Source organism: Budorcas taxicolor, chromosome 4 (assembly GCF_023091745.1).
Source record: "Budorcas taxicolor isolate Tak-1 chromosome 4, Takin1.1, whole genome shotgun sequence".
Classification (NCBI taxonomy): domain Eukaryota; kingdom Metazoa; phylum Chordata; class Mammalia; order Artiodactyla; family Bovidae; genus Budorcas; species Budorcas taxicolor.
The window spans coordinates 51,361,182-51,505,360 of record NC_068913.1 but is presented as its reverse complement, the minus strand read 5'-3'; positions in this window follow the sequence as shown (position 1 = coordinate 51,505,360).

Here is a 144,179-nt window from a genome sequence, read left to right as displayed (position 1 = left end):
GATCCTTAAACATACATCTTATTCTAGTAAATTTGTGGGTGGAGCCCTCAATGGTCAAAATAACTGTAGTCTATATTTGTATACAAAATTTATTTATAGTTGCTTATGGCATTTGTGTACTTTCCAGAACACCTTCAAATAAATTTCTTCATTTTATTATAACAGCTGTCCTGTGGGCTTGGCAAGGCCAGCATTGTTATTCCACGAGGAATATATAAAATATAGCACTTAAAACCCAAAGGCTTGTCTGACTTCACCTTGTTTAGTATGACGGTTTGAGCCAGTAAATTCCCAGCCAAGAACTCGTTCCACCACTTTCCAAATAATCACTGGGGATGGGGGTATTGGTTGCAATAAATAGGCTCTGATCATAGTGGGGATTTGTATTCTTACCCAGTGTCACACAAGATTTGCATTTCTTGGAGATTTGCTTATAGTTTTCTAAAATAGGAATACTTAGTCATCTAAATGACATGTATTAAGTGCCATTTGTATCATGAACCTGACTCTGAGATTTAAGTATATGAAAGAAATGTGTCCTTGAATGATTCTGTGGTGACCTGGATGTCAGAAAAATAAAACAGTACAGTGAGCAGAATCTCAGACACTGTGGGAGCGCACAGATCAAACAGTGTTGTCCAGTTCTGTATCTGCTTTCTCTCAAGTCCCTGATCATAGCCTAAGGGAGTCTGTGTTTTGTGTTAAGATGAAGGTCTTTGTCAAAACTCAGATGGGCTCAAAGTGAGGCCCTAGGCAAGTTCAACTCCCTGAGAGTTTTCATACCTGAAACACAGAGTTCTTTGAGCCTTAAGAATAATGTAGGCTAAAGGACCTGGAATATAGTATGTAGGTGCTCAATAATTACATGTTTGTAATGTGTATTACTAATATGTATTAAAAAGCCTCTTGATGAAAGTGAAAGAGGAGAGTGAAAAAGTTGGCTTAAAGCTCAACATTCAGAAAATGAAGATCATGGCATCTGGTCCCATCACTTCATGGGAAATAGATGGGGAAACAGTGGAAACAGTGTCAGACTTTATTTTTGGGGCTCCAAAATCACTGCTGATGGTGACTGCAGCCATGAAATTAAAAGACGCTTACTCCTTGGAAGGAAAATTATGACCAACCTAGATAGCGTGTTGAAAAGCAGAGACATTACTTTGCCAACAAAGGTCCATCTAGTCAAGGCTATGGTTTTTCCAGTGGTCATGTATGGATGTGAGAGTTGGACTGTGAAGAAGGCTGAGCACCGAAGAATTGATGCTTTTGAACTGTGGTGTTGGAGAAGACTCTTGAGAGTCCCTTAGACTGCAAGGAGATCCAACCAGTCCATTCTGAAGGAGATCAGCCTGGGTGCTCTTTCGAAGGAATGATGCTAAAGCTGAAACTCCAGTACTTTGGCCACGTGATGTGAAGAGTTGACTCATTGGAAAAGACTCATGCTCGGATGGATTGGGGGCAGGAAGAGAAGGGGACGACAGAGGATGAGATGGCTGGATGGCATCACTGACTCAATGGACGTGAGTCTGAGTGAACTCCGGGAGTTGGTGATGAACAGGGAGGCCTGGTGTGCTGCGATTCATGGGGTTGCAAACAGTCAGACACAACTGAGCGACTGAACTGAACTGAATATCTATTACATGAGTATATACTAACAGCAATTATTTTTGTGTTCTGGGAAATTAAGATCCCAAGGGAAAATAAATTAATAATTTTTACTGAGTTATATACTTCTGAAATCACAGTGTTCTTTTTCTCAATGTCACAGATTTATGTTGTGCAATACCCCTCCCCTTCAATCCTTGAAAGGATCAAGTCATCCTTTGATATGACCTCTTTATTTTTCTGCATTATCTTTTATTACTCTGTTCTGTTGTGCCATAGGATGCATTGCTAAAAATACTACTATAAGTATTATGCTTTGGGGTTATAAATTGAGGATATAATGTCCATTTTTGTTTATGTGAAAATAATGTTATCGACCTTGGAGGCAAATGATCTTGTTGCACATAAATTACTGTGTCCCGTGTTATTTGCTGCCAAATAATTTCCAGCAGTTGTCAATGCCCTTGTTTCTGAAATTGATTTGAAAATAAAACAAGCATGAATTTAGAAGCTGTAAACCTTACCTGTTTTATTTATGCCTAAAAAGATACTTTGAGATATTCCACAAATTGTATTTCCCTTAAGTTGCAGAAGCTACTAACTGTGCAAGTCACATGATTGAAAGTGAAACCAGTTAGATGTGAAGAAATGTATCTTGGGCCATCCCATCATTACTACTCACATCCTGACTATGGAGTCTACTCACACCTCCCAGAGACTACTCCATCAAGAAATGAGGAGAGGGAAGTACTTCAAGTTTAATTCAGATTACATGGCAGGAATTTTGGCAGGCAGGGAAGGAACAGTGTCCAGAGAATACATTGATGTTTGTTGTCCTGGACCTAGGGGGTTAATCTTCCTCTGTAATGTGGAAAGATATTCTTTGGGCTGTCCCACTATATGGTCCCCACCCCTGAATATACACACACCATGGTTCCTGAGACCTATGAGTTCCCTGTTGCTGGCATTTCATTCACTCATTGAGGGAATACTTTTTAAAGTATAAATAGAATATTTAATTAAAAAAATGAAGCATATTTTGAACACAACAAAATGCCTATTAAACGAAATCTGTATTTAAAAAGAAGTGCAATATTTTCTGCAAAGAAATTTGTTCTATGCATAAAGCAGACTCCCTGGAAAAGACCCTGATGCTGGGAAAGACTGAGGGCAGGAGAAGGGGGAGCAGAGGATGAAATTAGAAAACATCACCAACTCAATGGACATGAATTTAACAAAACTCTGGGTGATAGTGAAGGACAGAAGAACCTGGTGAGTTATAGTCCCTATGGTCGTAAAGAGACAAGACTGAACGACTGAACAACAACTTGTTCTGTAAACTTGGATTTTATATATTGGATTTTCTGTTATCATTTTCTCCTCTACTTAAGTTATGGCATCAAATTTGCATTGGAATTTTCCCCAACCTTTGGGGTGATCAATCTATTGGTATAAATGCAAAGCTATTGGTTTGAAAGGAATAATAAAAGTCATTGAATTAAATGCCTTCTCCTTCCCCTGGCTCTAACTCAACCAACCCTAGCCAACGATTGAAATTATTTTTAACATCCCTACCAAGTCTTTGCTTCCTCTTTTAGTAATGAAGACCCCACATCTCCTCCATGAAGCTCCTTCCATGCTTGGCAGTGAACCTTGGCTTTAGGGAAGTGATTCTCAATACTTTTTCTAAACAACCATGAGGGAATCCCAGGACACCTCCATCAGTAACAGTAGTTTTACATATAACCAAACTTTTAATAGAGGCTATCTCTAGAGAGCAAGATGGTGATGGGATGAAAACTTTCTCTTTTCATTTGATATACTTCTATTGGTAATTTTTTTGCAGTGAATATATATTACTTTAATACATACATGCATACAGTTAGAAAAGTGGTCCAAGGGGGTAAATCTTAATCACACTAGGGATAGAGTGTTTGATGGGAACAAGTCCCCCTAGAGGAACAACAGAATGAGAGGGAATAGTTTGTGTTATGATTTGACACCTCCATTGGTTGTGATATTCTTGGGTGTAGAGTGGGCACTAAATTGACTGGAGATAGTTGGTAGGGAAGGTTGAATGCCCCCTGCCTCCTTGAAAATCTTGTCTAATCTCTATCTCAACTGAGTAAGCCAGCTCTTCAGACATTTTGTGGGATTCCCTGGTAGCTCAGCTGGTAAAGAATCCACCTGCAATGCAGGAGACCCTGGTTTGATTCCTGGGTCAGGAAGATCTGCTGGAGAAGAGAGAGGCTACCCACTATAGTATTCTTGGGCTTCCTTGGTGGCTCAGCTGGTAAAGAATCCACCTGCAATGAAGGAGACCTGGATTCGATCCCTGGGTTGGGAAGATCCCCCTGGAGAAGGGAAAGACTCCCCACTCCAGTATTCTGGCCTGGAGAATTCCATGGACTGTATAGTCCATGGGATCGAATTAAGTGAATATTGATAAAACACCTAATATGTGCCAAGCGAATTTAAGAAATTATGATAAAACAGTGAGGAACAGTGGTGAAAACACCCAAGTACCAGACCTTATGTGTCCCAAAGAGAGTTGCTGGCCTTTAAAGCAGTCACTGTGGGAAGCTTTACAGTTTTATCAGTGATTTTCTGATCTCTCTTTTGGAACTTTATTCCTGAGTGCATACAATATGTTTGTATATGTACTATGTATATTAATAACTTCAGTTATATATACACATTATAAAATTTCTGTTATGTATGTAACCATGTAATTTCTGTTATATACAGAATATATAATATCTGTTGTACATAGGCATATGTTTAATTTTATATAAGTTATTTCTTTACTAGTAGAAGGAGATCAACCCTGGGATTTCTTTGGAAGGAATGATGCTAAAGCTGAAGCTCCAGTACTTTGGACACCTCATGCGAAGAGTTGACTCATTGGAAAAGATTCTGATGCTGGGAGGGATTGGGGGCAGAAGGAGAAGGGGATGACCCAGGATGAGATGGCTGGATGGCATCACGGACTCGATGGACGTGAGTCTGAGTGAACTCCGGGAGTTGGTGATGGACAGGGAGGCCTGGCGTGCTGCTATTCATGGGGTCGCAAAGAGTTGGACACGACTGAGCGACTGAACTGAACTGAACTGAGTGTGGCAGAAATAACTGAAACTTTGAAACAAAAAAAACTGAGTGTGAATACATGATCTTTCAGGAAGTTAACCCTTCCAAGCCTTTTTTTTTTTTTTACCTGTAATACTGGATGAACAATGGAAAAATCATACAGTTGTGAAGATGTATTTATCATTATGAAATTAACCCAAAATGGTATCACTGACATTGACAAAAATCTCTCTGGACATTTAAAAAAAATTGAGTCAATCATACTGCTTTTTAACCAGAAATACCTTCTATATTGCACAGACCTTTTATGCATTCATGTAGAAGCATGCGGTGATGAGCAAAAGTCTATCAAAGTGTTTTGGTTTTTACTTCTGCCTTTAGGTTTTTCTATTTCACAACATCATGCACTTCCAAAGAGACTCACCAATGGGCCAGAGTCCAGGAGTTCCTTAAGCAAGTATGTAGTCTCTGCCTTTCTGACGTGTGCCTCTCTTGCTGGAAGGATGCGTGACTGGTAGGCATGTTTTATTTCTGGACTGTCTACTGAAGATCAGAATTCAGAGGCCCGTCCCCCCACGGCGTGCATTCATGGGACATAGTATCCCTGGGCTCTGGAGTAAAAACATTAGCTGTCTTAGCTCCAAGTTTCAGTGCCAAGTCCAGGCAATATCCTGCAGCCCACCAAGAACCACTGTCTGGCCTAGGGCACAACAGTAGAGAAGGGGCAGCAAAGAAAAATAATGAGAAAATAGCCCAAGATTAGATATAAATGCTTTATTGGAAAGATAAGTCTACTCAAACTTTAGACAATTTTTAAATCCCCTGTAATTCCATCATTTTAAATAGGTCTTTTTTTTTTTTTTTAAGTTGAACTATAACTGATTTACAATGTTACTTTCAGGTATACAGCAAAGTGATTCAGTTATACATTTATCTATTCCTTTTCAGATTCTTTTGCCTTATAGGTTATTACAGAATAGTATAGTTGCCTGTGCTATACAGTAATCCTTGTTGTTGATCTATATTATATATAGTAGTGTGTGTATGTTAATCCCAACCTCCTAATTTATCCCTCTCTCCCCACTTTAGTAACTATAAGTTTTTCTTTTTTTCCAAAGTCTGTGGGTCTATTTCTGTTTTATATGTAAGTTCCTTTGTATCGTTTTCTGTTTTTTTTTTTAGATTCCACATATAAGGGATACCATATGGTATTTGTCTTTCTCTTTCTGACTTAACTCACTCAGTATGATAATCTTTAGGTCTATCCATGTTGCTACAGATGGCATTATTTCACTCTTTTTTATGATTAAGTAATATTCCATTGTATATAGGTACAATATCTTCTTTATCCATTCATCTGTTGATATTTAGGTTGCTAAATTTAGGATATTTCGGTTACTTCCAGGTCTCTTACTGTAAACAGTGTTCCATTGAACACTAGGATGAATGAACATTCATTAGTAGTTATTATAAGAGTTTTCATCTGCATATGATCTTTCTCTTGTATGTATTTCAGAGTTTCCGTAATAATGCACATACACTATTTTGCACAGCACTATTTTCACTTTAGCTTATATTTTCCTTATTTCTCAGTCATAATTATCATTTTAAACTCTTGCATGATATTTCATGTTGTGATACACCATAAGTTGTTAAACTATTGAAACAGAGAGGTCCTCGAATTTTAGCAAGTTGAATCAAGGAGGAAGTGAAGTGATTTGATTTTTGAAAAACAGTAGTCCTAGACAATCAAACAACTGGATAATCAAAACATTAAAGGACAGAAACATATTTACCTTTAAATGTAGGCTTTGGATGAAAATCCAGAAGGTTTTTCCAGATAGGGAAGAATAGTCAGAAGGCACTTTTTCTGTACCTACAGCAACGTCAGTCAATTTCAAAAAATTTTATTACACCAATAATCCTTGCCTCAAAAAATATAAATTAAGATGAGATCCAAAATAAACTGTTGGTAAACCAAAATTATTTAAGTCTAGAAGTAGCATTATTATTCTAACAATGTTTTAATACATCAGTATATCTATTATATTAAGAAATAGGTTCATTTTAGGATCTCCCTTAACAAGTGATGGTGGTGGTGGGAGGCAAGGCGGGGAGGTTAGGGAAAGAATGCAATTGGAGATCAAAATACTAAATGTTTAAAAGTTATAAGCTATGTTCCATCTTTCTACCTTGATGAAGATGCCTTCAAAAAGATCTTGACATCCACATTCGAATTTAAAATTCCTGGAGTTCTGTTCCAGGACATGGTGGCATAGGGAGTGCGGCCCCAGGCCCCAGCCCATGGCCCTCTCCCCAGCCTAGCTGTGAACCTTCAAGGGCCCAGGCATGCTTAGGTGAACCTCCCAACCCACCTGTCCAAGTTCTGTCCACACCCCTGCACTGGCCACTTACCAGAACTCCAATTGTTTGTTTTGTTGTTGTTCTCCATCTTTATTAAGATATATTTGACATATAACTGTCTGTAAACTTAAGGTGTCCAATGAGATGATTTGATACATCATAAAATGGTTACCACAACATTAGCACAACCATTACCTCACTTTTTTTTTAAATATTAAGATATAATTGACATCTAACATTAGGTTACTTTCAGGTGTACAACATAATAATGACTTGATGTTTGTGTATCCTGTGAAATAATTACCACAGTAAGTCTACTTAATATCCATCATCACACATAGTTATGGATTTTTTTGTTCTTGTGATGAGAACTTTTAAGATCTACTGTCTTCAGGCCTCCAGTTACACATACCAGCAGAGCAGTTTTCTGTTAGGAGCCTGAGAAGGAAGACTTTACAGGTCCTGAGGGGATCCTGGGTACACAGACAAGGTCAGGAAGGAGAACAGGATGGCATGGGCTCCTGGGGGGTGGGCAGAGCAAGGCTTCCTAAAGCACAAGGCCCAGGGCAGGATGGTACTGGACTTGCTCGTCTCCTATGGCTATCTGACATTTAAAAATATTGAATGACCTTACAGTAACATTTAAATTTTCTTTTAGAAAATGCAAACGGAAATACAAAGTCAGTTTTTATTAACCCAACACCTTTTTTCTTCTTTACAAAACCCCATGAAACACCAAATGAGAAAGCCAACCATTCATGGAGACCCCAGAGTATTGTATCTGAAGCCATTCCTTTTCTTTCCTCCACAGTGAATTCATCTTCATTGTACTTGTCATCTGCTCCTTCTTAGGCCAGATGAAGGGCATGGATCAAGAGTGCTTCTCAGCATCTCTGTTTCCAGACAGAGCGACAGTTCCCTGATGACCCCATCTGTAACGGCTGATCGCACACAGACCTTGGCTGGTCTCACGTTCATCCGGCAGAACCTGTGTACGTTCTTGTAGACAGGAACCTGAGGAACAGATGGAGGGGTTGGCCATAAAACATGCTTGTTATCACGGAGAATGTTACTCCTCTTTCCGACTTAGTGCCCCAAGCATGGGGGTGGATTGAGCCAAGCAGAAGATCCTAGTGACTCAGAAGCTTCCAGGAAAGAAATCAACATATGGCAACCACTGAGGTCACACTTCCCTGCACTGCTTGTACATGGCATTCTTGACATAGGTATAGGGACGCTGCGTTGCCAAGCACCAGACAAGGAATGGGTTGTGTATTTCTGGATTCTGTCTGACACATACCCAAGCAGCACCACACAGGCACACAGAGTTCTGTGGTTACATGGCAGATGGTGAAGAGAGGCATGACAGAGTGATCAGTGTGTTTGCATCCGTGGAAACTTCCCACTGCTTACTGGTGATCAATGAAACAGCACATCCTATTATTATTTATAGTATCTATAAATGTGCATCCTGTTATTATTCATGGTGAGTAATCACCCACTCTGTAGCTCAGGAGGTGTGGCCCAGCTGAGACTATGGCTGGTGTCTAACAGCAGAAAGGAGCAGGGCTGGGTGGGTACCTTGATGGCCAATCCCAGGCTTGGCTATAGGAGCAAAGTGTGACTCTGGGGCATGAAAGTCAGAGATTAGCCTCAGACAAGTCACACTGATATCTCATCTGTTTTCCACAGTTGCTTCTTAACTCAGCACCATGTCGCATCTTATGACAACTGTCGTTTCGTTCATCTGCCTCTTTCCTATCCTGAAAATGTAAATGCTATGGCTCAGACAGTAAAGAATCTGCCTGCAATGCAGGAAACCTGGGTTCTATCCCTGGGTGGGAAAGATCCCCTGGAGTAGGAAATAGCAACCCACTCCAGAGTTCTTGCCTGGAGAATTCCATGGACAGAGGAGCCTGGCGGGCTACAGTCCATGGGGTGGCAAAGCATCAAACATGACTGAGCAACTAACACTTTCATTATCCTGAAAATAAACGTGATGTCAGATGCAAAGTCAGTGTTCTGAAATGCACTTGGACAACTGTACCAGCGTTGCATTTAGCAGTTTAAAGCCAGAAACATTGACTATCTCTTAAGTTGCTGCAGGTTGAGAAGCCATGGGGCTTCCCAGGTGGCAGTTGGTAGTGGTAAAGATCCCGCCTGCCAATGCCAGAGACATAAGAGACACTGGTTCAGTCCCTGGGTTGGGAAGATCCCCTGGAGAAGGAAATAGCAACCCACTCCAGTATTCCTGCGTGGAGAATCCCATGGACGGAGGAGCCTGGCAAGCTACAGTCCATGGGGTTGCAAAGAGTCAGACACGAGCAAAATGAGGAGGAGGAGAAGCCACGGGCTGGTGAACTAACTGGGCCCCTTGAGCTCTGGGTCTCTCTCACTAGGCTGCAGTCACAGGTCAGCCTGAGCTGAGGTCATCTCCAGGCTCTCCTAGGGGGCGTGATCTGCTCCCAAGGCCACTCTGATGGTTAAGGCAGGATTCTGCTCTTCATGAGGCATTGGACTGATGCCCTCAGTTACAGGGGCCTCCCTCAGTTCCCTGGATGTGGACCTCTCATAGGACAGCTCCCAACATGGCAGCTGGCTTCCCTCTGAGCAATAAGGGAAAGAGAAGGCAACAAGACAGAAGCAGCCAGAGTCTTTTTTGTAACCTAACAACAAAAGTGGGCTTCTCAGGTGGCATGAGCGGTAAAGAACCCATCTGCCAGTGCAGGAGACATGAGATGCAAGTTCAATCCCTGGGTCAGGAAAGATCCCATGGAGGAGGGTATGGCACTGCACTCCAGTATTCTTGCCTGGAGAATCCCATGAACAGAGGAGCCTAGCAGGCTACAATCAATAGCATCACAAAGAGCTGGACACAACTGAAATTACGCAGCATGCAGCAGAAATGCCATCCCACCACTTCTGCAGAATCATTTGTTCAGCGAGTCACTCGGTGCCTTCTACACTCAAGGAGAGGGCTTTACACCAAGACACACACACCAGGAGGAGGGGTTAATGGGAGCCATCTTAGAAGCTGCCCACCGTAACAATTGATGCTTTTTGAAAATAATGGACTTTAATTCTCTTTCAAATAGAAGGGCTTTTGTTGTTGAGTCTCTGTAAGTCATGTCTGACTCTTTGTGACCCCATGGGCTACAGGACGCCAGGCTTCCCTGTCCTTCACTGTCTCCCAGAGTTTGCTCAAACTCATGTTCATTGAGTTAGTGATGGCATCCAACCGTCTCATCCTCTTTTACCCCCTTTTCCTCCTGTTCTCAATCTTTCCCAGCATGAAGGTCTTTTCTGATGAGTCAGCCCTTAGAATCAGGTGGCCAAAGGATTGGAGCTTTATTGGAGAAGGGCTTTAAAAGTTACTAAGTTCACCACATCCCTGTCAGAAACCTAATGCATGCTGCTCAGCCAGAAAAGATGAAAACCAAGGATGTCACCGGTATAAGCCACTCTTAGGAAACAACCTTGTGACCTACTGGCAACTAAGGATTTGGCAAAAGCAGTGGGATGTTACTTCTGCTGCATGCTAAGTCGCTTCAGTGGTGTCCAACTCTTTATGACCCTAAGAACTGTAGCCTGCCAGTCTGCTCTGTCCGTGGGATTCTCCAGGCAAGAGTACTGGAGTGGGTTGTCATGCCCTCCTCCAGGGGATCTTCCTGATCCAGGGATTTAACCCACGTTTCTTATTGCTATGATAAACCTAGACAGTGTATTAAAAAGCAGAGACATTACTTTGCTGACAAAGGTCCATATAGTCGAAGCTATGGTTTTTCCATTAGTCATGTACAGATAGGAGAGTTGGATCATAAAGAAGGCTGAGCACTGAAGAATTGATGCTTTTGAACTGTGGTGCTGGAGAAGACTCTTGAGAGTCCCTTGGACAGCAGAAATCAAACCAGTCAATCCTAAAGGAAATTAACCCCGAATATTCAGTGGAAGGACTGACGCTGAAGCTCCAATACTTTGGTCACCTGATGTGAACAGCCGACTCATTGGGAAAGACCCTGATACTGGGAAAGATTGAGGGCAAGAAGAGATGGGGGCAACAGAGGGATGAGATGGTTGGATGGCATCACTAAGTCAATGGACATGAGTTTCAGCAAAATCTGGGAGGTAGTGAAGGACATGAAAGCCTGGTGTGCTACAGTTCATGGGGTCGTAAAGAGTCGGAGACAACTTACGGGCTGAACAACAACAACAGTACTACTATGAAACACTTTTTGTTAGAGTTCCACCCTCTTTTAACATAGAGTTCAGCCTACGGGCTGAAGAAAAGCTCTTGGTTACCCCCAGAATGATCAAGTGACATTGTTAAAGTATTTTTTTCTTTCTTACATAGCCTAGCCCAACATCTTCATTTCAGGCATGGAAACTGACTGAGAGGAAATAACCTGCTGGCGGCCACATAGCTCAGGATGGTGTTGGGTCCCAGGGAGGTTTTGGTGAGCTTAATGTTGGGTTTAGGGCAGGGCCACTTGCACTCTGAGAGACCTGAAGCATGGCTTGGGATTAAGAAAGCAAGGATGAGAAATAAGGTCAGAGAAGAAAAAAAGTGGAAGAGGAAAAAAGGAGAAGGAGAATTCCAAGAAAGAGAAACAGGATAGCAAGAGTGGGGAAGGAGAAAGACTAAAAGCTTATTCACTGCAGGTACCACTGGGGGGCTCCATCACCTGCCCATGCAGCTGCTCCAATCCTCTAAGGTTCTGGTGTATCCATGGAAACAAACTGAACTTTTAGTGCCTCTCTCACTGAAAGGCAGCAGAGTGCAGTGGTTTAGGCTGTGGCCTCTGAAGCCAGAATGCCCAGGCTGGAATCCCAGCTCTGCCACTAGCTTTGTGACCTATGCAAGCTCTAATACTTTACCTCTCTTTCCTCATTTTCTAAAATGGAAATGATAACAGGACACAGTTTGGGATGGCTGTGGGATTGGTGAAATTAATAAATGTAAAGTGCTTACTATTCTTACTGTAGTGCAGGGCCCAAGCAAAATTCTCTTATCAGCAAGTGATGGGACAGCCAGGCTTGTGTTATTCTCAGCCCTCACCTGGGTTTAAGGATGGAGTAAAGCTTGGGATACAGGACGGGGTGAGGCTTAGGGATGGAATAAGGGGTGGCAGTTAAGGTAAGGAGGTGTATTGTATGTATCACTGCACAAACGGAAGTGATAGTCACTCAGTCGCGCTGGACAGTCACCCCATGGACTGTAGCCCCCCAGGCTGCTCTGTCCATGGATCACTGCGAATACGCAGCCAAATCAGAGTGCCTTATGCATCGCCAAACAAAGCAAATGGAGAGTCTTTTTGCCCACTCAGGCATCCTTCTAATCCTTTTCCATTCCTCTTTTCCTTCATCCTCCCTTCATTCCAGCTCTTTATGTAACAGCTGTTTGGTTCTCCCTGCAGAACTGCAAAGCAGTTGAATAAGCTGGGAAATTAAAACTATTCAGTATATAATCATTTCATATTATTACAAGTACTGTGTGTGTGCTCAGTTGTGTCCAACTCTTTGCAACCCGATGGACTGTAGCCCGCCAGGCTCCTTTGTCCATGGGATTCTCCAGGCAAGAATATTGGAGTGGGTTGCCATTTCCTGCTCCAGGGGATCTTCCCTGACCCAGGGATCGAACCCACATCTCTTGTGTCTCCTGCATTGGCAGGCAAATTCTTTACCACTGTGCCACCTGGGAAGCCCATTACAAGTATTATGCAGTATCAGAATTACTTACTTTGTGTTGCCGTCACCATGGTTCCCATTTTCTCCAGAACTTTTCACCTCTTCTGTCTTTGTTCTTTTTATTCAAGTATGTATTTAGCTGACAGACATCTGGTCACACAATTGCTTTTCAAATAGAAAAGTATGTATTATGTCATAGACACTGTGCAGTGCTTTAAACTGACCCTAACAATAACCCCGAGTATTAAGTGTTGCTATTCTGTTGTAAACTATACTTGGAGAAACTGTCACTTGCCCGAGATTCCTTCCTGTCTTCATTCCTTCAGCATCCTCCAAGTACCAAACAGAAGGATGTGCAGGACAACCCAGGACTCTAGGCACTTACTGAGGTAAGGAGGGAAGTGAAGGGGCTGAAGCCCTTTACATAGGTAGGAATGATGAGACGGTGAGATAAGTTACATGATTGTCTGTGGCTCCATTTGTTTGGGTGGGAAATAAGGTCACACAAAAATAAGACAGATGATCCACATTAAGAAGTTCAATTTTATGGAGTCAGACATGCAAACATGTCACTCAAATGTGACAAGTACTATTACAATACAACACAGGGATTTGGGAAAGACCTCACAGAGGAGCTAGCAACTGAGCAAGGCTCTGAGGGATGAACATGAGTTTTCCAGATGAAAAAAGATGGAAGAATATTCTAGATGGAAGAAATCTCACATCCAGAGACTCAGAGTTACGAAAATTCTTTTCATTGGAGATGGAGAGTAAAGTTAGGGACAGACTGTGAGGGAGTGTGCCAGAAAGACTGGAGTTCACTTCACAAGCAATAGAGAGCCAGACCAGACTTTTAAGTAAGGGTATCATAGAATCACATTCTTTTTGTTTTTTTAAAAAAAAGAATAATTCAGAGGGGGATTTGGACAATTTACAGAGAGGTGGGAGGTACCCAGGAGGTGGGGTAAGGACCAGGGCTGGAAGAGTGATGGGACTGAGGGAACAACTGTGAAAAGATCCATTAGCCAGAGATCACGATGTTTCAGGAACAGGAGGTGGGTACGTGGCTGGAGCACCCTTTGGTGGTGGGAAGAGAGGATGAGTGATGCAGCAGCAGGAGAAAGAAAAGGCTGCTCACTGGCATGGCTGGTGCTGTGGGCTGAAGTGGCAAGTTCACACTGAAGGTAGAGTAGAGCAGAAGAGTCATCAGGACCTTGAAGCATGGCCCCATGCCTTTTTTATTCCTGAATCCTGCCCCTGCACAGGGCCTGGAGCCTGGGGATGAGGAAAGGGCATGCGGGGTTCCACTAAAGTCTTCTTGAATTAAATGAGAGAGGGATTGCATTGAATCTATAGATTGCTTTGGGTAGTGTACTCGTTTTCACTATATTGATTCTTCTAATCCATGAACACAGTATATTTCTCCATCTATTAGTGTCTGCTTTGATTGAGTTCACCAGTGTTTTATAATTTTCTATATATAGGTCTTTTGTTTCTTTAGGTAGATATATTCCTAAGTATTTTATTCTTTTCGTTGCAATGGTGAATGCAATCCCACTGCTGGGCATACACACCGAGGAAACCAGAATTGAAAGAGACACGTGTACCCCAATGTTCATCACAGCATTGTTTATAATAGCCAGGACATGGAAGCAACCTAGTTGTCCATCAGCAGATGAATGGATAAGAAAGCTGTGGTACATATACACAATGGAGTATTATTCAGCCATTAAAAAGAATACATTTGAATCAGTTCTAATGAGGTGGATGAAATTGGAGCCTATTATACAGAGTGAAGTAAGCCAGAAATAAAAACACCAATACAGTACACTAATGCATATATATGGAATTTAGAAAGATGGTAACGATAACTCTGTATGTGAGACAGCAAAAGAGACACAGATGTATAGAACACTCTTATGGACTCTGTGGGAGAGGGCGAGGGTGGGATGATTTGGGAGAATGGCATTGAAACATGTATAATATCATATGTGAAACGAATTGCCAGTCCAGGCTCCAGGCATGATACAGGGTGTTCCGGGCTGGTGCACTGGGATGATCCAGAGGGATGGTATAGGGAGGGAGGTGGGAGGGGGGTTCAGGATGGGGAACACGTGTACACCCATGGTGGATTCATGTTGATGTATGGCAAAACCAACACAATATTGTAAAGTAATTAGCCTCCAAGTAAAATAAATGTATATTAAAAAATTTTAAAAAAAATAAACGAGAGAAAGGCAATAAGGCTCCAGAAGAGGGGAGGGAGGGTTGGCGCCTGCAGTAAATGGTCAAATGGTCAAGTGAGGTGATGCCTGGTGGTTGGGAAGAAGCCCAGGGAGGCCAGGCGGCAAACCTGTGTAGATTGCTGAGGAGTTTGAGAGTCAGGCTAGGGATGTTGGACATCAGCTAGCATGCAGCTCAGAGTGGGCTCCGGAGCCTGAACCTTGCAGCCCGCAGTGTGTTGGCTAAAATACTACTCATTTAGCAAATCGTAACTCTCTTTACCTTGCAAATAATTCTCAATAAATGCTCTCAAATCTGAGAAATAGGCGAATGTGAACTAACCCTGTTCTCTGGGACTAGAAGATCCAACTCCCGCCCGGGAACAGACAGCTAAAGCTTCCCTCTTTGGAAAGAAGAGGTGCAAAACAAAAAGACGTCAGTTTCAACCATCCCAACTGGTGAGTTTCGAAGAAATTAAATGCTTTAAAAGAAGGTGTAGCCGGGGCAGACCACAGACCTCGCACAGAAACCTAAGCCCGGGAGAGTGGTGTTTCAAAACCACCCATTATTTTCTGGAACATCTTTTGTAGGCAAATTCCAGATCCCAGCTACCTTCGTTCCCGGACGCTCCCCCCGCCCCCGCCCTCCCCGGGTCTCCACCCCGACCCCGACAGCCACCACCTCACGCGCTGGCAGGATGACGTGGGTTGGTGACGGCGCGGCCGCTCAGGTGAAGGGCCACCCAGTCCCCGGAGGCGCTGGCGGCCACAGCCCATTCGCCACAGCATCAGCTGAGGAGGGAGGGGAAGGGGCGGGGGAGACCGGAGGGGAGGGGGAGCGCGAGGAGGGGGCGGATCGCGCAGCGGGCCCCGCGGGCGGAGGGAGAGCGGCACACGGGGAGGGGCCGGGAGGGCGCATTGGCGGGGGCGCGCGGGCGCCGGGCCAGCCCTGCCTCGCCTGGGTCGCCGGCTGACGCGCGCCGCAGTCGGAGGCTGAGCCGCGCGGGGACAAGGGACGGCGCAGGGCTGCCGGGGGTACAGCTTCGTCGGAGACTGAAGGCACCGGCGCTCGGGGTCGCGCGGTGGGCGCGGCGTAAGAAAGTGAGTAGCTCCGTGCGTGGCTGGCAGTGACACTCGGTCCTGCTCGCGGGCCACGGCTGGAACGGAGGAGGGCGCGGGGGGCGGCCGTGTTGTCACCGGGACACCGGAATACCCGGGCTTCCTAGAGCCGCGCCAGCTCTGCCTGCGGCAGGGCCAACCTGGTCATCAACTCCCCCCTTCTCCTCCGGAGCCGGGTGCGGGCCAGGCTGAGATACAGCGGCGTCGGCGGGCCCCCCATCACCTGCCCAGACTGTGGCCAACTTGTGCATCCGTGCCCCCCACTTTCCGGGAAGCCCTGTCTGGAGGTGGCTCTGGGGGCCGTTGGGCCTGGAGAAACTGCTGGAATCGGCACTGCGGCTTTCTGGGCAGGAAAGCGGAGGGCACGCGCTGTCACGCCGCAGGGCCGGCAGGGATGGGAGCGCAGGTGCGGAGCCGGCGCGCTCGGGCGTATGCGCGTTCCGGCTCCGGTGGACACAGCTGGGCGTGGGCTTTGTTCCGATGCGCTCACACCTGCGCGGATCACCGGAGTTCAGGGGCGAGCCGACCTCCACTCTCCCCAGCCTGGAGAGAACTTGGGGAACCAAGGATGGGAGACAGGAGAGTCACCCGAAAGCAATAGGATGGGAGGCTTTCCGAAGGCTTTGTCAGCCCTACAGGTGCAGGTCCCCGGGGCCCCGGCGCCTCGCCTGGCCTCTCGGGGCTAGGACTTGTTGGGGCTGGCTCGCCGGAGCTTGAGGCTGACTCAGAAGAGCTCCTTTCCTGCCCAGGCTCCCTCCGGTGGGATCTGGCAACAGCTTCGCTCCGGGATGTTGTGATGAGCTGGCCGTCACCGCCGGCTCGGAGCATCCATCTCCCGGCGAGCGCCATCTGTGCAGCGCACCGCCCCCGGCACTGGGCACGCCGTGCGGGTGGGCGCCGCAGCGCGCGAGTCCCCGGCCATACAGCAGCCCAGCCATTCCCTGCCCACATCTGCCCGTGCGCAGAGGGGAAACCCGGGTGCCGCTGTGCAAGGAGTCATTTCTCCCAGAGCTGTGTACTCTGGGCAGCAAGCACCGCCAGAGGGTTCTCTCTGGACCGGGAGCGAGGGGGTTGGGAGGGGTGGAGAGGGTTCAGGTTGGTAAGCAAGCCGCTCCCCTCCCCTCCGGGTCACCTCCCCTCCCGCCCGCCACCCGGCCTGCAGCAGCATCTTCTGTCCCCCGCGCGCTCCGAGGGGCCGTCCCTGCGCAGTTGCGAGCGAAGGGGGAGAGCGCCGAGCGCTGGCGTGCCATTCCCACCCAACCTCTCTCCTGTCGTTTTCACTAGCAGTTCCAGCCAGAGACTGCATCCAGCACGGAGCAGTCAGTCCTAAGAGCAAAGTGTTCTTTTCCTTCCCGATCCCACGTGATTAAGGCGCAGAGGTGCAGCTAAGAGGGACTGGACCTCTCCTCGCCCCAGGCGCTAGCGAGAAGAGATGGAGGAGAGAGTCCTGCGGCCGGAGACAGCTCTGCACCAGCAGCTCCCCCTGGGGCTCTCCACGAAGGAACCCAGTTGCCACTGAATACAAACGTATGGAAGGAGGCTGGGCTACTTTGGTTCACACTGTTTTATGCCAACCATGCTCTGTTATTAAAATATTGTAATAATAGCTTACTAGTAAATGAGACCTGCCAGAAGTACTGAAGTGGATTTAGGCAATTGGATGCTTTCATCTTTACGGGTAATGAGAGTCTGAGCGCCCGCCGGAGGTGCGGGGCGCTGTGCATGTTACATGTATCTATCATCTCAATATTCACAGCAGCCACATTTAAAAATTAGGAGACTGGAGGCAGGTCAAGTAACTTTCCCAAGGCCGCATAGTTAGGAAGTGAGGAAGCAAGGATTAGCTTCTTGCCCATCCAGGACTGAAAATGTGGCCTTTTGGAAGCTTGTCATCAGTTTAGGGGAAGCCTAAAATCACCCAGTGTTCAAAATCAGGGATGTATTGTAAGCCCATTTAAGTCTGGCCCCTGCAGACCTCACAGTAGCAGTCAATATTGTAATTCAGTGAACTGTACTGTGGAATAGCCTTTTTACTGCACTGTATTGCCCTTCAATTCCTTTACATGTGCCTTTATTTCTGTTAGCTTTTAAGTACTTGGCTGTTAACCCACAATCCAACCAGTTACAGTCACTGGACTGTTCTTAGTGACTATGACCCCTTGCTATTTCAGAGAAGCTGAGAGGTTCCTGGCACATCAGAATTTTTGAGAAAACTTCTTTTTCTCTTTTGAAGAAAAGGCAAACATTTCCATTTGGCATACATACATTTCGATTTCAGGTCCCCAGCCTTAAATCTTTTTACTGTGGCAGTTTTCCTCCTCAAATTGGATGTTGATTTTGAATAAGACCCTAGTAAAGCATCTTAGGAAAGCGTTAGCTATCCTAAGTATATGAGTGGGGCACATTTATAAAGATGCTCCTTGTTGACTGAAAGAAACAAGAATTTGAAGGAAAGTGAAATCAGCTCTTCCTGGAATAGCTTTTAGGATGATTATAATTGACTGACCAATTGGAAAAATGAATTCATTTTGCTTTCTTAATCCTACTGACTCATGGTCTTTCTTCAATTTGCCTTTTACTTTGTTACAGGAAAGTTGCTAAACATTTCAGGCAATGCAGGGATTTCAGAGCTGTAAGAAAACACTGTTCCTTAACCTTTAGGTTTCCAAATGAATACAGCGGGGCTCAGAGAGGTCACCCAGCCGACTAACACAGGGTAGTGGTGAGGTCTTTGGGCTGTAGGCCAGTCTGCTTACAATGCAGCAGGGACAGTAAATGAAAAGCAAAGTCGTCTTCGGAAATGGTACTTCCGGTGAGGCTGATGTGAGGATGCGTTGGGTGTGAGTGCTTCAGGAGGGTGAGACGGTGCTAAGAATGTGTACACTTGGGCTGTAGAAAATTTCCTTAAGAATCATTTCAAATAATTCTTTCATGTATGATAGTTTTCCTTGTATGATCAGTTAAATAGAAATAGAACCTGTGGATATGATGTAGTGTATGTACAAGGGAGCTATTTAATGGCCCCCCCTCATGAAGCTTTTCTGGTAAAGAGATACTTTCATTCATTCATTCATTTATTCACATTTACTGAGTGTGTGGCCTGCTGTCCTAAGCCCTGGGGATGCAGTGTTGAGTAAAGCGGAGCTCCTGCCCTCAGGGAGACTAATACTGGTTTTTATCATTTATGGCTACAGACTTACACAGATTCTTTTCCCACGTATCATAATATACAGTTGATAAACTTGCATAGACAAATACGTGATGTAACTGTTCGAATCAAGAAACAGAACTTTATGAAGGTCCAAGAAAGCCCTCTTGTGGCTCCTACCGGTTATTACGTTCCCCTGAGGGTAACCACCAATACACCAGGCTTTTAATTCCTGATTTTCTCACCATGAAATCAGAAGGTCTTTGTCTTAGTTGGCTTGGGCTGCTGAATGAAGCACGTAGATTGGGCAGCTTATAAACAGACATTCATGCCCTTGTGAATGTTCTAGAGTCTAGAAGTCCGAGACCAGAGTGTCAGCCTCGGTTCTGGTGAGAGCTGTTTTCCTGGCTGGCAGATGGCTCCCTGTGTACGAATATACCCTTTCCTCAGACTGTACCTGTGAAGAGTTCCCTCTCTTCCTCTGCTATAAGGCCATGGAACCTATCGGATTAGGACCCCACCCATATAATCTCATTTCACCTTGTGGCTTAGTCTCTAAGTCGTGTCCAACTCTTTGCAACCCCATGGACTGTAGCCTACCAGGCTCCTCTGTCCATGGGATTTTCCAGGCAAGAATACTGGAGTGGGGTGCCATTTTCTTCTCCAGGAGAATTTCCAGACACAGGGATTGAACCTGGGTCTCCTGTGCTGTAAGCACTCTCCTGCATTGCAGCAGGATTCTTTACCAACTGAGCCACCAAAGAAGCCCCATTTCACCTTACTGACCTCCTAAAAGTGCTCTGTCTCCAAATACAGTCACGTTGAGCCTCAGGGCTTCAACAGATGGCTTTGGGGCCACAGTTCAGTCCATAACTGTAGATTTGCTGCCTCTGCCAGCAGCCTTGGGAGTCTCATCCTCGTTTCCAAAGAACATTTCCCATCTGAGAAGCATGGTAACCCACAGCAGATTCACCTAGAATATGGAGCTCCTTGGGTATTCTTTTATAGGACATTTTGTCTGTTTGCATTCAAAGACTGCTTGAGGTCAGCCTTCGGATACTAGTGTGTGTGTGTTAGTTGCCCAGTCATGTCGGACTCAGTGCGACTCCATGGACTGTAGCCCGCCAGGCTTCTCTGTCCATGGGGATTCTCCAGGCAAGGATACTGGAGTGGGTTGCCATGCCCTTCTCCAGGGGATCTTCCCAACCCCGGGACTGAACATGGGTCTTCTGCATTGCAGATTCTTTACTGTCTAAATCACCAGGGCTGAGATGGTTGGGAATGATTGGAATTTACAAAATACATTTAGAAGTACATTTGCTTTTATGTTTCATGCTTCCCCCACCTCAGGGAACCCAGAACTTTCCTTCCAGGTGAGGACCTGGGAGAAGGCAGGGCTCTGCTAGCTTCCAGAGATGCTAGGGGCAAGAATCCAGTGGCACATTTTATTTAACCCTTTGTCCACCCAGGAAAGTGAAAAGCCCCTTTAGTTTGAAAGAGTCTTTATTGGCATCAAAGGCTAGAGTTTCTAAGAACAAGAAAATGTGCCACAAGGAACTGATGAATGTTGATTTCCCCTCTCAAAATATGAAGGAGAGGGCTGCATGGAGAAACTATGGGAGTGGCTCTGCCTCCAGTTTCAGCAGCGCTAACATGTTCAACAGGTTGTCTTTAAATGGGGGAGCAAATGCAATATATTCGTAGAAAACGTGAATTTATTTGCTGTTACTTTTTATTGTGGTGTTTATATATATTTAACATAAAATCTACTGTTTTAACCATTTTTAACTGTGGGGGCTTAGTGGCATCAGTGCAGCCATCTGTGCTGTGATGTGCTAAGTCACTTCATTCGTGTCCGACTCTTTGCAACCCCATGGACTGTAGCCCGCCAGGCTCCTCTGTCTATGGAATTCTCCAGGCAAGAATACTGAAGGGCTTACCATGCCTTCCTCCAGAGGATCTTCCCGACCCAGGGATCGAACCTGCGTCTCTCACGTCTCCTGCATTGGCAGGCGGTTTCTTTACCACTAGCACCATCAGCCCTGTCCATCCCCAGAACTTTTCTCATCTTCCCAAACTGAAACTCTGTGTCCATTAAAACAGTAACTCCCTGTGGCCCCTGCCAGCTCTTGAATATCATGCTACTATCTGTCTTTACATTGGACACCCCGATTACCTCATGAGTGGAATCATACAGTATCTGTACTTTTTCTACTGGCTTAAGTCACTTAGCATAATGTCTTCAAGGCTCATCCATGTGTCAGAATTTCCTACCTTTTTGAAAACTGAATAATATTCCATTGTATGTACACACGGTGTTTTTTTAAATACATCTGTCAATGAACCATTGGGCTGCTTGCATGTTTTGGCTATTGTAAATAATACCGCCGTGAACATGGGTGTATAGATCTATCTTTTCGAATCACTGCCTTCATTTCTTTTAGGTATATACCCAGAAGTAAGATTGCTCAGTCGTGTGGTGGTTCTACTTTAATTTTTTGAAGAACCGCTGTTTTCCATGGCAGCTGTTTTCCATTTTACATTTCCAGGAGCAGTGCACAAGAGTTCAGTATTTCTGCATCTTCACCAACACACACATTCTCTTTTCTTGATATTAGCCAGCCTCATGGATGTAAAGAACTATAACTGTTACTTTTGAAAGGCATAAGTTAATATAACATGTATTATGAATAAGCAACTCACAGTGTTTTATAACTTAATGGTTTATTTTTTTTTATCAATAAGGGAATGTGTGGTTCCTTCCAAGTGTTAATTGAGCCTATACTTTGTGCAGAGCATGAAATTGATGCTGTGGGATATGTGTCTTAGTCTGGGAGAAACCCAGCCTTGGAGACATACATTCATGTGATTTTTTAAAAAAAAATGTTGAATTAGAGTATTATATGTCTATAGTTCTCTTGTCCTAAGTGATTTTTGCTCTGAGGTTAGATTCCATGTTGGGCTTCCCCTGTGGCTCAGCTGGTAAAGAATCCACCTGTAATGCAGGAGACCTGGGTTTGATCCCTGGGTTGGGAAGACCCCCTGGAGAAGGGAAAGACAGTGTTCCAGCCTGGAAAATTCCATGGAGTTTCAAAGAGTCGGACACGATTGAGCAGCTTTCCCTTAGATTCCATATTAGAATGCTTTTATATTACTAAAAAATTTGACACGTTATTTTAACCCAGATGAAGAGCACATTTGCCTCATATCTGAAAACAGAAAGACAGTACACTGACTATTTAGGGATGTGCTTGAGTTGTCAATTACAAGTCTGTATTAGGCATTTCTCCCCACCACAGAATCTTCAAAGATGACAGAGTAAACTGTCACCATCCAACTATAATTGCATAGCTGAGCTAATAAGGAAGATGTGGTGTCAATGTCATTGACCTATTTTATTGGTCTACAAGCTTGAAATTTCAAATGAGAAAAGGTTAATTTTTAAAAGTCTGATACAGGGTTTCCCTCAAGTGACTGAAAATCTAGTGAATATAAGAAATGCCAGGCAAAGACAGAAATATAGATCAGTGGAACAAAATAGAAAGCCCAGAGATAAATCCATGCACCTGTCGGCACCTTATCTTTGACAAAGGAGGCAAAAATATACAATGGAGAAAAGACAATCTCTTGAACAAGTGTTACTGGGTAAACTGGTCAACCACCTGTAAAAGAATGAAACTAGAACACTTTATAACACCATACACAAAAATAAACTCAAAATGGACTAAAGATTTAAATATAAGACCAGGAACTATAAAATTCCTAGAGGAAAAACATAGGCAGAACACTCTCTGACGTAAATCACAGCGAGGTCCTCTATGACCCAACTCCCAGAGTAATGGAAATAAAAGCAAAAATAAACAAATGAGACCTAATTAAACTTAAAAGCTTTTGCACAATGAAAGAAACTATAAGCAAAGTGAAAAGACAGCCTTCAGAATGGGAGAAAATTATAGCAAACGAAGCAACTGACAATCTCAGAAATATACAGACAGCTCATGTAGCTCAATACCAGAAAAATAAACGACCCAATCAAAAAATGGGCCAAGAACTAAATAGACATTTATACAAAAAAGACATACAGATGGCTAACAAACACATGAAAACATGTTCAACATCACTCGTTATCAGAAAAATGCAAATCAAAACCACAATAAGGTACCATCCCACGCCGGTCAGGATGGCTGCTATCAAAAAGTCTACAAACTATAAGTGCTGGAGAGGGTATGGAGAAAAGGCAACCCTCTCACACTGTTGGTGGGAATGCAAACTAGTATAGCCACTATGGAGAACAGTGTGGAGATTCCTTAAAAAACTGGAGATAGAATTGCCATATGACCAGCAATCCCACTGCTGGGCATACACACTGAAGAAACCAGAATTGAAAGAGACACATGTACCCTAATGTTCATTGCAGCACTGTTTACAACAGCCAGGACGTGGAAGCAACCTAGGTGTCCATCAGCAGACGAATGGATAAAGAAGTTGTGGTGCATATACACAATGGAGTATTACTCAGCTATTAAAAAGAATGCATTTGAGTTGGTTCTAATGAAGTGGATGAAACTGGAGCCTATTATACAGAGTGAAGTAAGTCAGAAAGAAAAACAGCAGTACAGTATATTGGCACATATATATGGAATTTAGAAAGATGGTAACGACAACCCTATACGCAAGACAGCAAAGGAGACAGATATGAAAAACAGACTTTTGGACTTTGTGGGAGAAGGTGAGGGCAGGATGATTTGAGAGAGTAGCATTGAAACATGTGTATTAACATCTGTGAAACAGATGAGCAGTGCAAGTATGTTGCATGAAGCAGGGCACTCAAAGCTGGTGCACTGGGACAACCCAGAGGGATGGGCTGGGGAGGGAGGTGGGAGCGGGGTTTGGGATGGGGGAACACAGGTATACCCATGGCTAATTCATGTCACTGTATGGTAGAAACCACCACAAAACTGTAAAAAATTACCCTCCAATTAAAATTTTAAAATTAATAAAAAAGAAGTGCCAGTGATAAAGGGAATAAACCTACAAATGCTCATCTACTCCACATACTGTTCAAATGGCTTATTCAGGTTAAAAACAGAAATGACAAACAAATCTTACCCTGTCTTAATTGTTTCCTGGTTATCTTCCATATTGTTCCCTGCTAAAGCGTTATTTAATTCACAGGAAAGTGAAAATGACACATTACTATCCAGTGAAAATGATACTTTAAAACTTTCTTCCTGGGACTTCCCAGGTGGTCCAGTGGTTAAGAATCCACCTTTTAATGCAGAGGATGCAGGTTTGATCCCTAGTCTGGAAACTAAGATCCCACATACTGTGGGACAGCTAAGCCCATGTGCTTCAACTAAGACCCAGTGTCACCAAATAAATAAATAAAAATAAATAAAATAAGAATTAAAAAAATTATTCTTATTAAATGATGATAGGAAGGGCTGGAAAGAATATTTTGAGTATACATCCATATTTATATGTGTATTTGAATTTTCTGATGTGCGTGGCGTATTGTTTCAAAGTCCTCTGGAATCAAGAAAATAGATTCCCAAGGCCATCTGAGGGAATCCTGTAGGAGGTCTTTAACTGTGTAATATGCAGTGAATTTGATTTATCTTTCTCAAGTGGGCTGAGAGCATTCAAAAAATTCAGTAGATGCATTCAACGCGGACTGATCATTTCTCCAAATTTCAACTTTAAAGCTAATTTCATGCCACTTTTCAGTGCCCTTGGCATTTGAATGGCGTGATTTACAGCATACATTTTGGACGAACATTCCAAACTCCTGTTAAACACCCTTAACAGATTCTCTCTCAAGGGAAAGGGAAGGAGAAATGTAGTAATCTTCCATTCGTTATGCCTTTAAGGTAAAAATGGACTGTCGAAAGTGTTTCGTCCTGGAGCTTTTGGGTCTTTGAGGAGGGATGGCTGGAGCTGGTGCGCCGCTGCCTTCCAGAGCCTTGTGCGGCTTTTCAGTCCCTCACCTCAATAGGGAGCTGAAAGGACAAAAGTGAACAAAGGAGGTCTGTTTTGCCTGCCCCACTTGCTGGGCTGTTGTCTTGGCCCTTTTCAGCGAAGGAGGGGCGGGGGGAGCTGGGTCAAAGTTGAAGAACACTGAAAAGGAATTCAAGCTTCATGTTGAAGTTTGAATTATAGCTTCAGTTAGAGTGCCGAGTAGATTAGTTTGAATTGAAATTTTTGAATCTGGGGAAGCTTAAGTGACAGATGGTGCTGGAACCACACCCAGAGAGCTAGATATTGAGTGCCGAAGCTAGGCACTCTGTAAACATCTAGTTAACTGACAAAAGTTTTCAAACTGTAGGAAGTTCAGTTCGATGCTGTATGCCCCATTAACACGCTGGGCTGCGTGAATTAGGCGAGGCCCCTGCGTCTGGCATACACTCAGATACACTGGTCCTCCACTAATTGCATTGCAAATACTCTTCTGGCTGGCCTGCCCCTTCCCCACTAGGCTCCAGTGAAATAAACACAGAAATGCCCAATCAGCACCCCTTGTAAAATCTCATTACAGTGTTTTGGTATTGATTGTTGTGATGTATGACAAGATATATCTGGCCTAAATATTGACTATTCAGTGCGGTTTCCTATATGAGTGTATTTATGCAGAGTAATTTCAGCTTTCTGCTTCTTGTAGAAGTCCATCACCATTATAGGTTCTATTGACATTTTTAACACAGTACATGATTTCTTCATTCAGTTTGGTCAGGAGCATCTGATTTAGAATATTTCTGAAGGAGAAGTCAGCTGTGTATATAACTGGAATAATAATATAGCTACTGGGAAGTCAGGGTTATTGAAATAATTTGGGGGTAATTTGTGGTTTTTAAAATGTTTTATTTTATATTATAGTTGATTCATAATGTGTTAGTTTCAAGTGTACAGCAAAATGATTCAGTTATACATATACATGTATCTATTCTTTTCCAAATTCTTTTCCCATTTAGGCTGTTACAGAGTACTGAGCACAGAGTTCCCTGTGACCATTTAAATGACTTGATGATATAGTCTTGTTCTGATGGTTAGTAGCATGATAGTGAAAAGCCTTTTTATACACATTTAATACATTCAAATGAATAGTTCTGCTGTTAGCAAAATAATGATGAAATGATGGTAATATGAACAAAACAGTAAAATAAAAATTTAGAGATAATTAATATTGTAATATAAACAAAAGTGAATGGACTTCAGATTTGATTATATAACTTAAACCACATGTTGTATTTTACATAAAGCATGATATATACTTTGTATGTCTCATATTAATAGATTTTAAGGTAGCTTGCATTTTCATAGTTGTGATAGGGTTTAAAAACTCCATGGCTCTGTATGTGTTTCTAGTAAGAGTTACCGTGGTACAAAATCATAGTGGAAGGTGTAATACATTAAGGGCTTATTGCTGTCCCCGGGCTCTGAGGGGACTCATTAAACAGCAGGGAGAGTGGGAATTTGCAGTCAGATTTATTTGCTTGGACTGGGATTGGAAGAGTCGAGATCAGTGAGTGTGAAGGATTCGAATGGAAGGAAGGCTCAGGTGAGAATTGTGACGTCCCAGAGAAGTGTCCTCTGGCAGAAGGAGTGAGAGACATTTCAGGTAATAAGGAGAGAGTGAAAGAGTGATGGAAAGATAATAACTTATGCATAGAATCTGAAAAGAAGAGAAAGAATAAAAATGTGTGTGTCAATTGCTTGGCTAATGGAGACTAATCTCCATAGCGTCCAATACCAAGTATATTTTTAATTTTTTAAATTTAAATATAGTTGATTTACAATGTTGTGTTAGTTTCAGGTATGTAGCAAAGTGATTCATATATATATATTTTTAAATATTCTTTTACATTATAGATTGTTATAAGATATCGAGTATGATTCCCTATGCTATACATTAGGTCCTTGCTGTTTGCCTGTTTTATACATAGTGGTGTTATATGTTGATCCCAAACTCTTGATTTATCCATCCCCTCCTTTCTAAATATTTTAAAAAGATTTTATTTTTCCACTTTAGGTCACTGAAGTAACTTGACATTAGAAAATAGAAATAACTCATAGGTCACTCTGCAAAACAAAAACCAATAGTACATTATTTATTTTGGGAAGAAAAAGACATTGAACAGAATTCACCAGGAGTCAAAAGGTTAGTTCTTTCAGCATAACACAGTTAAATTCTTGGTGAGATCATCTCTTCTCTCCAGCTGTTTGTTCCTCTATGTACAGATGGCTCCAGCTAGAGAAAATTAGATATATGAAAATGGGAACTTGCCAGGCAGATTTGGGGTGATTATTCGGTTAAACAAGATTCTTCACTTTGCACAAGGATGAGATGATGAGTGTGTGTGTATATGTGTGAGTGTGCATGGTGTGTGCGTGTACTAGTCACTCAGTCCTGTCCAACTCTGTGTGACCCCATGGACTGTAGCCTGCTAGGCCCCCCTATCCAGGCGATTCTCCAGGCAAGAATACTGGAGTGGATTTGCTTCTATCAAAGTTGAATTCAGAAATAGTTTTTCAAGACTATCTAAAAAGTAGATGAATAAAGAACATGATAGATACTAATACCAAGTGAAACTCAAGCAAATAAGGCTAAATAAAAATCAGTGAAGAGGTGGACAGGTTGTAGGTGAGGGGAACTGCCTTGATTGTATGAGAATATTTGATATTTGCACTAGATAACATTGAGAGGCCAATTCTTTCATGAAAAAGGAAAGCTGATAACAAAATAGTCATCCAGATAACCCAGGCATTTTTGGCTTTGCTCATAATAAAATTCTGTCGCTTTCCCCAGTCTTCTAAGCATGGAAACCCAGTGGTCTGTTCCACGAGGAACCTCAGCTGCATTTCTCATGCATGGTAATGTATGTTCACAAGTCCCCATGTTTGATAAATGAATGAATGTACGAATGAATAACTGAATCCATGAATGCTGCAAAATGTCAAGTGGATATTTGGTTGGAGAAAATTAGGGGCATTTTGTCCCCCGCCCTGTTTCAGGACATAAACAACGAAGTCTAGACCGTGGAAAATCCCACATTCATAATTTCATGCCTGGATTCTGTATGATTATAATTTGTTTCCTGGATCTCAATTAAACAGTTGAGCAGGCAGGTGAAATCACTCCATCCAGAAGGGTACCATTTTTGAAATTGCCACTGTGGAGCCCTAAATGACATCCTTGTGACCCAAAGAGTTCCCCTGTAATTTTCTACCTTTTCTGGCAGCTGGCGATTCCAGATTTGCACAGGGCTTTCCTTCCCTTCACTGTCTGAAGCTGGTACTCGCCATTTCTCTCTGGAGGTCTCTGGGTGGCTGCACATTGATTGAGCTGAAGCACTTTTTGAGATTGATTTTCACCCTCTGAACTGGAAGAAATCAGAAGTGAGGCATACAGTAGTGAAATGCAAAGTGGAAAAAGGCTAGTGTGGGAAACACATCAGGAGAGCTCAGGCTGCAGCTTTAAAAATAGAACTTTCTCCTTTGGGGTTGGCTATTGAGTACTCCTATCTGTACTTTCCTTTATATTCCAACTCAATAAGATGTGAGTTGAGTTACAGCATGGTCTTTCCCAACTAGTTAGTGGGTTTTAGTGAGTGATTGGGTTCAAAGCCGTGGGTCCACTTTTGAGAGATCGCTGGAATGAATTTTTTCCTTGAATTTTGGGAAGTACTGGGTTACTCTGCATAGTCTAAGAAATGTTGCTACACCATGTGATTTTGGATAAGTTGCTTAATTACTTCATTCCCTTTAGCTGGAAAAGGAAGATAAACAACATCAATTTTCTCATCGTGAACCCTACCTCATGAGAGCATGTCAGTAGGAATGATGATGAAACTGAAAGAGATAAAAGACAAATCAATCTGTGTTCTTATTAACTAGAATGTGCCAGCTGTTTTATTCACTATAATATTTGACCAGATTTGCTTCAGAGATATCTGTGTATCAAACAACTATGTCTGCTTGATTTTGAATAAATGAAGTGATCTCATGCCACAGTCTGTGGGCTTGGCACCCTTTCTAGTGCTTCATGGCGGACTGTTTCAAAACATAAGCTATATTCTTAACTTCAACAAATGATAATATACCTGTGAAAGTCAAATTGAGTCAATATGATAAAAAGGGTGTAAATTCAGCAAATACATTTTTTCCAATTGTGTTTAATGTCATCATACTCTTTTGAAAGCTGTTTTATTCCAAGCCTTATTCTATTTATATTTTTCAAGAGGACAATCAGTAATTTTTTGTGTCGGCCATGACTAACTAGCAATACCACAAATCAATAAAGCATGAAACCATTTTAATAAATTCATCCCACTCACAAACTGCATATGCTTAGAGGTTTGATATAGAGATATATACAATGAGGTTTGTGAGCAGGTTTCTCTGTATATCATTGTTTGTATTTACTTTGTGCCTTTGCACCTCAGACAAGACATAGATGCTTAAAAATAATAGCCATATAAGCACTATGGAAGACAATATGGAGGTTCCTCAGAAAATTAAAACTAGAAGACCATATGATCCAGCAATTCCAATTCTGGGTATTTATCCAAAGGAAATGAAAATAGAATCTTGAAGGGCTATCTGCACCCTCATGTTTATTGCAGAATTGTTAATAATAGCCAAGAAATGGAAACTGCCTGTCCATCAACAGTTGAATGGATAAAGAAGTTGTGGTATCAATATATATATACATGGAATATTGTTTAGCCATGAAGGAAATCCTGCCATTTGTGATAGCATGGATGAATCTGAAGGACATTATGCTAAGTGAAATAAGCCAGACAGAGAAAGACAGATACTGCATGATATGACTTATATGTAGAATCTTTAAAAAAAAGAGTCAGACTCAGACAGAGTAGAAAAGTGGTTGCCAGGGGCTGGGGGTGGGGATATAGGAAGAGATTAATGCAAGGGAACAGCCTTTCAGCTGAAAGACAAATAGAATCTGAGGATCTAATGTATAACATGCTGACTATAGTTGATAATACTGCTTTGTTTCGAAGAGAGTAGAAGTTATATGCTCTCACATACAAAAAAAGGAAATAGGTGAGTTGATAGGTATGTTTATTACCTAGATGGGAGAGATCCTCTCACAATATATACATGTATCAAATGACCACAATGCACACTTAAATATCTCACAATTTTATTTGTCAATTACACCTCAGTAAAGCCAAAACACAGTAGTCCTCATTGAGCTGAAATGGGAGCTTTAGAAATGGGAACATGTTCTGGGTCAAGGATGCACCCCAGATTCATGTGTTGAAGGCCTGACTCTTAATATCTCAGAATGTGACCTTACTTGAAGATGGGGTCATTACAGTGAAAAGGAGGTCAGTAGAGTGAGTCCTAATTCATTGAGTAGTGTCTTTATAAGAAGAGGGAGTTTGGAGGCAGGCACAGTGGGAGAAAGCTTTGTAGAGATGAACTCAGAGACCTTACAAGCAGAGGAATACCAGATATTGCAGCAAAGCACTAGCCGCCAGGTGGGCACATGGAACATACTCTTCTCCACAGCCGTCAGAAAGAGCCAACCCTGCTGCCACCTTCATCTTGAATTTCTAGCCTTCAGAACTGTGAGACCATAAATGTCTGTCATTTAAGCCACCCAGCCTGTGACTCTGTGACAGAGCCCTAGGAAACCAATACAGAATGTGATAATACAGTCACCTGTTTCTAAGTCTATCCCTTGCAAATAAGAAGGGGTGAAAATATAGCCTCTTCCCATGTCTATGTCCATATCTATATCTATCAGCGTCTACTTCGTATACCAAAGAGCTGTTGTTCAGTCGCTCAGTTTCTTCCTTCCACTCTTTGGGACCCCATGGACTGCAGCACACCAGGCTTCCCTGTCCATCTCCAACTCCTGGAGCTTGCTCAAACTCATGTCCATTGAGTTGGTGATGCCATCCAACCATCTCATCCTCTGTCATCCCTTTCTCCTCCTGCCTTCAATCTTTCCCAGCATCAGGGTCTTTCCCACTGAGTTAGCTCTTTGTATCAGGTGGCCAGAGTATTGGATCTTCAGCTTCAGCATCAGTCCTTCCAATGAGTATTCAGGGTTGTTTTCCTTTAGGATCGACTGATTTGACCTCCTTGTGCTGTCCAAGGGACTCTCAAGAATCTTCTCCAACACCATAGTTCGAAAGCATCAATACCAAGGAGTATGCGTATAGAAAGCACAGGAATACTGGGAGTGGTGAGAGAGTATTCATTTGGTTCACTGGACAAATGTGAAGTTGGTGGTTTAATCAGTGGATTACTCTTTTTGAGTGTAATCAGGTTGACTCCAGCTTGGCTGCCTTTCTTGTGTAAATTGTCATCTCTTGAAAACTTCAGGGGGCATATTTTGTGGAAATCTCTGCAGGTTACCCTGGCTGCTCCTTGCCAATTGGGACAAATCTCTTGACTTGAAAACCAGTGTGGTGGCTGACATTTCCTGCTGCTGAGGTAAACAAAGGTGTGACTGAGCTGCCAGTCTGCCTCAGTGGGTGTGCTGCTTCAGCAGGACAGGGTGACGAGCGGCCCTGTGGAGAACGCTCCAGCTAACTCTCATTAGGCAGCACATCTGTCTGGTTCAGAAAGCAGGATGGCCAGGCACTTTTAATCAACTTGAATATTAGTTGGAATTAATTGGCAACTCAGAAGCCATTTTAGCTGGTCCTTAATGTCTGTCCACTGCTGTGAATGCTTCACTTCCACCAGCGCCAGGCTTGTCTGTCTTGGATGGTGAGTGCCTTCACGGCATCCATGCATGCTCTGTCATGTCTGACTCTGCAACCCCATGAACTGTAGCTGGCCAGGCTCCTCTGTCCATGAGATTTCCCAGGCGAAAATACTGGAGTGGGTTGCCATTTCCTTCTCCAGGGGATCTTCCTGACCCAGGGATTGAACCCACTTGTCTTGCATCTCCTGCATTGGCTGACGGATTCTTTACCACTGCACCATCTGGGAAACCCTCCTTCATGGCGGTGACCCTAATTATTAGTGCCATGTGTATGGCATTTAATGAACTGCCTCATCTATAGAGGGGCCCACTTGTTTCAAATCATATCAGTGAGATGATTTTGGAGGAGGGTTCTTGGGATGAGCACCAAGGACTTTAAAACCTCTGAGTTTCTGTGATTCAGGAATTTCATTTTAACGTGTAAATCACTTGCCAATTTGCAGTCTGGTGGCTCAGACAGTAATATATCTGCCTACAATGCGGGAGACCCAGGTTCAGTCCCTGGGTCGGGAAGATCCTCTGGAGAAGGAAATGGCACCCCACTCCAGTACTCTTGCCTGGAAAATCCCATGGACGGAGGAGCCTGGTAGGCTACAGTCTATGGGGTCGCAAAGAGTCAGACATGACTGAGCGACTTCACTCACTCACTCTGGAGTCAGGGAAGGCTAATGAAAACTTGTGAGTATCCAGCAGGAAATAATTTGGAATCAGGCTGTTACACTTTTGCAGGTTCTTACAGCTTCTCTTTTCCATTCAGGGCAATGAGGTGCCAATGGACGGAGTGAAATGTCCAGGGCTCTAGAGGGAGCAGAGGGCCGGTAGTGGTTTGTTTCTGAAAATCACCCTCTCAGTATAAACTCAGTAGATCTTTTAAATATTTTCCTTAAAAGATAATTTTGTGATGGTGGTTTGAAGGATTTATGGGAACCATTGTAACATTTGGTGTCAACCAAAGTGTACTTGCAAATGTGTTAATATGGGGCTAGCAGTGCCAGTTCTAGCATAAATGAACTACCTTTTAAATCCACGTTATTATTCTGACTTGTTTTGTCACACTAAACTCACATCTTAAAATTTTATGCTCAGAACTACACTCTCTGATGCAAAGAACTGACTCATTTGAAAAGACCTTGATGCTGGGAAAGATTGAAGCAGGAGGAGAAAGGGATGACAGAGGATGAGATGGTTGGAAGGCATCACCAACTCAATGGACATGAGTTTGGGTGAACTCCGGGAGTTGGTGATGGACAGGGAGGCCTGGAGTGCTGCAGTCCATGGGGTCGCAAAGAGTCGGACACGACTGAATGACTGAACTGAACTGAACTGAACACTCTCATTTCCAACAACTCTGGATGCACAGAATGCATCCCAGGAAAGCAGTTACTGCCTGGAAAACTGGGAAGAGCCCTGCTCATCATCTGAGCATAATTTCAGCCCTCCCCATTCCTTCTCCAGTCCCCTCTCCAGTTAGGAGTGGGGCCGGTGATGAATATGCGTGTGTCACACACCTGTGACCAAGAGAGCCTCCATCAAGGAGGGGGCAGGGTATCAGTTACTTGACATGGATGACTCGTGGCAGCTGCTGTCTGTGGCTCATGGGCTCCCTGCCCTGCCCGACAGCTGCAGCTCACATCCTGCTATCAAACCACCTCGGCCACCTCCATCAGAAAAGGGGCCGAGCCTGTGACCCTTCATGGGCAGCCTGCTCCTGTGGTGAGATCTAGATAAAGATATATAAAGATGCCTCTCTGAATTTGAGGAAATGATTTTACATTTTACCATTGATAAATGACAGTCAGCCCTGTCATTTATCAACTTACCAGTTGCTTATGTATATAAAGCATCTTACATGAATGATCTCATTTGGTCTTTATGATTTTAATCTTATGACAGCCCTTTATGTCAGAGGCCAACAGAATCTTTCTGTAAAGGAACAGAGAGTAAATATTTTGGACTTTGTAGGTCATGCAGCCTTTCCCAGTCCTAGACAATATGGAAGTGAGTGGCATTCCTATACCCCGATAAATCATTCTTTATGTGATGGGCCAGATTTGCCCCGTGGGCCATAGTTTGCCATCCCTACTTTATGCTATTTTGCCCATTTTACAGATGAAGAACAGAGGCTTAGGGTGTTTAAGTGATGGATAAGAATGGCACAACTCTTCAGATGTAGAACTGGGATTCTAACCCAAGGAGTCTGACCCCATCCCATAGTTTTATCTCCTAAGAACCACTGTGTTATCCTGCTTTGAGAAATGACAAAGAATGGAATTTTAGTTTCTGCATGTTGTAACTTATAGATTATGACCCAGACTTCTGGGAGAAGCCTTCATTTCCCTTAAAAAACTTGTGTAGGGAAAAGTATCATTTCATATTCTGAAGATGTTGTTTAGGTAAAGTAGAAAGTCTGACCAAGTTAGCCACTCAGTCGTGTCCGACTCTTTGCAACCCCATGGATTGTAGCCTGTCAGGCTCTTCTGTCCATGGGATTTTCCAGCCAAGAATATTGATGTGGGTAGCCATTCCCTTCTCCAGGAGATCTTTCTGACCAAGGGATCGAACCTGGGTCTCCTGCATTGCAGGCAGACTACCGTCTGGGCCACCAGATAGTCTAATCCATAGCATATTCAAATCATGGGACTGTGCCCTCAGGTAATTGAATAAAGCTTTTCAGATTCTCCGTATAACTTAATGTTGTGATCATTTTCATCAATAGGTTTGTGGATGGCAAATTACCCTAATTTTAAAGAATATGTAAATTGTTACTTTTTAAAATGTGCTTAGACATTGGTGGTCCATATGTTACACAGTCAGATGACCCTGGCACATTCCCCAGAAAGCTTTTTATTTTTACAGAAAGCAAATTGTGTAGAAGAGTTCCTTCCGTATTCGATAGAAAGCCCTTGAATTAGTTTTTGTTTTCCAATATGGACAGCTCCTTTTGTATTTTATTTCTGTAGTAACAGTTAAGTTTCAAACTTGAGAACTACACACCGATAAGATAACCATCCTGTTGACTGTTGTTGATCATCCCCTTGGGGAATTTGTAATGCTCCATGGTGTCCAGACAGCACCTGAAGTCGAATTTCACAGGCCTGCAGTGTGTGTATAACACATACAGCAAGCTCTTATTTCGGAACAGACTGAAGTTAGGAAACACTTAGTTTTAGGCAGTAGTTCAGTGCACACAAAATACCATGAGCAGCCCAACTTCAAAGCCATTCCTGGGACACCAGGAAGAGTTCCAGAACTCACAGTTTCTGACCTCTGGGTGAATGAAACTTCAGGCAGTATGCAGCTGGCAAAGTGGAGGCTTCATGTGACCCAACATTGTTGCCCATACTTTGAGGGAAGCTCAAAATGGGACTACTCCCTGGTGGAGAAATCAGAGAGTGGAAACTCTTGTGGGGAGGTAACCCTATTCTCTTTGGAAATGTGAAGTCTTTGAATTGACTGAGCCTGCATTCATTACTAAGAAGGCTGACAGGGGAATCAAACCCAACTAGTGGAAAAGTTGACTGCTGTGTCCCTGTGAAGTGGTTACTATGAATTAACTGATGTAACAGATTAGAAAAAGCATGATTGATCAATGCAAATTTTTTCCTGTTGAGTTATTTCCTACAGAAGATAGTCCTAAGATTTAGTTTATTTAATTTTAAAAAAAAGTAGCCCAAATAAAAAATGGAATTATGGTACTATTGACAACTTTCACAGGATTTTTTTACAGCTATATCAAAGTGTAATTTACATATCATAAAATCTATCCATACTACATATACAATTCAGTGATTTTTAAAATAAAATTGTGACTTGTACAGCTATGGTAACCAGATTCTAACTGGCTTTGGAGACTCTTTCCCCTGTAAAATACCCTCCCTGAAAGTGAGTCCTGAGAATAAGATGGGATGGCACTCCCATAATTAGGTTACAGTATATGGCAAAGGTGAAGGGATTTTGCAGATGTAGTTCAGGGTCCCAAGTCAGTCAGTTATGAACTGATGGAGAGGGAGATGATCCTGACTGGCCCTTCAAAGGGGAACCTCTCCCACTGTTTTTGAAGGCGCTTCTATCCATGCTGTGAATTGCTTATGGAGAAGAGTGGCTGCAGTCCTTCAACCACAAGGAGCTGAGTTCTGTAACAACCTGAGTGAGCTTGAAAGGGGACCTGGAACTCCAGGTGAAAAGGTAGCCTGACCCACACCTTGATGGACTCAGTTTAGCTATACCTGGACTTCTGACCTGTGAACAATTGTGATATAATACATGTGTTGTTCTAATAAGTCTCTAAGTTAGTGGTAACTTGTTGTATAGGATAGGAAACTAGTATAGTAACTGTCACCATAATCCAGCTTTGAATATTTTTATCACTTCCAGATTTCCTTGAAGCTATTTGCAAAGTCCTCTCTCACTCCAAGGCAATCACTGATCTGCTTTATCTCTCTACAGATTTGTGTTTTCTGGACTTTTCGTATTAATGGAATCATGCAGTATGAAATCTTTTGCATCTGTCTCCTGTCATTTAGCATAGCGTTTTGAGGTTCCTCTATGAGGTAGCATGTATCAGTGGAATTCCAGTTTATATATTCAGCAGTGGATGGACATTTGGATTGTTTCAATTTGGGGCAATTATGAATAATGATGCTGTGAACATTAGCATGTAAGTCTTTGTGCCGATGTTTTCATTTCTTTGTGGTACTTAGGCATGGAATTGCTGTGTTGTACGGTATATTTATGTTTCAGTTCAGTTCAGTCACTCAGTCGTGTCTGACTCTCTGCGACCCCATGAATCACAGCACGCCAGGCCTCCCTGTCCATTACCAACTCCCAGAGTTCACTCAGACTCACGTCCATTGAGTCGGTGATGCCTTCCAGCCATCTCATCCTCTGTCATCCCCTTCTCCTCCTGCCCCCAATCCCTCGCAGCATCAGAGTCTTTTCCAATGAGTCAACTCTTCACATCACGTGGCCAAAGTACTGGAGTTTCAGCTTTAGCATCATTCCTTCCAAAGAAATCCCAGGGCTGATCTCCTTCAGAATGGACTGGTTGGATCTCCTTGCAGTCTAAGGGACTCTCAAGAGTCTTTTCCAACACCACAGTTCAAAAGCATCAATTCTTCGGCGCTCAGCCTTCTTCACAGTCCAACTCTCACATCCATACATGACCACAGGAAAAACCATAGCCTTGACTAGACGGACCTTTGTTGGCAAAGTAATGTCTCTGTGTTTGAATATGCTGTCTAGGTTGGTCATAACTTTCCTTCCAAGGAGTAAACATCTTTTAATTTCATGGCTGCAGTCACCATCTGCAGTGATTTTGGAGCCCCCAAAAATAAAGTCTGACACTGTTTCCACTATTTCCCCATCTATTTCCCATGAAGTGATAGGACCAGATGCCATGATCTTCGTTTTCTGAATGTTGAGCTTTAACCCAACTTTTTCACTCTCCTCTTTCACTTTCATCAAGAGGCTTTTTAGTTCCTCTTCACTTTCTGCCATAAGGGTGGTATCTGCATGTTTATGTTTAACTATTTAATAACTGCCAAACACTTTTCTGTAATGGCTGTATCATTTTACTTTCCCATCAGCAATGTATGAGGGTTCCAATTTCTTGACATCCTTGCCTGTCTTTTTTATTATGGCCATTCTAGTAGATGTGTAGAGGTATTTCATTGTATATAGTTTTACTTGCATTTCCCCAATGACTAATAATATTAAGCATCTTCTCATGTGCTTGTTAGCCATTGATATGCCTTCTTCAGTGAAATGTCTAAGTGATTTTCCCATTTTTTTCAGCGGAATCGTATCTTCTTTTTCTTGATTTGTCAGAGTTTTAGAAATATATATATGTACATACTGGATATAAGTCTGTGATCAGTGATTGAAAGAGTTTTCTCCCACTTTGTGGGTTGATTATTTTTGTTGATGGTGTCCTTTGAAGCACAGATTAGTCCGGTATATTTTTTTCTTCTGTTCCTTGCTCTCTTGATGTCATATCTGGTTCATTTCTTAATCTAGAAGTCACAAAGTTTTCTTCCTTTATTTTCTCCTAAGAGTTTTATTATTTTAACTTTTACATTTAGCTTTTATGATCTATTTTCAGTTAATTTTTATATATAGTGTAAGTTAAAAGTCTGAATTCTTTATTTTGCATATGGGAATGCTGGTGTCCTAGTATCATTTGTTGAAAAGACTATTCTTTGCACATTGCAGTGTCTTGGCAACTTTGTTAAAGATCAATTGATAATAAATGTAAGGAATTATTCCTGGATGCTCAATTATGCACCTTTGATCTGTCTATCCTTATGCCATGTCATTCTGTTTAATGTTTTTAACTTATAGTAGCTTTTGAAATTAGATGGTATAAATCCTCCAGCCTCTTTTCTGTGTTAGTTGCAGTCTATACATTTTTCACTTTAGTTGCATTCCTTTAATTATGATATTATTGATTTGGTTGGGCTTATGTATGCTGTTTCTTTTTATTTTCTGTTTGTTTTATTTCCTGTTTGTCTCACTGATTTTTCTTTACTGATTTTTTGTGTGTGTGTTAAGTAATTTTTAAAGCACCATTTTTATCCTCTGTTGAAGTTTTTACTTTTTTCTTGAATTATTTCATAATGCATATGATACATGCATCTTATCATGCCCTACTTCAGAATAAAGCTAACTTGCTTCTAATAAAATATATAACTTTGCTTCAGTATATCTTCTTTTCCTCTTCCCTCCTTTGTACTGTTTAGATTACCTGTATATATGTTATAAACCCTTCATTCAGTGCTATAATTATTGCTTCATAACCTCTTTGTTTACCTTGAAATATCTTTTTTTGCTTTGGTTTTGAAAAACAAATTTGTGGGATATATTCTTGGTTGACGATTTTTTTTTTCAGCACTTTATGTCATTCTGCTGCCTTCAGGCCTCTGTTGTTTCTGATAAGAAGCCATAAATTATTTAAATTGCTGTGTCACTGTAGGTGATGAGTCCTTTTTCCCTCTGCTGCTTTCAAGATCTTTCTTTACTTTTGGTTTTCAAAAATTTGACCATGATGTTCTGAGATACAGATCTCTTTGTGTTTATCCTGCTTATAGTTCATGAACTTCTTAGCTGTGTATATTATTATATTTCATCAAAGTTGGGAAGTTTTTTGCTATTATTTCTTCTATTTTTTTTTTTTTTTCCTTTTTTCCCCTCTCCTGTCCTTTAGGGAGTACCACTGTACTCATGTTGGTGTCCCACAGGTCTTTGGGACTCTACTTTTTTTTTTTTTTTTTGTCCTTCTTTCCACTCTTGAATGATTTCTGTTGACTTTTTTTTTTCTGTTGACCAGTTTTACTATTCATTGATTTTTTCTTCTGCCTTCTCAAATTTGCTGAGTGCCTTTAGTGAAATTTTGTGTTACAGATATTGATCTTTTCTGCTCCAAAATTCCCCTTTGATTCTATTTTATAATTTCTTTATTTTATCAAGGTTCTGTATTTGTTGATTGTCATCATGTCTTCCTTTATGTTTTAAACATGGTTTTCTTTACTTTTTGAGCATATTTACAATAACTGCTTTGAAGTCTTTGTCTGGCAAGTCTAACTTTTAGAACCATGCAGGGACATTCTCTATTCATGGTTCCTCCCCTCCCCATGCATATGGATTATACTTTCTTTTTCTTTGCATGTTTATTTATAAATTATTTGTTGAATACTTGCATTTTAGATATGTAATAGCCATGGTGGAGTCTCCATTTTCCCCCTGAGAAATCTGTAGTTGTTGTTTGTTTAGTAACTTATTTGTATTAAATCTGTGGGATGCCTCCCCTACAATGTACAACTGCTGATATCTCCACTCAGTTTCTTTTTATTTTAAAACATTGTGTTTTAAATTAAAACACTTATTTTAAAACTAGAAGCCCAGCTTCCTAGTGTTTGCTCTTGTGCCTGTATAGCTTAGTAGTCAGCCAGTGATTGCTCAGAACATTTGATTGCTCACATCAGAAGTTGTGCTCAAACATCTCCAGCCAATAAGGCTCCCACTCTCTGCTGATGAATTCGTCTGTGCCTGGGGAATGCATTTGAACTTGGTGTCACTCTCAAGTCTTCCCCTAGCTTTCACATTCTGCCGAATCCCCTTGTGTCTACCATGTGCAAGGTCCAATGGCCCTGGGTATGTGGGTGGTTTGAACCTCTCTAGTTTTTGCCATCGTTTGCACATCCTTCACCAACAGTATATGTGAAAGGCTTTTTCTAGCCCCACATGTGGGGTTTACCTACTGAAGTCCCTGTTAAATTCCTGATTGGTCCCTCAGTTCTTTATTTGCTGTAAACAAAATTTCAACCTCAGGCTATCCAAACTTCACTTTCTAGTAAGAGCATGTACTTTGACCACGAGTGCTCCGATCAGATGCGCGCACTCTGGGAGGTGCAGTGAAGCTGCTGGTTTTCACAATCTTTTCTGCCCAGACTGAATCAATTACCGCAATGTAGAGCTGGTTTGGGGATCGGGAGGCCTGGGATGAAAGCAGATCCAGGCAGCCACACTGCCATAGACTCACTCTCCTGACCCTGAGTTCAGTGAGTTGTCACAAGTAAATGCTCTGGTTATTGGCTGCCTGGGTCAGTTTCCAGAGCACTGAAATAAATGGTTGTGGTTTATAGTTGCTTTGGGGGGAGAGAATTTGTCAGCCTCCTCACTGTCCTCATCATAACTGCTTGTCTGTTGTTTAAAGGTTCATTATCAGAATGAATGGACCCAGCAGTAAATTTGAGACACTAATATGTTTACATTGTTTAAAGGATAGATTTGCTTCTAAAATGCACTTTTATAAGCATGGCAAATTGTAGAACAGAGATAAAAGAACTTTAATATGGTTAGACATGGGCTCAAGCCCGTCTGAGCTGCTTGCTATTCCTTATATAACTTGTTTAACATCTAGGAACCTGTTTCTCTGTTAGTGAAATAGGGATTACAGTACCTGCTCTATAGTGTGGTTGTGAGGATTAGTTGAGATAATTAAAAATACTGAGGATAGGGATTAGTATCTAGGTAAAGGCCAGTTCCCCCTGTACAGGGTCAGCAAGTGATTAATGTTGAATTTTATATATATTTTATATATATTTCATAATATATATATTATATATATATTTCTTTTAAAGAATGAGGTCTGGCACTTATTTTTTAACAATTGGAAAATTAGACTCTGAGAAGAAAGGTTAAAGGTGTTGGAACTTAGTCACCAGAAGAACAGAAAGCAGGGAGAGACATCAATGAAAGGATACTGAATAATTAATGTAGAAATGGATAGAAATGCTGATGAGATGGATTGGGGGGGTGGGGGGGAAGCAGAGAACCTGCACAAAGAAAAGAGACCAGTAAGAGCTCTCTGCCATTAAGTCTTCAGCTCACCTAGAATGGAGGGAAGCTGGGAACAAGGATTACATTCCATCTTGTCTCCTTAGAACTGCCTTGCCCAGTGCTCATGGCTGGTGCTCTGACTTGACCACCCTAGGAAGTGGCTCTCGTCCTTCACCTTCCTTCTCATTTCTTAGGCATTTTCTCCCAGTCCAGAAAGAGTCTCTGAGTGTACACTGTCAGAAAATTATCACTCATATTGACCCTGCATGAGCTCCAAAGATGAAGAGTGATGAAAGAAGGATTCATTGATCAACTCTCAGGTTGCCAAGGAAGTACTAATACTTAGATACAGGAAAGATATCTGGAGAACCGCCTCTCTTTAGTAATGAGAACTGAGGCCCCGAGAGGGTCTGTTTCTTGCCCGAGCGCACAGAGCGGTTACATGGCAAAACCAGCGTGGAGGTAGATCATTTGCCTTAGGATCGGCCTAATTGCTTGTGCTTTCACAGAATTTATCAGCAGGTCTAAACACTGGTGCTAGGCCTGCAAGATAATGGCTTCAAGGCTCAGTAAGATTTTTCTTCTTCAACAAAAAGCACATTCATAGCAGGATGCCTGTTTGTTCAGGAAAGTGGGCTAATGAATTTTAGAAGGATTTTTAACAAAGATTGGAACAAAAAGTATTCAGATAATTAAAACTAAATAGACTGTCTGGGTCCCTGGATATTCTAATTTAGAAGAGAATTATAGCGTCTGTGACACACTGACTAGACAGTCAATAAATGTGACTGACCGAGGTTGCTTGCATGCCAGCGCAATAAAGGGATTCAAATGTGGATTGAATTGAGTGTGGATTAGAACAGCAGGTCAGAGATCAAGTGCTAACATATAACTACCCATCTACCCTCCCCCAGATAATAAATAACATTGAACTTAGCCGTCCTCCCACTTCCTGAGCAGTCTATTCTATGTCTTCAGCTTAAGAAATGGCACGTATCGACCATGAGATCATATCCCAAGGAAGCCTCTGTGCTTTACCGCCACAGGTCAGTGGGCTCTGCTCTGCTCTTCCTTGAGTCTGGCTGCTCCACAAGGGGTGAGGGATCCAAAGGCCAAGTGGATGTCTGTTTTGCTTTCCAGACTTAAATGTGTACTTGAATCACTTGGAGATCTTATTTAGATCCTCCGATTCAGAAGGTCTAGGGTGGCACCTGAGATTCTGCTTTGCTAATAAGCTCCCAGATAATGAGAATACTGATGGTTCCCTCACCCACACTTTGGGTACCACAGTTCTAGACCTCACTACAGTACCAAGGACCCATGGATTTCCCGTCCAAAGAGCTGGAGCCATATCCAAGACCAACCCATAGGAATCTTTGAGGACAGACTGCCTAGGTGTGCATACCCATGGGCCTGAGGGGTAGCTGGGGGGTGTTGTGTCACAGTGTGATGGGGAGGATGGGGTTAGAAGACGTGTTTATGGTGGGGCAGGGAGGATGGGGTTGGAAGACAAAGCTTGGCATTTCAAGCTGGGGTGCTATACAAAGGAGTATAACACTCCACATGCTGCAGGACTGAGATGGGGTGGGAGGAAAAAGGAGCCTCTGCATTCATACTCTTGTTCCAAGTTAGGAATACCTTGTGAGTTAGGAGTGCTTGTGGGTACCCCAGGAAAGATTTGAGTTAAAATTATTTTATTGTGATTCTGTTTGACTAGTATGATTTTTATTATTTGATCTCTGCACCTAAACAGATTGTTTTCCTTTTTTTCCCATGTCACTGTTGCAGTCTGAGAGAACACTTTATTTCCCTTTCATGGTGCACACTGGATACTTAAAAAGTATGTCAACTGATTTTCAGAGGGGTCATTCATTATGTGTTTAACAACTCTGAGAATTCTCCATTTTTCTACCTGACTATTCTGTGCTGGTACAAGAAGTGCTGTATTGTATGCTTACTGTTTGGTGGAAATTGATGGTCTTGTTATATCAGTTCTTTGAACAAGAAGCAGCATATCATTTGGCATAACTTCATGGATTTCATATGTTGTCTGAAAATTCGGTGGAAATAGCCGGCAAGTGCCGTTAGTTGCATTGACAATAGTCCACACTAGAGCATCAGTGTCACTGACTTTTTCCTCATTCCTCCTTTTTAAAGACTATTTTGTAGAGTGATTTTAGGTTTACAACAAAATTGAGAAGGAGGTACAGAGATTTCCAGTCTAATCTCCTGACCCCATATGTGCATGGCCTTCCCTTTTATCAGTATCACTCATTAGCGTGGTGTGTGTGTGCGAGAGTGTGTGTGCGTGTGTATTTTTTGTTTGTTTTTTAACCAAGGATGGACCTACTTTGACAAATCATAAACATCCAAATCCATTATTTACTTTAGGTTTCACACTGGTATTGTACTTTCTATGGATTTGGACGTGTGTCTAATGACATGTATTCATCATCATGGTATCATACAGAATATTTTCACTGCCCTAAAAATCCACTGGGCTCTGCCTATATATCCCACCCCTTCCACCGCCAGCAGCCACCGATCTTTTTATTATCTCCATAGTTTGGCCCTTTCCAGAATGTTATGTAGGTGGAACCATACAATATGTAGCCTTTTCAGACTGACTGCTTTCAGTTAGTAATAGGCATTTAAGGTGCCTCCATATATTTTCATGGATTGATGGCTCCTTTCTTTTTAGCCCTGAATTGTCTGGATTTGCCACAGTTTATTTATCCATTCACCTACTGAAGGACATCTTGGTTACTTTCCAAATTTCGGCAATTAAGTGTAAAACGGCCATCTCTATGTAGGTATTTCTGTGAACTTTTTTCAACTCCTTTGGGTAAATACAAGGAGTGTGATTGCCCAATTGTATGATAATAGTATGTTACTTATTCTTTTCTAAAATTTGTAGAAAAGCTAATTAGACATGAGACAAAGAATAATGTTTGAGACTGTAAACATTCTGTAAAGACTACACATACCAAACAGTGTTCCAAACAGATCTAGCAACCAAGACCAGGGGCATCCACTAAAATTCTGAATATTTTTCTTAGCAGCTCCTCCTCTTGCATGTCTAGCTTCCCTCCCTTTCTAACCATCTACCAAAACTTGTAGCCAGCAGATAACTTTCAGATTGCCAGCTTATAAAAATAGAGTTGCCATATGATCTAGCAATCCAACTCCTGGGCTTATATCCAGACAAAGCTATAATTCAAAAAGATACATGCACCTGTATATTCACAGCAGCACTATTTACAATAGCCAAGAGTGGAAGCAACCTAAGTATCCATCAAAAAACGAATGGATAAAGATGTGGTACGTATATACTGTGGAATATTACTCAGCCATGAAGAGAATGAAATACACCATTTGCAGTAACATGGATGGGCTAGAGATTATCATATGAAGTGAAGTAAATCAGACAGAAAGACAAACGCCATATTATATTACTTTATGTGGAATCTAAAATATGACGCAAATGAACTTACCTACAAAAGGCAAACAGACTCACAGACATAGAGGATCAACTTGTGGGAGAGGAGGTGAGGGAGGGAACAATTGGGAGTTTGGGATCAGCAGATGCAAACTACTGTTTAGAGAATGGATAAACAACGAGGTCCTACTACATAGCGCAAGGAACTGTATTCAACATCCTGTGATAAACTGTAATGGAAAAGAATATGAAAAAGAAGGTGTATAACTGAATCACTTTGCTGTACAGCAAAAATTAACACAACATTGTAAATCAACTGTACTTCAATTAAAAAAACCTTTGGTGAAGCCTTAAAAAAAAAATCCTGTGAATTTCATGCTACTCTTGTACACTGCTCTTTTGACAGGAACTGTGAGTCAGGATGAAAACTCGAGACAGTAGCCAATTGTTGAGGAGTAGCTGCAGCCTTTGGCCATCGTGCCACGCAAGGTCTGAGCTTCCCCAACACAATATGGACGTCACAAGGGGGTGCTTATGTTGGCAGCCCAGTCAGACCCCACGGCAGCGGAAGCAGCCCAAGCTGACGGAAAAGAGCGCTGGGCGAAGAGTCAGGAGGCTTGGCTCGAGTTCAGTCTGCTGTGAATGACATGACTCTGGGCAAGCTGAGCATTTTCTCCATTGACAGAAACAGTACTGCCCTCTCTTCTCAGAATTCTTATTGAGATAAAATAAGATAATAAGTCTGAGTGGTTTGGGAAAGTAAAAAGCGATGGTAAACATTTGTACCATTTCTTTATTCATTCAGCAAACATGTACATGCCAGGCGTGGGTTATCACTGTTAGGACACCTGGGTGGCTCCTGAGCTGGATCTTGTGGGTTCTCAGGGCAGTGGAGGTGAACCAGCAGCACATCCATGCGATGCTGTGTGGTTGGGTCTTCGAGCTTCAGCAGCTATGAAACGCAATAAAGACTCAGAGGTGGTCACGGACACCTCTGCCAGGGCAACTGGTGAATTTTCCCCAGAGCTGGTGGGTTTTGATATAGCTCTTGGAAAATGGGAAATTTACCCAGCTGAAAGGGAGTGAAAGGTTATTCTAGGCAGAAGGACTGGCATTTTCAAGGCATAGCAGTGTGAGTGTACATAGAGAATCATCAAGTTAAAATTAACCCACAGATATTCACTGAGTACCTACCTTCCTCTAGGACTGCTAAGAGCTGGGGAAAGAATATGAATAAAATGGTCTTAGTTCCTACCTACTGTTAGATGTATTTGTTCATTGTGTTAATTTCCTTTGGCTGCTATAACAAATTGCCACAAACTTGAAGCAACACAGATGTATTATCTTGCAGTTCTTAAAGTCAGAAGTCCTAAGACCAGAGGTTGGCAGGGCTGTGTTCCTTCTGGAGATTCTAGGGGAGAATCATTTTTCTTGCCTTTTCCTGTGTCTAGTGGCTGCCTACATTCCTTGGCCCATGGCCCTTCCTGCATCTTCAAAGCTAGCAGTGTGGCATCTTCAGTCACTCTCTCTCTGACTCTGACCCTTCTACCTTCTTATGGGACCCTGATGATTACATTGGGGCCACCTGGATAATCCAAGATAATCTCTGTATTACATGATCCTTGATTTAATCCCATCTGGAAAATCCCATAGGTTCAAGATTAGGCTGGGGCCATTATTCAGCCTACTGCATTCATTCCACAAAGTTTTTTTTTAGTTTCCCACTATTTGGCTCTAGAATAAGGTAGGTGAGCTTCATGCTGTCACAGATTTACAAACGAATGTTTTGGATGATAAGAGTTTTTGTATTCACTTGTGTCCTAGGCACTAGATAGATTTTTTTAAAAGAAGTGATTGATACCCACTACATCCCAAGCTGATATCCTGCCCTTTTCCTTACTCCATACTTGCTTCATCTCCATCAGTCCTTCTAGTTGCTTAAACAAAATCCTTAAAGTCTTCAACCAAAAACTTGAGTCATTTCTTTCTTCCTTCCACATGCCTCATCTCATCTGTCAGGAATCCTGTTTGTTCTACCTTCTATATATCCAGAATCCAACCACTTCTTACCACCAGCACCGCCAGTTCTACCTGGAATCAAGCCACTGTCTGGGTTATTCTAAGAGTCTCCTCCTGTTCTACTCCCATCTTCCTCTGCTACATTTTATTCTAAACATAGCAAACATAGGATCCTCTTAAAATAGAAGTCATAAAATAAAAGATTGTATTATCTCTAATAGCAGCCCAGTCATCTCAGAGTAGAAGCAAGATTCTCCAGGCATTTCTCCTGCCTTAGGCTTTTGACCTGGCTGTGTCCCAGATCAGGAACCTTCTTTTTCCTGGGTTTACTGTCCATCATCTCATCTCCTGAATGACTTTATTCAAGTGTCCTCTTTGAATGAGTCTAACCCGGTTACCCTATTGAAACTGCAGCTCCCCACCCCTATTTCTTTCTCTTTAAAAAAAAAAATTATTTATTTGGTTGTGCCAGGTCTTAATTATGGCATGCAGGATCTTTGATCTTTGATGCAATATGCAAACTCATAGTTGGAGCATGTAGGATCTAGTTCCCAACCAGGGATGAAACCTGGACCCCCTGGGTTAAGGGCATGGAGTCTTAGCCCCTGGACCACCAGGGAGGTCCCCCCACTCCTTACTTCTGATTCTTCTTAACTTGCTGTAGTTTTTTAATTTTCCATACCACTTTTTAAATACGATATAATTTGCTGATTTAACCTAATAGGAATGTAAGCTTCAGAAGACCAGAGATTTTACGTCCCAAGCACATAGTACCCAGTACGCATTAGGTTCCTAGTAAATGTTGAATGAATGAATGAAAAAGTTATACCATGGAGGAACCATATCATGTATCGAACCATATCATGAAAAGTTATACCATGTCATGTATCTATATGAGGAAACATGATGAGCACCATCTGGGCTTATGTGCACAGTTGGAAGAATTATAAAAGGTCTGCAGTGAGGGGAAGTAAGAATGAGCTCAGGTCTTTCTTCTGGGTGGGGAACGTGGGTTTGAAAAATAAACACTGGGTGAAAGAGGTGCCTCCTTCACATTGACTCCCTGGTTTTGTTTGAAATTCAAAATCGAAAAAATTAAATGTTGTTAATTGAGCCTGGGTAACATAATGACTATTTCCTGAGGCCTTCTGAACAAAACAAGTCTGACATGGAGCCATCAAGTTTCCTCTTTACAGTCTGGAGAAGTTGTTTGATAATCCTTAGAACTACTTTTCCAAAAAATGAAATAGAAGATTTTAGGTCAAAACGGCATGTCGGAATTATAATTTTACTTCTTACATTTGGTCTTTGCCAAGAATAATTGGAAAAGGAAAAAATGAATAGCATGTATTCTGTATCCTGTCAAGAAATGCCTACTCCTCTGTCCTGCCAACCGAAAAGGAACTGAACAACAGGCATAAATGGAGTGAGATGGATGAAAAAGGAGATGAAAAATCTCAAAGTCTGAAAGGATAGGCATTCTGTTCTATTTTAAACATGCTTATGGAAGACTACACAAAATCATTTACATTAATATCAAGAACAATTTCTGTAAAAGCCATTATTTCTGGTATGTGGCAGATTTGCCCATGGCGGGGACTCCATCTGGTAAGTCTATTGCAGTGAGTAAGGATCTTGTTACTTGGTTCTATTTTCTTTTCCATTTCTCTTAGCCTCTCTCCTCTGTCTTCCTTTGGTCCAAGGATCTCAGCATCTTTTGATCCTCAGTCTTTGTCAGATTTGTTGGCAAGAATATAGCCTTCTCCCAAAAGCCAAGGTCCCAGGTACAAAGCCCTGGTTCTCTACCCTGTTAGGGCAGCAGGTTGGTCTAGGTGCTCTTCCTCTTTATTAGGATATGTTAGGACGGGTGACATAGAGAAAAGAAACAGGTCAGGTATTTAGGTAGAACTAATGCAGGCTGTTTAATCAATTGATTTTGCAGTTCTAGTGATACTTGCCAAGACACACTTAAAGCCACTTTCCCTTTTCTCGGCTTGCCTGGTGGCTCAGCTGGTGAAGAATCCGCCTGCAGTGCAGGAGACCCTGGTTCCATTCCTGGCTTGGAAGGATCCCCTGGGGAAGGGATAGGCTACCCACTCCAGTATTCTTGAGCTTCCCTGGTGGCTCATCTGGTGAAAAATCCGCCTGCAATGTGGGAGACCTGGGTTCAATCCCTGGATTGGGAAGATCCCCTGGAGAAAGGAAAGGCTCCCCACTCCAGTATTCTGGCCTGGAGGATTCACAAAGAGTCGGACATGACTGAGAAATTTTCACTTCACTTTTCTCAACTTCCTTTTCTCAACTGTGTCTAGAAAAAGTGGAATGGTTTTAGATATGTATAACATGGAGTTATTACTGTTAGCAAAATACCTATAGCTTGTATATACTTTCTGTTTCTATTTTAGAATGTTTTTCTTTCTGCCTTACCTTGTCCTTTCTCTGGTTATAGCTATCCATCACAAAGCCCATTTGTCATTAATGACCCATGACCCCTTTTTATTACACATACTTAAGAGAGCCATGAATTTTAACTCAAAGGATAAAGGAGATATATCATTTTCCTAATTTGCAGCTTGGGAAACCACAGGGGAATCTTAAAATTTGATTGATGATTAATCATTCAAATAAAATGAGATATGGCAGTAAAATGGTTAAAAGCAATCAATCCAGAGCAAGAACAGATTAAGTATGCTTCATAGGAGTTTTCAAGCTTCTTGTTTTTTTTGTTGCCAGCTAATGCTTTCTTTCGGGGCAGAGAATAGGCTCTTTCTGTACTAGTGGCCATTTGTTGCTGTTTGAGTAAAGGATCCCATGGTTCTGTTCTCTTTTTTGGAAATATATAGAGACTGCAGCCATGAAATTAAAAGACGCTTACTCCTTGGAAGAAAAGCTATGACCAACCTAGATAGTATATTCAAAAGCAGAGACATTGCTTTGCCGACTAAGGTCCGTCTAGTCAAGGCTATGGCTTTTCCTGTGGTCATGTATGAATGTGAGAGTTGGACTGTGAAGAAGGCTGAGCGCCGAAGAATTGATGCTTTTGAACTGTGGTGTTGGAGAAGACTCTTGAGGGTCCCCTTGGACTGCAAGGAGATCCAACCAGTCCATTCTGAAGGAGATCAACCCTGGGATTTCTTTGGAAGGAATGATGCTGAAGCTGAAGCTCCAGTACTTTGGCCACCTCATGCAAAGAGTTGACTCATTGGAAAAGACTGTGATGCTGGGAGAGATTGGGGTCAGGAGGAGAAGGGGACGACCCAGGATGAGATGGCTGGATGACATCCCTGACTCGATAGAAGTGAGTCTGAGTGAACTCCGGGAGATGGTGATGGACAGGGAGGCCTGGCATGCTGCGATTCATGGGGTCACACAGAGTCGGACAGCACTGAGCGACTGAACTGAACTGAACACACATATACAGAAAATATGGAGGTGCTTAGGTATTTTGAGTGAAGAGCACATAAAACTCTTAAATTTCTCTCTCTCAGAGGTAAAACCCATGGTACTTAATGATGAGTAGTTCTCATAAGAATTTCTCTCCAGTCAGTGAAATTGCACTGAAGAATAAAGTCAATATATACTTCAGAAACTTCTAATTTAAATCTTGGGCCAAAGAGTAAATAAAGGCATCACATATCTGAAATACCTGTTATAGGGTATGGGCATTTGTAAAATAGCTTACTTTGCAATTTACTTTCACATATATTTGCTCATTATTCTCATTTGATCATGTGTGATCCTCATAGCAACTGTAATATCCCCACTTTACAGATGAGAGAGTAAAAACCATGAACTTGCCAAGGCCAGACAGTGGCTAGTAAGAGAACAAGCCAAGAAACTAGTTCTTCTGGCTTCCAGTCCTGTCCCCTTCCAAAGACTTTTTGCTGCATTTCTTTTCCTGCCACTTAGAACCTGCTGCTCCACTGAGTGAACCATAACAGTGGTTCTCGAGTTGTGGTTTGAAGGCTGGAGGAGAAGGGGACGACAGAGGATGAGATGGTTGGATGGCATCACTGACTCAATGGACATGGGTTTGAGTAAACTTCAGGAGTTGGTGATGGACAGGGAGGTCTGGTGTGCTGCAGTCCATGGGGTCGCAAAGAGTCTGACACGACCGAGCAACTGAACTGAACGGAACTGAACAAGGTGTGGTTTACAGAACCAGCACCATCAGTGTCATCTAGGGACTTGTTAGACATGCAAATTCTCAGGTCCCACAGCAGACTTAAAACTATGGGGGGTGGGGCCCAGCCATCCATATTCCATAAACTCTCCAGGTTATTCTGATATACACTCACAGTTTGACAGTCATTGACCTCAGTAGTATATTTGTCAGTAAAAATAGGGCTAAGGCAGCTTATCTATCATTTATCCATTAGAGCTGCCCTGTGGGAGGCACAGGGAGTGTTTGCCTTCTAGGAATTCATCTAGTTGTGAGAGGACCAGCTCACTTGAGACAATTAAAGGTGCCTGTAGTCACCAATTATGTGCTGAGTCATGGGGGCAGAGCTAGAGATGCTGGAGGTCTTCAGGGAAGGGAGTAACTCCTGGAGGTGGCAAAGGTTGGATAAGGCTTTCTGGAAGGAAAAGAAATGTAGATAGGCCTCCAGGTTCCCTTGGATTTGAAGTCTGGAAGCTAGAGAGTAGAAATTCCAGGAGAAAGGTAAGTTTGGGAAGTAGGAAGGAAGGTTGGCTTGGGTAGAGAAGAGCTTTTGTCTTGGGAATATAGAGTAGATTTGGAGGGGGAAGGCCGTATTTTGATGAACTTGGTTAGCCCAAAGTTGGTTTAGTATCAGACAGTGGGGAGCCCTAAGAGATTTTGATTAAATAACTGAGATGATAATAGTTTAAGGAATATTAAACTGTCCTGTGTAAGCAGGACTTGTTTATAATTTGAACATTTCACGATGTTTTACAATGTCTTTGCCCCCTACCAGATCAATATTTTGGGGTTTTTAAGTCAAGTCTGATCTTAAACAGATGTTTTTAAAGCAACAACTGATACAAAATGATTTATTTTGGGTTATGGCAGTAATGACCTGCTTTGATTGCTTAATGAGATAAGCTTGTGTACCTCTTGCTTAGACGAAATGACAGGTGGTCTAATCTGCTGATGGGGGAAAGGTCAGGTCCTCCTTTCATCAATACATAGCTGGTATTGTGCCCCTCTGATAGACTTTCTGGTTGTTTAGGTAGAGGGTTTCAGCTTTACCCTGAGTTAGGCTTCTGCTCAGAGAAATGAACTTCAAACTTCAATGAACTGCAGACTTCATCTGAGCAGAGTAAAATGGCCTTCCCTTATGGGCACCATGTACTTGGAAGCTTTATCAACTGTAAGGGCATTTGGCAAAATATTTCATTCAATTAAAATGAAACAGATAAAGTATCAAGTGCTCACTTTGTGTCTAGGGTATAGCTGTGACTAAAATGGTGTCTAGAATTTCAGAGACAAGTGCCCAGATTTAAGAGAATATAAAATGGGAAGTAGTCATGGAGCTTCAGCTCATAAGGGAACATTCAATTAGAAATGTACAGGGAATTTCCTGGCAGTCCAGTGGTTAGGATTCTATACTTCCACTGTAGGGTGCATGGATTCCATCACGGGTCAGGGAACTAAGATCACACAAGCCATTGCTATTGCTACTGCTAAGTCACTTCAGTCTGTCCGACTCTGTGCAACCCCATAGACGGCAGCCCACCAGGCTCCCCTGTCCCTGGGATTCTCCAGGCAAGAACACTGGAGTGGGTTGCCATTTCCTTCTCCAATGCATGAAAGTGAAAGGTGAAAGTGAACTCGCTCAGTCATGTCCGACTTAGCGACCCCATGGACTGCAGCCCACCAGGCTCCTCCGTCCATGGGAGTTTCCAGGCAAGAGTACTGGAGTGGGTGCCATTGCCTTCACACAAGCCGTAGTGGAGCCAAAAAAATGACGTACACATTTTGGTTAATGTTTAGTCCTGATGACAGAGATGTGCATATCTTTTTAGCTAGACAGACACAGTCAGCTTCAGAGATACTTGGAATCATCTACCATACCTCTGTGAAGATTTCAATTCACTCTGGAAAATAATTAATACAGTCATGCCATCTTTGTGCATCTTTTTCATCATAAATAAAAAGGATGACAGTTTAAACCACTTGATCTAGATTCTAAAGAACAAGTAGGGGCAAAAATGACACGGGGCGAGCTCAGAGCTTTGCTTCCTCAGTGTTACAGGGAAGTTGAGGCAGTCCTTGGTAACTGCATTTCTTCCTTAAGCCTGCTCAGCTCTCCACTCATTTGTGCCCATGATGGGCCTGGACGAGTACAGTGTCAACTGTTTCTGTAACTTGTGATAATGAGAATTACACATACTTTGCCCGTAGGGTCCGTGGAGCCAGGCAGGCTGATGTGACAGTTCCGTGTCTTTGGATAGCCACTGTTTTCTATTTTATAACCTTGAATTTTGATTTGATTCTTAGGGGAAGCGGGTATGCTCTAAATGTATCTGGGAACTGTAAAATCTGGGACAATACTTGAGGCAGCAAAGTTACTGTGATACATTTAAAAATCTTGACAGACTCACTTGATAAGATTGTGAGGATAATAAACACCTTCTAAGTTTGAACCTGAAAGCCTCCTAAGCCACCAAGAATAAACCCCCCTGGTTTTCAAAACACACAGGTACCTCTTCCAGGGTTAGAGCCCCACTTTGTCAAGTTGTAGGAGAGAATTTTAGAGTTGAGCAGGGATCTTAATCCCCATATGTATAGGAAGAAACTAAGCAGAAATGAATCTGGAAAGATACATGAAATAATCATTTGGAAAATAAAACTTTATCTTTTAATATTTCATATTGCTAAGTTATTTTCTACCATAAACATCACCTTTTATTATATTATTGCTAATATTCCAGCATAGTGGTTCTTGAGCTTGTGGGTCATGATCATTTTTGTTGTTCTTGTTGTTAAGTCACTAAGTCACGTCTGACTCTGTGACCCCGTGGACTGCAGCTTGCCAGGCTCCTCTGTCCTTCACTATCTCCCAGAGTTTGCTCAGATTTATGTCCATTGAATCAGTGATGCTGTCTAAACCGTCTCATCCTCTGCTTCCCCCTTCTCCTTTTGGCTTCAGTCTTTCCCAGAATCAAGATCTTTTCTAGTGAGTTGGCTCTTCACATCAGGTGGCCAAAGTATTAGCGCTTCAGCATCAGTCCTTCCAATGATCATTTTTAGAATCTAGTGATAGCTATGACCTCTATGACCTCTCACTCTAGAAAACTGCTGTGATGGTCAGTTTGGGATGCCAACTGTGTATCTGGTTGACTCCATTCTCTCCAGAACTTCCGGGAAGCCACAGAACATACCTCATCTTCCTCAGTGGACAGGATGGCTACCATCTTGGTTACTTTGCAGAAAAGCCCCTTGGGTCTAAAGCAGCAATTTCTAGCTCATTCCCTTCTCCCACACTCTCTTTGTTGCTCCCTTCCTGCTGGGAAGTATGAAGTGTCCTTAACTGCCATTAGTCAACACTGGGCTAAATCAGGGTCCTCAGATCTGTGACTGTGAAGGGTCAACCTTCTTGTCTTTTACGTGAGTGCACAGATCCAGGGTTGCTGGGCTTACCGAGGCACATGGTTGGTAATCAGAACCACTGTCTCAGGGCACATTTAGGGTATGTGAGGCGACTGCTGTCCTCTTGAAAAGGAGGACAAAGCATATGGAGAAGAGGTGATGACAGCAGTGAATTAGATGTGAGACTCGTCACTCAGTTTAGTGGAGAAAACTTGAAGATCAATTTCCAGAATGAGGATTTCTACATCCTGATGTCGACGTGTCAGTTATTTGGCTTCCCCTGGAGCTAAGTGTATTTATTTTCTGGTATTTCCCACCTTGCCTGATTAGAAATGGGCCCAGGTATTGACAGTCGTAAACCCTGAGTGTATTGGAGAAGGAAATGGCAACCCACTCCAGTGTTGTTGCCTGGAGAATCCTGTGGACAGAGGAGCCTGGTGGGCTGCTCTGTCACACAGAGTCAGACACAACTGAAGCGACTTAGCAGCAGCAGCAGCAGCAGACCCTGAGTGTATTACTGACTTACATTCTTGGTGATGACCCTGAAGGCCATGAAGTGTGACACATTTTAGCAAGATCACCACCAAAAATAAACTTCAGAGCTTAAAGTGCTAAATGTGTTTATCTGGAATATTGACTCATGCAATGGCCAAGGTACCCTTAGATTTTATTTTGGAACCTTATCAGTCAAAATATTTCATGTTTGCGTTTCTGAAGTTCCCTGGTAAAGCAAGCTCAGAGCATATAGTTATGTTTGAAAGTCCTTTTAATTTTAATCCCATCACTTGCTCATCATTTTCTCATTTATATGTCCTTATGTCCTCCTTTCCCATCTGACTCTGGTGATGTTCTCCTGTTTGCTAGGAGAAGCCTGCTGAGGGCTGTGTTCTTGCTTGGTCTCCCTCCCTACCCACTCTACCTTTTTTTTTTTTTACTCATTTCCTCTCCCTTTTTACCTTTCATCTTTCTTATGCTATCACTTATTCCTCTTTCTGGCTCACTCTGAATTTTTTTCTATCTGCTACCTCTGCCCTGTGTATTACGTATGTATGAAATTATTTCATATGTATAAAATGATAAAGGTTGATAAAGGGAGCTTCACCATTTTCTCTACCTGGCTTAAGAAGCAGAGCATCATCAGTTTAGTTAATTCCTTTTCCCACCTCCATCCTCTGCACTCCTGCCCAGAGCTAACTAATTGCTGTCTTACATACTGTTTCACATCCCATTCTGATTGCCCGGGCAGGAGGACGGATGCTCTCCCCGGCACTCAGCCTCTGCAACCTTCTCTTGGCTGCTGGAGGCGAAGCCTGGGGGTGGTGCACAAGGGAGCGGAACAGAGGACCATCCTGGGGTGGGGGGTGGGGCTGAATGGTAGCATTTTCACTACAGAGCGTGTTCTGCCCCTTCTCAGATCCTGTTGTAATCACTTGGTCTTTTGTGACCTCTTAGTCTTTTTTTTTTTTTGGAGTATAATTGCTTTACAGTGTTGTGTTTCTGCTGTACAACAAAGTGCATCAGCTCTGAAAAGTGTTAGTCGCTCGGTCATGTCTGACTCTTTGCGAACCCATGGACTGTAGCCTGCCAGGTTCCTCTGTCCATGGAATTCTCCAGGCAAGAATACTGGAGTGGATTGTCATTCCCCTCTCCAGGGGATCTTCCCAACCCAGGGATCGAACACAGATCTCCCACATTGCAGGCAGATTCTTTACCGTCTGAGTCATCAGGGAGTGAGCTATCCATAGACATATATCCCCTTTGCCTTGAGCCGCCCACCCCCCACCCTCCCGTCTCACCCTCTAGGTCATCATAGAGCACCGAGCCGAGCTCCCTGTGCGACACAGTATACATTGTAGTGTTTATATGTCAATCCCAGTCTCCCAGTTCAGCCCACGTTCCCCTTTGTCATTTTTTAATACGAAAATGTTTTGTGTCCAGTGAACTTTTAGGAAGTGCCTTCTAAGTGATAGCAGTGTGCTTATGGGACTTAGTTTTTGGAGATGTAAATTCCCTTTCATCCTCATCTCCCCATGGTCCCTTTCTTTGACTAGAGAAACTCCATTATAGTTTAAGGTTTATTTTTATGGCAAGGATTATCCATATATTTCAAGAATATTATGTCAAGCTGGGTAATGTGCATTACTGGATTGGCCAAAAAGTTTGTTCAGCTTTTCCATATGAAAAAACACAGAAAAACACAGACAAACTTGTTGGCCAACCCATTATACACTCTGCTTCACAGTATGTTTGAAGTATTTCACATATACAAAGGAGCTTGGGCCAGAGATATAAACAGCTGGGTTAGACCCCAGCTCAAATTAAATTCCCTCAGTTCAGTTCAGTTCAGTCACTTAGTCGTGTCCGACTCTTTGCGACCCATGAATTGCAGCACGCCAGGCCTCCCTGTCCATCACCAACTCCCGGAGTTCACTCAGACTCACGTCCATCGAGTCCGTGATGCCATCCAGCCATCTCATCCTGGGTCGTCCCCTTCTCCTCCTGCCCCCAATCCCTCCCAGCATCAGAGTCTTTTCCAATGAGTCAACTCTTCACATGAGGTGGCCAAAGTACTGGGGTTTCAGCTTTAGCATCATTCCTTCCAAAGAACACCCAGGACTGATCTCCTTTAGAATGGACTGGCTGGATCTTCTTGCAGCCCAAGGGACTCTCAAGAGTCTTCTCCAACACCACAGCTCAAAATCATCAATTCTTCTGTGCTCAGCTTTCTTCACAGTCCAACTTTCACATCCATACATGACTACTGGAAAAACCATAGCCTTGACTAGACAGACCTTTGTTGGCAAAGTAATATCTCTGCTTTTGAATATGCTATCTAGGTTGGTCATAACTTTCCTTCCAAGGAGTAATCGTCTTTTAATTTCATGGATGCAGTCACCATCTGCAGTGATTGTGGAGCCCAGAAAAATAAAGTCTGACACTCTTTCCACTGTTTCCCCATCTATTTGCCATGAAGTGATGGGACCAGATGCCATGATCTTTGTTTTCTGAATGTTGAGCTTTAAGCCAACTTTTTCACTCTCCTCTTTCACTTTCATCCAGAGGCTTTTTAGTTCCTCTTCACTTTCTGCCATAAGGGTGGTGTCATCTGCATATCTGAGGTGATTGATATTTCTCCCAGCAATCTTGATTCCAGCTTGTGTTTCTTCCAGCCCAGCATTTCTCATGATGTACTCTGCATAGAAGTTAAATAAGCAGGGTGACAATATACAGCCTTGATGTACTCCTTTTCCTATTTGGAACCAGTCCATTGTTCCATGTCCAGTTCTAACTGTTGCTTCCTGACATGCATACAGATTTCTCAAGAGGCAGGTCAGGTGGTCTGGTATTCCCATCTCTCTCAGAATTTTCCACAGTTTATTGTGATCCACACAGTCAAAGGCTTTGGCATAGTCAAGAAAGCAGAAATAGATGTTTTTCTGGAACTCTTGGTTTTTCGATGATCCAGGAGATGTTGGCAATTTGATCTCTGGTTCCTCTGCCTTTTCAAAAACCAGCTTGAACATCTGGAAGTTCATGGTTCATGTATTGCTGATGCCTGGCTTGGAGAATTTTGAGTGTTACTTTACTAACGTGTAGATGAGTGCAACTGTGCGGTAGTTCGAGCATTCTTTTGCATTGCCTTTCTTTGGGATTGGAATGCAAACTGACCTTTTCCAGTCCTGTGGCCACTGCTGAGTTTTCCAAATTTGCTGGCATATTGAGTGCAGCACGTTCACAGCGTCATCTTTCAGGATTTGAAACAGCTCAATTGGCTTTGAAACACCTCCAATAGCTTTGTTTGTAGTGATGCTTTCCAAGGCCCACTTGACTTCACATTCCAAGATGTCTGGCTCTAGGTGAGTGATCACAGCATCATGATTATCTGGGTCGTGAAGATCTTTTTTGTACAGTTATTCTGTGTATTCTTGCCACCTCTTCTTAATATCTTCTGCCTCTGTTAGGTACAGACCATTTCTGTCCTTTATCGAGCCCATCTTTGCATGAAATGTTCCTTTGGTATCTCTAATTTTCTTGAAGAGATCTCTAGTCTTTCCCATTCTGTTCTTTTCCTCTATTTCTTTGCACTGATTGCTGAAGAAGGCTTTCTTATCTCTTCTTGCTATTCTCTGGAACTCTGCATTCAGATGCTTATATCTTTCCTTTTTTCCTTTGCTTTTCACCTCTCTTCTTTTCACAGCTATTTGTAAGGCCTCCCCAGACAGCCATTTTGCTTTTTTGCAAAATGGGGATGGTCTTGATCCCTATCTCCTGTACAATGTCATGAACCTCAATCCATAGTTCATCAGGCATTCTGTCTATCAGATCTAGGCCCTTAAATCTATTTCTCACTTCCACTGTATAATCATAAGGGATTTTATTTAGGTCATACCTGAATGGTCTAGTGGTTTTCCCTACTTTCTTCAATTTAAGTCTGAATTTGGCAACAAGGATTTCATGAGCTGAGCCATAGTCAGCTCCCGGTCTTGTTTTTGCTGACTGTATAGAGCTTCTCCATCTTTGGCTGCAAAGAATATAATCAATCTGATTTTGGTGTTGACCATCTGGTGATGTCCCTGTGTAGAGTCTTCTCTTGTGTTGTTGGAAGAGGGTGTTTGCTATGACCAGTGCATTTTCTTGGCAAAACTCTATTAGCCTTGGCCCTGCTTCATTCTGCATTCCAAGGCCAAATTTGCCTGTTACTCCAGGTGTTTCTTGACTTCCTACTTTTGCATTCCAGTCCCCTGTAATGAAAAGGACATCTTTTTTGGGTGTTAGTTCTAAAAGGTCTTGTAGGTCTTCATAGAACCGTTCAACTTCAGCTTCTTCAGCATTACTGATTGGAGCATAGACTTGGATTACCGTGATATTGAATGGTTTGCCTTGGAAATGAACAGAGATCATTCTGTTGTTTTTGAGATTGCATCCAAGTACTACATTTTGGATTCTTTTGTTGACCATGATGGTTACTCCATTTCTTCTAAGGGATTCCTGCCCACTGTATATCATATATATCATTTCATATCATACCTTAGTATGACACATCAAAAATGAGTTTTAGTAAGTAAAACCAAAGCATACTAATACACAGTTCACACTAGCTTCTCATGATATTTTCAGCCTGTTTCACTCCATCTCAGATAAGATTATTATTCTTTTATTTCTCTTATGTTGTTTCTTTATGCATACATACAGTCTTTTTTCCTAGCACCTACCGTAATGTTAAAACTCATATTAGAGACATAGTGAGTCGTTCGTAGCTGCCTATGTCGGGCTGCTTTCTGTACCTGCTATTTTAGGCTGTGTGAGGGGGAACAGAGTTAGGTGTTTGTTTTCAAAGAGTTGTGTTTTTTTTCATTAACCCTTAGTTACAGGCACTTTTCCTTTACCAGCATGTTCTTACATAATAAGGAGATATTTACTGTGAACAGTTTCTTCCTGTTCTATTCTCCTATCCCCTACTCCTTTCTCTTCCGCTCTCTCTCTCTCTCTCACACACACAATTCTGAAAAATGCTTTTTTGGAGAGTTTTGAGACAGTGTCATGTAATAGAAAGGATATAATACTGAGGGTCTGGAGACATCTAGGTTATACAGGGGTTATATCATGCAAGTTGGTGAACAAGCAAATGGTAAGGCTGAATTATAAACAATCAAAATCCTGTATCTTCCTTGAAATATATTAGGAGGAAAAGACACATGTTAAGAGGAGGAAGACGTATAAGGAGAAAATTGTGAATGTGAGCTGGGAAGAGTTATGAAACAAAGAAGCTAACTGGAGAGTATCTGGAAATAAAGCATCCATAGTACTCCCCAGGGAGATTAACTGCCAGATAAGAAGCCAGTTGTGAGAACACAATGACTAACATTATCTTTTAAGAACAGTTATGGGGATAATGGCACTTGTTTTACTTAAAGAAAATAAAAATGAACCAAAATAAGAAGTGTGAAAGAAAAATCCATATGATAGCACACTACCCAGGGTAAACATACTGCAATGTTTTGGGCCAAACTCATTAAGCATACATATCCTATCAGTGCCTCTCATGATCAAAAGAGCTGGGAGATATTTTTAGAGCTTATGTTAATAGGTAGAGGAGAATCACTCCTGAAAAACTCTCAGAATAATTTTTAAAATTCAGAGCAGAATTTTTAAAATGAGTTCTGCTTGCCCTTAAGTTTCTGGAAAGGATCTGAGTATCACCATCAAAAGCTGATGAGCAAATAAAATTTCAGACAGAAAATTAAGCCCAGAAAAATCTCTGTGGTTATATAAAAATGGTACAATTATATTAAAGGTTTTAATCCATCAAATTAAGTACTGACCTTGATCATAACTTAAACATGAGAATGATGGTGTACTTTCTAAGTACTTGGGTGTTTTTGCAAGGGTAAATGTACATACCAGATATGTACTAGATAAAATCTCACCCCCAGTTAGTGTAGTGGATCAGTGTAGCTTTTATCACTCAGGGTGCAGTGTGGACCATTTCAAGATGGACTGTCATCTCTTGTTCCATCTATTACCATACTCTCTAGTAGACGTCGATTCCTAAGATCATACCAGCCGTTAGTGTTCCCAGAGAGGTCCTTCTGCTAGTATTCTATAAGTGGGCTTGTCTTTCTTCTCAAAATATGCTTTGGAAGTAGATGCTTCGTAGAAGCACAGAAATCTTTTGTTTGGTGAGAGAAGCTCTAGTTCAGAAATATGTCAGCCAGTCCTATAGCACTGGCCTTGAACTTCGGGGAAGACCAAGGAAGTACAAGACTGTGCTCCATTCCTTTCAAGGCAGTGGGTGACCACACCTCTCCTGCCACCTGGGTTTTGTTTTGTGTTCTTTGTGTCCACAGGTGTAGCTTCTGTGGATGTGGCTTCCAGAGGGTCATGCTTTTATTTCTCTCCTGAAACCAACATGAACCCACTTGCCCAGCATTAGTGAGAGCAGCTTTCAGTGTTAAAAAAGCTGTGGATGCAGTTTAGTGTAAGACATTGATGGCTGCTTCCCTTTTTCCGTGCACATTATTTATTGACTCCAAGGGCTGCCATAATATCAGAAACATGAGCAGTGAGTGACTGTCCGCTGGTGGTGTTTAATCAGGAGCATGTGTTACCTCTGCAACTTACAAAAGAAGAAGGAAAGAAAAGTCGCCTGCCCAGTGCCCATAGATTTGGGATGAGGTCTGAATGTCTGAGTAAAAAGAAAACAAATTCTATAGGTGATTATGCCCTGAGCTGTCAATTGAATTGCTGAAATATTTACCCCATTACCAGGAAATTGTTTTTCTCCTTAGCACTTACAATAGGTTATAGATGGCTGTTATCTTAAAGTATCCTTAGAAATACCGGTGTTATTTGATCAAATTATGGAAAGCATATTTTGAGGCCAAAGCAGAGATTCATGAGGCATTCAGTCATTAGTTAAAAAAAAGCTTTCTATTGAAGTATAGTTGATTTACCATGTGTAAATTTCTGCTGACAGCAATGCGATTCAGTTATGCATGTATATATACTCTTTTTCATATTCTTGTCCATGATGGTTTATCACAGGATATTGAATATAGTTCCCTGTGCTATATACAGTAAGACCTTTTTGTTTATCCATTCTGTATTCTTTGCATCTGCTAAACCCATCTCCCAATCTATCCCCCCTTACCCACTTGGCAGCTACAACTCTGTTCTCTATGAGTCTTTTTTGTAGATTCGTTCATTTGTGTCATATTTTAACAGCTTAACCATAATTCTATTTGTTTTGGGCCACGTTGGGTCTTCACTGCTGCACAGGCTTTTCTCTAGTTGTGGCAAGTGGCTGCTGCTGCTGCTAAGTCGCTTCAGTCGTGTCCGACTCTGTGCGACCCCATAGACAGAAGCCCATCAGGCTCCCCCGTCCCTGGGATTCTCCAGGCAAGAACATTGGAGTGGGTTGCCATTTCCTTCTCCAATGTGTGAGAGTGAGAAGTGAAAGGGGAGTCGCTCAGTCGTGGCAGGTGGGGCCTCCCTCTGGTTGCAGTGCACGAGCTTCTCACTGTGGTGGTTCCTCCTGTTGGGAGCACGGGCTCTGGGGCTCTTGGCCTTCAGCAGCTGCAGCACGTGGGCTCAGTAGTTGTGGCTCCCAGGCTCTAGAGCACAGGCTCAGTAGTTGTGGCGCAGGGGCTTAGTTGCTGTGCAGCATTTGGGATCTTCCCAGATCAGGGATTGAACCCATAGCTTCTGCATTGGCAGGCAGATTCATTACCCCTGAACTACCAGGGAAGCCTCATGTCATGTTTTAGATTCGACATATAAGTGATATCGTATGGTGTTTGTCTTTGTCTGTCTGACTTACTTCACTTAGTGTGATCATCTCTAGGTTTATCCATGTTGCTGCATATGTCATTATTTCATTCTTTTTATGGCTGAGCAGTCAGTTACTCTTTATGGGAAGATGAGAACCTGAAATAAATGGTCAATTCCAGTGGTAATGACACCTGAAAAGTGATGGCCCCAAAACGAGGAACCATCTTTGGAGGATGTGTATTTGTGATGTCAGCTAATTGAGCAGAGAAATTAACAGCATGGTGCTGAAATGTGAGGAGACTGTCACAATGCACAGCCCCTTTCGAGAGTTCATAAAGGTAGGTGCTGTTTGATAGCAGAACTAGTAAGGTCCACAAGGAAACTCACTTAATTATGAATGGCAAGAGTAATTAACAGGATGTGTGAACCACTCTGTGGTGACTGAAATTTCATTCGTTTCCTTTCCTTTTGACTGGTTTCCCTCTGCTTTGTGTGAGGAGGTCTCAGCCCTTCAACTGCACAGATATGAATTTCAAATCTTGAAAAGCACATTATATCAACCCAAGATTTTCCCTGGGGTATTGATCTGTCTAGTACATAAATACTTTTTTTCTTTGCCAAAGAGGTAGACAATTAGCTAGAAAATGAAAGAAAAAAAAAAATCCCTACATAACTGCCTCTGGCCAGAAGTGTGACCTGCTGCCATAGAAACAGCTCTGTGATCAGAGACAAGATGACAAAGCATAGTTCTGAGAAAGCAGGCTGCTTTTCGGCATGCCTTAGGTTTAATCCTTTCTTTTTTTCCTCCCAGAGGCAGTTTTATGTAGTCTTGTCAACCTTGTCAGTTTTATAGGAATGTCTCCAAACATCCCTAAAAAACTGATTAAAATAGACACAGTGGTGCTCTCAAAGAAATGTGGTGTCTTCTCTTTGCCTCTGTAGTACTCCTGGAATCACATCTGCAGTTTTGCTTAAAGCAGATGTAGTGTTTAAGTCTCCGGCAATGATCCTTGTGAGATGATGAAGATCTGGGTCATGCTGATCTACAGGATACGCTCTCGTGTGCTGCCGGCCCCGTTCTGTCCTGGAAGAGTCGCTCTTGTGGGGTGGAGAAAACAGTGAAATGTTTCTGAAATGTTTGTAGTATCTCTCAGAGGAAAAAGAAACTCTATGGCAGATATATAGCCAGAGGAGTCCCCTGCAGAGAACCCTCAAGGGTAAGAAGCACCATGTGGGAGAAACCACACGGAAGCCACAGAGCTCTCTTGTCCCCTTTCTGTGGGCAAAAATTAGGATGTAGGACAACCACTTAATTAAGAAGCATTTATTATCTCTTTTGCCAGGCTTCTGAGTGCATTATGCTTCTCAGACCTAAGTCTCCTTTGAAGTTATAGGAAGTTGTAATATTACTGACTTCTGCTCCCAGCCTACGTTTGCGCCCATTGCAAAATATAGCACAGAAACCAGATAGATGGAGACAAAGCTGGCTTTATTATGGTGAAAGCTGGTTGGAGAAATGGTTAGATGTGCGGCCACAGAGGGCTTCCCTGGTACTTGTCCCCACTTTAGACGTTCTGACCCTCCTGGTCCCCCTGCAGGCAGAGCCTGTCCAGAAAAGGCACCCTTGTTGTCAGTGGTAGACCCAGAAAGGCCAGAAGACTCAGGGCTGAGACGATGCAGCTTCTTCTCCCAAACCCGCCATGCTGATGACCAGGTGTGATGGGAGAGTGGGCAGAAACTGGAGGGGCTCTGCATGTGCTCTACCTTCCAGTCAGAGGGAGTGAAGAGTGCATTGCTTCTGTGAGGAAAGGCAGAGCAGAAATGCCGTTCGCCCTCACAACGCCTCCTTGGGCCCCGTGCTCCACAGCGCTCCACTCTGCACCTGGGGCTGGTCCTGCCTCTCCCCACCCAGCTCTTGGCTCCTGGGAGACACTTCTTCTGTTCTCTGTCCTTTCTCCCCAGCACACCCCCTGCTGCAGCTGCCCTGTCCTAGCTCCCTGGGATGCCTTTTCCCCAGGGATCACTCTCCTTCCTGCCTCTCTCCCCTCTTCCCTAGTAGTCGGCTGTAGGTGAGAGCCGATGCTTTTGCTTTTTGTACCTTTTATACTTATCGTATGCTCTCTCCAATACTGTGTTCTTCCTGGTGACTCATGGCAAAGAATCAGCTGCTCGTGCAGGAGATACAGACTTTCTTTTTTTTTTGGGGGGGGGGGGTTCTTTTTTTTTTAATTAATTTATTATAATTGGAGGCTAATTACATTATTGTGGTGGTTTTTGCCATACATTGACATGAATCAGCTATGGTTATACATGTGTCCCCTGTCCCGAACCCCCTCCCACCTCCCTCCCCAGCCCATCCCTCTGAGTTGTCCCAGTGCACCAGCTGTGAGCGCTCTGTTTCATGCATTGAACTTGGACTGGTCATCTATTTTACGTATGGTAATAATATACATGTTTCAATGCTATTCTCTCAAACCATCCCACCCTCACCTTTTCCCACAGAGTCCAAAAGTCTGTTCTTTATATCTGTGTCTCTTTTTCTATCTCACATATAGGGTCGTTACCATCTTTCTAACTTCCATATATATGCATTAATGTATTCGTTTTTTTCTTTCTGGCTTACTTCACTCTGTATAATAGGCTCCAGTTTCATCCACCTCATTAGAACTGACTCAAATGCATTATTTTTAATAGCTGAGTAATATTCCATTGTGAATATGTACCACAATTTCTTATCCATTAGTCCGCCGATGGACATCTAGGTTGCTTCCATGTCCTGGGTATTGTAAACAGTGCTGTGATGAACGTTGGGGTACATGTGTCTCTTTCAGCTCTGGTTTCCTCATTGTGTATGCCCAGCAGTGGGATTGCTGGGTTGTATGGCAGTTTATTTCCAGTTTTTTAAGGAATCTCCACACTGTTCTCTATAGTGGCTGTACTAGATTGCATTCCCACCAACAGTGTAAGAGGGTTCCCTTTTAGGAGATACGGATTATATCCCTGGGTTGGGAATATCCCCTGGAGAAGCAAATGGCAACCCATTCTAGTATTCTTACTTGAAAAATCCCATGGACAGAGGAGCCTGGTGGGCTACAGTCCATGGGATCAAAAAAGAGCTGCACACGATTTAGTAACTAAGTGGCAACAACGAGAGCGACCATACTGCACTGTCAAGTAATTCCCATTTCCTAATCCTCTGCATAGTTTATCCCTTTATCTCATTCATTGTAGTTATTCCCATCCTGCACTTTGTCTTGTGGGGATGCCTTGTTCCCTCAATTACTGGATTGGCCAAAAAGTTTGTTTGAGCTTTCCTGAACGAGCTTTTTGGTTAAGCCAATAGATGGCAAGGTTCTACGGCAGGATTGATTTCATCTTTCTATCTTTCATACCTCTTCCCAGCCTAGTCTAGTGTGTAATGCAGTGTTTGTAGAGATAGTAGGTGTGTCTTATCTTGAGTTCTCTAGAAAACTCAAGTTTTTCTCTTGAGTGTGAGAAAAAACTCAGATGGGAGGTCTTTGTGAGGAGGTGCAGTTTCAGAAAGCAATAGTAAGGACATAAGGCCAGCAAGACACACACACGGTAACCTGTTACGAGGCTGCCCTTTGCCTCTTAGGAATGCACATTGATTTCTCTGTGACTTATGTTGTCTTGCAGACAGGTCTTTGGGACCACTGTACCTCACAACAGTCCATCATGGGAAGGAAAGGCAGGGATTGTCTTCCAGCTGCTTCTGGTGTCCTGTCTCTTGTTGACCAAGGTCACCCCATTGGGCTTAAATGGGGTGTTTCCGGTTGTGTGGCACAGCCCCTCTGGTCAGCTTGTGGGGAGGCCAGGTCCCATACCCCGCAGGGTGGTGCTTCATGGTCGGTCATCCTGAAGTGCTGGGAGCTGGAGTCTCCACATCAGTTAGGGGGACTGGGGCGCCAGAGCTGCTGGAGCACATGTTCACGACAGAGGCCGTGCCAGAGCCCTTTCTCCCCCGGGGAGATGGAGACAGCCGGTGGTTTGGGGAGACAAGATGGCCCCAGGGCAGGGGCTGTATATGGAGCAAGCAGCCAGGGCTGCAGTGTGGGGAGGGCCAGGCAGTTCTGGAAAAGCACATAAATTGGATATCCAGTACTGTACCCCATAAATAGATATTGGCTGAATAACTAAATGTTGAATAAATCTTTATTCACTTCTATCATCTAATCACCTCCTGTGTTTCCATTTTGCTGGCATTATTGGGAGATACAAAGGGAGATTAAGAGTCAACACAAACCAAATACATAAGTATGAGGGATCAGAGTAGAGACGAATTAAAAATGTGTAAGATCCAGGGAAGTGGTCAAGGGAGGCTTCCTGGAAGAGGCAAGTTTTGAATTATCTTTTGAAGGTTATAATGGTAAGGAATGGATCAAGAGGAAGGCATTCTCTACAAAAATCTCTTGGCATCTTAGAACTTTGAGCACAATTCCAGGTTTTGGGGTAGATTTTAGACTTCTGCTGTGATAGTTTAACTTCATCATTAAAAAAAGAAATGTAACAACAATCTGGAAAATTGCTATTATACTTTGGCTTATAAACTCCAGACTTTGGAGTTCTGCCTCTGAGATTGGAAAAATTAAAGAAAGTGGTATCTAATGTTGGCAAAAAAGAGGAGAAACAGTTTTATTATACATTCTTATACAAATTCCAGTCTGGGGATTTATATAGACACAAATATATTTACAAGATTATTTATTGCAGTTTTGTAATAGTTAAAATGGGTTCAAAGAAATACTAACCGTGAAATGACTGATGAACTAAGGAACATGTCGTGTAGCTGTTAAAAGACTTGGACCTTTGTGTAATGGTATGGAAGGATCTCAAGACATCGAAAATATAAGTTGTAAGAGTATATAGAATTATCAGCCCAGTGACTTAAGAAGCAAACAGCAAAACTGAAAAAAATCCAACTAAGAATTGGGACATGAAGGGACTTTCTTTCTTATTCTGTTGTTTGCTTCTGTATATATTCCCCTGTCTAAATTTAAGGGGGGACTATACACTTGAAATTAATGCAGCATTGTAAATCAACTATACTCCAGTATAAAATAAAAATTAAAAATTATAAAATAAGAAATTACTCAGCCCATAAAAACTAACCACCCCATATTTCAGGGCCTCTTGTCTTCTGAGGTGGCACATAGTCAGTCTGTGCAGTGTGAATCTCCCTGAATAAATCTGCTTTCACTATGTAAAAAAATAAATAAATAAATAAATTTAAGGTGGGAGGACACCAGAAGTATCACCTTTTAAAATAAGAACCAAAGTTCATCTCTCAGAAAGGGTCAGAGGAAGTTTCCATGTTAATGCTTAGGAATAAAAAAGATATTTATAAACAGGTTGTAAGTATTTCTGTACCAATGATGTTTCCCAGAGTATTTTGAGTGAGGAATCCTTTTTATAAATTGAAGAAAAACAAATTCCAACCATAAAAGAAATGTCTTTTATAGATACAGTAATAGGAAGTTGGATAAAAGTGTCAAAAATTAGAATAATTCACTGTGGAAGGAAATTTCCTTAAAATAATCCTGAAACAATACAATGTTAATGTTATTGTACAGATTAACAAGTCTTATGTGGAACCACTATGTGGAACGTATTATGTGGTTCATATGTGGAACCAATATGAAACACTTTAAGACAAACTTGTTGTTCCAAGGATGACATTGCAAATGAGGCATTTTTCTTTTCTTGAGAAAATGTGAAAAAGTGAAAGCGTTAGTGTCTCCATCATGTCTGACTCTTTGGGACCCCATGGATTGAAGCCCGCCAGACTCCTCTGTCCATGGGATTTCCTGGATAAGAATACTGGAGTAGGTTGCCATTTCCTTCTCCAGGGAATCTTCCCAACCCAGGGATTGAACTCAGGTCTCCTACACTGCAGGTGGATTCTACACCATCTGAGCCTCTAGGGAAGGCCCCTTTCTTTTGTTGCTCTTACCTAAATAATGACACTAGGTCAAACTAGTGTAGAAGAAAAAAAAATCAGTCTCAAAGATATTAGGCCCACTTTCTCCACTGTCCCTTACAGGGCCTCAGACACGTCACCCCGCCCTTCCATGTCACTTGCTATGACAGGGGACTTGCCCCTGATGAGGTGACCTGTTGTTTCCTTGGACAGCTCTTCTTGTTACAAAGTTCTCAGTTCTCTACTGAAGTAAAATCAGCTCCAGAGGTGTGATTCTAATATACAATGGAATGAGCTTTAAAAATTGATCTAGGGCCAGATCCCACCCTAGACTAATTAAGTCCCTGGAAATGGGACATTAGCATGTTTCTGCAGATGACCTTGGGAGTGTCCTGGGCAGTGAGGACTGACAACCACTTTCCCCCTGGAAGCACATCAAATGTTTAAAGCGTGCTCTCATGTTTCACCTTCATCTCTTCTTCAAAATTATCCTCCAGTCTTCATGTGAAACCTCTTGGAATGATACTCTGTATAATGAGTATCATTTTATACCAAAATCACTATTAAAGGGTTGCTCTTTTGAAGAAATTTGATGAAATACAGGTGTGGTGATAAAAAATTCATATTATAAGGAATCAGACCAAAATTTTATCCTGGGCTATTTAGTTTACACACATGGGCTTAGGTTTTTGTATCCATACTTTAATGATGTTTGCAAACTTGAAATTCAAAGTCTACTCAGTTGCAGCAGTGGGACTGAAATGCCATGTAAGAATCTGAATTTGAGAGTCTCCTGAGTCAGAAATCTGTGTGCCGAGCAGGAGCTTACGAGTCTACCTCTGTTTTTTCATGTCTCCATGTTCTGCTTTTTGTAATGATTTATTTTTTTTTAAATTTTTATTGGAGTATAGTTGATTTACAGTGTTGTGTTAGTTTTTGCTGAATATGAGGGACTCAGTCATGCATATACATATACCCCCTCTTTTGTACATTCTTTTTCCCATGTAGATCATTGCAGAGCATTGAGCAGAGTCCCCCGTGCTGTGCAGGAGGTCCTTGGTAGTTACCTGTTTTATGTATAGCAGTGTGTATGTGTCAGCCCCACTCTCCTATTTATCCCTCCCTCGCCTTTCCCTTCTGGTAACATGTTCATTTTCTTCATCTGTGACTTGATTTTGTAATGATTTAAAAACCAACCTAGGGTAGTAGCAGAAATAATCCAAAAGTGAGACACATACCTGTCTTGATGAGGGGAAAACCAGTCAATCAAATACAGCTTCTTAAACGAGAGATATAATAGGCAGAATATAAATTGAGTGGTTTCAGGTTTGGTAGTGAGAACTAGAAATTTTGATATGTGTCATGTTAGAACCTAGGTTTCTTCTTATCTAGGAAGTTGAAATAAACATGGCCTTGTATTCACAGTGTCTGTGGAGTGTGAGGCTTGTTTTTGCCTGGGGAAATTTTGTTAAAGCTGAATTTATCATTGAAAGGAGGGTATATCACAGATCTCTCAGAATGTGATGTTCAAGCACCCAGAGCATTGCATTGTGCGGGGTATGTATGTGACTAAGGCATTGTGTCAACACCAAAAAACCCCCAAAACAAAACAGTTCCTGGACCCGTGAAGTGGGCACTGGGATGAAGGTGGGGTGGTTTGATCCTCAGGCTAATGCCTAGAGCCTGGGATGACCTGAGAAATGTTGGAGATGAAAAGAGAATTGAAGAGCGATGGGACATGAATCTAAAAAGACTCTGCAGAGAGGCTAACAGGGGGTGTCAGACAGATGGGACATTGGGGGAGGACGTGTCGAGAGGAGCCCCAGTTTTTGGTATGTCTGTAGCAGGGTTAGCAGAGAAGGAGCCATGAAAAGCATTTGGCTGGTTATTGATGGTAATTTACAAGTTGCTGTTATTTTTTTTCTTTTTCGTGTAAGGGACAGAAAATTTTTCATTCATTTCTACTAAGTAAAAAAGAAGTCAGTATTGTTTCATTTTAGCTGAAGTGGTGATAGTAGTCAGTATCTGGAAAGCGTTCCTTTTCCCGGATTACTTTTCTCTTAATCTCTGCTCAGCTCTAACATTGCTCTTGAACTCCTGCATGGCATTCACTCATTCATTCTCCGATTAAAGGGGCCGTGTTCCTTTGAGATTGTCTGCTGCTCCTCATCCACCTTTTTCACCTGCTCAGGTGTTTTTGCCTCATCACCAGCAGCTCCCCAGGCACACCACACCTCTCATCCCTTTTCCAGCCCACAGCACTTCATTTATCTGATTTTATGTTGCTGTGTCTTATGGGGGATGGGGGTAATGGGACTGAGAAGAGCCATGCCTGTGACAGCCACAGTCCGTTAACTCAGGAGATTGTTTCTTTCTGAATGAGGGTTGGTTCCATTCCTTTCTCTTCTAATCCCTTTCCGAGAGTGCTCAGCCTTGGTGAGGAATGAAACTCTATGCTCTGTGGCCTCTTTCCAGCTGGGTGCAGTTCCAAACTGCGCTCAAAGCCAACACTAATTATCTTCAAAGTTTCTAATTAATAACAGAGTAAACACATATATGAGTGAATATTGAATATTAATTTTCTCTAATAAGAAGGTTTGGCTATTTTATTATGAACGTAAAGCTGTCTTGGGATCTATAGATGGAACGTTGACATATAGCCTCCTATGCCCGGAGAGGATGATGGTGCCCTCTGGCAGGAAGCTTCCAATTTTCTGGGACAGCTTTTCCCACATTCTTGCTAAGAGGCCTGTGCCCAGCTTCGTGGCTTGGCAAACAGAGCAAAACCTCCTGGATTTGAACTGCTCCCATAGAGAATCTGTGATCACCCTGTGGGGCCATACCAAGTTCATTGTGACATTTTCTGTGTTTCATTTTTCCTAGATAAATCAGTATCTCAACTAGTTTGTGGATTTAATCTAGTTTTAATCCACCTCAGAGAATGTTGGGCTTTTAACAGTATCAGTTCTACATGATCTAACAACTGCCTGGAATAGTCCCTAGGAGGCAGTAGGCTCTTTAAAGTTAGATTTAATTAATTATTACAGATTATTGAAGCAAGACTCAATTTCTTTGCTGGGTAGCACTTTAAAAGGGCAGATATGTGTTTTTTGTACTTGAAAAATGATAGAATCACTTCTTTAAAAATGTTCTCTTGTACTTTCATATCAGTTACATCAATTCATCTTCTCATTTAGCTTTGGAATGCTTTATTTTGTGTTAATCAACGATTCTTGGCTTCACATTAGGAGAACCGCTTCAGTTCAGTTCAGTTCAGTTCAGTCGCTCAGTCATGTCCGACTCTGCGACCCCATGAACCGCAACACACCAGGTCTCCCGATCCATCACCAACTGCCGGAGTCTACCCAAACCCATGTCCATTGAGTCGGTGATGCCATCCAACCATCTTATCCTCTGTTGTCCCCTTCTCCTGCCCTCAATCTTTCCCAGCATCAGGGTATTCTCAAATGACTCAGCTCTTCACATCAGGTAGCCACAGTATTGGAGTTTCAGCTTCAACATCAGTCCTTCCAGTGAACACCCAGTGGACTGATTGGATCTCCTTGCAGTCCAAGGGACTCTCAAGAGTCTGTACTCAGCTTTCTTTATAGTCCAACTCTCACATTCATACATGCCTACTGGAAAAACCATAGCATTGACTAGACGGACCTTTGTTGACAAAGCAATGTCTCTACTTTTTAATATGCTGTCTAGGTTGGTCATAATTTTCCTTCCAAGGAGTAAGCGTCTTTTAATTTCATGGCTGCAGTCACCATCTGCAGTGATTTTGGAGCCCCCAAAAATAAAGTCAGCCACTGTTTCCACTGTTTGCCCCATCTATTTGCCACGAAGTGATGAGACTGGATGCCATGATCTGTTTTCTTTTTTTTTTTTTTTTTTTATGATCTGTTTTCTGAATGTTGAGCTTTAAGCCAACTTTTTCACTCTCCTCTTTTACTTTCATTAAGAGGCCTTTTAGTTCCTCTTCACTTTCTGCCATAAGGGTGGTGTCATCTGCATATCTGCTTAAGACCAGTTAAATCAACATCTCAGGTGTGGATTTGGGGCACCTGTGGTCTTAATTTTTTAAAAGCTTTATTGAAGTCCAATTCACATAACAACAAACTGCACATATTCACAATGAACAGTCTGATCAGTTTTGCCGTATGTGGGCATGTGTGAAACTATAGCCATGGTCACGGTAGTCAACACATCATCTATGGATTCCTCAGTGCCAGTGGACGGGGAGGGGGCAGCAAATGAGCCTTGGAATCCTGAGCTGTTATAGCTGGTCTCATCTAATATTTAATAATAGTAACGTCAATGAGAAGAGTTATTTATCATTTCACAACCCAGCCTTTTTATTTTTTTTGAGACATAATATGTCTCTTTTTGAGGCCTAATCTGACCGCTTTAAGAAGAAACATTATTTTTTCTGTCAGGCTATCAGTATGTTTCTCTTAAACTTTCTTTCTGGCCCACAAAGGACTGTTTCTACACAGTCTGGTTTGGGGACTCATGTGTTCATTTTTTCTGCTCTGATATGTTCACTAGAAAAGTCAAGATTTAACAGTAATCTGAGTCAGCCAGTGCCTCTGACTACATGGAAGCGAGCAGACCTCTCATTGCCAAACTGCAGATGTAAGAAAATCTGGCAATGGCAGGGCCATGATGGGGATGGTGGGAGTTGGGTGGGACCTGATTGGGGACCCAAGTGGAAATGTGGGCTGCCACCGCTCCAAGAGGGCACCCAGGCTGAAACCGTTTCAGTTCTGATCAAAATCCTGATGAGGGAAATGGAATTTTTAACTTAATAATGCTCCGTGTGTCAACTGTGTTAAGAATGTCGCTGACTGTTTTTCAGCCAGTACTAGTAAAATAGTATCTCTTTAGAATATGATTTTTAAAAGTCAGCCAAATAGAATAGCTTTAGGGCCAATATTTGAAAGTTGGTCAAATGAAAATGATTTCTTTACATGCTAGAATATTATGCAGATGTTAAATGACTGTAGACTATGGTCACCTGTATTATTAGGTGAGAACAATGAGTTACTAAATCAGTGCATCCTATATGATTCCATTTCTATTTTGAAGAATGTATATACACACACACATTTAGGAAAAATAGAACACTTGGAAGACATACACCAAAATATTGACAGTTTTTAAATTTCTGGGGATAGAAGATAACATTTGGTTTTAATTTTTTAACCTTTGCTCTTTCATATTTTGAAAAATAAAAATACTTTTTTATCAGAAAAAAAGCAGTGGTATTAAAAATCACCTGCAAAAGTTCTCCCCAGTAAAATAAAACAGTCCAGTCAAAATGAGGACTGAAAATAAAAACCATTAGCATTCCAGCTTGGAAATAGTGTGAATTGCTGGTAGGCGGGCCCTCACTCCCTGTTTGTTATGCAATTTGCATAAATGACAGGACTTCAGCAAAATAAACAAACCCCTGGTCAACTTGGAACTAGTTCAGTTGGTTCTCAGACATCCAAGCAGATTTGTTTGGTTTATTCTATTAAACTCAAGTTCAAGGTTGCAAAGCATGTGTATTCCTGTTGGAGTGTCTTGGCATTTCATTTCATTTTGACTGACTCCAACTGTTGTTTAGCAAGAAGGTAGGGTGGTATGCATATTAGCAGGTTTCTGCATATGGGCTTATCACATTGGTTTTGGAAAATTTGTTTCCAAGGCCCATCAATCTGAGGAGTGTTCTCTTCAACAAGTGAGGAGACATGAAATCAGTGTATGTGCCTCTTGTTCAATCACTAAGTCATGTCCAACTCTTTGTGATCCCATAGGCTGCAGCATGCCAGGCTTCCCTGTCCTTCACTATTTCCTGGAGTCTGCTCACACTCATGTCCATTGGGTGGATGGCCACCCATCTTATCCTGTCACCTCCTTCTCCTTCTGCCCTCCATCTTTCCCAGCATCAGGGTCTTTTCCAGTGAATCCGCTCTTTGCATCAGGCAGTCAAAGTGTTGCAGTTTCAGCTTCAGCATATTCAGTTCTTCCAGTGAATATTCAGGGTTGACTTCCTTTAGGATTGACTGGTTTGATCTCCTTGCTGTCCAAGGGACTCTCAAGAGTCTTCTCCAACACCACAGTTTGAAGCATCGATTGTTTGGAGCTCAGCCTTCTTTATGGTTCAACTCTCACATCCATATGTGACTACTGGAAAAACCATAGCTTTGACTGTATGGGCCTTTGTCAGCAAAGTGATGCCTCTGCTTTTTAATACACTGTTTAGGTTTGTCATAGCTTTTCTTCCAAGGAGCAATTGTCCCTGACCACCAGCCCACTACTCTTGGCCTTGACTCTGTCCACTGTTTTTGCCACTTGCAGCTTCATTCTCTCTCTGTTTCTGTTTATTACATGTCTCCTCAGCCTATAAGTGGGCTCAAATCTCCTCTGGCTGAAATCCACTTCTTATCTCTGCTTCCCCCTAGAGGTGCCATTCTCTTTCTTCTCTTTTACTGCCAGGTCTCCATAAGATTGTCAGTATTTACGGCCTGATTCCAGCCAGAAATACCTTCTCCTTCCTCTGGAAGCCCCAGACACTTGATATGCCATTCAAGGTATTCATGTCAGCCACAAACATGCCCAGCACTGCACCAGGTATATTCTGGCCTTTGACACATTCCTCCCTCTACCTCTGAATTCCTAGGGACATAGCAGATCATGTTGAAACTGATTCTGAAACTTCTGGGCACAAATTCAAGGGTATAGGAGCTCACACAACTCAATAACAGAAACATAAGCAACCCAGTCAAAAAAATGACCAGAAGACCTCAATAGACATTTTTCCAAGTAGAAGACATACAGATGCCCAACAGGCATGTGACAAGATGCTCAAGATCGTTAATTATTAGAGAAATGCAAATCAGAACTGCAGTGGGGTTCCATCTCACACTAGTCAGAATGGTCATCATTTAAAAGTCCACAGTTTGCCCATGTAGACAGCTGCTCTGCCAATGGCCGTCTTACGAAATTACTTATAGGGTTAAGAGAAGTATTGTCAGGGAAGCCCTTAGCCTACATCTGGCTCGTGACAATCACTCATTGAAGGCTGAAGCACTTCTTTTCTGATTGGCTCATTCCTTTCCTACCTGAACACAGGTTCAGAATAAAGAAACAATGCTGATGTGTGAGTGTGGAGATGCCAGCAAATTTGTGTGATGCAAACTGGTATCCCAGCAAACTGCTAGCACACAATCCTCCCAGGCAGTCACTGTAAAATCACCAGGCACAAACAGAAGGCCACAAATGCCAAGGTCTCTTCTCTCTGCTTTGCTCAAGTAGTGTGATCTATCCAAAGCATCTGAAGTCACAGAAAATATCCATAGCAAGTATTCAAACAGCAGATGGCATTCCTATGCTAGAAGCTCTCCGTGCCGGCAGCTCCCCGACACATCCACAGCCACGGCTGGGGAGGGGGAGCATCACACTTTCTTCTTTCCTGGGATTTGCCATCTTTTTCTCGTCTCCAATGCCAGTGTCTTCTCACAGGATTTACAAGAGAAGAAAAGTCTCACTGTTCTGGAAATGCTCGAAAACGTTCCAAAACTTTCTTAGTATTCTTCCTAGCAACAGATGCAGTGACTTCTCTCCACATTTCTCCTGGGTGGCACCATTCTCACTGTGTTTATCTCTTTCTGCCACCAACTGGCCATACAGCCTTGGGCCATTAGACCACTTTCTGTGTCTCAGTTTTGTCCTCTGAGGAGAATAAGACCTCCCTCCTCTTAAAGTTCCCCTGAAGATCAAATATCTGCCAGCCAGTGACAAAAGTACCCCATATGGAGTAAGCACACAATGTGTGTTGCTAGGTAGTCATGTTATCCACATAAACCATGACCACTTCCAGGTTGGTGGAACTAACATGACTAAGAATCACATGATTCGCTTTTGGTGTCCTGGCTTTGCCACTTACTGACTGGGATGAATCATTGAGAAGTAACCTGCTGTTAGTTAATTTTTATCTGTGAAGTGTCAAGTAGAATACTTATTTTTATGAATTAAGTGAGATTACATCTATGAAAAATATCATAAAAATGCCACATAGCCCAAGATGGTGTTATGATCTCTCATCTCTGTCATGGAGTAGAAGCTTCCATGTCTTAGTCACCTTTGTGTTTCTTGTGGCTCCCAGGGCTAGGGCCTGGCCACTGGTGGACCTGAACAATGATTGCTGAATGAACAGTTTAACAGTTCAACACAACTGAGAAAAAAACACACCAAGAGGACCTCTGAGTGGCCAAGAGATATGGCATGAGATCTATACATGCATTTCAGTTCAGTTCAGTTGCTCAGTTGTGTCCAACTCTTTGTGACCCCATGGACTGCAGCACACCAGGCTTCCCTGTCCATCACCAACTCCTGGAGCTTGCTCAAACTCATGTCCATCGAGTTGGTGTTGCCATCCAACTATCTCATCCTCTGTTGTTCCCTTCTCCTCCTGTCTTTCCAAGCATCAGGGTCTTTTCCAATGAGTCAGTTCTTCACATCAGATGACCAGAGTATTGGGGTTTCAGCTTCAGCATCAGTCCTTCCAGTGAACACCCAGGACTGATCTCCTTTAGGATGGACTGGTTGGATCTCCTTGCAGTCCAAGGGACTCTCAAGAGTCTTCTCCAACACCACAGTTCAAAAGCATCAATTCTTTGGTGCTCAGCTTTCTTTTTCTACTGGAAAAATCATACCTTTTACTAGACAGACCTTTGTTGGCAAAGTGATGTCTCTGCTTCATAGCTTTTCTTCCAAGGAGCAAGCGTCTTTTAGTTTCATGGCTGCAGTCACCATCTGCAGTGATTTTGGAGCCCAAGAAAATAAAATCTGTTACTGTTTCCATTGTTTCCCCATCTATTCACCATGAAATGGTGGGACCAGATGCCATGATCTTAGTTTTTTGAATGTTGAGTTTTAAGCCAGCGTTTTCACTCTCCTCTTTCACTTTCATCAAGAGAGTCTTTAGTTCCTCTTCCCTTTCTGCCATAAGAATGGTGTCATCTGCATATCTGAGGTTATTGATATTTCTCCTGGCAATCTTGATTCCTGCTTGTGCTTCATCTAACCCAGCATTTCACATGATGTACTCTGCATATAATTTAAATAAACAGGGTGATAATATACAGCCTTTACATTCTTCTGTCCCAATTTGGAACCAGTCCATTGTTCCATGTCCAGTTCTAACTGTTGCTTCCTGACCTGCATACAGATTTCTCAGGAGGCAGGTCAGGGGGTCTTGTATCCCATCTCTTGAAGAGATGCACTTACATATGTTCTTAAAGACCCACCCATCAGCCCCTCTCCCAAGTCTTCTTTTATATGAGTTCAACCCTAGGAAGACCAGAAGTATCCAGTTAGAGCCCAGAGGATGGGCTCAGTTGCTCTGGGCAGGCACATCCACCACCGTGAGAAATTACAGCTTGACAGCCTGACAGTCAAGGTGGAGACAGAAAAACTAAGGAAAGCAGACACAGGAACTTAAAAAGCCCTTTTATGTGGGTTTTTGTTTGTTTGTTTGTTTTACTGTAAGGAGAAATCCCATGCGACTTACTGAAAGCAAAGTTAGACAAAGTAGCTGAGATCTTTGGAGAACAATTTCACTGTCAGGGGTATACCAGATGACCTACAATGATAGATTCTACTAATTTTCATGATTGCTTCAGGGAAGGATGAGGCGAGCTTGACTGTTTTTGCAGTATGTTTCTCAAATATAACTTCTTGGTCTGCTGCACAGGTAATTACTCTAACCATAAAGTTCATGTTGCCAATTATCTCAACTATGGCCTAATTTTCCCTAATGATGCTGAAGCCTAATTCTTCTGGGTTTTGCAGTCTCTACCAAATAAATGTTAAAACCTTTATCTAGCAAAATCAACTGCTTGGTCATGTCAGTTTATGTAGCTATTTATATCTTCTGGATGATTTGCAGTCAATTTGGAGAACTGCTAATGATTAAAATTAAAGAATGACCTAGAGGCTAAAATTAATTCATTTTAATTTATTGACAGTTTGGTTTTCACTCTGTCTTATACCACTATTGGCTCTGTGAAATAGTGTCCCATTCTGTGTTGTATCATTCCACGAACAGCATTCTACACGGCATGCTTGTCTAATCTGTAGATGACACGGAGATGAAAGGCATAATACATATTTTGAAAGGGCAGAATTGAGATGTCAAATGTTTTTGGCAAGTTGTAATGATAAAGTCCATTCTCAAAAAGTGAAATATTAAAGGGGTGAAAATAAAACTTACTCTTGGTTCTAGCAAAAATACCTACAAAAAATAATGGAGCCGCTGTCAACCTGATTTGTAGCTATAAGAACAGCTGGTAATTGAGGTGGCATAACTTAGTTGATATGCATTGGGCATCTGGAGCTGTAGAGAACAGACGCTCACCCAGAATACCCTTAGGAGGACGGACTGATGCCCATCTGGATCTGAAAAGTGGGAGTTATTAGGTTTGGGTGCTACTTCAGGGAGTGAGTCTTCTCTCTCGTCATCTCTCTGCTCTTGCTGTTTACCTCTGCATATTCAGTAGGTTCTCATCTGACTCCTAGTGTTTCATCCAGGTCCCAGAGAGAGCTGATTTGGTTGACTTGGCTGATTATCATTTTTTTTCTCCCAGGTGGCTCTAGTGATAAAGAACCTGCCTGCCAATGCAGGAAACCTAAGAGATGCAGGTTCAATCCCTGGGTGGGGAAGATCCCCTAGAGGAAGTCTTGGCAACCCACCCCAGTATTCTTGCCTGGAGAATTCCATAGACAGAGGAGCCTGGTAGGCTACAGTCCATTGGGTTGCAAAGAGTCGGACATGACTGCAGTGACTTAGCACACACTAGGGCAGAGGCTTTGGCACAAAGCAACCTCATGGGTCATCTTCCAGCCTCTGGAGTCAGGTGCTTCCCCCCAGTCCTATCAGTGGTCACCTCTACTAAAACAGCAATTGATCTCTGCTTTTCTTAACAGTGGGCTGTGGTTGGGGAGGTTTACACTAGGATGTGAATCTGGATCTGTATCCAAGAGCCAGATCTGGAATCAAGGAGTGAAAGCTACAAGAAGAGAGATTCAACTCTGTACAGAGTACCCTGAAAATGGAATAGGTGGTAGGCAGATGGGTGGTTGGATACACCTTCCAAGCCCCTTCCAATTCTCAAAATTATGTTTTCATTTTTACTGCCACTCTTTCATTTCTTCCCAGAAGTGTCTTAATGAAAACCATCTTTTCACATTATTTTTAAAATGAGCTGTGAAGATGATTTCTGCCACAGTATAATTATGAGCTGCCTAAGGTGTCAGAAGCAGTAATGCTTTGCATTAGCCTCTTAAATAAAATATATTTCATATGTGGAATATTTATATTTTATTATAGTCAGTAGCTATTTAAAGAAAGGAAATCATTTACATAACATAAATGTACCGGACCAACAAACTGCAACAAAGATACTTCTCTAAGATTTTGAAGATGAGTGTAAGAGTATTTCAGACATTTTTTTCCTAAGGAATTGTAAATGGCCTTCCAGAGATTTCAGTTAAGCTTTAAAATTCATGTGTCATGATGGACTGAATCATTTAGGACAGATTTCAGTGGTGACTCTTCTGACACTTGTCTGAGCTGAAGTCTCCAAAGTAGCAGCTTTAAATCTCACTATTCAAATCCTGCTAATTTGGAAGTGTGTGTGTGTGTGTGTTGTGAAGGGAGAAGAAAAAGTATTCCATACAATGTTCATCTTTTCCCAAACAACAACAGTTAGTTATTTAATTGGAGAAAATCTGAAAGCACTGAGAAGACTCCCGGATGCTTCTGTTTCCTTTTTCCACCGTGAGAGTGCTTTGTGCCAAAAAAAAGGGGCGGGGAGCTGGGCAGATACAGGGCAGAGTAGCCTTGCCTCCAACTGCCTGTTTACTGCATTCCCTCCAGGCAATACATGGTTGGGAAAAAAACAGCTTTGTTAAAATTCCACTTCCACCATTTTGGATCAAGACAAAGTACTCTCAACTTCAGTTTCCTCATTTATAAATCAGGGATAATAATAGTCCTTAGGACAGAGTGTTCTTGTGAGAACTAAAGCACTTAGCACAATGTTGGGCTTTTACAGAGTACTCAGAAATTTAGCTCTTAGGATTATTTTTATCTTCATTACTCCTTAAGGGGTGGGAATTCTGAGGTTATGTTTGCCTCTGCCCAGAAAGTCAGTAGCATCAGGCCCTGTTAATGGTGTGAATCCATGTGGTTCTGTCCCACCCAGCCCAGCCCGAAACAGGATTATGTCCGGACCCAGCTCATGATCTGCTTTTATCCTCCTTCGAAGACTTGAGTCCATCCTGGTCTCACTGCTTTGCTTGGACCTCATATAAGTCTGTGTACCTCTCAGAGCCCTAGTTTCCTCTTCTTGAAAATTAGGGAACTATTTATTTATTTTTAATAGACATAAAGTCTGTTCTTTTTCAGATTCTTTCTCCTTATAGATTATTACAAAATGCTGAGTACTGTTCCCTGTGTTACACAGTAGGTCTTTGTTGGTTGTCTATTTTATCTATAGTAGCATGTATATCGGAGAAGGCGATGGCACCCACTCCAGTACTCTCGCCTGGGGAATCCCATGGACAGAGGAGCCTGGTAGGCTGCAGTCCATGGGATCGCTAAGAGTCAGACATGACTGAGCAACTTCACTTTCACTTTTCACTTTCATGCATTGGAGAAGGAAATGGCAACCCACTCTGGTGTTCTTGCCTGGAGAATCCCAGGGACAGGGGAGCCTGGTGGGCTGCCGTCTGTGGGGTCGCGCAGAGTCCAACATGACTGAAGCGACTTAGCAGCAGCAGCAGCATGTATATATTAGTCTCAACCTCCTAATTTATCCCCCTACTTTTCCATTTGGTAACCGTAAGTTAGTTTTCTGTATCTGTGAATCAGTTTCTGTTTTGTGACTAAGTTCACTTGTATCATTTTTTAGACTCCACATATAAGCAATATCATATGATGTTTGTCTTTGGTGTTCTTCACTTAGTATGATCTCTAGGTCCATCCATGTTGCTGCAGATGACGTTATTTCATTCCTTTTTATGGCCGAGTCTATTCCATAATATAAAGGTGCCACATCTTCTTTATCTATTCATTTGTTGATGGACTTTTAGGTTGTTTGTTTTGGCTCTTAATAAGCACATGAAAAAATTCTCGACATCGAGAAATGTGAATCAAAAGTACAGTGAGGTATCCTCTCAACTGGTCAGTATGGCCATCATTTAAAAGTCTACAAATAATAAATGCCGGAGAGGGTCTGCAGCAAAGGAAACCTTCCTACACTGTTGGTGGGAATGCAGATTGGTGCAGCCTCTGTAGAGAACAGTATGGAGGTTCCTCAAAAAATGAAAAATAGAGCTATCATATGATCCAGCAATCCCACTCCTGGGCATATATACAGAGAAAACTATGATTTAAAAGGGAGAACTATTTAATTTTATAGAGTTTGGAAGTTTTGGATATTATTAAACTGTATTTGTGTTAGAGATCAGATGCAAATTGTGTAGAGAAGATGGGACTCAGCACTGGATGAATCATTGAAGAATGTCTCCTCTGACTTTCTCTCCTTCAAAAAAATGCCTGTGCTTGGGTTCTATCCCACTTGATCTGGTATATTGGTAATTGGTCAGGCATTTATTTGGCCACATGGGCCCTAGCCACTGATATTTTGTAAAACCTTTCCCACTGGTTCAAATGTGCCTGTAAGGTTGATAGGCACTTAGCAAGCCCAAGGTCAGACTATTAACAGCAAAGGCGGGTCTAGACTCCCAGCTTCTCTTTTCTCCCTGTACACTGTCCCCAAATTCTGATTTAAAAGAGGTTTTCTAAACATTTTTTGCAGAGTTTTTTTTCCACACTTTCTCATAAGAATGAGTTATTAAATAAACACATTATTCGAACACTTCTGTTAGTTGGCTTCTTTTAATTAAAGTTTCATTCTATGGTGTTCTACCTTAACCTTATGCTTGTTTTCTTGCAATGGTGTGTTCTGAAACCTTCCTTCCCAGATACCTGCTTTTCTCACCACCTTCAGAGCCACCTCCAAAATGTAATTGCATGTCTGGGTTCCTCACTGAGATCATCAACCTTGATCAAATACTTCGTTCTTCATTGTTTGTTCTTTGCAGTTTGTATTAGATTTCCCCCAGCTTCTACCTGTGTGTTGATGAGATTGTACAGCACTCTGTATTCCCATGAAGTATTAGAGTAAAATTAGATCAAGTGCCTTTTTTCTCTCTTTGATTTGTGTGAGCAGTTGTTTCCTGCCATTGAGGGCTCATTCAGACTTCTATCATATACCAAAATGTAATTGGAATTGTGTTACCTTTTTTCATTACCTGTTGCCATGAAATTGCTTAAAGTTTCTTAGACATTGATGTCCTTAACTACTGTAATGCTTGGTTAAAATTCATCATGGGATTTAATACGTATTAAGTTCCCTTTGTCAATTTTAGTAGGATAGTTGAACGAAAGCTTAATAGAATTAGCTAACCCAAAACAATTTACACTGCTCTGTGTTTGTTTTGTTTTCAGGAATCTTTGTGATACTCCAGACTTGTGTGCCGAAGACTGTAACCAAATCTGCTCTCAGGAGTTGGCATCCTGGGAAAAGAACGGCTTCCGGGGTCAAGGAAATTTTGGAGAGGTTCCTGGCCTGGTGGATCTTTGAAGGTGAAAATGAAACTGTTTTCTCTTTGTCTTTAGAAATCTCATTGAGCTGTTCTGTCTTCAAGATCTGCTTTTTGGGAGAGTGAATAGGGGACTACATTATGGAAAATTCTCTGTGAAGAACTGAGAGTATTTCTTTTTCAGGAGATTTTGTAGTAGTCATGAAGGATATCAGTTGGCTATTTTGACCAAATAGGAATTTATCTGAAGTGTAGATTTGTGAAATGACTATCTATGAAGACTTATTTAAACACAAACACACACATGCACACACACACACCTCTTAAAAACATCAGTAACATTTCTCTTCTCAGAAATGTCTTATGCATTTAAGGTCTCTCTCAGCCTTCATTTCTGCTTTACCCTGCCTTCTAGGATTATTTTAAGAATCAAACAATATAACTTATGTGAAAGCACTTTGTAAACCATGAAGTATTATTTGCATAAGTAAGAAAAGCAGTCATTATTTCCAAACACTTATAATCCTCCAGATTACTCTCATACCCTCCAATCTGTTTTCTTCCATAGTGTGATTCATTTTTATTTCAATTCAGTATACTTTGCTAGGATCTTAAGAAGTCAAGTCCTTCCCTTCAAGGAATATCTGTCAAATGCAGGACAGTCACATAAATAAATATGACCCACTCCAAAATGATGTTACGTATATTGAGAATGCACTAAGCAGTAAAAAAGGCATCATATGCAGCCTAGAGCCAGAAGATTGTGTGTGTAAAAGCGGGCTTCCTGGAGGAGGTAACCCCTGAGATGGCCCTTAAAAGATGAATGGGAGTTAGACTGGTAAAGAGTAGGCTGGGGTGGAGGAGGCCATTGCAGGCAGTGGTGGTGAGATAGTTGTGTAAAACTCACATAGGGAAGTAATAAGTCATTCAGGATTATTGACCCATAGGTATAGGATGTGTGTGTGTGTGTGTGTGTGTGTGTGTGTGTGTGTGTGTTTGTAAGCATGGAAAGTTTTTTTTTAATTGAAGTATGGTTGATTTACAGTGTTGTCTTATGTTTCTGGTGTACAGAAACATGATACATTCTTTTTAAGATTCTTTTCCATTATAGTTTATTATAAGGTATTGAATATAGCTCCCTCTGCTATACAGTAGGACTTTATTATCCCAACCTCCTCATTCATCACTCCCCTAGCCCCATTCTCCTTTGATAACCATTAGATTGTTTTCTACATGTGTGATTCTATTTCTGTTTTGTAAATAAATTCATTTGTATCATTTTCTTCAGATTCCATAAATAAGTGATATCATATAATATTTGTCTTCTGCTGACTTCATTTAGTATGATAACTTCTATGTTGCTGCAGATGGCATTATTTCATTCTTTTTTTATGGCTGAGTAATATTGTATTGTGTGTGTGTACACACACCACATCTTTATCCATTCTGTTGATGTACATTTAAGTTGTTTCCATGTCTTGGCTGTTGTGAATAGTGCTGCTATGAATGCTGTGGTTCATGTATCATGTATCTTTTTGAACTACAGTTTTCTCAGGATATATGCCAGGAGTGGAATTGTAAGATCATATGGTAACTGTATTTTAGTTTTTAAGGAACCTCCATACTGTTCTCCATTGTGGCTGTACCAGTTTACATTCCAACAAAAAGTGTAAGAGGGTTCCCTTTTCTGCTGAGGGATTTTAAGGTGGCAGTCATTGGGTTTTTAGATGTGTTAACCTGAAGAAAGTTAGAGGAAGAGTTACAGTGAGCAAGACTGAAGGAGGAAGATTTGTAATGATCTGCGGAAGAGATGGGAGGACTATAATTAGGATAGAAGCAGAGAGTGCTGAAGAATTGATACTTTTGAACTGTGGTGTTGGAGAAGTCTCTTGAGAGTCCCTTGGACTGCAAGATCAAACCAGTCAGTCCTAAAGGAAATCAACCTTGAATATTCACTGGAAGGACTGATGCTGAAACTGAAGCTCCAATACTTTTGTCATCTGATTCTCAGAACTGACTCATTAGAAAAGACCATGAAGTCTGAAAAGATTGAAGGCAAGAGGAGAAGGGGATGACAGAGGTTGAGATGGTTGGATGGCATCACCGACTCAATGGACATGATTTTGAGCAAGCTCCAGGAGTTGGTGATGGACAGGGAGGCCTGGTGTGCTGCAGTCCATTGGGTCACATGGAGTCAAACAGGACTGAGCAACTGAACTTAACTGAGTGAGGAATAGAGAAGGAAATTTTGAACAACTAGAATATTCTGAATTTTGTGATAGTTTGAACATTTGGAAGTGAGAAAACATTAGGACTTGGGATTGTCAGGTTTCTGACTTGAGTGATGGAAAGCATGATGATGTCATCAAGAGAATTAGAAGGGAAGTGGACTTGGTGGTGGGGAGGAGAGGACTTTGAGGTATATTTGGGACAGTAGGTCAAAATGTGTACCAGCTAGTTGGACCTGTAAGTGTGGTGGTTAGGGGAGGGCTGAGGACTAGCAACATTGATTTGGGAATTACAGGCAATAGTTTAAAATCTTTTTTTTAATATAAATTTGATATTGTACTTAAGCCACTACTATCATTTATTTGTACACTTAAAGCACAATTCACCACATTCTCAATTTCCATTTTATTTTGCCATTACCTGTCATTTCATTTGTATCTATTCTTGTTGGTCCTGTTTCCTTGGCATAATAAATTGAGATTTTACCTCATGACCATTGTTGTGACCTTTTGAGTTTGATGAAAGAAAATTCCATCTAGTATTTTAAAATTCCATGAAACCCTAAAATGTAGAATTGTAAGTGCGAGTCTCCATTTTAATTCACAGTGGCTATAGAAGTTATTTTTAAAAAGTACTTTGCTTTCCAAAGCATAGTTTTGTTTTTTTCCTGTATAAATCAAGTTTTCTTGTCAATTCCTCCCTTTCATTGCTCTGTCCAGGATCTGAGCCTCGCATATGGGAGACTAGGCCGCATCTTTCTCGCATTCTTCCGTGGGGTGGTGCCAGGGTCCCTCCCTTGGGTCTTCCCAGAATCAACCCCGAATGTCATTAAGGAGGACTGTTACAACAGAGGCCGCACTGTTTGAGGTCAAGCCTACCCAATCAGACTTCTGAAAATCATTACGCAGAGCCTTCTTTGAGGGAATGTCATGGGTAAAAATTTTAAATTCAAATAACACTTACAATAGTACTATTTTGAGTGAATTTTATTTGATTACCATGGTCGTAATGAACTTACTGATTTTTTTTCTTAAGATCTGTTGGAAAATTACAAAACGCTCCTTTTTTACTCTTTCTAGTTCACTTCTCTAGCATCCTTCCAGAAACTTTTAAGATCAGTTAATCTGTCACTTTCAGTTTTATACAAAAGAGAATTAATTTGAAGCAGAATTAAGTACATAATGCTAACAGCTGGAGCCAGAGCCCCGGCCAGTTGAAATGCATTCTGTCCTTTCCACTTGAGCTTTTCCCTTCTTATTCCAAATCTTTATTGAACCGTGATGTTATCTATGTGTCTTAAAATAGGAAATTGAATTAAGTAAATCAGTTCACACTGATGGCATATGCTTTGGTTAATCACTCTCTGCTCAGCAAACAGATTTTGCCTTACTGCTTTGGGCTCTGATTAAGGTTTTATTGTTTTTTTATCTTTGCACCTAAAAATTTTTTAGCATGGAATTTGTTTTTAGCATTCTCTATTGTGGTTCCTGGAGAAGGAAATGGCAGCCCACTCCAGAGTTCTTGCCTGGAGAATCCCAGGGACGGGGGAGCCTGGTGGGCTGCCGTCTATGGGGTTGCACAGAGTCGGACACGACTGAAGCGACAGCAGCAGCTGCAGCATTGTGGTTCCACTGCTAAAAGGAAGGACTGAAAGAGAATCGAAACCACCTGTGTTTAAATTCCAGTTTAAAAAGACCTGTCATTTCAATCCATTATCAAGCTCGTTTTTTCCAATGGATGCTTTCAATACCAACATACTAGTCACATTCACTAATAAGGCAAGCACCGGCCATACAACCCAGTTTCCTGAAACATTTGACTTTTTTCCAGCTTTATTTCCCTTTTTAAAATAAAAGGCAAATTCTATACATTAAAAAAAAAGACACTCTTCATTTATTTTAAAATCAACACTTTAAGCAGAGGCTATTTCTGATTGGGTCAAATACATTGTAAGACTTCGTGAATTTCATGTATAGAAAATGAATTCATGGAAATGCTGAGTTGGTGTAACTTAGAATGACATCACATGCATGCAAGTTGTAGGTGGTCTCAAGGACAATGAATTGTTCTCTGAAATTCACAGAACAGGCAGTCACTGCTGTGAAACCAGTGGGCTGTTTCAGGGTCCGGATACACAACATGATTCAGTCATCCCGAGAGCTACCAGTTGCGAAAGGAGTTTCCACTTGCTTGTGTGCAGGACACAGGAAATATGTCTCCCCGTTTTGGTCTCTTTCTGCCTTCTGTCTCACTCATAGTCTTTGTGATACAGACAAATATGGTATCTCCAAAACAGGAGACCCTTGACAGTTTGTATTTATGGATCTAGAAGTGGAGACAATTGGTTGTGGATTGAAAAGCAGGCAAATCACCCTTCACTGAGCTTCCCTGATAGCTCAGATGATAAAGAATCTGCCTGCAATGCAGGAGGCCTGGGTTCAGTCCCTGGGTCGCAAAGATCTGCTGGAGGAGGGCATGGCTACTCACTCCACTACTCGTCCCTGGAGAATCCCACAGATGAGGGGTCTGGCAGGCTACAGTCCATAAGGTCACAAGGAGTTGGAGATGACTGGAGCAACTTAGCACGCACGCACACACGCACGCACCCTCCATTTGGTAACAAGCGAGAGCCCTGGGAAGACAGTGTCTTGGCGTGTTGCTCTCTGCAGAGCGTGGCCACATTGGACCAAATGATGATGTGAACAGAGATGGAGAGATGGAGAGACTTCTGCAGACAGAACACAGGATGGTGTGATGTCTGGGAGGGGACAGGTTGGCTTTCACTGCTGTTGTTTGGCTTGGTGGTAGGGTCTTCTGAATGGTCTGACTGTGGACAGCAGTATTGAATGGCTGCTTCCTGCTCTGATTCCAGAAGGAGTGTTCCAAGTACCATTATGCCAACAAAGCACAATGGATAGCACTGATAATTAGCTTTGGAGGTGCCACTTAAAAATAGAGTTTAAAATAATATTCAAGACTTCCCTTCTTCTGCCCTGTGGGTAGAGCACAGAATTTTGCTGGAGGAAGGTTGTTTAGAGAAAACTCTTAGAAAGTGAAAGCTATCAGTGAGTTGCCACGGTGACACTTCTGAATGGGCAGTCTTCCAAAAGGCTCAAATCATATTTAGCAGTAAAGTGTGTTACCCTATGCCCTTTTGTAGTGTGGGATTTTGAAAAGAGAGGGGACAGGAAATGCTGAGCCACCAGCTTTTGGATCCAAATTCAGTCCCACTGTAGAGGTCACAGACATCAGCAGTTTGTGGGCCATTTTGGTGGAGGACAATAACAGTGGATTTCTAATCAGATAATATCCTGCTACATTTGAATTTTCACTCTCCACTGCCTTTTGTCATCTGAATCCTTTCAGAATCATTCTTGACTCAGGTTTATTATTAACTTTTTGAACTCTGGCTTCTATACTAATATCTTGCTGCTCATGTTAAAATGAGAACGTTGCCGCAAGAATTTCTTTTTGCATTCGTTAATAGAATAGCAAGGCAGCATAATATGAATTAATACTCTTCACATTTCCCCACAATATAAGCTGGATTAGTTATCCCCTGGGGATCTATTTCAAATTCATGTCCTAGTAAGCCATTCCAGCTAGTTGTTGGCTTTCTAGCTTTTTTAAAGCTTCTCCATAATGGGTAGAGAACAATACATAATACATAATTTTGATTTTAAACTTTAAAAACATGTTTGATTGTTCTCATTAAAAAGTGAGAAATGAGACAGAACTTCCTCTTCAATCCCCGATAGTATAAGTATTTGTAATTTTCTTTCGGCAAGAACCTTCCTGAGGCAATTATGTCTTTTTAATATAGTTTAGACAATAAATTCTATGAGGAAAGATTAAGAATAGAAACATTACTGAGGATGCAGAACCACTAATAGAGTTTATTCATCCTTTGTAACATCTTTCCTTCAGAGGGACACATGTATTATCATTGACCGAACTATTTAAAACGGCAGTATCTGCTTGGGTAATAATTATCTGTTACCAGTATTTCAGATTATTCTCTCTCCTCTTCTGTTTCCCTTCTTTGCTATCAAAATTTCCAGTTTTGTTTCCAGTCATCATATTAGTGTATGTGTGTCACACAAAGAATGTGACACAGCAAAGGGACAGAGGCAGAAAAAGAGAGAAAGAGCTGAAGAAAGTGACAGAAGAACAAGGGAATTTTGCATTTCCTACAAAGAAACCAAAGCAGTATTTGGAGTTCCTTTCCTGCCTCCATCATATTTATTTTTTTTAATCTCTTTGACTTGAACGCTACGTGATTTTTTATAACTTTACAATCAATAAGCAATGACGCAGAACCATATTCTGAGTTAGAGATCCGAAAATAGTCACTCTAGTGGAGCCGTGCTGTCAGCCAGACACCTCGCTCCTTTCAGGCTTAAGGTTCTCTTTCCCCAGCATCTGGGAATCTTAACATCACAGGGGGTCCCTCCGTGGTGACTGCCCTGAGCTGTCAGCTAAGGAGAGCTGCCTCGCTCAGGATCCTGCCCATCGCCCCTGGCGCAGCAGCATACATTCAGTGGCTGGTCAACCTGGGGACACAGAGGCCCTTGCCCCACTTTGGGACAACTCTGTGGGGCCTGCAGGGTCAGCTGGGGCTTCTGTTGTGACTGCACTGCAGTCCAGCTTCTCCCACTGCCTCACCTGCTTTGTTCACGCTCCCGTTTGTGCGGAGTCCAGCAACACTCACCAGTGAAATCTGCATGTCTCATCTCAGAGTCTGGTTGGAGGAAGGGCAGCCTGCAGCCGCCGCCATCCCTGGACTGTGCCTTGCATCCATATGTGACTGCACTGTGGAGAGGCACTGGCTCGAGGATCATCATCAAGGCCTCTGACAGTCTAGTCCCTGCCGTTACAGTGAAAAGGGGGAATGATAATACCAGCCTCTTAGAGTTGTCGCCAGGATTCAGTAGCAAAGTATCCAGCGCCTGACACATAAGAAGCACCCCTTAAATTACAGCTTTTGTTGAAATTATCTACAAATGACCCACAAATGGTGCACTGCTGCTGCTGCTGTTGCTGCTAAGTCACTTCAGTCCTGTCCGACTCTGTGCGACCCCACAGACGGCAGCCCACCAGGCTCCTCCGTCCCTGGGATTCTCCAGGCAAGAACACTGGGGTGGGGTGCCATTGCCTTCTCCGAAATGGTGTACTAGTTCCGACCAATTGATTACAATACAGAATGTATTGTAATGTCATTTTATGACATTTATTTCAGTAGAGGGTCAGGTTAATGAAAGAGGCATCATCTGCTTATTTAAATAGTTCTTCCTCATTGTCAGTTTCCATTTATTTAGTGTATAGAGAAATTGGGAAGGTCTCTAAAGGGAACCATAAGTTATTAAAGAGGGAGAAAGAAAATGTTATGGGAAAGAATGAAAGGATCTGGAAGTAAGATTGGAAGATTGAGGAGTAACTTGCTTTCTATCTTCAAGTAAGTGGAAACGTTTTATGAGGGGAATATTGGACTTGTTTTTTCCCATGTTCACAGAAGACGGAACAAGAGAAAATGGACATAAATTGAAGGAGGAATCTAGGTGGGTTTGTATTAAGGGAATTCCTCTGTTCTTGGACAGTAAACATGGGAAGGAGCTTGTAATTAATATATATATAATATATATTTTAATCTTCAAAAAAAAAAAGACAACATTTAGTCAATCACTGAGATGCTTCCTAAGGAATTTATGGAGGACTCTGAACTCTGTGATTCTGAGATTTCAGAAAAGATGTTTCCTAGAAACTCAGACACATATGTTCTGTTTTATAAATGGAAACTAACTACTATTTGACCACTTTCATTTTCTTTTTTAACTAAATTTCTTATGATATCTTTGGAAATGTCCGTATGCACCTTGTATGTGGTTTTTTGATAATGTTAATTTTTTCACTGAATAGGTGTATATTAAAAATATGACAAGTATCATTATCATAATTTCCAATATGTCATCTTTTTATATTATGTATAAAAATAAATTAAAACCTAGCATCCTATGCCATTTATCTATATGTGCTAAAAGTTATTTGGGAACTCAGATCTTGGGATGACGTTGTTTAAATGAGCACTTGTGAGTAATAAATCACTGAAGGGCTTTAGAATACCAGCAAGAGGTCTGGAACTTTGGAGAACACTTTTTCAATCAATTAACGACTTAGAGATAAGATTAACAAGTGGATATGGGACTAGGTTTTTAACGTTCTTTAAGACCTCAGTGTCAAAAGATAAGAGGAAGCCACTAAGATGTTTCTCAATTACTGGTAAATGTATTGGATTTTGCATTTTCTCCTTGGCATGGCTTATCAGATGAGTCATAGACAAGGAACAGAATAAAGTGGGTGAAGGCGCCCTGGACCACAAGCCAAAATGCCTGGCTCTGCTTCCGTCTCAGCTAAAAATGGTCTGTGCTTCTCTTATAGAACTATGTCTGCATGGATTTTCTTTGAATCTCTTAATTTCAGAACCCTGTATTAGATGCTCATCACAGCACAGTACCTTCTTTGAGAAGATGCCCAGCAGACCTAACCTGAGGGCCCCATCACCCCTTGACCTAAAGCAAGCAGCTCTGCTTCTGCTAATTATTTTTCTTTTTCTTTTAACAAGCACAGATAGATAGAGGTTTCATTTAGGATTTCACTTGACTAAATAGATCCATTGCTAGAAACAAGAGTTCTACAGGCTCATCTCTTTGTCTTCAGTTTTCTCCCCAGTATATCTCATTAAAATACTGAATTTCACTGCTTCTCTTAACGGCAGACTCTTTCAGTAGCTGTCTATCTCATGAGGGAAAACGTGCACACTGTTTACCCCAGTATTCCTGGCCGCCCTCACTGCAGACTTAGAATTCTAACATGAGGTCATCTTGATCTGGTTATCAAATGCAGAGTCAGAGACTGGGTGGCCTCTCACAAGCAGCTCATGCAGTCGGCTTCCTGTCTGATTTTGCTCAGCAGCATCCTTGCTGTCCTTCTAAGCCATGCAGGCCATTCTGTTCCTATTCTGAGCATACCTCCTCCATAAGGCCTTCCTTGATTGCTCCAGCCCCTATTGATCTGGCCCATCTCTGAAATTCTCTTACACACATGGGCCTTCATGCTAGTCTACATTCCATTTTACCCAGTTTGACAATAGTATTATGTAGCCTGCCTGTGCACAGCGTTATTTTCGCCCCCTCAGGTGTCAGCAGTCACTGTGACCACCACTTACCTAGAGAAATACACATTCCAGAATCATCCCCCAATGTAAATTTTCAGTGTTCAGTTCACTTTAGTCGCTCAGTCGTGTCCAGCTCTTTGCGATCCCATGGACTGCAGCACCCCAGGCCTCCCTGTCCATCACCAACTCCTGGAGTTTACTCAAACTCATGTCCATTGGAGTTGGTGATGCCATCCAACCATCTCATCCTCTGTCGTCCCCTTTTCCTCACACCTTCAGTCTTTCCGAGCATCAGGGTCTTTTCCAATGAGTCAGGTCTTTGCATCAGGTGGCCAAAGTATTGGAATTTCGGCTTCAGCATCAATCCTTCCAATGAAGATTCAGGACTGATTTCCTTTAGGATGAACTGGTTGGATCTCCTTGCAGTCCAAGGGACTCTCAAGAGTCTTCTCCAACACCACAGTTCAAAAGCATCAATTCTTCAGCCCTCAGCTTTCTTTATGCGTTAAGATATTCTGGAAGAAATTTTAGCAACATGGATGGAAATAAAACTTACCCTAAGTTATAACACATTAAAGCTCAAAGCACTTGCCTTGATCTGATGATACAGATTTTAAGCCTAATTCTGCCTCTCACTTTGGGTTCATCAGGAAATCACTTGTTCTTTAAGATCTTTTTAATAACTGTCATAATACTGCTATTCTTTGTTCTTTGCACCTCACAGAGTGCTTTTGTATGTTCCTTAATTTGAACTTAACAATGACCCACAAGGTACTGAGGTAAGCTAGTGTCTATCAAACAAGAAAAACTGAGCTTGGGGCCATGACCTCAAATCTTTTTAAAAAAAACTTTTTATTTTGTATTGGGGTATAGCCAATTAACAAACAATGTTACAATAGTTTCAGGTGAACAACAAAGGGATTTAGCCATATATATACATGTGTATCCATTCTCCCCCAAACTCCCCTCCCATCCAGGCTGCCACATAACATTGAGCAGAGTCCCATGTGCTATGTGCTAGGACCTGGTTGATCATCCATTTTAAATATAGCTGTGTATACATGTCCATCCCAAACTCCCTAAGTATCCCTTCCCCCGCTCCACCCGCTCCACAACCGTAAGTTTGTTCTCTAAGTCTTGAGTCTGTTTTGTAAGTAAGTTCATTTGTATCATTTCTTTTTAAATTCCACACATTAGGAATTCCGTACGCTATTTCTCCTTTTCTGTCTGACTTACTTTACTACAGATAACAATCTCTAGGTCCATCCATGTTGCCCCAAATGCATGCCCTCAAATTTTTATGTGTTAAGCTGACAGTAGGCACTGAAACTCAAATCTTCTGGCTTCTATTTTATTGTTCTACTAAACTGTAACTAAAAGCGTTATCTGCATGACTTCCCTGATGACCCAGTGGCTAAGACTCTGTACTCTCAAAGCAGGTGTTCCAGATTCGATCCTTGGTCAGGGAACTGGATCCCTTGTACTGAAACTAAGAATTTGTATGCCACAGTGTAAGATCTTGTGTGCTACAACTAAGATCCAGCACAGCCAAATAAATAAGATTACTTCTAAACAAAAGTGTTGTCTACGGACCAGCTGCCAGCTGTGTGGGTGTCACCTGGGAGCTTGTTAAAAATGCAGAAGTTCAGGCCTCACCCCAGACCTGCTTTCTCAGGATCTGCATGTTAACAAGATGCCTAGGGATTCATCCATCATTTAAAGGGGAAGAAGTACTGTAATATCAGAATAGTATAATCCTCTGTGGTGCAAACATGAAAAGGTTTTTAAAATTTTTATCCCTTTCCCTTCCATCAAATCTCCTCCGTCATCTCTTTTCTTTGAAGAGATTTTGAGCAGATTTGATAGACTTTTAGTTACTTTCTGTTCTTTTTTTTAAATAAGTTTCATATACTCTAATCCAGTTTTAAAACTGCAAACTCATATGGAAGGAAAAGCTTTCCTTTACCCCTGCCCAGCTTGTACCCTTCAAAAGGTTGTTTTTTCTTTTTTGCCTGTTCTTAAACCAAATGTACTTACTTCCAAGTTCTGACCCTTGATAATGTATCATGATGATGTTCAGTGTTCAGAATAAGAAATTCAGTTGCCCCACTCAGTCTTCAGTGAAACTCAGAAGTAACCAAGATATTTCAGTCGCTATTCACTGCATTTCACCAGCTTATTGGACCAAGGATGACTTATGGTTGATTGTCTCTGGCAAAAACTGAAGTTGTTAAAGTATTAGACTGTACTTCATGATAAAAGAACATTTTCAACCTCTTGTTCTTAATTTTTGTTTTCGTTTTTCCATTTTCTTTGACTCGGAAGCCAAGAGTTAGAATTATTCACCAGTAGCCAAATGCCTGTCCTTAGATGCTAGATGGAATTCCATGAGACTTCCCTGTGGGTCCAGTGATTAAGACTTTACACTTTCACTGCAGGGAGTTTGGGTTCAAACCATGGTTAGGAACCAAGATTCTGCATATTTTTGTGGCACAGAAAAAAAAAAAAAAGAAAAGAAAAGAAAAGCAAAAGAGAGATGGATTACCCCAGTCCCAACTGTATACTTGGTTGAATTTCTAACTCTGCCTTCCACCCTGAAATGAAAGTTTCATTTTGGCTCTCCTGCTACCTTCTCTGTGTCTAGTTTGTCTTCACTTTGATGTGACAAAAAAAAGGCAGCTTTTATCTTTGTTTCTGGTTTGCAGATTTTATACATATTCATTAGCAGTTTCCTTTTCCAGCTACTATTTTGTAGTTTGTTGTTTGTAAATGAAATCTGAAATGAAGGACAGCTCCCAGTTCTCACTTTAATACACTTGAGTTGTTCATCTTGATTTTGGAAGTCATGAACCAGATAGGAGTGACTTTTGAAGGCTGTTTTCTTAGGCTGCATCATTCAGGAAGGGGTGTATATGTGTCTCTGTGTGTCGTGTGGCTTGGGTAGGTAGACAGGACAAGTGCAGAAGGAGTTTTTCCAGGGCATCTTCAGGGTCATCGTGCCAGGCAGTGTGCCTAGTAGCTTACTTTATCTTCACAAGGGCACTCTGAGAGAGGTGTTACTGTATCCATCTCAGAAGCCTGGAACCAAAGCTAAGGAAAAGTAAGCAATTTGCTCCAATTCTCAAAGCTAGAAACTGAAGGGGCGGTGATGACAGATAATTAAATGTGGATGTTTCACGTGCTTTTCTACTTGATCTGTAGAAATTGATCGTGGGACGTTTTGGAGTATTACCTTCAGAGTAATTCTTAGGCTTCCCTGATGGCTCAGAGGGTAAAGAATCCACCTGCAAGCCAGGAGACATAGGAGATGTGAGTTCAAACCCTAGGTTGGGAAAATCCCATGGAGGAGGAAAATGGTAATCCACTCCAGTATTCTTGCCTGAAAAATCCTGTGGACAGAGGAGCCCAGCAGGCTTTGGTCCAAAGGGTCAGAAAGAGTCAGACATGACTGAGTGATTAAGCACACACACCTTTAGAGAGTCAATTGGTTTTTACTTCAGTGTATTAAGTTGTTAAGAACAGTGTTACTAGGCCTGGGCTAATGGGAATGGAACCTGCTGGTCCTGTCCTTACTTAAACCTGAGGCGTGGTGCTGGTCCCTAGATGCCAGGGAAACTGACTCAGTATTTCCATGGATTGCTCTTTTAGATAGTGCTTTGTTTACTGGATAATGCTACAAAACCCTACCATTATGTGTCTGTAGAGAGTTTTTCTTCCCACCTTCAAGAAAGCTCTGGTTTGCAGAAAGCTCTTATTCTTCTCCTCCCTTTCCTCTGGAAAACAAAACAGATGCAACTCTTAGGGTGGACTGAGCACCACACGCTTAGCAATTTCAGGCACCCTCTTTGCAGCCTCCCATAATTTCTGGAGTGTTAGCAGGCAGCACACCTGTCCTTTTAAGGGCTGTTTTTCTAAATTTGCTAGTCAGGCAGGTAATCTCTTTGTACTGTGAGTCTGTTTCTTGATTGTTGCTTCAGATTCCCTGTGTCTCTCCTTGTTCAGCTTGGTGGCTGTGGACAGAGGACCCCTCCTTGGGTACCCTTCTGCCTTGGAGAGGATTGATATTGCCCTATAAATAAAGGCCACAGAAATCTGCACATGTTAACACCACCCTGAAGCAACTCTATACCAGCCTCTTAAAATTTCTGCTGAAATTTAAAACACTATTTGCCTTCAGATGTAAAACAGAGGCCCTTTTTTTGGAACTCAGTAGCACTCAGAGTTGTCTATTGTCTGCCAAGCAAGTTGTAATTAAGTTTCCTATGCAATTTACTGTGTGATTTAGAGTATGTGATTTTTTTTTTTAAGCCAAAGGCAGAAGTATTTTTAAATAATGTTGATTTTTCCCCAAATATAAAAGTAATACATATTCATTGCAAATAATTTAGAAAGCGGTGGAAAACATGAAGAAAATAAAATAATGCAGGTAAAATGATTATTAACTTTTTGATGTGTGTTTCATGTTATACTCACATATATATAGATGCACACACAGCATGTTTAGCTTCTTGAAAAACAATTTTGATGGAATTGGCCCTTGGGGCATTAATGCCCAGCATTTTTCTCCTTTTCAACTTATTCTTTTTATTTTTAGAATGGAATATTACACACATACAAAAGAGAGGGAGAATGGCTCAGTATTCAGAAATGTTTACTATGGAAACAGGTTGCCTAGATTCTGGTCTTGGTTTTGCTGTGTGCTAGCTTGGAACTTTGGGAAAGCCACTTAATCTTTCTTTGCTCAGTTTTCCCATATATAAAGTGGGGACAAAATAGAACATGTATCATTCATAATGTAAACTGTTACCTATTATTACTTTCTAAAATGAAGATAACATATATGTAATGTGAAAAGAAAAACTATACATAATCTAACATTTTTGTTTGTGTTCTAATCCTTGATCATACCCCTTCCCTCCCTCCAGAGGTAAACATTACCCTAATTCATTGTTTAGCTTTATATAATTTGAACTTCATATAATCAACCTCATACACATTTTTACCTAACATTATGTCTGTGAGATTTCTTCAGGTGATTTTTTTTCATTGCAAAGAGTGTATGTCACATTTTTTAATCCCTTTGGATTGTCTTTAAATTTCATATTATTACAAGTCATGCTGCTGTGAACATTCTCCTACCTGTTTCTCAATGCTCACGTGCAAAATTTGTTGCTCTTGTCCTTCTGGTTTTTATTTTTTCAAGAAGTCTACCTGTGGTGTAGTATTGTATGAGCATCTTCGATTTCACTGGGTATTGGAGAATTGCTTTCCAAAATGATTGCTTTGGTATGTATATATATTTAAGGGCTTCTCTGGTGGCTCAGTGGAAAAGAATTCACCTGTTAAAGCCAGAAACCTGGATTCGATCCCTGGGTCAGGAAGATCCCCTGGAGGAGGAAATGGCAGCCCACTCCAGTGTTCTTGCCCGGGAAATCCCGTGGATAGAGGAGCCCGGTGCGCTACAGTTCATGGGACTGCAAAAGAGTTGGACATGACTTAGTAACTAAATAGCAGCAATATATACTTAAACCAGAATGTGCACAAGATGAAAAGCCTAGGCAATGTAACTTTTGCTCTGTAAAGATAATGTCTTTTCTCTTTGACTGTTTTAAAGATATTTTCCTGTCCTTGGAGAGATGTTTTTTGTTATAATATGTCTAGGTGATATTTCTTATTATTCATCCTTTTTAGTATTAATATATATTATGGTTTTTATGTCAGTGAATTTCATGTCTCCCATCATATCTGGAAAAATTGCTGCTACTACTATAAACATTCCCTCACTTTCATTCTTCCCTTTTGAAACTAACTAGACTTACTTAAACCTTCTCGTTTATTTTCTATGACTTAAACTCTTTTTTTGTATTTTTCTTCTGCTCAGGCTATAATATGAATCACTTATTGAACTCCATTTTCTTTTTAATAATACTGTCTTTAGCTATATCTACTATCATATATTGAGTTAAAATTTTAAATTAAATGATTTTATTGCTAATTTTCAGAATTTTCATGTTACTTTGTAAATCTGCCTGTCAGTTGTATAACATTTTACCCTTTGTGTTTAAAACAAAATTTTAATTGTGCTAAAATACATGAATATTTTTATGCCATCATCACTGTTTCCTAGTGTATGGTTCAGTTAAGTACATTCACAAGCAGATTCTTTACCACTGAGCCATCGAGGAAGCCCCATGTATATGTATAGCTGTTTCACTTTGCTGTACAGCAGAAACTAACACAACATTACAAAGCAATTACATGCCAATAAAAAAAATTAAGAACTGTCAAAACAAAAAAAAATTATTATTGGAAACAGGATTGCTCTGATGTTGGTAAGTTAGGAAAGTGCATGGCCCTTTTGCTGTGGGGAGGACTGAAGGGCAGCAGTATTGTCATCCATCTGAGTGCCTTTCTGACTTACTGAGTCTCTGGGATTTGTGGTGAGGCCATAATAATATTGTGTGAAACTCCTGGGATTGCTTTGGTTTCTGAAATATTATCTCCATTTTTGTAATTTTGATCTCTCCCATTGTTAACTGATACTATCCACTTTCAATTTAATGTTTAATATTTTCCCAAAGGAAATTCAGTACTCTCATGGAGGATATTTATAGCCACATTTGTTGACACTCATCTCTGACGTCTTTTAATTATTCTTTTCATATGTCTTACTGTTAACAAGACTGTAACAGGTTTCCAAGTGTGAAAGTGCTGCAGCTGCTCTGGCATTGGTCTTGGTTGAGAAGTCTTTTTTTTTTTTTTTTTTTTGCTTGGTCCTGCTAGGAGCTTCCTGATGCTCAGATTTTCTGTTTGGAGACTTTTATGCAGATAAGTTTACAATCTGTGTGTTCCATTCAATCCCTATTAATGTTCTCGTCACTGTTTTCAGTGCACTGCTAGCACTAGTGAGCTAGCCCCAGAGACTATTGCTGTGAGATTCCCTAGTCACATTATTTAGAAAAGAACTATTTGATAGTAGCTTAGATGTAACTGTTACTTTTGCTAGGATTTAAGACAGGTGATAGAAAGAAGTTGGATGGTCTTCTCACCAGATTTCCAATATGAATCTTGCCTAACATTCATCTTTAACTGGAACAGAGGTAGAAAGTGAAAATCAGAAAGGAGAATGAGTCAGGAGTTCCCCAGTAAGATTTACATATATTCATTGGTAGATTCAAGCTGCCAGATGATTTTAAAGTAACACAAATACAGGTATCCTGCCTCTCCAGCAGCCTTATACTCAACCTCTCCCAGGAGGGTAGCAAGTACCAGCCCACATTTGTCTTACTCATAACAAAGTGAAAGTGAAAGTCACTCAGTCATGTCCGACTCTTTGCTACCCCCATGGACTATGCAGTCCATGGAATTCTCCAGGCTAGAATACTGGAGTGGGTAGCCTTTCCCTTCTCCAGGGGATCTTCCCAACCCAGGGACTGAACTCAGGTCCCCCACATTGCAGGCAGATTCTTTACCAGCTGAGCCATAAGGGAAGCCCCATAACAAAACCAAGCGTAAATTGGGAGCTGGGAATTAACAGATACACACTACTGTATATAAAACAGATAAACAACAGGGATCTACTGTGTAGCACAGGGAACCATATTCAATACCTTGTGATAATCTGTAATGGAGAAGAATCTTAAAAAGATCAGATATATGCCTATATATCTCACTGAATTCCTTTGCTGTACTCCGCAACTAACACAACATTGTAAATTGCTATATGTCAATAAAAAAAGTTTAAAAAAAACTGAAATAAGGCTGTCAATAATGTAATGTGAAAATATTAAAAATTTAGAGTAGCAAAAACCCGAAAAACCCAGCTTTGACTGACTTAAAGAAAAAAAAATTATATGATGGCCACTAGGAGAGCACAGAATTTACAGGATGACTCAGCCACCAGACTTCAGCATGGCAGGAATCAGGTGCCCTCCAGAAAGCAGGAAGCCAGATGTTATCATATAGCCGAGGAATCCAGTTGGAGTACTGTGCTGTGTTGCTCAGTTATGTCAACTCTTGATGACCCCATGGACTGTAGTCCTCCAGGCTCCTCTGTCCATGGGACTCTCCAGGCAAAAACACTGCAGTGGGTTGCTGTGCCCTCCTCCAGGGGATCTTCCCAATCCAGGGATCAAACCCAGGTCTCCTGCATTGCAGACGGATTCTTTACTGTCTGAGCCACTGGGGAGGCCTAGGGGACAATGATTAAATGGATGAATCTCAGTTATTTTAGTCTCCTCGGCACTCTGCCCAAGACTTGAATCCCAGGCAGGTATTTGATTGATCTGAGGGTTCCATAGCTGCCCCATGGGTGGGGAAGGTGAGGGAACTGGATTCAGAGCCCTTCCAGGTTATATCCAAAGTTGAAACGACCTCTGAAAGAAATTTGTGGGGCACTTATAAATAAGGCATCCATGTGAGGCAACCAAACACCAGTAGATGTCCATCTCAGGTTCACTGTGAATCCCAGGAATGTTTGAGGCAATGACAATTTAAGATCAAAATCAGATTAACCATCTACAATTTGTTTTATTATTCAGTCGCTCAGTTGTGTCCCATTCTTTGTGACCCCATGGACTGTAATCTGCCAGGCTCCTCTGTCCATGGGATTTCCCAGGCAAGAATACTGGTGTGGGTTGCCATTTACCTCTTCAGGGGATTCTCCTGACCCATGGATCGAACCCACATCTCCGGTATTGTTGTCAGTTGCTAAGTCGTGTCCAACTCTCTATGACCCCGGGACTGCAGCACGCCAGGCTTCCCTGTCCTTCACTATCTTCCGGAGTTTCCTCAAACTCATGTCCACTGAGTCAGTAATGCCATCAAACCCTCTCATCCTCCTTCACCCTTTTCTGCTCCTGTCCTCAATCCTTCCCAGCATCAAGATCTTTTCCAATGAATTAGCTCTTTATATCAGGTGGCCAAAGTTTTGGAGCTTTAGCTTCAGTATTAGTCTAGTCCTTCCAATGAATATTCAGGGTTGATTTCCTTTAGGATTGACTGGTTTGATCTCCTTCATGTCCAGGGGACTCTTAAAAATCTCGAGCACCACAGTTTGAGGTGGATTCTTTACCACTGAGCCACCTGGGAAGCCCCTAACTGTCAACAGTACATTATAAATACAGTCAATTATAAATGGTTTGGGGGGTTATTAATAATTTCTCAGATATTTTCAGATGTTTTTTCTCTTATTTGTTTTGCCCTGTAGGCATTTCAGTTCTCATTATTTCCTCTCTAAAAGATGGGATAGATGACATTTTTTGAGATGTTATGGGGAGGGAGGTGGGAGGGGGGTTCATGTTTGGGAACACATGTAAGAATTAAAGATTTTAAAATTAAAAAAAATAAAAAATAAAAATAAAAATTAAAAAAAAAAAAAAAAAAAGAAACTTTATATGCTTGTGTGCACCAAATGACATAGAAACATTTGTTTGCAGGACAGTGGCATGAAGAATCTGTTAAGCATAATGATATTTATGGGGTTAACTAATTTTATTTTGTTTTAATTGCATATCAGATCAGCATAGGACTCAAGATAGATTGATTTGCTAAGTTTGAAAGGTCTCCAGGGAGACAGATGTCCTTTTATTCCTTATGTCTTGTTTTCCATGGGAATTGGTTATCTTAAGATAGGGAAAAGTGGTAACTTAATGAGTGTCTTCAAGACTATGATTTTTTTTTTAATTTCTAGGCTTATTCCGAGTAGTTTTAAGCCTTCAGAGTCATACAACAGAGAAATATTCTAACATTATTCATCATGTTGAAGAATTTCTGAATTCTTAGAAGTGGTGACAGATTCTCCCCTGCAGGACTTTAAAGATTGGGATTAGTTATTTAGGGGGAGAGAATGATGCTCTAGGTATAAATTTATTTTTATTTATCTTTTGGATGCACTGTGCGGCATGCGAGGTCTTAGTTCCCTGACCACCCATCAAACCCTTGACCCTACAGTGGAAGTGTGGATTCTTAACCTGTGGACCACGAGGGAAGTCCTGGTGCTTTAGACATAGAGTCATTCAGATACTAAGCAACTTCTGTGGGTCATGTCCTGTGTCACTGCCCTCATGTATAGCTTGTCATCTCCCAGGAGAAGACAGGCACATAAATAGCTCTGTGTGCCGCCAGCATGGGACTCCACAGTCAAAACAAAGGTGTCGTTTTATCAGTACTGAAAATAAGCTAAACCTCCTGAGAGAGGCAGTCTGGGCTGTGTGGGCAGGTTCCCTGCTTCTAAACTTTCTGGAAAAAAAAAATAAATAAATAAATAAACTTTCTGATAGCTGGTGGCTGTTGTTAGAAAATGTTTACTTGTTTATTTATTTATTTTTATTAACGTATAGTTGTTTTACACTGTTTCAGGTGTACAGCAAAGTGATTCAGCTACACACACACACATTTCTTGCATGACCTCTTAAAGGTTTAAGACTACTCAAAACAAGCCTAGAAATTTTAAAAAAAATCATTGTCTTGAAGACATTCATTAAGCCATGACTTTTCTCTACTCCAAGATAACCAATTCTAGCTGTCTCTCTGATGATAAGCTGGCCTTGTGTCAAAGTCAGAGATACATATGTGTTGCAATTATTCAGTAGCTAAGCGTGTTTGACTCTTTGCTGTCCCATAGATGGTAGCATGGGAGGCTCTTCTGTCCTCTACTATATCCTGTAGTTTGCAGATTCATGTCCACTGAGTCGATGATGTTATCTAACCATCTCATCCTCTGCCACCCCCTTCTCCTTTTCCCTTCGGTCTTTCCTGGATCAGGGTCTTTTTCAGTGAGTTGGTTCTTTGCATCATGTGGCCAGAGTATTGGAGCTTCAGCATCAGGCCTTCCAATGAATGTTCAGGGTCGATTTCCTTTAGGACTGACTGGTTTGATCTCCTTGCTGTCCTAGAGACTCTCAAGAGTCTTCTCCACACCACGGTTTGAAAGCATCAGTTCTTTGGAGCTCAGCCTTCTTTATGGCCCAACTCTCGCATCCATACATGACTACTCGAAAAACCATAGCTATGACCTTCTTTGGCAAAGTGATGTCTCTGCTTTTTAATATGCTATCTGGGTTTGTCATAGCTTTCTTTACAAGGGTCAAGTGTCTTAATTTCATGACTGCAGTCACCGTCCGCAGTGATTTTGGAGCCCAAGAGAATAAAATCTGCCACTGCATCTGGAAATATATATATCTACTTCCAGAGATGTATGTTTATACATACATGTGTATTCTTTTTCAGATTCTTTTCCATTATAGGTTATTATAAGATATTGAATATAGTTCCCTGTGCTATACAGTAGGCTCTTATTTATTTTATATATAGTAGTGTATATCTGTCAATCCCAAATTCCCAATTTATTCCTCTCTCCTTTCCCTTTTAGTAATTATAAATTTGTTTTCTATGCCTGTGCCTCTGTTTCTGTTTTGTAATTAAGTTCATTTGTATCATTTTTTTAGATTCTACATGTAAGTGATATTATGTAAAATCTGTCTTTCTCTGACTTATTTCACTTAGTATATTTATTTCTTCACATCAACACTAGCCCATGTGCTGACTCAATAAATATTTGATGTCCAGACTGCATAGCTGGCATTCTTGGTTGTCACTAAGGAACAAAATGACAGGAAGATATCACCTGCCTACGCCTTCTGCTGGGAAGAAAACTCATTATGTGTCTCTCTTTGGAGCTCACAGACACATTCTTTAACCCCTTCTTGGTCACTGACCATGACCTTACCGACGCCCACTATGTTCTGAGTTTTGCTTTTATTAGGGCACCTATTTCATCTCATGGCATCTTTTTCCTGATGGGATAATCCTGCCTTTGGAACAAGGCATTTGTTTGACCTGTGTGAGCACGTTGTTTTTCAGAGCATCCTACACATAGCACACACATGGTCTGTTGAACTGAAGTGTCATTTGATAGTTGGAGACATCATTTTTCTGTCTGCTTAATATCTGCTCTGATGATTAGTATGTGCTGTAATATGGGCAGACTCAGAAACTTACCTCATTAGGAGAGGACTCCATCATAGATTCCAATCCTGAGTATTCATTGGAAGGACTGATGCTGAAGCTGAAGCTCCAATACTTTGGCCACCTGATGTGAAGAGCTGACTCACTGGAAGAGACCCTGATGCTGGGAAAGACTGAGGGCAGGAGGAGAAGGGAGTGACAGAGGACGAGATGGTTGGATGGCATCTCTGACTCAATGCACATGAGTTTGAGCAATCTCCAGGAGATGGTGAAGGACAGGGAAGCCTGGTGTGCTGCAGTCCGTGGGGCGGCAAAGAGTCGGGCGCGCCTGGGTGACTGAACATGAGCCGCCACAGGTTCAGATGTCCTGCTGCTGCCCACTTTGGGGACAGTGTTGACTTCAGGATTCAGGCAGTGTCGTCCTCTTGTTCCAGGTATCAAGACATTTAATATACACCGAAGTATTTCCTTGGGATGTGATGACTTGAGATGCCACATTGGTGATACATACTGTATCCTCTGAGTATGCATGCTAGATTTTGACCAGTGATCATTCTCTCCTCACCAGGGTTTAATGATGACCTTCAGTGACTATGTAACTGAAGTCTGATTAGACTAGATTTTTCTCCAGGTCCTATGTGTTCCACTTTGGCTTGTTCTACTGGGAGGCTTGTCTCTTGTTTCAGAGCCCTAATTACTCATGAGTCATGAGTTACTATTACTCCTGAGTTACTATTAACCTATGCACTTTCAAGAGAAAAATACTAAGTACCAGATTACATCAGTGGGAGGCTTTCCTTTTTCCTAAGGTGAATGGCAAAATCCTGGCTCTCTGCTTTTGAAAATGCCTCTGTGCAATTCTTTTTCTTTCTGGTCTGGATGTGCTGTTTTTAAATCCTGTTTGGTGGCTGTGTTCCTTCCTCTGGCATTAGTGTCCTTTTTTGCACTCTTTATCCACAGGAAGGGCATTTTAAAACATGCTTTACCAAAAGGTGACTGTCTTAAAATCTGAGTTTAAATGTGTTCCCCATTTAAAATAAATGCAGTTGCTATGACACTTCCCATGGAGCCATGAACATCCTCCCACATCATCCCACCCTCGCCCTCTCCCACTGAGTCCAAAAGACTGTTCAATACAGTCTGTTTTGTGTCTACTGTGTCTCTTTTGCTGTCTCGCATACAGGGTTATTGTTACCATCTTTCTAAATTCCCTATATATGCATTAGTATACTGTATTGGTGTTTTTATTTCTGGCTTACTTCACTCTGTATAATAGGCTCCAGTTTCATCCACCTCATTAGAACTGATTCACATGTATTCTTTTTAATGGCTGAGTAATATTCCATTGTGTATATGTACCACCGCTTTCTTATCCATTCGTCTGCTGATGGACACCTAGGTTGCTTCCATGTCCTGGCTATTATAAACAGTGCTGCAATGAACATTGGGGTACATGTGTTTGTTAACATCTACTTATTTATTAATGTCATCATCAACTCAACACAATTTTTTTGCTATTTTTACTCTGTAAGATACACAGAAATACAAGTTTACGTGAAAATTTGTGTATTTATTAGTTTCATCAAAACAGAATTGTTCTGTGTACATTAATTTGGAAGTTGCATTTTTCACTTTACAACATCTATAATGGCCATCCACCATTATAAACGAATAGTTCTAAGTCATTCTTAAAAATAATGGTGTGATATTCCATGGCATATCATAATTTATTCAACAATTGTCTTATTTATGGAAAATAAGGGATTTCTTCTCCAGTTTCTGCCACCAGAGATGTGTTGAATTAAACATAACTACAAAAAAATAAACAATAAACATAAACATAACTACAATACATGGTATCCTTATATATTAGTGTTTCCATCTCTCTTTTCAGCAGAGCAACCCCAAACCACATTGCTGAATCAAAAGGTATGTATGTCTTTGATGTTAATAAATACTAATTATTTTTTTCAAATGAAGTAATTCATTCTCCTATCAGCAACATATAAGAATATCTGTTACAAGGAAAAATATTTTAGCCCAATTTCTCCCTTTCTTTGGGCTTCCCTGGTGCTCAGATGATAAAGAATCCACTTACAATGAAGGCGATCTGGGTTCAATCTCTGGGTTGGGAAGATCCCTTGGAGGAGGGCATGGCCACGCATTCCAGTATTCTTGCCTGGAGAAATCCATGGACAGAGGAGCCTGGCAGGCCACAGTCTCCGTGGTCGCAAAGAGTCAGAGGGGACTGAAGTGACTTAGCACACACTCCCTTTCTTCGTGGCCTTCTTGACATGACTATTCCACTAAGGTGTCTTTACGACCAATAGGTTTGTATTTGACATCTACTAGGTAAGTAAGATTCATTCTCATCTTGTAACTTGTTTGCTTAAGGTCTCAGAATCTCTTTTCTCTGGTTTTGCTTTTGTTTTCCATCTGAAAAAACACATTTTATCATTTTAGGAGGCAGTAGGCATTTCTAGAATTCTCTTTCATGTAAGTCTATCGTCTGTGACAGATTACTCAGTGTTTTAAGGAGGAAATTGGTTCCAGTGGATAACATCAGTACAAAGGAAGCAAGCAAATCTTTGGAAGCTACAGAAACTGGTTGGAGAAATATCATTAGTGTGATGACAAGCTTATATGTATTCTGCAAGGAGTGAAGAAGCAGTTACGAAAGATTTTATATTTTAAGCATGGAAACGTGGGTGGGCTGCCATCTTGACTACATTTAAAATTAACCACAGTTTTGAAGCTTCAACTTGTGTACATAATGTGGAAGAGGTGCTGCAGAAATACATGCAGCAAATGTTGGACTTTTATGCCGTCTATGTTTACTGTTACTTTGGAGCACTTAGGAAGAGTTATTTATTATAATACCAAGGGAAGAGAAAGGCTAATGGATGAAATATTTGACTATCTAAAAAAGTTAATAAGAATCTCTTAATGTTTCTAGAAATGGCATGCTGATTGCTAATTTATTATCCTATAAAATTTAGATAAAATATCCCTCATACTTAATTGCTCTTATCAGAATATTTTTTCTTCACCATTCATGCCTATTATATTTTGAAATGTTACTGAAGTCTTTAAGCCACACATGACAATGTTTTCTGCTGCCTGACTCTTTGATTTTATTTCTAAGAGATCTGAGATATTTGACATAGCCAGTGAGATGAAAAAAAAGGAATTCCAACTAAACAATCATATCCCCCCAGGCCCAGACTGTCTGGCACAGCTTTAGCTTGAAACTTTGGAAAACTTTGGCTCTAGGCTGGATCTTGCCCGAGATTATAATACTACACTAAATTCCTGTCCAGTAATTATTTGTATTAATGATGGATCTTATCTTTGATGTACCTTCAGATAGTTTTGTCAGAAAAATAATGGTAAGGTGTAGAGAAATACGATTGAATTCCTTACCAAGTCTAGAAAACAAGGTCACAGTCCCATCAGAATGAATGATTCTATTTCTAAATATTTTCAGACAGCTGGAATGAATTTTTAAATCTTAGCAGTCTGTTAAGAAATCTTAAAAAAAAAACCAAACAACTTACTTTTCATTGCAATTAAAGTATCAAGTAAGATTGCTTATTTATCAGATAGCATGTTCTCCAAAAGATGCCATAGGTCAAGTTCAAGACTTTGAAAAGTTATATACCCTCTTTAAAAATTTTTTTTCCCTGAACATCTGAAACATTATGGTTTCACAGGGAAAATTCAGTACAAGTCTATATGTTAAAGTGAACCAGCAAGCATTTATTTTAAGAAAATAAGTTCATTGGTATGAGAGAAATCAAAGATGGATAATACATCTTAACAGACATTTTAGGTAAGGCACAGTAATGCTTTGCTTTTTAGGACTTCTTAGGCTACTAAGAGAAAGAATACTTGTCCATAAGTAAAATTACCTTCAGGAAAGAAAACAAATCCTACAAGTATAGTATGAAAAAATAACTAAGAAACTATTTAGGGACAAAAAAATGTTTGAAGAGGAGAAAAATAATACCTATTGATTTTTCTTTAGGAACAGAATTTAAATAAATCAGTTTAAAATTTTGTTAAAATTTTTTTTAAAGAAAAGTGCTTTCAGAGATTTAAGTGAACTCTGCTTCATAAAATACTTTAAAACTGCTTCAGGATATATTATCAGTAATTCTTTCTATATAATATCTTGATAAATTTATAAATTTGCTAATGGAAATAATCAAGAATTATAAATTGGTGTGATAAAATTTGTGTATTTGTGGGTAGATAAGTTTACAGGGTAGTAGTTATAATCCTATGAACGTAAAATTATTCAGATAACTAGAATTAATTGGAATAGACTTATAGCCTTTGAAAATTCTGGGGCTTTTTAACATGATTTACATTATAAACGTGTGATAAGTTAAATAATTAAAGCTAAAATTATATTGTCTCTTATCACAGTGTTCTATTTTATTGAAGTATCTTTAATTTGGCTTTTCAAAGTGGGAAAATATATGGAATCAATTTAGTATTTTAATACGGTTTATTATCTTTTTGATATTTTAAAAATACAACCCCAAATTAGGACCAAATTGTCTACTAAATAATGCCCCCTCCACTTTTTTTAGTTGATCACAGGACAGTTCACCATTTGGATTTATAGCAGATCATATTCATTATATTGTTGAGAAATATATATCATAGGTTGCCTGCGTGAAAGTATATCCCCAAGTAAAGTTCCACCAGTTTTATAAACATTAAGGTGCCTTTTGGAGACTGGGTCTTTCAGAATTACATGGTGTCTCATGTATTTGCTCTACTGTGTGCTTGTTATTTTTTTCTGGTTTGAGGAATCTGTTCAGTGGGATGTTTGTTAGATCAGCTGGCCCTCCGCACTGCAGTGAATAGTCATGCAAACAGATGGAGAGATTTAATTTTCGGTTGGGAAAGGGTTCCATAGCAACTTCTAAGTAAAATATATGTCTGGCCACATTTACTGGGCTGCTGTTGTTGCAAACCAAACATATACTTAAGTGTGATCTGGAGAGAGACATTTAAAATACATGCTGCTCGTCTAGTCCCTGAAAATCTTCTCTGTTTTTCAGTGGAGAATATTTATTTATTTCAGAAACATTGAGCATGTGTATGCGTCTGTCTGTGTACCTGTGTGTGTAAGTCAGATGGCTTTTAACAAGCTTTGATTAATTTCATGTAGTAAGTCAAGTCACATGAAAAAGTGTTTTCCCAATATTTTTGTGAGTAGAAGTTAATACTTTGGAAACCATGTTTCAGGGTTTAGGTTCCCGGCTGCTGTAAGAAGGGCCGGTGCTAAATATACCACAGTGGGATCCAGGCAGACCATCCAAAACCTGGTGAATATCATCATAAAGATAAGAATCCCGTGAAGCCTTCTGTCTGGAGGCGAGTCAGCCTCAAACTCAAATAATGGGTGTGTTTCCTTTCAAGCTGTATATAGTGATGATTAAAAGGCCTCATAGTGGGCACACATTGAGTGCAGTAAGATCCTGAACGGAAAAATGTTAATCTATATAACATGTTCATAGTTGGGTCTTTTTAATATAATTGCTTGACACTAATAGATAATCAGTGTGTGGTTTATATGGTAACATTTAAAGATTAAAATATTTGATATAACTGGATTTCCTCATCTCCTAACCATTTGTGATGAATGGATGTTTTTATGACACCTTGCATTTGTATAAGGGCCTTTTTTTTAATCCCTCAAAATATTATCAGCTATAGAATATGGTCCTTCATGTGGTTCTTTGTTGAGAACCCCCTTTTTAATGTATAAGAAAAGAAAATTGAATTTAGAGTTAAGGTCATGCTTTGTAAAAACATTAAATATGAAAAATTTCAGCAAATTCTCCAAATCTAGCTTAACTCTGCTTATGAAATATCTGCCTCAAACTCCTATAAGCTTCCATATAAATAATTCTGTTACTGAACAAACAATGGATATATATTTTTTAAATCTTTGTGATGATGGAGGAGCCTCATAGATTGAGCTTCAGTTATTAATTTTGGAATCAGTCCATCTTAAAAACTCAGATGTTTTGTAAGATGCCACATAATAGAGTAAAACCTTCTTCACGATTAAGTCAGGTATAAAATTTAAATGAAAATGCTATGTAAACAATTTCATCTAATATGACTACTCAATGTTATGTGTTAAAAATATGAACCTAGAGTTTTGGCAGGATAGTATTTCAAGACAATTGCTTTTTGGGTATAGTAATCAAAACATTTTACTGGAATCAAGCAGACGACTCTTATTATGGGCAACTCCAATGTTATGATCTATGTGACTTCCCTGACCTTTGAAAGCTGAGCAAGCCACTGCCACTTTCCTGTTTCCCATTCTGGTTAGGGTAACTTACTACAGTAGAATGAAGTAAATGATATTTCAGCATTTGGGATTCAGTTCATGACATCTCTTCCCCAAATTGCTTTATTAGTTTCTTTCCATTTATCCTTGGATATGATTGTTTCAGGTTACAGAAATAATGTGGAAGAGAATGCCTTTTGATCAAGGATGGTAAATCTTTAGCATTTTGATCCTGGGTTTACTTGATGATCTCCTAGGCTTCATTCTAAGACAATAAGGGATCACTATGGTAAAGCAGGTATGAGTTGAAGTCAGACAGATGTAGGTTTGAATTCCAGCTGTATAAATGTTTAGTCAAATCCAGCTGTTTATTTCTAAGAAATGAAAACTTGGAGAGATTAAATAACTTGATCAAAGAATCAGAGCAAATATTTTGCATTCAGGTTATCTGACTGTGGAATTGGTCTTTCATCTCTGCATTACATTGACCCTCTTCTGTTTAGTAAGCACATATATTCATATATAACTTTTAAAAATAAGCAGATATTCAGAATGTGTAATTTAACAAGCTTTTTGCATTATGGGTCAATGATAGGATTATATATTTTGTATGTAATTCTCTTTAAATACACCTTTTTTTTTTTTTAAGTAACCAGAGTGACACAAAGTAATGAATCTGATGGGTACAGTTGTCTCAGTACTCAAGGGAGATGGCTTCCAGGATTCCCATGGATCTAAACCTGTGGGTGGCCAAGTCCTTTACTATATAAAATGGCTTAGTATTTGCATATAACCTGTGCACATTCTCCTGTATACCTTAACTATCTCTAGATTACTAAAAGTGTAATTGCTAATACCTTGTACCGTGTCAGTGCTTTGTAAATACTTGTTAATGTGTGGAAAATTCAAGTTTTGCCTTCTGAAACTTTCTGGAATATTTTTCTCAAATATCTTCAATCCATGATTGGTTGAATCTATAGATGCCCCACCTGCTGGTACAAAGGGCCAATGTAAATATTATGCCTAAAACTTTTACGTGTTACTTAAATTCCTAGCAATTTTAGGCAGGAAAAAAACCCCACAAATAACCAAAGAGAGTGAATTTTCACAGAAAAGAATTAAATCACCTCTGAGTTGGGAAAATAAGGTATTTAAACTTGAAGCAATTATGAGTTTTCAAGTACTATTATCCGCAGCTTCAGTATTCACATGTTGGGCATCTCTTCATGCCTTTATTGCCATTTGTGTAACTTCATTGGAAAAAATGTGTATTTAAATCCTTTGTGTTTTAAAATGAAAAATTTCAAACATTTTTAGATTTACAGGAAAATTGTTTAGATGGTGCAGAAAATCCTCTTAAACATCCCCCCCAACCATTTCCCTGATTAATAACATCTTAGTATAGTACATTTGTTACAATTAATGACCAATAGTGATACAGTTTATTAACTTTGTACTTAATTAAATTTCCTTGGATTTTTACCTAATGTCGCTTTTTTGTTCTGGGATCCTCTTTGGAGTCCACACATTTTGCTATTGTATCTCATTAGGCTCCTCTTGACTTTCTCAGACTTCCCTTGTTTTTCATGACCTTGACAACTTTGAGCAGTAGTGGGCAGGTATTTTCTAAAATGCCATTCTATTGGTGTTTGTTGAATGTTTTACTCGAATGGAGTTATTGATTTTGGGGAGGACGTTCACCTTGATAGAAAACCATTTTCACACATTATACCCAGAGCACATGCTACCAGCTCGATGCTGAGGATGCTGACTGTGATGACTCTGCTGAGGTGGTGATTATCAGGCCTTTCCACTGTAAAGTGATCCTTTGCACCCGCTTGCTTTTACATACTATTCCCTTGGAGGGAAATCTCTAGAAGTAGTTCATATTTAAGAAGTAGGGAGTGAGGCTCCACCTCCTTGAGAGTGGAGTATCTACATAAACTACTTATAATTTTTATATGAGGAAATTTCTTTCTATTAATTGTAAATGTATTCATTTATTTATTTACATTGATATACACTCATGGATATTTATTTTGCACATTGGATTATAATCCAGTACTGCTTTATTCATCGTATTTCTCAAATTGTTCCCATTTTGACTATTGGGAGCTCTGCCAGTTTGTTCCTGTGTCTTTTTGACATAGCTTTATCATGACGGGTTTTTTAAAGCAGTTACTTTCTGGCACCAGATCCTTCAGACTCATGTATGTCTTGCCCCAGTCCTAGATTCATCCATTTTTCCAAGGAGCCCTGGTTTCTTTTATTAGAAAATGGTGTTGGAAGCCAAGACTGGTCACTAGGTGTGGTCATGATCACTAGGATGTCACGGCTTCTAGGTCTTCTCAGCTGACAGAGCAAGGAAATGTATAGGCCCATAATAACTTGTGCCATAAACTATCTGTAAATATTCTTATGTAACTGTGTATATCTACATTAAGCTAAACGTAAGTTTTTACAGTGTCTCCCACTCTAATCCATTACCACAAGGATCAGTCTAGTCTCTTCCCCTAGCTGATCTGTAAACTCAGTCCAGTAGTGAGAAACCAGGGTCTTGCCGTCCACCACCCGTTTACTTAATTGTCCAGGCCCTGTATGCATGTTTTGAAGTGTCAGAATTGTTAACCCATATTCCCATGGATACAACTTTGTTTGTGGTACAGTACTTGGGGGCTTCCCACGTAGCTCGGTTGGTAAGGAATCCATCTGCCACTGCAGGAGCCATAGGAAATGTGTGTTCAATGCCTGAGTGGGGAAGATCCCCGGGAGGAGGAAATGACAACCCACTCTAGTATTCTTGCCTGGAGAATCCCATGGACAGAGGAGCTGGCAAAAGACTAAGGTGCAACTGAGCATGCACGGACAGTCCTTACCTACAGCTTCTTTTGCCTTTAGTTTTATAGACTCATTTCCAAAGTTGCTTTAGTTCAGCACGTTTTTTCTCCTCCCAGTTCACTAAGATTGTTTTACACATTTGTAGTGCAGTTAGATTGTTTTGTCATATTCAACATTTCATCCTAGGATTCCCCCAACCTCCTAAATGATTTTTTGAGATTTGCATACATTAAGACTTACTTTTTGTAAATTCTGTTGGGTTTTGACAAATGCATAATATCATGCGTGCTATCCACAATTACAGTACCATATAGAATTTGTTTCACTACTCTAAAAATTGCCTCTGCTTTACTTATTCAACCCTTTCTCCATTCTAACCAACCCCTGACATCCTGTCTCTCTAGTTTTGCCGTTAGAGATGGTCATTTAATTGGAATGTGTGTAGCCTTTTCAGACTTGTTTCTTCCACTTAGCACTATGCATTTGCGTTTCAATCATAATTTTTTGTGACTTGATAGTTCATTTCTTTTTATCACTGAATAACATTCCATTGTGTACTGCTTTTGGCTATTGGGAGCTCTTTCAGTCGGTTCAGTAGAAGGACGTTGTGTTTGTTTCTGGTTTCTGCTATAATCCTTTGCATGTAGGTTTTTATGTTGACATAGTTTTCAACTCATTAAGTACCTGGGAACATGATGGCTGAATCACATGATATAAGACTATGTTTAGCTTTATAAAAACCTGTCAAACTGTCTTCTGAAATGGCTGTACCATTTTTCATTCCCATTAGCAATGAGTGACTCTTCACTGCTCTGCATTCTCACAAGCACTTGATATCATCAACTTTGTGGGTTTTAGGCATTCTAACAGGTATATATGGCATCTCTTTATACTTCTAATTTGCAATTCTCTAACAGCAAATGATGTTGAGCATCTTTTTTATTTTTGGCTCCTGGTTAAAGAGATTTTTAGACCACAGCTGCATACTGTTTTACGGTTGGACCCATTTAAAAAAGGGTGTGTATACACATTTCTAGTACACTGCTGGTTTTTTTTTCATACTGTTCTTGGGGTTCTCAAGGCAAGAATACTGAAGTGGTTTCCCATGTCCTTCTCCAGTGGACCACGTTTTGTCAGAACTCTCCACCATGACCTGTCCGTCTTGGGTGGCCCTACATGGCATGGCTCGTAGTTTCATTGAGTTAGACAAGACTGTATATGATCAGTTTGATTAGTTTTCTGTGATTGTGGTTTTCATTGTATCTGCCCTCTGCCAGGTAAGGATAAGAGGCTTATAGAAGCTGTTTTTAAAATTTTTATTTATTTCTTTATTTTTGTCTGTGCTGGGTCTTCATTGCCATGAGGGCTTTCTCTTGTTGGGTGAGGGGGACCACTCTCTAGTTGCAGTGCATGAGCTTCTCATTGCTGATCACAGCAAGCGGGCTTCAGTAGTTGTAGTCCCAGACTCTAGAGCATAAGCTCAGTCGTCATGGCAGTTGCTCTGAGGCATGTGGGATCTTCTGGCATCAGGGATCGAACCTGTGTCTCCTGCATTTGCAGGCAGATTCTTTACCACTGAGTCACCAGGGAAGGCCTTGAGCATCTTTTCATATGCCTACATGTGTTTCCTTTGGTGTGATTTTTAGTCTAATCTTTTACCCATTTAAAATTTGATTTATTTGTCTTTTTATTGTTGATTTGTGTTATTTGCATATTCTAGATATAAGATGTTTATCAGATATAAGATTTACAAATATTTTCTATTTTGAGTTGTCTTTTCACCTTCTCATGTCCTTTGAAGCACAAACATTTTAAGTTTTGATCAACTCAATTTTTTCTGTTTTTTTCTTTTGTACTTGTGCTTTTAGTTTTATATCTAAGAAACAGTTTCCTAATCTTTATTTTCTCCTAATAGTTTTATAGTTTTAGCTCTTTCATTTAGCTCTACTATTTGTTTTGAGTTATTTTTTGTATATGGTTTGAGGTAGAAGTTCAGCTCCATTCTTTTGCAATGGTGTATCCCCCTACTCCAGCACTGTTTGTTTAAAAAAGCTGTTCTTCCCCCATTGAATTGATGTGGTACTCTTGTCGAAAGTCATTTGCCCTTGAATGTAAGAGTCTATTTCTGGACTCTCAATTCTGAGTTGTATTGATCTGTGTCTCTCTTCATGACAGTATCTCACTGTCTTGATTATTGCAGCTTTGATAGTAAGTTTTGAAATCAGGAGCTTTGAGTTCTTCAACTTGATTTAACTTTTTCAGGATTGCTTTGGCTCTTCTAGGTCCCTTGCATTTCTATATGACCTTTAGCTTGAGAAATATTTCAATCTTCGAAACTTCTCTTTTATTTCTTTTCCTTCCTCTCTGTTCTTTCATGTAGTATTAGTTTGTATATGCTCCTCCCTCTTCTCCAATCACTTACCTGGACCCCTTTCTCAGGACAAATCAGGTAGCTGTTAATTAATCCTATTGGAAATGTCAGCTGATTAAGCTTGGACCTTGCAGATGTTTGACTGGGGAGGGTGTGTATACTGATCTTTGGCTTTTTCCTTCCCCACCTCTCCTTTTCCAATTAACCGATACGTCTGCAGCCCTCCGTCTACTCCAGTATCATTTGGGAATTCAATTCCTTGGTACATGTCTACAGATCCCACTCCCCTGAAATATGCTATTGGAATTATTTTACCATTGTTAGCAACTTCCATATATTAGAGACAGATTAATTATACAAGGTATGGTTATAATCATATTATATTTCCTGCTTGAAAACATTTTGGAACATGGATGATTCTCAAAACATACTGAGAGAAGCCAGACACAAAAGACTATGTATTTATGGACTTTATTTTTATGAAGTCCAAGAGCAGATAAAAGTAATCAATAGGAATAAAATTCAGACCATTGGTTTCCAGTGGAGGAGGGGGAGGGGAATAGACTTGAATGAGGCAAGAGGAAATTATCTAGGGTGATGGAAACCTTCTATATCTACATCAGGTCACTTATTACATGAGTGTAGACTTGTGTCACAACTTACTGAACTGAACACTGAAGATCTGTGCATTTTCTGTATAGAATTACACTTCAAATTTTTTTAAGTGAAAAATAGAATGAAAACTTTTGGTGATTTTTTATTGCCTTCAGCTCAAACTCTTCAAGTTGTCATTTAGAATCTTTGAAAAATCTAAGGTCTCTATAGGTTTCTCTTGTTATTTCCCTCTCACGCCCTGTGATCCTGCAAAATGGAATTTTCATTGTTCTTCACATGCACATGATTTCCCACTTCTGTGTCTTCACTCTTACTTTTCCCTCAATCAGGAATGTCTTTAAATCCTGCTGTATCAAAATGATCTTTTCTCAAATTTCATGTTAAAAGCCAGACCTCTAAACACCTTGCTGCTGCTACTGCTAAGTCACTTCAGTCGTGTCCAACTCTGTGCGACCCCATAGATGGAAGCCCACCAGGCTCCCCCGTCCCTGAGATTCTCTAGGCAAGAATACTGGAGTGGGTTGCCATTTCCTTCTCCAATGCATGAAAGTGAAAAGTCAAAGTGAAGTCGCTCAGTCATGTCTGACTCTTCACGACCCCATGGACTGCAGCCTACCAGGCTCCTCCATCCATGGGGTTTTCCAGGCAAGAGTACTGGAGTGGGGTGCCATTGCCTTCTCCTCTAAAGACCTTACGTGGTAGCATTTTGTATTTCTCTTATGACAGTCTTGACTTTTCCCTGATTTTATTGTAATTATTTAAATCGCTATGTCTATAGTATTTGCAATGTGCCTGGCACTGTTTGTCAACATCCTATTCCCACTTCAGCCTGTAAGTTCCATTAAAGGCAAGATTACAGTTGCCTTTCATCCACAGAATTAGGTAAGCATTTATTAAATGGATGTATGTATAGATAGAGATAGATGGATGAATTAATTAATTAATTGGAGGGTATAGGACAGTTGGGAATATTGGGGAGGGGAGGCTATCTTGGCATTAAAAAAAAAAAACCCAAAAACCTCTAACATACCTTGTGTCTTACTTGTAAGGTATAATGAATGAGACTAAATATGACAGGTGATAAATAAAATTTGATGGCCATCAGCCAAGTTCTGAGGTTATAAACATACCTATGCAAATCTGAAAAACATGACAGCTTCTGTAATGACTTTTAAACAGTTTCATACAGTCTGTGAAGTCGTCTCCCCTATTATATTCGTCCAGCTTCTGGGGGTTTTAGACTGTCCTCATTCTGGCGGTGCCTTCAGACTTGTCTTCAGGCAGTAATTCCCAGCCAAGGCATCTGACACATTGATGTTGCCCAGAGGTGGTACTCAGTTGGTTTTGCTACTAGGGTAAATAAACCAATTCCCCTTGACAGGAGGGAGTGACTTACAGTGTTCAGGGAGGGGGCTGAAGCTCAGGTAACAGAGGTCTGGCAGTTATTGGACATTGTATCAAAAGACACAAGCTTTAGGAGGAGCCAGTGCTTTGTGGGTCATGAGAACCTATCTATGAATGCAAATTCAACATCACCTGGCCATTGGCAAAACTTCCCTATAAAACCAACCAAAATAAAGCTACCATCTCCCCCTTTACGAAGTTATTTCATGGGGGAATACTAGGAAGGTGGCAGGAAAACAAAAAAAGAGAGCATGACCAAAGGACATTTGGTGCGGTAAAAGGAATATTTGTGATTTTCATGACTGACTTATTAAGATTTCATTTGTAAGATTCTTACACACAGACAAGCCAGCTCTTTGGGATGATAGGCCTCTCCACCATTCCTGCCATACTTGTCGTTTTCAAGGGTTGGGAGACCTTGATAGCCAAGGGAAGAGAGATGTATCTCTCTATATTTTTCACTGCTGCCACACACATCTTACAGGATCTGAGTTTCCCCACCAGGGATTGAACCCAGACCCTTGGCAGTGAAAGCACCAAGTCCTAACCACTGGACAGCCAGGAAATTCCTGCCCAGGGAATAATATTTTAGCTTCATTCTTTCCTTTCTCAAATAGGCTGCCTTAGCAGGGGGAGGGAAAAACATAACTAGAGAAATCTGAATATTTGTTCAGAATCTCTAATTCATTGTGTTATATGTGTGACTTATAGATGAATCTAAGTCAGGTTCCTTTGGCTCCCCTTTTGGCCTGTATATTTATGTTTTGCAGGCTGTAATAATAAGTTTTTGAACAATCTTTTTTCAATTCCTGGTTAAACAGATTTTCAGACCATGGCCATATACTGTTTTCCTGTTGGACCATTTGTAAAAAGGGGGTATATATATATACATATATACATTTCTAGTGTACACTGTTGTTGTTTTTTTTAACGTACTTATTTCTGTTTGGCTGTGCTGGGTCTCTGTTACTACGTGGGTCTTCTTTTAGTTGCGGCAAGCGGAGGCTACTCTCTAGTTGCGGTGTGCATCTTCTCATTGTAGTGGCTTCTCTTGTTGTGGAGCATGGGCTCTAGGGCACGCAGACTCCAGCAGCTGGGGCACGTGGACTCAGTAGTTGCAGCTCCCAGGCTCTCAAGCACAGACTCATGTAGCATGGGCCTAGTTGCTCCGCCGCATGTGGGGTCTTCCAGGATCAGGGGTTGAGTCCATGTCTCCCGCATTAGCAGGCGGATTCTTTACCAGGAGCTGCCAGGGAAGCTCCACATTTCCAGTGCACTGTTAATTAGCAGTGGTGATAAGGGTCATCTTCGTTTTGTTCCTGATTTTTAAAGACAGTGCTTTTAACATGTCACTATAAACTGTGATATTTGCAGTGAGTTTTGGGTAAATTTCTCTTGTCAGGCTAAAGAAGTTTCCTTTGCATCCTAGTTTTCTCAAAGCTTTCTCTTGAATGAGCAAAGAATTTTATTGAATATTTTTCTGCAGTTGATGACATGAGCATAAAATATTTCTCCTTTAATATTGTGATAGAGTGAATTGTTTAATATATTTTCTAATAATGAAACATTTATACATTACTTGGAAAATCTATTTTATATTCATACATTTTTAAGCACCACTGTATGTTTCATTCAGCTGTGGAATTGGGAGCTAGGTTTTGAAGGCTGTCTAAAGTAACTTGTGGCTCCATGATTCTGTGATTTGTTTTCAAGGACTCCCTGATTTATATAAAACTTAGGGAAGGATGGGTCCATGATATTTTTCCCTCATGAGAGGAAACTGAAACTGGAAAATATTAAATGACCAATCTAACATCACACATTGGAAACAGAGTTATGTGAAGTGCTGGTACTTCCTGGGTTTACAATTCTGTGACTTCCTAGTTTATGAACCCAGTGTTTCCTCTGGACAGAGGAGATTATAACAGCCCTACCTCATGAAGCAACAGCTCATGTAAAGTACTTTGTCCAGTGCCTGGCGCATGGTGAAAAGCTCGCTCATTCATTCATTCTTTCAACAAATAATCATTGCACACCTGCTATGTGTTCTGAAGCTGAGGATACAGTAGAAAATAAGACAGAAGAGGTGCTTGTTTCCAGGAAGTTTATATTCTAGTAGTGAGAGACAGATCCTAAATTCACATAAAAGAAAATGGAAAGCAGTTAAAAAATGTCCAGAATGGAGGGAGCATGATGCAGTTTAAGGAGATGACTGGTACTTGGTTGGGGGAAAAGATCTTAGGAGGCGAATGTGGAAACTATTAATGTTCTTTGAGGCAGGTAATGATAGTGGCTTGACTGAAATAGTAATAGCAAAGTCGGTAAGAAATGGATCTGGAGTGTACTTCTGAAGCATAATCAATGGAATTTGCTGATAGGTTAGCCGTGTAAGTGGACATTAGAATTTTTTTTTAAGCTAACAATTTATAGTTGTGACTACTGTAGAGATATGGGTATGGGAAAAAAGGACATGTCAGGCTGACTGCTAGTTTTCTTTATTTGAACAGCTAAGCCATGCTCTTTACTGATATCAGAATGTTTAGGGGAACAGAAGATTTTTCCCACAAAGGGAAATAAGAGTTGATTGTCATTAAAAAATTAGCCATCATTTTCTCAGCCTTCTGATTATATTCTAACCCACATTGCTTTTTGTCTTTTCTTCTCCAAATGTTTATGAATTTATGTTAAGGGAATAAAAAGAACATTTATTTTAGTTGAAAATAAATATAAAATGTAAGGAGAGCTTTATTTTTGACCAATCAACTTTCTCTTTTTATTTTCAGTTACTTTTTCCTTGTAGAAATGTGGAATATTTTTATAATATGGGGGCTGCTGCAAAGTGTGTAAAATATATTTTTTCACTAAAAGAAAATACATGGGGACTTCTCCGGCACTCTAGTGGTTAGGACTTGGCGCTTCCATTGAGGATTGCCAGCTTTGTTTCCTGGTCAAGGATCTAAGATCTTGTAAACTATGTGGCATAGCCAAAAAAGAAAAGGAAACATATGTATGTAAACATGTTCATTTTCTTGATCACCCTCTAGCATTGCTCTCTCTAAGCATTGCTTCCTAGTGTGATTTATGTTTATTGTTAGTACCTGCTAAGTAAAACACTGTCAGAAAAAAACTTGCAACATATAAAAAAAGTTATTTCTAAATGTAGTTATTTTTTATAGCAGCTCCCAGAAATGTTACATGAAAAATCTATTTCTTCCAAACTGTAAGGATGAAAACCTGTATCACAGGCAGGACAGCCTTTCTGACATCCAAGCAGATCTGATACTTTATGATATTTGCTTTCTTGAGTTGTTCTTCCGATGATGACCTACCAAGGAAAATTCTCTTTGACTTTAAAACAGACCACTGTTCAGTACTTCTTTGATTAGATTATGTGTAAAATGTTTATGTCTGCCACTCACTGGCAATTAAGTAATTAAGATGCTCTTAATATTGCAAGAGAGACATTACAAGTCTCATTATTTTAATGGACTGGTGGGCTCCAGGGGGTTGATAATAGGCTACAACATCTTGCATTCCAAGTTAGCAAAATTTAGTTTTGCCTGTTTGGCACCCTGAACTTGCAAGCTTTTGATGACTCAAGCTTTCAGAAGGAGGTAGTCTTTGATTAGTTCTTAGGGGTTTAGGCCATTCTTACAAATCATTGTCATCATCAGCATCATCCACACAATGGCGGCCTTATTACTAGTACCACTCAAGAGCTAGCAGTTCCACAGGCAGACGGTCAGTGGCCTTCTCATCTCTGCTTTGAGAGGGGTCCCTGAGGCCCTGAGGCACTCTCGGAGTGATGGCACAGCTGTCTCTGCTTTTTAAATGAGATTATCTCTTAGAGCCTTCACGATGGATGACTGGTAGGTCTGTACCATCTACATAACTGCAAGGCAGTGTTGGCACTGGAAATGCAAAAGGACAACTAATTTTCTTTTGTTAAGTTTATACTGTCTGGTTCCAAAAGTACCCGTAATTCACTTCTTAAAAAGCCAGAAAATGATGACCAAAGTCTTGAGGTACACCTTCTGTTGCATCTTTGCAAATCTCGAATGAATTGAATTGCTTAAACCTGTCATAGCGGTAAGTCCAGTGTCTCCCTCTCCAGGTTCACCCCTCCTTCTGAGTTGTCAAAAACTAAAGTGAAGCAGATATGAAGCCTCAGCAACTCCAGTCCTAAAATCTTTCCATAATTCTGTGCTCAGTGGAGAGAGCCCTTATCTAGGCAGCCCAAGAGCGCTGCTGTTTCATGCAAATACCAGTGTTGCTTCTTGATCCTCTGTGATCCCATGATGAAGCTAGTCTACTCTGTAAGGTACCTCAATGTCCCATCTTCCTGGGGAATGCATTACGGCTTTTATTTCTTAAAAAAATCTTTTTGGCTGTGTCATGCTGTATGTGAGGTCTTAGTTCCCTGACCAGGGATTGAAGCTGCACTCCCTGCATTGGAAGGCATAGTCTTAACCACTGGACTGCCAGGGAAGTCCCACATTGTGGCTTTTAAAGGGAAGTGATGTTATCCCCTCCATGCCACACTTGATCAAGTGTTGTAATAAATCATCTGTTCTGTGTCAAGCACTGTTCAGTATGCCAAGATTACCAATGTACCAGTGGGGAATAAAAACCAAAACAGACAAGCTTCTGCAGGTAGCGTGTATTCTACCGGGGGGTCCCAATCAATGAGTAATTGATGAGTAATCTATTTTATATAACACCATGAGAAGAAAGATGTTACAAATTTACATATGGGTGGGGACCCACTAAACAGAGCCTGCCCCAGTGGCCCTTTGTCACAAATCTAAACCTAAGTCAGCTTATACTTACAGTAAGTAAACCCTGCAGGGAATCCGAATGTATGCTGATCACAATCTTCCAACTCAATTTAGCTAGCTTACCTTACTCCAGAGAACAAGACGTTCTCCCCCTATAAGTAAATGCCCCACCTCCTGGCCAGTCATGCCTTATTTCCAGGTTGCCTCTTAACTCCCTATAAAACTCATTCTTGCCCCCAAATCTATTGGGAACAGTGCTTCACTGCTTGTGAGGCACTGTACTTTCCCAGTTCATGGGTTGTTTCCCCTTTAATAAAGGACATCTGACCTGTTACTAAATAGTTTTAGTGTTCTCACTTGATAGTACCAAGTAAACTGACAAACCATCTACTGGAAGACTATTGTAATTTCAAAATGTTGAGCCATAAAAGAGAGCGAGAGAAGAGAGAAGAAAAAAGAAATAAGCTAGGTTATCCCCAAAGAAGGCTCTGAGATGAGGATTTGAGTGCACGTAATTTATTTGGGAGCTGGCCCCAGGAAGTACCCACAGCGGGGTGGGCCCATGAAATTAGGAAAGAGAGAAAGCCAATTGGGCCATAATGCTGAGCAGGTAACCTTATTACCTGTGGGCACGTGAAACTCAGTCCCACCAGGAGCTTTGGGAGTTGGTTTAGAATATGCCTCAGTGTCGTCACAAAGACAGGGTAAGGAGGCAGGGACGTTTATCTACCAACTCCTGTTGGTCGCTGAATGAGTGCCCACTCAGGCCACGTGTCAGCTCCTAGTTCTTAGGCCTGCCCTGTACAGAGGCTGAGCACCCCTGGGAAACCCTCCTGGTGGAGAATGGCAGATGCTGACATAGGAAGCTGTCCGTGTACCTGGAAGGATGAGTGCCAAGGGGATGTTGGAGGACCCCCACCAGTGTCTGTTATAGTGAGTATCTCAAGATTGTTGTCCTTCAGTCACTAAGTCATGGCCAACTCTTTGCAACCCTATGGACTGCAGCATGCCAGGCTCCTCTGTCCTCTAATGTCTCCTTGAATTTGCTCAAACTCGTATCCATTGAGTTGGTGATGCCAAGCAACCATCTCATCCTCTGCTTCTCCCTTCTTCTCCTGCCCTCAATCTTTCCCAGCATCAGGGTCTTTTCCAATGAGTCAGCTCTTCACAGTACCAAAGTATTGGAGCTTCAGCTTCAGCATCATTCCTTTCAGTGAATATTCAGGATTGATTTCAAGATGTTGAATGGTAATTTGAGATTATAGTAAATATCATGTCGGAGAATAGATTCATGTACACATGTATACACATGTATAACTGAATCATGTTGCTGTACTCCTGAAACTAACACAACATTGTTAATCAGTTATACTCTGATATAAAATAAACAATTTTTTAATACCTGACAGAAGTAAACTAGAAGAAAATTATGGGGGGTGGGAGGAGGGATGACATTTTAGAGAGTATGGTGAGAAGTGGGAGAGGTGGGCATTTGAGAAAGTGACATTTGAATGGAAAACTGAATGTTGAGGATTGAAATATGGGTAGACAGCTCCAGTGGAGAGACCTGCTGGTGTAAAAGCTCTGAAGTGCGAGAAGGCTTATTAAGTCCAGGGAATTAAAGGAGACATTATGGGTGAAGCACAGTCAGCAGTGGGGCAAATGGTTAAGGATTCATTTGGTCAGGTAGACAAGGGCCTGCCTGCACAGAACCTTATAGCTGTGGCAAGGCACGGGAGTCTTATTCTGAATATGAGGAGAAGCTTTTAGAGGGTTTGGGGCAGTATGTATGATCTAGTTTTATTTTAAACCATCTTTGTGACCCTATGTGGGAATAAGAGTAGAAACCAGAGATGGACTGGGAGACTATTGTAACCATTCATGTGACAGGCTACTGTGACTTAAAGCATAGAAATAGAAATGTTTCAGTAAGAGATACTCTTATGGTGAAGGGGTGTGCTTCCTGTTCATGCAGAAGTGAAATTCAACCAGTAAGACTCAAAGGATGAACTAGGTAGCAGATAAGATCTACAAAATATAATCATTGACTGAGAACAAGATTTAAGAGTCAGTAACTAAGTACAGACTTAAAGAGAAGTAACAAATATGTGCTGGGCTTCATCACTCAGTTGTGTCTGACTCTTTGTGACCCCATGGACTGTAGCCTGCCAGGCACCTCTGTCCATGAGGATTCTCCAGGATACCGGAGTGGGTTGCCATGCCCTCCCCCAGGGGATCTTTTAACCCAGGGATCAAACCCAAGTTTCCTGCATTGCAGGCAGATTCCTTACTGTTGAGCCACCAGGGAAGCCCAATAACAAGTATAGTGACATAAGTATGCAGAAAGTCAAAGAGCCAAGAGGCACAAAGCAATAACAAAAATAAAATGTAACCGAGCTATAACCTGGGCTGGTATTCTTGACCACTCTCTGGGACATAGAGTAACATTCAATTACATAATCTCAAAATTTCTGAAAAGTCATGTTGAATGTAAATGAGCTTTTGTGTATGGGGATTTTTGCCCATCACGTAGCAAAGCTTTCCCTAATGTTCTTTGCCAATACATCCATCTCCTTACGTGGCTCACCTACTCCTTAACCCTCTCCTAAAAACTTGCCTTCCCAGGTCTAAATTTCTAAAAACTCTACCCACAAAACTTAAGCCCGAGGTGCCCATCCCTCGTTCATTATCCTAATAGCTATTTAATCACTATTTTTTGCTTTTCATCCCCTCCCCCAGAGCCCGCTGTTCCCTAAAACCTCCTTTGATGCTGTCAGTCCCTTAAGTGAAATATCTGTGAGTCTTAGATTCCTTTCCTGAGGTTAATAGTCTCTTTAACTCACTCTTCCCTCACAACCCTCAAGCTCAGCTTAACAAAGCTTGTCATGCTCTGAACGTACCTTGTCGCTACCCTCTGAGCCTTTGCCTTTTCTCTTTCCCTCTTCTGGAATTTTCTGTCTTGTCTCCTACATATACACACACCGTCTCTGCCTACACACACACACAAATATATTAGGTATCAAGTCTCTTTCTTAAACCTATTCCTATACTCGGTGCATCCCAGCAGAGATTTAGCAACTCATAAAGTAGCGCAGGTAAAGACATTAGCTAAAGATTTGTTTATTTATTGAGTGCCTACTTCATACCAATTTTTGTGCTTGGTGTACAAAGATGAATATAACATGTAGTTGCTAGCCTTAAGAAGCTCAGTCCAGTAGAAGGTTTGAATGTGAAAATATACCCTCACTGAACATGACGAGTATGGTGATTGAAATATGTAGAGAGTATGGAGTCTGGGCTGTTCACACAGAGCGAATTAGATGGAGGTATTCAGCTTGCAGGCCCAGAGCCAAGACTAAGCTGAACCAAAGGCAGAGGTCTCGGTACCAAGGAGAGCGCCTCATGCACCCAGCCTTGAGGCATTCTTCACATTTTTGGAAGCAGCTCGAAATTTTCTGTTAGGCTCTATCCTGACAAGCAAGCATTTCTGGCTTAAAGGACCCTGGGTGTACATATGAAGTTGGAGGGTTTTAAGATTGCAGATAGCTGAGGAATTTATATCCTTAGATGGTTCTCTTGGATCATATTCTCAGGGATAATTCTTATTCTAAAAACTGAGATGGAACCCAGGACTTTATTTTGTTTGGATTTTCCCTCTCAGTCTTTGGGAGATTGGAGTCTAATGCCTGCCTAATTTAGACAGAATTGATCTCTTCAGGCATTTTGTTTGTTTGTTTTAACACCTGTCTGGCAACATTATTTTCTTCCTTGAGATGTTATACATTTCTAGAGTAGCATAGTTCCAAAGAAATATAATAGGAGCCACATGTAGAATTTTAGTTTTTTTAGTAGCCACATTAGAATAAAATGAGAAAGTTTCCTGGTGGCCTGGAGGTGAGGATTCTGGATCTTTACTGCTGTGGCCTAGGTCAATCACCACTTGGAGAACTGAGATCCTGAAAGCTGCTGCTGCTGCTGCTGCTGCTGCTGCTGCTGCTGCTGCGTCGCTTCAGTCGTGTCCGACTCTGTGCGATCCCGTAGATGGCAGCTCACCAGGCTCCGCCGTCCCTGGGATTCTCCAGGCAAGAACACTGGAGTGGGTTGCCATTTCCTTCTCCAGTGTATCAAAGTGGAAAGTGAAAGTGAAGTCACTCAGTCGCGACCCATGGACTGCAGCCCACCAGGCTCCTCCGTCCAAAGCTGCATGGCATAGCAAAAAAAATAAAAGTAAAAAGAAACAAGTGAAATTAATTTATCTTTAAACCCAGTGTATCTAAAATGTTATTTTAACATGTCAGTTCAGTTCAGTTGAGTCACTCAGTCACGTCCGACTCCGCAACCCCATGAATCGCAGCACTCCAAGCCTCCCTGTCCATCACCAACTCCTGGAGTTCACTCAGACTCATGTCCATCGAGTCGGTGATGCCATCCAGCCATCTCATCCTCTGTCATCCCCTTCTCCTCCTGCCCCCAATCCCTCCCAGCATCAGAGTCTTTTCCAAAGAGTGAACTCTTCGCATGAGGTGGCCAAAGTACTGGAGCTTCAGCTTTAGCATCATTCCTTCCAAAGAACACCCAGGACTGATCTCCTTTAGAATGGACTGGTTGGATCTCCTTGCAGTCCAAGGGACTCTCAAGAGTCTTCTCCAACACCACAGTTCAAAAGCATCAATTCTTCAGTGTTCAGCTTTCTTCACAGTCCAACTCTCACATCCATACATGACCACTGGAAAAACCATAGCCTTGACTAGATGGACCTTTGTTGGCAAAGTAATGTCTCTGCTTTTGAATATGCTATCTAGGTTGGTCATAACTTTTCTTCCAAGGAGTAAGCGTCTTTTAATTTCATGGCTGCAGTCACCATCTGCAGTAATTTTGGAGCCCCCCAAAATAAAGTCTGACACTGTTTCCACTGTTTCCCCATCCATTTCCCAGGATTATTTATAATTAATTAAGATATATGAAAGCTGTCATTTTATAGGTAAAAATGATTCTACATTTAGCTCAGAGCTAAATGTGTGTCTGGAAAAACTTTTAAGATATATCAGGATGATGAAAGAGCTTGAGTTTAGTGGGCCTGCATACCATTCAGGCGGGTATTTTCCTTATAGAAAGTCTTTTAGAACGTTGTTAAGCTTTGAGTGAACCCTAGAAGGATCTGGAAAGCTGTGTGATTGGCTGGCACAATATTGAGGGTAGAGAGAGCAAATCAAGAGAGCCTTGTAACTTCTAATATATTTGTAGTCAACACCTAAGATTTAAAAAAAACCAACAATCTATTGTTAAAAAAACAAATACCTTCATCTGTTAGTTCCTACAGATAATTTTAAATCAGCTAATCTCTCTAGTTTGTACCCTTTCCAAAGCCTTCTTATGCTTTTCATTATTATATTTAGTAAACACTGCATCCATTCTTCTGGGTGCATACAGATGGATACAAACACACCAAATGACAGACGCTCCACCACAGAGAGCTTCAAATTGGATTAGACAGCAGAAAGGGGGCACTTGGAGGATGGAAGAGGCTTAAAGTCTCCTCACGGACTGCCTGCCTCAGTTATGTAAATGAGTTGGGTGGTATCAGAACACCTTTTAAATATGAGTAATTAGCTACAGAAATTACGTTCAGCAAAACTGAGCTAGAGAGAGGTCATTTGAATGAAGCTGAGGTCATGGACTGCAAGCAGTTCACATAGAGAGCAGAACAAAATGGGTCTATGGGGTTCCACGTGGGTGTAGGTCATTTCAAATCAAATAGATAGAAGAGAGGCATTTTCAGAATTAGTGTTTTGCCTGAAAGATAGGTCATTGAAAGTATGCTTGATATTAATCCCCATACATGGTATCTCTTTTGCTGCTTGGGGAAAACAGAGGAAAAAGTTTAGCAACAAAGGGAAACAGCGGAGTATTAATTAACAGAGGGAAGTGGAGTCCTGCATCATCCTCTGTGTGAGCTGGGATCTTTCCGAGGCATGTAGTCTGAGGCCTGGGAGGACAGTGTGCAGGCAGTTTGTAGCTATACTAAGATTTCTGTGCTTCAGAGGAGGAGAAAGCAAATCTGAAAAGCACAAAAGAGCATTTTTTCACTCCACCACTCCAGAATTAACTCTAAGGGGACAAAACCTTGCCCATATTTTTGGAGACATCTGGGTGAGGTTAGCAACTAAACACTTTCCACATCCTTTAGGGATGGAAGAGGGATCAAAATAGTTAAATCCGAGATCTCTTGAGCATTCTCAAAATTACTTTCCCTCATTTGGCAGGCAGCCAGCCAGCCCCTTGTCTTTGCAGGGAGGGGGGAAAAAAGGCTGGTGGAACATGAACCAGCCAAATGTGGAATTGAAAAGAGACGTTTCAACTCTCTTGTCTTCTGTTTTCTTTATGTTTGGAGGGGAATAAAAAAGAATCTACTATCTGTCCTGTGGAGGAAAGTACCACAGTTGCATCTATTTCTTTATAAAGCCAGTTGTGAGTTATGATTTGGATAATGTGGTCAGTTTGAAGTTGAATGCAAATTCTGCTCTGATGGTACCTGTGGTCTCAAGGAGTGAGACCACACTCAGGTGGTCTCTAACACACTCAGGTGTGTACACTAACCTATCCTAGCGCCACAGTTTTCTTGCTGTGTAACATTAGGCAAGTTACTTAACCTCTCTGACTCTCCATGTCCCCTTCTATAAAATAATGGTAATAATTAGAAATACATCATTGTATTATTGTGAGGATTAAATTCATTAATAAATGTACATGTGCCTAACACAGTGATAGAAGGAGTCAAGAAATGACACTTTTTATTATAATCATATCTTAAGATATAAATAGCAAAAATGGGCCCATTTCCCAATTTTCTAATTTATCTCTTCATTTCTCATTGCTCATCTTATCTAAAATATTAAATAAATTGAGGATCTCTTTTTATGCTTTCTCAATTACTGGTTATTATTTTGTATTTATTTTGAGATGATTAGAAGAAATCTAGTGGAGAGGGTGATGTTGCTCAAGCAGAGCCAGTGCCCCGCTCAGGTGTGTGAATCACTGACAGGCACAGGCCTGTTACTGCAGTGGACTTTTGAAATGCCAGCTAGAACATACATAGTATTTGGAGATATGGTTATGAATAAAAAAAAGTCAAGAAACTGTGTAAGCTTTACAGGCAGGGATATACTTGTACACACATACATACATATGAAAGAGAAGATACATAATGAGCTTGAAAAGAAGAAAATGAATGAGCAGTCCTGGATAAAAGAAATAAAGGCAAATGAAATTGCTTCCAAAATGAAATTGAACTTGGTATCGATGGAAGGGAGAGATTTAAAGAAAGGGAGAGTGGTGCCTTTGCACAAAGGTGGGAAGCTGGAGTGGGCCTGGCATGTTTGGTGCCAGGACCATAGACTGTATAGGCGGAAGGGTTTGTGTCTGTTTAAGACTGGTGGATTCTCAGCTTGGAGTCATAGGTGGAGGCTAGATTGTAAATAATTTTGAATAACAGACTGTGGATTTTACTCCAAAGGCAATATGAATTTCTGAGCACTGGGGTAATATATGTTAATTGGTGTTTGGGGAGATTAGTGTGTCTTACAGCTATTGAACTAGCCAAAATATTTTAAGGTAACTTCCAGAACTGCAAGATACAAAGGTGACCACATACATTTCTGGCTGCCCTAGTTATAACTATTGTTGTTCAGTTGCTCAGTCATATCCAACTCTTTGCCTCCCCAAGGACTACAGCATGCCAGGCTTCCCTGTCCTTCACCATCTCCCTGAGTTTGCTCAAAGTCATGTCCATTGAATTGGTGCTGCCATCCAACCATCTCATCCTCTGTCATCCCCTTCTCCCCCTGCCTTCAATCTTTCTTAGCACCAGAGTCTTTTGCAATGAGTCACCTCTTCACATCAGGTGGCCAAAGTATTGGAGCTTCACCTTCAGCATCAGTCCTTCCAATTAATATTCAGGACTGATTTCCTCTAGGATTGACTGGTTTGATCTCCTTGCAGTCCAAGGGATTCTCAAGAGTCTTCTCCAACCACGGTTCAAAAGCATCAATTCTTCGTTGCTCAGCTTTCTTTATAGTCCAACTCTCACATCCATACATGACTACTGGAAAAACAATAGCTTAGACTAGACGGACCTTTGTCAGCAAAGTGACATATCTGCTTTTTAATAGGCTGTCTAGGTTGCTCATAGCTTTTCTCCCAAGGAGCAAGCATCTTTTAATTTCATGGCTGCAGTCACCATCCACCATCCAGTGATTTTGGAGCCCAAGAAAATAAAGTCTGTTACTGTTTCCATTTTTTTCCCCATCTATTTGCCATGAAGTTATGGGACCAGATGCCATGATCTTAGTTTTTTGAATCGAGTTTTAAGCCAGCTTTTTCACTCTCCTTTCACCTTCATCAAGAGGCTCTTTAGTTCCTCTTTGCTTTCTGCCGTTAGGGTGGTGTCATCTGCATATCTGAGGTTATTGATATTTCTCCTGGCAATCTTGATGCAACCACTTAAAACGTAATGTTGAATGGCATATCCATAAAGATGTTTTCACTTTGATTTATTTTAAGAAAAAAAATTTTTTTAAACTTTCATGACTGGAGATAGAAATTATGGCACAGCAGTTCAACATTTCATATTCTGCGTTCACTTGAAATTGCAAGTCTGAATTCTATTAGCAATATGACAGTGTTTGTGAGATAATGTTAACTTAAAAATATCAAGATTGCAGTTCTGTTGAAATTACATACACACAAGCATTCAGATAAGAACTGCCAAGAAATCCTGATACATTGGAGATGGAATTGTGAAGATTTTGTTTGTTTCTTCTAGTTTTGTTTAAGAAAAAGAAAGATGAGTAATAAGTAGGGTGAATTGTGGCAGAAAAGGTAAAAATCAGTTAAAACAATTACACTGATCTTTTAGGGATGCTTATCTAGTGTTCTTGAACTTCTTATTATATGAGCAATAGATTTTTGGGGACTTCTGAATTTTCTTGGGTTAGAGATTCATAACTTTCAACAGAGTCTTAAAGTCATTCATGACTCATCTAATACTTGGACTGAGAAAACAGATCTAAGGGAACCTAATTTTTAATGTGTCCAACAAATATTATTGTAATAACAGTAGTGAGAGAATTTCTTTTTTTCGTAGAAGAGGTGGTAGATTTTACAGTTCAGAAAAGATCTGAATATGTGTAATTACAAAGATCTCTTCCATCTAGGATGATTTGGGGTGGATTTTGTTAGAGCAGAATTCTCAAACCTCTATTTTATTTTTTTTATGAATGGATTGCTTCCACATTATTCAAATAAGCTTTTAGATATCAGAAATAAAGTCATTTTGAAAAATGAACTTACCTATATTAGGCGACACTGAGTCTAGAAAAGGGGTGTATGTGTGTGTGTTTGAATATATAATTAAGAACAGTTACGAAAAATTACTTTGACACTTAAACACACATCAATAATGTGGCTTTTTAGGAGGTCATCGCTTTGGCAGCTGAAACTATCAGAAAATATAATATCTTGTTTTACAAATCGTGGAAACAGAAATCATTTGCTCTAGAACCTAGGCTATATTTCTATTAAATAATTTGAACATTACTGGAGCTGGAAAATTCCAGGGAAGTAATGATTGAATCGTGTGATATTACTTTTTTTTTTTTTTTTACCTCTAGTGACCTACAGAAAGACAATTTCATATGGTTTGATCCCTAACATACTTCTTATTCCTTACAACCTCTTTTTTCTCTATTCATTTCTATCCATTCTTGTTTTATCTTTCCCAATTTATTTTTTATTCAAGTATAATTGATTTACAATATTGTGTTAATTTCTGCTATACACCACAGTGATTGTTATACATATATATTCTTTTTCATATTATTTTCCATTATGGTTTATCACAGGATATTGAGTATAATTCCCATTGCATGCATGCTAAGTCTCTTCAGTCATGTCTGACTCTTTGTGGCCCCAGGGACTATAGCCCACCAGGCTCCTCTGTCCATGGGATTCTGAAGGCAAGAATACTGGAGTGGGTGGCCAGGCCCTCCTCCAGAGGACCTTCCCAACCCAGGGGTTAAACCCATGTCTCCTGTGGCTCCTGCACTGCAGGCAGTTTCTTTACCACTGGTAGGACCTTGCTGTTTATTCATCCTATATAACAGTTTGCACTTGCCAGTCCCAAATTCCCAATCCATCCCTCCCCACTCCCTTAATTTCAATTATGATTGCACCTAGTTCCCTGACCAGAGATTCATCTTGGGCTGTCTGCTCGGGAGCATGGAGTCTTAACCACTGGACCACCAGAGGAGTCCCCAGACTCATTCTTCATTGTAACAATGCCAGAGTCAGTGGTTCGGAAAGTCTGTATATCTTCTGAACAGGTGAGGCAGGAGGAGAGATGAAGATTGAGAGAAAGAGAAAGAGCTGAGAATTAATAAACGTTGCGTTGCTACAGTGGTGCACAGATTCAGAAAGAATCTGTTTTCTTAAAATATTTAAAAGTGTACCAGTTTACCTCAAAAACATTTTCTCTTGATCTCTCTCCTTAGCTTGGCATTACCATGCCTTCCTAGAATCTTGACATTTTGACTTTCTGTAAGCTACGGAAAAGCAGTAGGCTGCCAGTCTACTGTGCCACCGAGTTATCTGTGGGGTTCCTGGGTCTCTGTGCTGTATTTACAGAAACAGATGGCTCCTGTGGCACTTTCACCAAATGACATGGCACTTAGCTTGTCTCTGTCATGTAGATTCACAGCTCTGAGAAACTTGCCAGCTGAGGCCTGTGAACTTGTGGGTCTAGCATAGCATTTCAGGGTGGGAGGAAAAAACACTCAGTTAATTCATTTTCCCATTTAGTTTCTAGGCCCACTTTAGCAAAACTCTTCATCTCACATTCAGCCAGCCAATTGTCATCCTTTTTATCTCCTGTAAAGATATTCAAAAGTAAAGCGTCCATCATTTCTGCACTAGGAGAACTTATAAAATGTTGCAGGAAACTGGCAATGAGTTGAACTTTGGCAGAGATAAGAGCCTGTGCAATAATAGTTTAGGGTAGGACTCTTCCATTCTGAATCTTTTGCTCCTTCATAGGTGGTTTTGATCATATTATCGTTTATTTAGTGCAAGCATTCATGTAGCATTTACTGTGTGCCAGGCATTGTTCTAAGTGATTTACAAATATTAACTCTCTTAATACTCAGAGAAACTTTAAGAGAAAGTTTCTATATTATCCTCATTTTACAAATAGAGATACTAAGGCACGGAGGTTGACTATTCTACTTGCGCATTATAATATTTCAAACTATAAAATTTGGATAGAAAGTAAAATTTTTAAAAACTGATATTTTCTTGGGAAGAAGGTTTAAATGGACATTTCTCCAGAGAAGACATACAGATGGCCAAAAGGCATGTGAAAAAGTGCTCAATATTGATAATTATTAGAGAAATGGAAATCAAAACTACAGAGAGGTACCACCTCACACTAGTCAGAACAGCTGTCATTAAAATCTACAAATAACAAATGCTAGAGAGGATGTGGAGAAAAGAAAACCCTTTTACACTGTGGGTGAGAATATAAGTTCATGCAGCCACTATGGAAAACAGTAGAGAGGTTCCTTAGAAAGCTAGAATTACCATATGATCCAGCAATCCAACTCCTGGGCATATATCCAGATCAAACTCTAATTCAAAGAGATGCATGCACTCTGATGTTTATAGCAGCACTATTTACAATAGCCAGGACATGCAAACAAACTAAGTGTCCATTAACAGATGCATGGATAAAGAATATTTGTTGCATATATACAATGGAATATTACCCAGCCATTAAAAAAAGAATGAAATAATGTCACTTGCCTCAACATGTATGGATCCTAGAGATTATCATATTTAATGAAGTAAGTCAAAGACAAATACCATATGATATCACTTATATGTGGAATCTAAAATATGATGCCAATGAACTCATGAAACAGAAATGACTCACATACATAGAGAACAAACATATGGTTCCCAAAGAGGAAAGAGGGTAGAATATATTAGGAGTTTGGGATTAGCAGGTACAAACTGCTGTATATAGAACAGATAAGCAACAAGGTGCTACTGTGTAGCACAGGGAGCTATATTCAATATCCTGTAGTATACCATAATGGAAAATAATGGAAAAAAGAATGTATCTTATATACATAGATAAGTGAATCACTTTGCTGTCAGCAGTAACTAACACAATGTAGTGAATCAGCCATATTACAATTTTGAAAAATTGAAATTTCTCATTGTATAGATATGTAATTTGAGGTTTAAATGAAGTATATCTGTGGAAAAGCACATCTAATATTTTTATGTTCTACAATTAAAATGGGTACCACGTCATACACATAGAAAATCAGTTGTACACAGAAATGGCCGAGTCTGGACCACCTGCAGGATGTTGTTATTGTTCAGTCGTCCAGTTGTGTCCGACTCTTTGCGACCCCTTGGACTGCAGCACACCGGGATTCCCTGTCCCTCACCGTCTCCCGGAGTTTGCCCAAGTTCATGTCCATTGCATCAGTGATGCCGTCCAGCCATCTCATCCTCTGATGCCCTCTTCTCCTTCTGCCCTCAATCTTTCCCAGCATCAGGGACTTTTCCAATAAGTCGGCTTCTCACGTCAGGTGACCAAAATACTGGAGCTTCATCTTCAGCACCAGTTCTTCCAATGAGTATGGGTATTCAGGCTTGATTCAGGGTTGATTTCCTTTAAGACTGACTGGTTTGATCTCCTCTCTGTCCATGGAGGAAAGGATAGGGAAACAGAAAGTAGAGTGTAGATTTTGATGCCCAAAGTTACCATCGCCTGGTTCCCAAATTGGAGCCACCATTTTGAGAATGATGTGTTCCACAGGGTGATAAGAGTTCATCGCCTCATGAGTTTAAAATAAGATATTCCAAAATGACGTTTTCAAAGCCAGAGCAGCTTTTATGGAAAGAGTTGTAGTTGTCAACTTCCACTTTGCTTAATAAAAATATATTGGAAGGAAACAGAATTACTTCCAAGGGCCCCCTTCTGTGTGACAGTCCACATGGTGCTGTTTTAAAGTGGGGACAATACCCACTCTTGTCATAAAAGTGACAGATTTAATGATCACTTTGGAGGAGCTTATTAAAACTGGTACCTCCGTTTACCAAAAAATGTTTTGAGAAGCCCACTGAGTAACCAGTGTGGAAAAGTAGCGGGTCACAGTGGGAGACAGAGTGGGAAGTGGGCCCGCAGAAGCGTTTAGCATTTAATGGGTCCACGGCTGTAGGGAAGCAGTGTGCCGAAATAATCCTGATTAGGCTCGGGCAGTCAAGCCGCATAATCACACTTGTCTCTCCTCCTTTCAGCCCTGACTGTTCAGAACACAATTGCCTTTTAAAGCACCGTTTTATAAGTAGTCCTTACGCTGTCCTTTAAAATAACAGCCTTCTTTCACATCAGTGTGTGAGCCTTTTTTCTACCTGTGGGAATAGCCCACTCAGAAAAGAAAAGGTTACGTTAACATATTCATAGAAAGACATAGGCACATTCTCTTTCCAACGGGAAGGTTTAAATTTTGAGAGTTTTTTTTTTTTTTAGGTTAATTTGTGCTTTTATTTGCTGGTAAAATTTAACTACAGTGCCCTGCAAACTTTTTTGATCTAAAAACTTCATTTTTATATCACAATCTAATAAACACACATATGTTATATATATATATATATATATATATATATATATATACATATATAAAAGTGAAACAAAAATTTTACCCAAAACATCTACCTTGGGTGTTATTTTTTTTGAGACCCTTTTAAAAGCAGTTTTAGATTTATAACAAAACTGATAGGAAGGTATAGAAATTTCCTGTATACTGCTTTCCCTCACATGCATAGCCATTATCAATACAGCAATACTTTTTTTTTTTTAAACCAAGGACGAACTGCATTGATGCATCATAGTCACCAAGGTCCCCAGTTCATCTTAGAGTTCACTTTAATGAGATGTGTAGTGTTGCACATTCTGTCAGTTTGGACCAAAGTATGATGACATATATCCATCATTGTAATGTCATTCAAAGTATTATCATTGCTCATACAAACCTCTGTACTCTGTGTATTCATCTCCCCATTCACTCCAAAGAAATGATGGGAAAATACCCAAAGGGAAAGCAAGTAGAAATGCTGCTGTCTAGAGTGGTTTCTGTCCCCACCCGTGTGTGCCATATCTATCCCCACCCGTGTGTGCCATGTGTTGACACGTGTAGCTGATTTTTTACTGTTTCCTGGTCAGCTGGTACCATTAATAGCATGTATACAGAGCAGCAGATATGTCACTAGGAAGAAGTAACTTTAAAGGCTTTCCCCTTCGATTTGTTTTATCTTTTACAAGAGTAAGAAAAGGAATCTGAAAGTTAGTCTCCATTTTCCAAGTTTTTTGAAAGCATAAGTTTCCAAGTTTTTTCAAAGCGCATTAGGACGTGTTCAGCAGAGAAACAGCTGTGCAGAAGTAGACCCCGTCAGGATGCTCTGATGTCTCTACTTGCTTGGGTTTCCGAGGTCACGTGGCTCTGGTTGTTGTTAATCTCCCTGACACTATGCTTTGAAGAAGACGGTGTTACATGTTGGTTGTGCTTTTGTGAAGAAAAGCATGATTCTAAGCAAGTCTTAAATGTTGAAAAGAGCTTCAAAGAAATATATCCACCCATTGTTCATGACCGTCACTGTAATAAATGGGGAACAGATTTTTAGGTTTTTTTCCTACAGGGAGTGAATCACTGTCATTGAAAATCTAGTAAATGGACACTTTCTAATCTTGAACCATAGCTGGCGAATGACTTTTCTTGACTTTTTCTTCTTTTCTTGAAGCTTTTCAAGAGAACCTTGAAGCTTGAAAATAGTCTTTAGAAATTTTACCAGAAACAGGTGGCTTAAGGATTTGTGGCAATGCCAACAATGAGGTCGTAGCCATAAAAATACATACGACATTTCAGAACACCCTCCGTTACTTTCTTCAGGTCTTCTTAACATAAAATCTAACCCTGATGGATTTAGCACTCTAATGAAAATTCCTTCTATTTATTATTTTTATTTGCGTACTTATGTATCAATAATACCTGGCTTGCAAGAGTGATAATAGTCAATTTTTTAAAAGTTTTTACAAGTCAGATAGGTGAGTACTGATGACCATGGGAGGACTGAAATTGAGAAATAAGTCAGTAGGGGAAAGGAAACAAAGAAAAAGAGTTATAGTATTTGTTTTTACTAAGGTCTCACATGGATCATTTGAAGCACATAGGCTGCCACGGAAAGAGAAAAAGGCAGAAATGATTGGTGGGAGTCATCTGGATGACAGGTTACACATGTTTGTGAAGTAGGTCCTGATGCTGGAAAAAAAACAAGCCCATCTTAAGCAGTTATTGTGTCCTGTAAAGAAAGAATATTTAAGCAGTGACCAGAAAGGATTTCTAAGAGTTTTCTTAAGTGAACAGTAGATTTTGTTATTATATGATCCAGCAATCCCACTCCTGGGAATATACCCAGACAAAACTATAATTTAAACAGGTACATGCATCCCTGTGCTCATAGCAACACTATTCACAATAGCCAAAACATGGGAGCAGCCTAAAGGTCCATCGACAGAGGAACCGATAAAGATGTGGTGCATATATACAATGAAACACTGCTCAGCCATACAAAGGAATTAAACAGTGCTATTTGCAACAACATGGATGCAACTAGAGATTATCATACCAAGTAAAGTAAGTCAGGAAGAGAGACAAAATACCATGTGCTATCCCTTACGTGTGCAATCTAAAATATGGCACAAATGAACCTATCTATGACTTAGCAATAGCAAATGAAACAGAAACGGACTCATAGAACAGACTTGTGGTTGCCAAGTGGCGGGTAGGAAGAGGGGCATACTGGAAGCTTGGGGTTGGTAGATGCAAACTACTATATATAGAATGAATAAACGACAAGGTCCTAATGCATAGCACAGGGAACTATATTCAGTTCAGTAGCCTGTGATAAACCATAATGGAAAAGAATGTTTTTTAAATGTATGTATGTATGTACAACTGAGTCACTTTGCTGTACAGCAGAGATTGGCACAACATTGTAAATCAACTATACTTCAATAAAAAATTGAAAAAGTAAAGAAAAAATAGTAAGTTTTTAAAAATAACACCTTACATTCTCCCATTGCAGGTGAAAATATGGCAGGTACCTTCTTTTTAAATTTTTAAAAATTGAAGTATAGTTGATTTACAATGTTGTGTTAGTTTCAGATGCACAGCAGTGATTCAGTCATACCTGTATATTTGTATCTGTTCTTTTTCAGATTCTTTTCCCTTATAGGTTATCACAAAATATTGACTAGAGTTCCCTGTGCCATACAGTTAGTCTTTGCTGGTGATCTATGTTATGTATAATAGTGTGTATCTGCTAATCCCAAGGCAGTTACTTCTTAAAACAATAATATTACCAGACCATCACCTATTGTGCATTTTGCTAAACAACTGGGAGCCACTAAACAGATTTCTCTTGCTTCTCAATGGATATGGGGAAATGTTTAACCCCCATTGTATTGCCACAAAGCCAGGCTGCCTGATCACCCTGGGAGGCCCTAGAGGTCTGAGCAGCTTTGGATCGCTGCAGAGAGGACTTTACCATTTTACTGCGCAGGGTCCAGCCACAGCAGGGATCAGAAGCCAGTGTTTTATCTGCAGAAATGTGCTGGTAAGGGCTCTCTGTTTGAGATTTTCCTTTTGCTGCTGAAAAGAAATAGGAAGCAGTAAGATAACTTCATCTGTAAGGTAATATCTGGGCTTGTTTCTGTACAGAGGGCAGCGAGGTGTGACTGTTTCCTGGAAGGGATGGATCTTGGTCCCCTCTCTCAGGTAGCATTTTAATGATCTGTTTAAAACCCAAGCCAAAATTAGAATTGTATTCCAACTGTAAAGGCTGGTCTCAAGCTTTCTAATCTCTGTTCATTGATTTGATTTCATTTAGTGTGTGGAGTTTGTATCAAAAATCAGTGTCTTTCACACAGCTTGTTAAACACTTACAAGAAAGACTTGGATGGGAGCATGACAAATTTAGTTCAAGTATTTTTTTACTGCTCAACTGTAAGCATAGTTCAGGGAAAAGTAAGTACTCATGGTTTATGATTGCTTTCAGGGTATATTAACAAAATGTCAATGTATTTTGTCATCCTGCATATAGCTATTTATTCTTAGTGGTCTCATGATCCTTTTTTATATTACTTGGAAATAGTTTTCCAGCCAGGCTTTATCTGCTCTATTCCTGTTGTTCTTTACATTGTAATTATAGTGCTTTCCATGCACGAAGTGTGGTATAAACTTTAGCCATTTCCCTTTTTTATTTGAAAGAGAATTCTATTGTCATTCTTTCTGCACTAGCTTGAGAATTTCCCCCAAGTTTTCTATATTAATTCTCCTGTATTCCACAGAGGTCAACAGAACAAGAAAAGCTGGATTAGAAGCACATTTTTTTTTAAATGCTGTAATTGGATTTGTTAGCTTTAGCTCATGAAGTATCTTCAAAGACGACCTGTGAGATTATTATTCGACATCTCTCAGTTTTTTGACCCTCATGAGATGAAACATGGTTTAATTATACTAATGCAACAAAGTTTGGCATCCTTTAAAACATCCCTGGAAATACTTGCTATCTGACTTTTATTACAGCAGGACATAGAATAGTGTATTGAAAGACATTCTGCTATTTTCCTGGGGCGTTTTTTTGTTATCATTGATACTTTCTATTGGCAATAGTAAAATAATGTAAAAATAACCGTAAAAGTAACATTCCTCTAGAGTGCTTTTCAGTTGGCATTGTCTAGTTTGATCCTCTTGAGCGTACTCTCTGGAGAGGGCAGGTCTTATGATCCCTGTTTTAAGGATGAGAAAAGTGAGATTCAGTGGCAGGCTCCAAGCTCTGCAAGGAGGAACGTGCAGGGGTGGATTCTGACTTGGGCATTCGGACCAGTGTTCTCTCCAAAACATTGTAGCCTCCATGTGCTCAGTGTTTGCTGTAATGATCAGGCTCTTTGAAGTAAGTCGTTTAATAGGAAGGCTCTGGCAACAGCTGGTGTTAGGTAGATTAAAAATATTAAAATCAAAGCCCTTGGTTGGAAAGTAGAATAATTAAGAGAGTGAGAGAAAAGGGAGGAAAGATGCCAGAATCACTGAGTGATGTTAAAAGAATTGAAGAATAAGGGCAACATGATTCATGAGGTTCATGCCTCCTTCCTTTTCTCTGTCAAAACAAATCTCCACTGCTTTCATGCTTTTCTCCCTCATCCCTGGATTCTTTTGAGAAATTTGCATTGCTTTGTTACTTTCATATAGGACTCAAAGGCACCTTTCTGAAACTTGATATTTATATTTCATTTCCAGAAAAGAAAGTATTCAATCAATAAGTTTTCCCTTTGTATCACACATGAGCTAAGACTCATGCTTCTGTGAATTGTATTGAGAGTAGTGTTTATTTCTGGTGCTAACAAGTTGCATTCATTTGCCATGGCTGCCTTCTTTTCATTCTGAAATTTTCCTGCTCTTTAAATAACTGTGCTCCTAGATGTTAATTCTGCTGCTTTGTCAACACTTCTCTTTGTCATTCCTGACTGTACTCTGCTTTTCATAGTTCCTTTCATTTTTCTCAGGAAATCTCATTATGGATACTCTATTGCATAATAGCCTGGCCCTGAAATTCAAATGAAAACTGAAATGCTTTCAAGCTTTGGCCCCTATTGAGACACTCGCTACCGTGTCATTAGTGTAAATAAAATTGTGAGAATGCACTCTTATTTGCCTCCTTCAGTGTTCAGAGTGCCCTGATTATTGGGAAGTCCTTGTCAGCTCCACTTGTCTTTGGTACCGACATACCTCTCAAGCCAGATTTGTTAATCTTGTCATGTTTGAGACCTTGGAGCACTCAAAAAGTAGAGGAGTTATTTGACATATCTTTGTGTATTAATTTTGCATGTCTCATCAAACACATAGGTTTATTTATGTGTAGTTCTGTACATATATTTGTGATTAATGTTAAAGAAACATTTATTAGTTTTCTTACTACTGAATGTTACAAAAAGAGCTTTATTTGTTTGTAGTTGATTTACAGTGTTAATTTCTGCCATGCAGCAAAAGTAACTCAATTATACACATATATACATTCTTTTTTCATATTATTTCCATTCTGGTTTGTCACATAATAAATATTGATAATTTATCAATATATATTGAATATATCAATATATTCAATAAATAGGATATTAAATATAGTTCTCTGTGATATACAGTAGGACCTTGTTGTTTATCCATTCTCTATGTAGTAGTTTGCATCTGCGAATCCCAAACTCCCAGTCCACCCCTCCCTCACTCCCTTTGGCAACCTCAGGTTTGTTCTCTGAGTCTGTTTCATTGATAAAGTCACTTGTGTCAGCTTCCCTGGTGGCTCAGACAGTAAAGCGACTGCCTACAATGTGGGAGACCCTGGTTCAATCCCTGGGTCGGGAAGATCTCCTGGAGAAGGAAGTGGCAGCCCACTCCAGGATCCTGACAGGCTGCAGTCCGTGGGGTCACAGAGAGTCGGACACAACTGAGTGACTTCCGCTTCACTTCAGTGTTTCAGTGTATGCATACACCACATCTTCTTCATCCACTCAGCTGCTGATGAACACTGCGGTTGTTTCCATGTCTTGGCTGTTGTCAATAGTGCTGCTATGAATGTCAGGGTGTGTGTATCTTTTTGAAATTACAGTTTTCTTTGGATATGTGCCCAGGAATGGGGTTTCTGGATCACATGATAATTCTGATTTTTAAGGTTATTAAGGAGGCTCCTTACTGCTCTCTGTAGTAGGTACACCAACTTACATTCCCGCCAACAGTGTAGAAGGGTTCCATTTTCTCCACACCTTCTCCAACATTTGTTATTTGTAGACTTTCTCATAATGACTATTCTGACCTCTATGAGGTGATACTTCATTGTGTTTTTATTTGCATGTAAATGGAATCTTAAACCAGCGAATCAGAAGTCACCTGATCAGCACTAGGGAGGTCATCTGCCTAATAGCCCTGTGCTGCTCGCTAAAGGAGAGTCACTTTGCAATAACCAACTTGCTTTTTGCCTAGTATAACTCCTTCCAGCTCCCTTCTGCCTATAAAAGTCTTTCATGTCGTAAAGCTTCTCAGAGCCCCTTTCTATCTGCTAGATTGGAGGCTACCTGATTTGAATAGATTTTCCCTTGAATAATAAACTCTTAAAATGTTTAATACACCTTAGTTTATCTCTTAACTGTCATCTACTTGTCAATTTGACTACATCCAAATGTGGGATGTTTTGACCCTGTCTAAGATGGTCTAACGAGAGGGAAAGCATTATTGTCAATAGGGAGGGTATAGAAGAAAATGTTTTAAAGAAAAAATATTCCCTTAGAGAGTGAAGTAATTCAAGCAACGACAGCACAGTGAATAAGAAGGATATGATTACTAATTGAAAACCATGAAGCTCTACTTTCGTGCCGCCCCCCCCCCACCCCCCCCCGCCCGGCCCCAACTGGAACAAGTCACTAATATCCGCTCAGAGCTGTTGGAATAGCCTTTTGCATGGTCTTCCTGTCTCTGCTCTGCTCCCCTGAAGCCTGTTTTTCAGTACAGCCTGTTTTAGACTTTAAAATGGACCTCAGATCGTATCATTGTTCTGCTCAGAACCCCTCTCAAGGGCTTCCCATTTCAGGCAGAGGGAAAGCCAGAGGCCTTGCAATGATAAACCATCCCAAGCTCATCTGGTGCCCCACTCCACGTCTACCTTCATCTCCTGCTTTTCTCTCCCTTACTCACTCCCTTCAGCCACTCTGATCTTCTTGCTGTTCTCAAATATACAAACTCCTGGGACTTACCTTAGCAGTCCAGTGGTTAAGACTCCCTGCTTCCAGTGCAGGAGCTGTGGGTTTGATACCTGGTCAGAGAACTAAGATCTCACATGTTGCACTGGATGGCCAAAAAGAAACCCCAAAAACAAACAAACAAAAAACTTGTAAACGCCTACCTCAGAGTCTCTGAATTTTCCTAGAACTCTTGCCTTACCTGCAAAAACCCTTTGTCAATGGCTCTCACACTCACCTTCCTCAAATCTTTACTGAGATCACACATTCTCAAGGAGTTTCCCCCTGACCATCATATGTAAAATGTCAACAGCTCCCCATCTCTACCCTCCCATCCTCTCACCATACTTTGTTGTTTTCATTCTAACATGTCTATTGAATTATT